The 144179-nt window shown below is 39.3% G+C and overlaps 2 protein-coding genes across 9 annotated transcripts; both read left to right on the top strand.

Annotated features, from left to right (window-relative positions):
* Window positions 1-61155: 61155 nt before the first annotated feature.
* LOC119787933 (cilia- and flagella-associated protein 73-like) lies at window positions 61156-71788 on the top strand. The gene is made up of 6 exons (XM_038292008.1): window positions 61156-61416; window positions 66573-66647; window positions 69181-69366; window positions 71098-71319; window positions 71404-71550; window positions 71621-71788. The coding sequence occupies exons 1-6, from the start codon at window positions 61321-61323 to the stop codon at window positions 71786-71788; spliced, it is 894 nt and encodes a 297-aa protein (XP_038147936.1). The 5' UTR covers window positions 61156-61320.
* Window positions 71789-79630: 7842 nt separating this feature from the next.
* On the top strand, window positions 79631-127338 carry pfkpa (phosphofructokinase, platelet a). Of its 8 annotated transcripts, none has more exons than XM_038292017.1 (23): window positions 79631-79834; window positions 82097-82170; window positions 85532-85609; window positions 85808-85997; window positions 92681-92846; window positions 92929-92973; window positions 93072-93180; window positions 93787-93882; window positions 95258-95350; window positions 99786-99911; window positions 107136-107200; window positions 107338-107407; window positions 109616-109762; window positions 110647-110717; window positions 113122-113209; window positions 117498-117650; window positions 119408-119572; window positions 119679-119740; window positions 122630-122741; window positions 125497-125596; window positions 125866-125871; window positions 126326-126431; window positions 126512-127338. In XM_038292017.1, the coding sequence occupies exons 1-23, from the start codon at window positions 79741-79743 to the stop codon at window positions 126666-126668; spliced, it is 2373 nt and encodes a 790-aa protein (XP_038147945.1). In that variant the 5' UTR covers window positions 79631-79740; the 3' UTR covers window positions 126669-127338. The 8 variants fall into 8 exon arrangements, with proteins under 8 accessions (XP_038147945.1, XP_038147946.1, XP_038147944.1 ...); XM_038292018.1 differs by lacking the exon at window positions 117498-117650 and adding an exon at window positions 113952-114104; XM_038292016.1 differs by lacking the exons at window positions 93787-93882; window positions 117498-117650 and adding exons at window positions 93358-93453; window positions 113952-114104.
* Window positions 127339-144179: the final 16841 nt, after the last annotated feature.

The raw sequence follows: 144179 nt of genomic DNA, 5'->3' as shown, positions 1-144179 counted from the left end.
TCCTCCAGTAATGCTGCATTTTATGAGGTAGAGAGAAATATTCTGACCATCAGTTATTTAGACTTGACAGACCAGCCATCTGGGAATCCTTCCTAACCCTCTATGGGCCAATCCACCCCTGCGTTCAAAAGTTGTGCAATCTGGATCTTTCTAAATACATCAAACTGTTGCTCCTACCTTGTGTTCCTACCTCCTATCCCTTCAACGTTTGTAGGGTCAACAATAAGAACACTATCTTGGGTAGGAAAGGATCTCTAGACTTCGGAGGTCATTACATCGTTTAGGATCAAATATCAATGACATAAGCAGGAGAGACTCTCCCCCCTGACGTCTAGTCCCTACGACAGAAGTTACTCAAGCTGCCAATTCCCACTCCACTCTCTCTTGCTTGGGGCTCTCTGGCCTCAAAAGTGGACACATACACAGGTTTTCAGCTGAGGCTATGTCGTAGCCACAAAATCCCTTCCGTAGAAGAGTCTGTGTTCGCTGGCCAACACAGAAGACCTGAACAGTGTCTAATTTTTCCTGCGGTTCAAACCAAGTAGAAAGCTGTGTTTTGTGAACCCACATGCTGAAACAGATGAGAAACTAGCCAGTGTCATCTGGTCGACCATACATTTGCTGTACACAGATCATCCTGGCCCAATTGCTTTTCGCAGAGGAGTCGTTGACCTCTGCCATGCTGGTTCTGCTGTTGCCTTGAACTATAAAACTGCTGGATCATGACCCACTGGTTTAGCTGCTGTTTGGAGCTGTGCTGCTGCTGTCTGAGCCACTGCTGCAAGCTATCCACTGCCTTAGGGGGGCACCCATGCGAAGGCTGCTGTGAGTGACACAATCAAGCACTGCAAAGTTTCATTCAGTCCTTTGCATGAAAATAACTCAAATCTCTCCAAGAGCAGCATGTTGGATGAGTGGACTGTGTTCCTGAGCTGAATAGAGACAGACTTGGTACCGCTTTTTCTGAGTCGGCCGGAACCGAACCAATGTGATTCTATGTGTCTTTGGAATACTTTCTTATTCTACTGTGTGAGAACAGTTTTTTTTTTGGCGGTTGACAAACAACTAATTGTGCATTTGAATTCTATGTATTCTCTTGTTTATATAAAAGCTATACTTAAAATCCCCACAGGTTTTTCCTCCCAACTTTCCCAATATCTCTGTACTGCTTTGACAGACAGCCAAGAAAAAAGCAATAGAAAAGTATTTTGAATCTCCTCCTTCAGCTGGGTGACATAACATATGCAAATTTGGCAATGGTATCATCCCCCGCCTTTTAGGACAGCCAATGGCGACTTTTCTGGCTGAGGAGGTGGCCTTACTTTCTTCCTCGCCATGTTTTGCAACTCCAAACCTGACCATTTTCCTTGCGATTGACAGATTTTATTTTGTATGTTCCCCAAAGTGGATGTGTTTAAGTTTCAAACCATGTCTCTCTTCCTGCAAGATCCATAAAATTGAATGAAGTTTACATCTACCGAAGTGAAATACAAGCAAGTAATTTGCCAAAGAAGGGTTTTAAAAGAGCCAGATAGTCACATCTCCAAGTTACTTTTAGGACTTCTCTAGAACATTTTCACATTTAGGCTGAATAATTCAGATTTGTTGCTTTCTTCTTGTGACTTCCTCACTTCTTGGTAACCTTCAATTGCATTCTTAATTTCCCACATTCCTTTCATAAATGGTTTGCACATTTCTATTTAAAGATTTTACCAGAGAGCATGAAGAGAAAAAGCTGTTATTATGATCAACAACCCTGACAACCTTGTAAATCTAAAATGTTTTAAAGCCATGATATTTGAACATCTTTGGGAAAGAAAAGCACAATAAGTCCAAGTTTAAGCTTCCAGTGAATGGATTTCAAGTCATACAGAAATGGAATTATGAATTATTTTTTAAAAGACTATAAACTTTAACACAACTTAGGTACTGCCTTGGATTGGCATATATTGGTTTTCTACACAAAGTGTAAAACAGTGAATGGAGGAAACAGCAAAGATTTTTTGAAGAGGTTTGGTGCTGATGGCTAACCAGTCTTGCTGCAGTTGCTGTTCAATCTCTAAGGCAGCACAATCACTCTTGATGTACATCACCACATCACTCCAGTAAGCGAAATCCTCCTGAGAAGGGTCTTTTTTTTTCTGTGCTAACATGTGAAATATTGCTTTCCTGGGTGTTCACTCAGGCGAGCAAAAATCATTGCCTCTCTCTGGGTAAGGCTGACAGATGGCCATCCATACTGTGAGAAAAAAAACAAAGGCTTGGATGGCAGAGTGAACAACCAGGTCGGTCCATGTTTCATCCCCCTTTCACTATGTAAAACTGCCTCCAAGGTTAACCCCCCGCTGCTTTTATTTAAGAGAAAAGGGGAGAAAAAGAAGCAGGTATGTGGAACCCACGTTCTGCTCCACAGATAAGATGGGTGATTTTAAAACTTTTATTCTATTTTTATATTCGCAAAAACCCAGGAGGACCTGACAAGATATCCCTGACATGTTCGTACATTCAATCAACATGCATAGAAATGAAAAACTTCAAACTCAAATGTAATTTGCATGTGTTTGCTTGTGCAGAATAATCAAATCATGCGGTATTAGAGCGCACATCAGGCACTGGAGACAGTGGTTTTGTTCAATCTGTAGTAATTGATCCCCTCTGCCATCTTTTCTTAAAAAAAGAACCCGACATAAACACAGGTTGTCGAGAGTCTGACAAGTATCAGATGAATCATTTTAATGTTAATTAGATAGCAGCAGACCTACATTAGAAAACCCTTTCATGGAGGGAATGAGGGAAGTTTAAAATGTTATTAAAAGCATTCCCTTCAGGGTTGTTCTAAAAAGAGGCTATATGTAAGCTCAAATGGCTGTGTTTATAAAAAGAAAATAAGACCAGGGTTAAACACAACTTTTCTTTCATTTAGTTCGGTTTTAAGTTTAATTTGTTTCCATTTTTAATTCTGATGGCCTTCGGGTTTATAGTTCTTTCTTAGATTATAGTATTAAAGGATAAAGACCTTCAGGTTTTCACATAAACTAGAATAAGAAAGACAAAAAAAAAAGAAAGAAAATGTGTTTTCTTTAAAGGTCATTTACAGATATGAGGCGATTGTTTTGTTTAGCATTTCCTGGGGTGCAGAAATGTAATTTTCTCAGCAATGATGCAGCAATGTTGTTAAAGCTTTTCATATAAGAGGTCTACGCTTAATTTGCACAGTATTAGATATTGACCTCCCTTTGTAACTGCTGAGATCACATTTACATAACTGCTGAAGGTCAACTTTTAGATTAATTTAGATATTATAAAGACTTAAAATGAATGAGAATATTGATTCCAAGAAAATACAGAGGTGATCATATGGATATTTCAGCATTTTTCTGTTATTGGAAAACAGTTGTTTTTGTAGTATACAACACAATATAAATATATATAGGGTCACATGTCCTACTTTTCATACCTACAAAAATGTCCGGGGGAATTTTAAAATCGTGTGGGATTTTGGTCGACTACAGGGCATGAGGAGTGGTTACAGCAGATCCCAGGAAATACATTACACATCTCGGTCCAGAAGCGTGCAGTTCTAGGAAAGGCAAAGATACTGAGCAGAACCCTCAAGCTCCCAGGCCTCTGTTAGAGCCAGACATCGTGTTGAGCGACAGACAGCAGAAGAAGGCAGTAGTGATAGATGTGGCAATCCCAAGCGACAGCAACATCAAGAAGAAAGAACACGAGAAGCTTGAAAAATACCAAGGGCTGAAAGAGGAGCTAGAAAAGATGTGGAAAGTAAGAGCAGCAGTGGTGCCAGTGGTAATTGGAGCACTGGGGGCTGTGACCCCCAAACTGGGAGAGTGGCTACAGCAGATCCCAGGTAAAACATCAGAGGTCTCTGTCCAGAAGAACAGCTAGGAACAGCTAAGATACTGCGCAGAACCCTCAAACTCCCAGGCCTCTGGTAGAAGACCCAAGTCTGAGGATGATACATACCACCCCACGAGGGGTGAGAAAATAGTTTTTTTAGTTTATATATATAAAATCCCTCATCCAAACATGGAATGCCATAACCAAGTGGTTGGTATAGTGTATGTCAAAGTGGGAGCTATCTCCCAAGCGGGTGGAAAATGACAGGGTTAAGATCCTGTGGGACTTTAAGGTACAAACAGACAAAATGGTGGTGGCCAACCAACCAGACATTGTGGTCATCGATCAACTGAAGAGGACAACAACATGAAGTTGTCCTCGTGTGGCCACCACAAACGATGGAAACATGGTCAAAAAAGAACATGAGAACCTGGACAAATACCAAGGGCTCATGGAACAACCCTCAAAGGTGAAGGCAGCTGTAGTGCCTATGATCATTGGACAATCTGGGAAAGTAACCCCCACACTAGAGAGGTGGCATCAGATACCTGTAGAAACATCAAACCGTCAAGCTCACAGGCCTCTGCAAGAGGAAGAAAGCCTGAAATTAAGGCCCTGTCCACATGAAGCCGAACCCTGGCCTAAACACACAAATTTTTCACCAAACCAGCCTGTCATCCATACGAAGCCGGCGTTTCAGGGGTCTGTAAACGATCTTTTTTTCGTCGCCTATTTTTGCTTTGGCACCACAGCGCCACTTACAGGCCTGGCATACATTTTGCAGCGTTTTCATGCATTCGTGTGGACGATCACATTTATTTTACGTCTCCGTCTTTACGACAAACGTTCTGGAAAATATTAGCGTTTCGTGTTCGTTTTGACTTCGTGTGGACGGGGCCTAAGAACCCCGCCCCCCAGCAAGTACGACGGTGGGGTGAGAAAGAAGTTTTTTATTTATTTATTATTTTACATATTACATGACGTGATCCCAAACACATCAAAACTATTTTTTTAATTATTTAATCTTGATAACATTAAGGCTTTCTGGAATAACATCAAACTGAACCCCTATGAAGATGAATGCACTGGTGTGAGAGAAAACTAACCAATTTCAATTAACTCTGTCATCTGTGACAACAATAGTGGTTAAGTATACAGTCAGAGTGATCATATTATGCCTGCAAAAGGTGTATAAAAATAATTCAAACTTCTTAGTATATTTGAACCTATATTTCATACATTAGTACTTTTGCATGTTTTTTTATTTATTTATTTATGATATAAAAAACTTTAGAAGTTTACACACACTAAATGAGGGCATGCTGACTTCTGTATAGTCACTTAAAGAACAACTTTCCTGCAGATCGCTGCTTTAAAGTGTTCACAAAGAACTAAATATAACACAGCAGTTCCCATTGGTTGCAGATTTACCAACACAACCAAGCAAAAAGCATAAAGATGTCTGTATTTAACTGGTTGTGGCAGGGTGCTTTCTCTCCATCTGCTCAGGTAAAATTATAACACTTTAGGAAAAGCGAAAACTCATTTAAAACACCATTAATTTTTATATGAAGAATAATTTTAACTACACATATAGCCAAGCAACATAATGTTGTTTAACTGTGTAGTTGAGAACAGATGCGATTATCTCTAAAGCTCACCATGGCGGTAAAATCAGGAGACCATTGATATGTTTGTGAAGTGCATAAAGATGCTTTATGACATGGAGCATTTCAAAACTGTAAATTATTAAACATAAAAAAAATCTCTCTGAATTAAAAATGATCTAATATGTGTAATAAAAAAAACAACTCTAAATATGATTGAGGGGTTGCTGTAGATTTTTGCTTGTAGTGGCATCAAAACTTAATGAACTCTGCAGTGACACTAAAAATATGTCCCTTTAAAATGGAAACAGCAGAAAATAAGTATCATAAGTTATTACTTATTTAAGCAGCAATGTTTAATCCTTACATTTTCGGTGTTTAGTATTTGAGTATTTATCTTACAAAGCAAAATTTCTTTTTTATTGTCATTGCAAGCTACCACTACTTGTTAATGCATTTTTCAGGCTTTCTTATTTTGTCTTCAGACAGGTTTAAAGAAGGCCAACTTCAGCTTGGCAGTGTTGAAGATACTTAATCGCTTTGGTGCTTGCAACTAGAAGTCAGTAAATTGGACTGGATAGCTGCACACAGCAGCGTCCAACTGTAGGTCTGCATCTAGACAATGTCACTCCACCTGGTCACTGAGGGCCAGAAGCTGCTTGGTCAACCTTGAAAGTGTGTGAGTGGAATGATTCGATCTGCTAAGGCGGCACTTGAGAGAAAAAACCCATCCCACAGAGAAAGAATCCTTTCAAGACACAGGATAGTCGAAACTTAGAGAATGAGGTGCTTGAAACTCATTCAGGATTAAAAATAAAACTCTGGGCTGCTGCAAGGAAGAGGTATCATGTCACGGCAGGCGCTCACATTCAATCTGTCCTCAATGCATCTTTTATTCTCACTCCTGTTCGTTGGTGTCCATCACTTTAAATCATTCTTGTGGGTGGTCTTGCCTCATGTAGTCACAGAGGAAGCCTCCTGTCCTCTGGGATCAGCGAGTAATCCCCCTCAGCATTGATTAGCGGCGTGTTACACTGACATAGACAGAGACAAATAGAGTCTCCTGGATGTGTCCACCCGATAATGTCCACTGCCAAACAAAGGCCAGACGGGAGACCAAACGAGCAAAATTTGTTCCGACATCAGCGCAGCTAATGTCCGAAGAAGACGTTTCAGCAATGAGGATCTGACCCTGCAGGGCCTCATTGAATATTGCTTCCAACACCCCACTTCACCCCTATGAATGTTTTTCAATTAATTGCAGCCACTTTGCAGAGAACGACAGCAAAAGATGGTAAGGTCTTTGTCGAGGTTTGTGACGGTGTAAGAGGAATAGTGCTTACTGGTGGGGAAAAGTGAATTTTGGGGGTCAAATGATACACACCTCTGAGCAGAGCAGCTGAGGCAAATTTCTAAGTGCTGATCCAGTCAAAGTGCAAGGAAGCAGGAAATAAGGTGGAACTGTCTCTTTTGGTCTGGTGGGTGTTATCCTACTATGTCAAGGGCCTTTTTTGGTGAGACGGAGAGACAGAATTTAACACACACACAAAAAAAACAGTTTTGTACAAAACTGATTAGTTTGACTAACTGTACAGAAAGTTCTCCATAATCAGGATTTGAAGAGTTCTGGTGTATATTTAACCTAAAAACAATGAATAATTCTTCAACTGCTGTTTTTGATTTTGAAGAGCACTTCTTTCTAAGTTGACTTTGTTAACGATTTTACAAATTAATGCTCCAGGAAGCAAAGAGGAAATAAGATTATATGATCCTATGTATCAAGCCATATACAGACCAGGATGGTTCAAATAAATTGAACAAAAAACTGTGATCATATAGCCTAAGTCAGGGGTCAGCAACCCAAACTTTTCAAAGAGCCATATTGGACCAAAAAAAACAAGAATTAGATCTCTCTGAAGCTGCAAAAATGTATGTATGTATGGCAACACAGGCTCTAAGGGCCGGATCTATCAAAGGTTTGCGTGTAAAAACGTGCGCTCGCTAAAAAATGTACAAACTGATCTATCAACAGCGTGCTAAAAGGATTTGGCCTTTAAAACGTGCTAAATAGCGCCTCTTATCCATTTAGTACTTTTTCTGCAATGAATATGCAATATGGGGCGTTTAGACGCAAAAGTGCGTCTTGTGGGAGGAGAACATGTAAATATATTAATTTAGCACTCGCAAAGTGATTTATTAAACCTGAAAGCAATTTTGCTAACGGTATCTGACTCTATATTTAACACGTTTCAAAAGAAGGTGCAAATGGTCTGTATGTGTAATTGCGCACACATGGCAGCGGTTATTGTCGCAAGAAGGAGACATCGAAATGAAGCAAGGAGACGCAGAGAACGCATTTTTCCACTGTGTGAATATTTTTGGAATGAATGAGGAAACGATCATCAAAACATATCGTTTATCCAGCATTGCCATTTTGGAGCTGTTGGGGGAACTCCGAATGGATTTGGAGCCAGCCACAAGGAGGACCCACGCAATACCAGATATCACAAAACTCCTTGCAACATTGCACTTTTTTGCATTTGGGTCAATCCAGCGTACGGTTGCAGCGAGAGCTGGGATCTCCCAATCTCGTTTTTCAGAAGTGCTGTCTGAAGTTCTAAATGCCATGTCACCCTGACGCCCTACCGGAGAACCCTGACCTCCCCCTTGCGCCTGTGGAGCAACATGCAAATGCTGCGGGGATGCGTACGCGCAGTAATCTCATCCACAGTCACTTCTTATGAGCCATTTGGTATGTGCATTTTTCTACAGGCCAATACAAAACACCTGTTTTTTTTTTTTTTTTTTTACTGCAGTGAAGTAGAAATTCAGCCACATACCACCTTAGGGAATAAAGGTCACCAAAGTTTATATATATATATATATATATATATATATATATATATATATATATATATATATATATATATATATATATATATATATATATATATGGATGGGGTGGGGGTGTCACTGTAAAATTAAAATTTCTTAATGCACTAGTTTGTACAAACTACTTTGCCGCAAACCACAAAACGCGCAAAACCATCATTTAAATAGGGCGTCTCCAACAGTTTTGCACCTGCCACCAGTTACGCAATCACTCTTGTTAAATCACCCGCAAACCATGGTTCAGCCCCTCGCGCAAAATTACAGTTTGCGAGTTGAAATTACTGCACGCAAAATTGGAACTTGATAAATCCGGCCCTAAGTGTATTAGCCCACTATAAAAAAGGACAATGTGGGCTTAAATATATAATTAGCATTCATGATTAAATGTTTATCCTGGAGCAAATAACACATCATGTGACCTCTCTGCTGTACGATATTCAGTGCTTTAAGTTTAAATTCCAAAGTATCATGAGGTGAGGGAGTGCTCGCTACTTCACTGGCCTTTACCACACGGTTTGTATGTAGGTTTTGTTGCATTGATGAAATGATAGAAACGGGATAAAGGAATCTTTCTATGGTGTTACTGTTGGGAGGAGTTGATTGAGTCATGAGGATCCAAGCAGGAACTGACATCTATCAGAGCAGAGCTCTCTAACCCTTAAATCCCACATCCTCTGTCACCTGCTTTTCTTGGTGTGATTTATATTTTTAAGATTTGGGGGAAAAATGGAAGAAAATTCACAAATCTGCATAAGAGCGCTACCTATTCGATCTGTGAAAGGGTTTTCCACACTTGCAACAAAACTAGCAGCAGTAGTGGAGTTTAGAGATGGAATCAACTCCTTTAATCTATCTTTGCTCTCCTCTAATTTATCCAGAAGTTCTGTAATCGCACTCTTTCTCTCACTCCCAACTTGGTGGTTGGCTGCAAATTTAGCATGCCTTCCCTGGAAATGCCTTTCCAAATGACTCTTTTTATCATTTGACAACTTCTCATTACAAAGCAAATATGCAAGATATCCTTCTGCATTGGTAATGAAAGCAAACGATTCGGTCCATTCTTCTTTGAATCCTCTGTTCTCATCAGCTATCTTCCTTTTTATTCCCTTTGGGATGCCGAGACACATCCGCTGGTTAGTGTATGACAGCCACCTGCCTGGCACGCATCACGCTGAAATGTGTGTTGCAGGCTGTGATGCACATTTTCATTGACAGAAATGTGTACATTTATTGTTTAAATGTATTAATTATACATATTTTCACAGCATTGGAAAACATAATTAATGTTTTTTTACCTTCTGTACACCATGTTAAAACAAAGGGAAAAAAGAAAAATCCTTCTTTTTCAATTTTTATGCATTTTTGAAAAAAGCTCCAGGTAGCCACAAGGTGGGTGGTAAAGAGCCACATGTGGCTTCGGAGCCACAGGTTGCCGACCCCTGGCCTAACTCATGTTTTAATATAGGAGGGGTATAATTTGACATTGGTTCTGCCATTAGTGTTCCTTCAGCAGAAATTCCATAAAGAAGCAATAACTTTAATCTTTTTACAGTTTTTCAGGGATTAAAGCTTTTTGGTCCCCAAAAGCTCAATGGCAGGCTTGGCCACCGGACTTTCTGCTTCGTGAGAATGTTCTTCCAATTAAATCTATATAGCTGGACAATAAAATATGAGTTTTTATGAGGGACCTCTGAAATTTCATCAATATCCTAATTTAAAATGCTTGCTATTGTTATCCGCTCAGGGATGGACTGGCAACCTGTCCAGGGTGGACCCTGCCTTACACCCATAGACAGCTGGAGATAGGCACCAGCACCCCTCAAGACCCCACTTTAGATAAGCGTGATGGAAAATGAATGGATGGATGCTATTATGATCTGTCAAAGAGGGTCTAGAAACAAATGATGAATAAGAACTTTTAATGCTCTTTTTTTTAAAGGTACTAATTAGTACATAAAGGTACCTAATTAGAGTCCATGCAGTCTATTGGAGCAGATGGCTGCTCATGCTGATCCTAGTAATGCTGGGCGTCTCTTCCTTTTAAAAGGGAGTTGTTTCTTTTCACTATTGCCACATTCTGGATCAGGATGAGGGATTGCTGCAAATAATGTCATAAAATGCAATTGCCTGGGCTGAGGTTTGATAACTTCAAATTGGTAATGTAGAAATAACTGAAATTGGGATTTTAAACATACAGATTACATTACAAATAATGATAGAGGCCAAAGAAAACAAAACACTTCTTTTAGTTGTTTATTACTAGATGTTGGAGATAAACCAGCTAATCCTTCATTTCACTGCAGAGAATACCTCTCCTTTTATACACCACTAAGGAGCCAACGATGTGCCGTTAAGGAGCTTTCAGTGATTGTTGGTGGAGGCCTAACTTTTCCCCGGTGCTGAGCTATTGATTTTGCATTAGATAAACATGAATCTTGTAAATAAGAGGTGAGGTTGGATTCATTGACCCTCCCTGTTGTACGATGAGGGAGAGCAAGAGGGACAGAGGTTGGCAGCTTTAAACATTAGCCGATACAAAGGAAGGAGCTTCATTTGAAGTGTAATTATCTTTCCCACTGAAGTGCAGTGAGGGGACAAATGGGAGCGCTAGAGGAGACACGGACCCTTTACTGGTGGAATCTAGAGGTCAAACCTTCAAGCCAAGAACAGCAGGAGAGGAAACTGAGAGCTGAGACACAAATACAGCTGAGGCTAAATAGGATGATGGAAACACTGATAAGAGCCTTAAGGAAAGTAAAAACATAGAGTTCATATGAGGCAAAGCTAACAGTCATAATTTTTTTTAGGGATTTTAAGGAATCAGTCCAAACAAAGCAGCATTCTTATATATAAAGATGGTTTTCATCTGTTTTGCAAATAAAGTATAGGGTCTATTTGGTAAAGCTAAACTTCCAAGGTTAAACACAGTAGTGGTCCAATTATGCTGTCTGGATTCTTTTCCTCAATTTGGACAGAAAGGCTAGGTATTATAAATCAGACAAAAAACTGTATATTATCCAGGGGAGGTGAATTCTGCTAATATCCTGACACGTTCACCTGGGTTTCCTTAGAAAACATGTAACCAATCTGTCTGTTTTATCATTGGAATATACTCTGTGAAGTGTCTTAATTTGAATAGGTGTGAAGTTAATTGTTGCTTTGAATATCATCTCAATAGAATTAATTGTGCCATGGTTTAAACCAGGTTATCAAGCAGTAATTCTACTTTTGAACATCTTATGCTACGTTCACACCGGACGCAGCAAGAGCAGCAAAATCGCGTCTGCTGCTTCATTTTTGCTGCTTGTACCAGTTAGTTTTGACGCGTGGCTGAAGCAGCTTTGCTGTTCTGGCTGCGCGGTGCAAAAGTGGGTCTGACGCGCGTTGGGCGGAGCTTCACTACCCTTTCTCTGCCTTGCAGCTATATTTGCTATAATCGGTGGGAATAAAGTAGTTTTAAGTGAGAAAATCCACCTGAAAACTTAATCACTGCAGTCAGTTCATCCAGATTACCATCCTGCCTTCCAATATTATTTCTGTCAGAGCTGCTCAGACCCCCACATACCAGTGATGCGCTGTCAGTAGGAATCCCATTCAACAGCAGCCTCTGGCCGGGTCGCCTCCTCGCGGTTCACCGCGGCGGCTGGTAGGTGTTTTTCATCTAAATAATCTAAACTTCAGGCACCAGGATAATAAAAGCGAACATATTCTGCCGGCAGATTTCTGCATTTTAAGTTAATTTATGCGTCAATAAACTGTTTAAGAGGAGTGGTCACAGCGCTCTGTGTCATCAGCGATGTGTCTGTCTTACGGCCAGCTCCCAGATCAGTGTCTCTGATTGGTTGACGTGGCGCGTTGAGCAGTGAAAGTTAAATTTTTCCATCTCGAGGAGCAGCGCGTTTGCGGCGCGTCAGATGCTTAAACGCGCTGCGGGACCTTTTGCTGCGCCTTGAGGCGCGTCAACCATTGACTTTGCATGTAAACTCGCTGCTTCTGCTGCGCCTGCTGCGTCCGGTGTGAACATAGCATTAGTGAATTACGTCATATAAATAGGGAAAAGTAAAGAAACGTCACTGCAAGACACTTCTGTCCAATAATTTCTTCATCTACATGCAAACTATGAAGGATTAAAAACTACATCAAAAGCAAGTACAGTTTAAAAAATACTTAATGTGATTATGTTTATCAAGTTTGAGCAGGAAAAACATAGAAAGAAAGAACAAATATTTGATTCTTTCATCAATCTATCAATCCTCTTTTATTCTTAAGCTGTTTATTTAAAACCTAGACATATGTTAATAAAATTTAAATAACTTGGCTAAAAATTGCTGAAATATTTGAAAATGTATAGAAAAACTGTACATCGCCACTGCCATTGTGAAGCATGGCGGTGGCAACAAAATGCTGTTGGAAGGAAATGTGTTAAGGGCTGAACAGTTTAAATAGATACAAACATGAAGATTTTAACACATGACTTAATAGTTTAGTAGATGAGCAGTTCTTTGTATTCTTCAGCTTGTGAAAAAAAATACGTCTTTAACTATTGTAGAAATTATAAACCTTGTTTTTACTTTTCCAAAGACCTGATTCAGCATAATGTCAATACCTACTGTATACTGCTGTAAAAAGATCTGGTTCCTATCTGATCCAATAATTCCAATATGCTGTATGGATATAAAATATGGCTTATAGTGATACAGCCTTTTCCGCAGCAGATTTTCATCATGTTTTTAATGGTTGGCAATAATGTTCTGAACAGTAGCAGGACCAAAATTAATTTCAGAGACGGAGAAAGAAAAAGCCTTCGTGGTGTTTGATTCATTGGTTAGAGTCACTCTTTCTGTAGGAGAACTTAGAAAAAACAGCCTCTAACAAGTCTGATTTATGTTTATGGGCTTCTAAACAGACAGGTAGTCATTGGAGCCCGGGGAGCGCTAAACAGAAGTACATAAAAACAATGGAGAAGGGATTGGATCAGCTCAGCTGAAACACATTTGTCCTCTGGGAAAAAGCCTCTTCTGCACCAAATAGCAGCGGCGGGCAGAGCCAGTATATCTGGGAAATAGAATCCTTTGACTGTTTATTAATCAATAAACATATTGGCTTGCATCAAAGCGTGGCACATTTGAGCCTGGTTTTTAATGTCACTGATTAATTCCTGCGGGGTCTGCGGTTCTGCTGAAGGCTGACAGCTAACATATTGTGGTAAATACTTCACTGCTGCAAAAATCAAGCACCAGTGGGTCTCGCGTTATCAGCTTTTCTATCACTTTCTTCATTACTTCATATGATTATAGGCCACATTCAAGCTGTGGGAATGCAGCGGGAGAGAACTGTCCCCCGAGCTCCTTTTTTTTTTCTTCACTTAGACACAGAGTCTCTCTACATTTTCTCTACATGTTGACATCCAGCGGCCCTCTGTCTCTCACAGAGGGAACTAAGTTGGAGTCGGGATAAGATTAAAAGTGAGAGCCTTCCAGTTTCATTTTACCCTCCCCTTCTTATTCAATATGAAGCCTGCTCGTGTGCAGATGATAACTGAGAGCAAAAGGTTGACATCAATAGGTCTGACCAACTGTCTTCGCTTCTGTGGGTGACTTTGTCCGGATGCACAAATCTGTCTACATACATAGATTTCTATTTTGTGAACTGCATGTTGCAGAAGTTTGATGTGCAAAACATGAATCTCCCTTATAGATTTATTTTGCATTTGTTTTTTTGTCGTACCTCATAAATGACAAAATGTAACTTCTTCAAATTGCGATTACAATAGACAGTTTGCCAAATTAACTGAATAAGTAACCCTTTACGATAAAATGTTATTTCCTGACATTTGTTTGTAACTTTAAGATCAAGCACTCTTGGATTATGCAGTCAGACAATTCAATTCAGTTTATTTATATAACACCAATTCACAACACACGTCATCTTAAGGCACTTTACAGAGACAGTCCAACCAGATCATACAGATTGGTTCAAAGTTTTCTATCTAAGGAAAACCAGTTGATTGCATCATTGACTTGAAAGCAATCCCTTACATCAAGCATGTTTGTAGCGACAGTGGAGAGGAAAACTCCCTTTTAACAGGAAGAAACCTCCAGCAGAACCAGGTACAGTGTGAGCGGCCATCTGCCGAGGCTGACTGGGGTTCAAGGAGACAGAAGCAGACAAAGAGAAAGAAGCAGAGATACAAAAGGCAACTGTCAATCAGCTCCACAGGCAGACCTGTAAAGGATACACACAGCCAGGCAGATGAGCTCCGAGCCAGCTTGCATGTTAAAGGAAAAAAAGAGCGCACATACAGTTAATCACAGTCAGAGAAACAGGACTGCACTGAAAAACTGGCCAAGCTCTAACATCTATGAACAAAGGTGTTGATGGCAGCAGGACATTTTGATATATCTCCAGAATGGTGTCACAGCCAAACAGGAACAGACCACATGAAGCTACTATGAGAAAAAGCAGAGAGAGCATAGCGTAATTTAATGAAAGTAAACTAACAAATACTGTGGAATGGGACAATAGATATGGGATGATGCAAAGGTGTCCATATGCCTATATCAGCACAAATTGAGAAAATAGCTTAGAATAACCTGAGATATAGAGCCAAGTAGAAATGTCTATTGTTAGATTCAAAATATTGTGAGATCATATTTCATATAGGACAAAAATGAATCTGAAGCACAAAAGGATTTTGAAACAGCTTTTCCTGCAGGAATGAGAAAGGCTGCTGCTCACATCCCAGCACCAATCTGACCCCCAACAGAACAGCAGAGTCTTTTATTCACAGAGCAGAAACAAATGGGTGGGTCTTAAACAGAAAACCCTGTAATGATTATCTGGTAGGATGCAGGTCATAAGACAGTGTGAAATGACCATCTGGCTGGATGGAAGTCACACAACAGCGTGACTCTGCCTCATGACCTACTGGATGCAGGTCATAAAAGTTTATGACCCTCCTGATTGAATCACAGGACAGAAATTTAGCATCTTATTTCTTCAATGTTTCATATGCCAACAAAATAATTTTATAATTATAACTCTAACATCTATCTAGACTGAAATTCTCCCCCGCTGGATTGGGCTTAGGTACATAACTAACTAATAACATTTTTGCCACAGGTTAGTCAAGGTGTGCACTCAAACATAATGGGGATGGAGTGGCATGACCTTAAACAGGGTGTTCACTGTCAAATAGTCTTTAATGTGGCTCTATAAAAGTATATATGCGAAAAGAAGAGAGGGATAAAATTCATCCTTAGTGAGTTATAGCTGCTAAAGAAGAGACAACCAGCTATTTTGTCTGGGGTTTTTTTTTTTCTCTTACTGGGCCAGGTTGATTTGGATAGCATTTTTCCAAACCAACTTGTTCCATTTTTACTCTGGATTTCTTTGGTGTCTCCACCAAAGAGGTTCTGTGTTCAGCCGTGTTTCTTTGTTAGTAATATAAGATGAAAAGTTATTAACAGATTTTAATCTAAAATTCCACCAGAGGTGTGCCTCATGCTAATGAACAGTTCATTAAAATAGACTTAGACTTAGACTTAGACTTCTTTATTTGTCATTTTGTATGCACAGGGTGCATACAGAACGAAATTGCGTTACATACAGCTTATGAACGTTGCATTGATATTTCAAATGGCACGAGTTATAGAAAAATACAAAAAGTGCAGCAGTGGTCAAAGTGTGAACAGTGCAGAGGATAAGAGACAGTGTGCAAGTTGCAGTGGTTCAGATATGGTACCAAATATATTACCAAATATGGTAATGATTCACATCATGAGCAAGTTTTTGCTATAGATGCAAGTCACAATATGGGGAACAACTTGCTTTTTGGTGGAGGTCTTCGCTTTACAAATCTTTGATATACTGTTGATGATCAAAAACACATCAATGGAGAAAAATCTGCAAGGGAGCAAATACTTCCACCCCAGCAATGTATACATTAGACATCCAGATGTATGTGTAAGGTTCTATGTCATTGGCTGATTAGTGAAAATTGCTATACTAATCCTCCTGCAACAGTTTTCTCACAAGATGGTGTATTTGATTATTGGAATTCATTGGGGCCTTTAATTACATGCACCAGGCCAATTTGTACCTCTGTTCCGTTTTGCATTTCAAAGTAGCAAATCATTGGCAGCTCCTTTTGTTCGACATGCCAGATTCCTGGAGCCATATTCTCCACTCCCTGTGGAAAACTATTGCATCAATACAGAAAGTTTGAAATTTAATAACCAACACTTGAAGCAGCAGAGGCAGGCCACATAAGCAAACATGAACCTGCCTCTTAATCATAGATTATATTATTTAACCCTCAAATGCACAGGAAGCAATAATATAGACAGAAATACATTAGTGTGTTATGTTTCAGTTATTCCCCACAGGTTGACTTCGAAGATTTTGGCTCAGGTGTATCAACATCCTAATAAAAGCGCAGATAGTCACCCTGAGTTTCTTTTTGGGTCAAGTAAACAACACAGAATTGCCGTAATATCTTTGCTAGGCAATCTGCATTGATATAATGGTCACCACTATTACAGTAGCGTCTTCTGTTTTAAAGAGTGCAAACTCATTCAGAGATCTGGATCTATGCAATGAAATGGATATTTTCCAACTAATCAGAATAGGTCAACCTAAGAGAACATTATTGATGTTTAATTCAATTTTCAATTCAGTTTATTTATATAGCGCCACTTCACAACACATGTCATCTCAAGGCACTTTACAGTTCACCAGATCATACAGTCAAATTGATTTAAAGTTTTCCATCTCAGGAAAACCAGTTCATTGCATCGACTCATTGACTCAAATGCAATCCCTCACACTAAGCATGCTTGTAGCGACAGTGGAGAGAAAAAACTCCCTTTTAACAGGAAGAAACCTCCAACACAACCAGGCTAAGTGTGAGCGGCCATATGCCTAGGCCGAATGGGGTTCAAGGACACAAAAGCAGAGATACAAAAGGAGATACCATGCTCAGTTTCATTGCTTCCAAAATAACTATATATATAATCAAAGTCCTAAATATAAAACCTGAGGATGCCTTGAGGCTGTGAGAGGGTAATTTTTCAGCTGAATTAAGCATGATTCATAGCGTGTATAATTCTGATTACATCATACGTGTGGGTTAGCATGGCCTAGTCAAAGTACACACATATCTAAATGCAAATTGCTGCTAATAGTTAAACATCAGCCTTTACAAATGCATTCAATCTAATCTTAGCTTCAGATATTTTAGATAATTAAAAAAAATTTGAGTCTCCAGACTCAACACTAAAGCTGGCAGAGACATTCCTCCAGACCTGTAACTGTAATTGCAGTGGATATTAACTCAGTGGGCTGAATATAAATGGTCACCACAGTTTTATTAGTTCTATTTGAGGTATTTTCAGGTTATATAGAAATATTTGAAGACAGGCAGCAGGGGAAAGTTATTACACTTTACTATTTTTATAACTGAGCACTTTGGCAATCAATGAAATTAAACAGTGTTACACCGACTTATCGTTCTGATCTGTTCTTGAAATGGAGGAGTATCTCGTGTTTTTGTGTTTCCTCTTCCATCTCTTTTTTCCGATCCAAACACCCCCTAAGGAATATTTTGTTATTTTTTAAGCCTTTCTCTAATTGGTAAAGCCCTGCTCTTACCGTCAAGAATTACCTCTTATCCTCCCTACTAGCTGCAGATGCTTGAACAGATTTTTCTGCCTGCCTACACTGATAAGGTATGGGAGCCTATCTGATGCAGCTTGCTGAGAGAGTACGATTAGATCTAAGCTATAAAGTCACTTTAGTCTTTTCTGAAACCGCCTGAAGGCAAAATGTTCTTTCGTTGGGAAAATGTAATCTGCAGGACAAAACGGTCGAACGTTGTCTATGAATCGCTGAGTCTGTCATGATCCCCAAATCATGGTTGGTTATTTTCAGGCGGTTTGTTTTTTGCTAAACGGAATATACAAACCCTTTCAGAAAAAAAAACTTGTTTTACTAACGGGGGCAGCTAGTAACATTTTCATTCATTCAGAAAAAACTTCTCAAACAGCTGTGCTGATTCTGGTATTATTGTTGCCTTGGGCAACCTTCTCCATCTGCATTACGCACCCACTGTGGTCCCCACTCATTAGCAAACATATTCTCCATGCAATACTGCAAAATACCTTTATTTTTTTAAAATAACATCATACAATAGATCCTTTTAGAAAATCCATGGATCTATTGTGTTTTTTTTTTAGGTTTGTCTCTAACAACAACAAAAACCTTGTTTTAGCTTATTGATCAATAGAAAGATCATTTGGAAGTCTCATTTCAACGTGACTCACAGAACAATGATCATCATACTTCTCCTTGGCTACATGAAAATTAGAAAAAAAAACATATAAACTCTTTCATATAAACTCTTTTTTTTAACCAAAAAACTTGTAGCAAATGGTAATAAAAAATCTGCCACATACGTTAAGTGGATGGCTTCAGACTGGCTACCTCAGCAGATGACTCTAGTAATGTATTGGTACATCAACGTTTTGAATACGGTTAGGTTTGGCTTCTAGTGGCTCACCTTAGCAGTAAATGTTGATGTTGCTCAACATGTTATGGAGGGATTAGCATTTTACCACCTAAATGGGTCTCTAAGCATCCTGGGAAATGACCATAGAGCCTCTGTCTGGTTACTGGGGTGATGGAGATGCGGAAAGCAGCAGCAGCGCCCATCTATCACATCAAGAATGATTATAAAATTAATAAATCATTCACTGCAGAATACAGAATGAATAATTAGCGATTTTGTTTATGTAGTTTTACTGTAAAATACAGGAGAAGAATTTCATAACCTGTAGGACAACAGACTAAGCAATGAGACTGTGTTACACTTCTTCCCTATAAGTTTGAGCTTGTCTCATCCAAGCTTTATCCTCATGATAAGCTTGTGAAATATTTTTATTACTTTTGGTTTCAGATTAAAGCATTTGCATTGTACTTAACAACCAAGCCTCAAGAAGAATTTAGGTATTCTGAGATGTATGAATCTTTATCATATGTTTCATCTAATATGTCAAAATGGATCCCTCAATATTTCCCCCAAGTGTTGTGGTTACATTTTGTTGGTTTGTTTGATTTTTTTTTCGGAGTAAAAAATTCAATAGTTAGCCCACAAATACTGTATTTTCACGACCATAAGGCGCAACGTACTAAAAGGCGCAGTCTCAGTTATGTGCGCCATTTCTGTATTTAACACACACATAAGGCGCACCAGATTATATGGCGCGGGTTATTTATACCGGTACATATCCTCTACTACGTTTAAATACCTCTACTGTGTATTTAAAAATAGAGCGGGAGCAAAACTGAGTATGTTTTTTAGCTTTATTCATGTATTTATTACAAAGTATTAATCAAACAAATCAAAGTCATCATCCTGTTTCTGAATTAAACAGCTGCGCTAAATCAGACATGCCAATTTTCCCTTCTTCGCTGTCAGAGTCACTTTCCGTGCCGGGCGGCTCCTTGTATAGGATTTCCTGAAAGCGCGCGCCTGCACGTTCCTGACGCTACAGAAACCGCGGCAGACCAAACCGGATGAAAGTGCGCATTCAGCTCGGCAAAGAACTCATGCTCTTCCTCAACACTGAAGTCCTCAGACATTTTTCTTTCGTTGTTTCTTTCTTTGCACAGGTAAACAGCACATTTCTTCTTCTACGCTTGCGTTATCGGCAGAGCAGACGCTGAATGCGCACTTTCATCTGGTTTGGTCTGCCGGCTTCCGTAGCGTCGTGAACGTGCAGGTGCGCGCTTTCAGGAAATCCTATACACTACTGTTTATGCTCTAAAAACATTCTAAATGACTTCGTTTCGAGTAAATTCTGGATGCTACCCACTCAGGACACCTGGAATACATTGGACGAGCAGTATGGAGGAATATTGACACGTTTTTTGTGGACTTTTATGGACCTTTCTGCCTCGGGCGCCATAGACCTCCATTATTTGAATGTCAGCAGACAGCAAGAAGCCTCCCAGATCTCCAGATGCATTTGAGATATCAAAAAAGTACTCCAGAGTGTTGTTCAGCATGGGGGTGAGTAGAAAATGAAGGCTAATCATGTTTTGGGTGTACTATTCCTTTAAAAATCACCATAGGCGGCAGTTTCTGTCGCTCACACACAATCCACGCCCACACTTCCCTGTTCTCATGGTGGTCTCAAAAAGACCGCAGTAACAACACACATAGGGAGCACCGCACTATAGGGCGCGCGCACATTTTGAGGGAAAAAAAAGATGTTTATATGCGCCTTTTAGTCGCGAAACTACTGTACTGTATTATTCAGGACATTTCATAGGAATCATCAAAATTCAAAAGGTCATTCCAAAAGAAAAACACCTACTTTTTTCAGGGTTAGCCTATCATATTCAGAGGTAAAACAACACAGAAGATAAAACGTTATTGGTTTGAAACAGAATGAAAACATCTAAGCATGTGACAAAATCTTAACTGATTCATTTAAAAAATATATAAAAAAACAGCAACATTTACATTGCACTCAACCAGTCAAGGTGGAGATTATTAAACATATACAACCCCAAGTCATGCCTTAAAAATCTGAACTTTTAAGATGGGTCTTCAGTTTCTAACATCCTAGATACTCTTCCAAATTTTAATTCAAACCCTTCCTTTAAAGTCTACAATATTTACCAATACAACCGATACAAGCTTCAACTTCTATTCTGCAGGTGACCAGGATGTTTGTTTTCTCGTTTAGTCGAGAGGGTTCAGCACTCAGGCAATGACTTCTGGTTCAAGGTTAATGCTTGTTGGCTTACCTCTGGATACACAAGACTGTGATTGATGCATGCTCAGTCGCTATAGCCGGAGGATTAACAATACCTGAATAACAGAAGCCTTTATGTTCAGTGACCTCTTGCATCAGACCCCCTCTACAGGATAACTGCCTTTCCATTCTCTTTCACACTCCTGCTTTGTTCTTTATTCAGAGTTCAGACTGGTTTGGTGGATTCATTCAATTTAAAGCATATTAGTGTTGGTTTTTAACTACTGTTTCTGCAGTGAAATAGCTTAGCACTCTTAGGATGACTTTAAAGGCTCACAAACAACCACACAGACCAGGTCTGTGTATGTTCCATGCAATTCTGCATTTCTTTCACCTTGTAATTCATATGAAATGTAAACAGGGCCCTTGGGCAATCGACATGCTGCACCACATGAGAGTCGATCACAGGCCATCTGGTCAGGCCCAGGAACAGCTCTGCCTGAAGCAAACTGTAAAAGCAAGTCATTTATAAGTGTCACAGGTGGTCACCCACGTCCTCAAAACACAGTAATGAGTAATGAAGGTTAGTCCACCGAGGATCAGTCTTCCAGCAGGGACTGTAAATGCAAGGACACCAAAATCTTGCCACAAGGTAGAAGTTTTATGATGTAATATGTGACTAATGCCACAACGGTATGCATTACTGGGTATCACTTAAATAATCAGTAAGCAGAGGAGTGGTGTTTTATTTCCATCACTTTAACACGAAAAAATTTAAGGTATAAAAATGTCTGCAACAAACAGGTATGCTGTGGATCAGTGTTTGTTTTATTATATTCCTGGTATCTGATATCTAAATGTTTACATCTGATTACGATGCCATTGTCAACTTGAAAGGATTGGATGAAATGGTTTGAAGTCATTTGAAACAGAGCTCAGGCATTCCTATATCCTAGTAGCTCAAAGAGAAAGCTGACTTCTTCTCTGCATTATATTAATATTCATGCCAAACAGAAACAGCAAAAAGAAGCTAAGTAAGGATAAATATCAGTCAAGCTTTTGAGATTTAGTCCCGTCTAAATAAACCAAGGAAGCTTATAGAAGCCACACAACTTTACTCTTTAACAAGTTTGGTTCTTATTATTGATGTAAATGTAGGCAGCATTTTGAAGAAGGATGGGGAGTTGAGAACTGTGGACCCAGAGAACACAGACAACTAACTGAAGGTATAGATAACGGAGGAAGTAGGTGTAATCGCTTTATCCCCATCAGCACTCTAGAATATAGAGAAGATTTAGAGAAAATGGAAATCTTTAACATTGCACGCCACAGCAAAGTGCTTCTGTGTTTTTTTTCTGTCAAATGTCCAACAGGAAGAAAATTAGGTCTTATTTCAAAAAGCCTGATAAATTCATTTAAACATATTCAAAAGTTGATGGATACATTTCTATCAACCCTTTATAGGGAACTCAGTGGAATACTTTGAAAATGAAAATTTCAATCCAACAGTGTTACTGTAATGCAGGACAAGACCTTATTACCTTTGTAACATTAAAAAAATATGGATATTTTGATGGCAAAAAATGTATGTCAGTGTATCAACAAGAAACACCAACTTGCCCCAAAAAATAATAGAAGTGCTTCTATAAGAAATTCATAAAAAATAAAAAAGATAAAAGAAACAAATTTTTTTGGTACAACATAACCTTAGAGGCACTAATGCTGATTCTGGCACTTGCATTTTTTATCATTTCTAACTAGGCTAATTAATTTTTTAACTCTTCAATTAGCTTTTTACCTTTTTTTCTTGACTTATCAACTTTGTCGAGTTAATTTACAGTGGTAATATATAACCCTTGAGTAATATATCACTCAAGGGTTCATCTAATTGGTCAAATGCCAAAATAAGATGTACAGCCATGTAGCGGTATCTTTGCTGAGTGGCTGGGTATAGATCTTGGGCTTCTAGACCTCACTGAGGGACGGAGGGGACTCCATTTGTAAGGGGTATGCAAGGGATCAAAAATGGTAACTGGCCCTTTAAAAGGTTAATATGCCGCTTAGAACATATTTATAAAGCTCATCTGTCAATTGGTTTGGTGTTTAAAAAAAATATCTTACAAAAACCTAAGACAGAGTTGTTATTTGGGCTAGAAGCCTTTTAGAAAGATCTGGCAGTGAGTAACAAGAGGAGCAAGTTGAATGAAAAAGCACAGGAAAAGAAAGTGATTCAACAATCCAAGGAAAAGACGTTACATTTCTACCCACACAGTTTGATTGACATCTTATCTCAGGTTGCTTAACTTCAGAAACTGAGCTAAAGATGGAGAACACACTCAGGAAAGTAGATCACTGCTACTTCAATACATAACCAGTCACACACTGCAGGTTGAAGGAACTCTCAGAACTGTGTGGAAAGTTCTTCAGTGAAGATCAGTCTACAATAGCTCTGTGGAGTGGCCTTCACTCCCACTCCTCCATATACGAGGACCTAAAGACTGCTGTCCCTGGCTAATAATTGCTGACACACCAAAGCCAACATAGCCCAGTGAGCCTTTAATAGTTTTCATTTTTCTTCCTTACAGGATGGCCTCTAAGGTGCCATTATGAGTGATCAGCACACAGGCAGCTTCGGTGCAGCACTCTCTCTCTCTGATCCTATAACTATCACCGACATCTTTCTGCTCCCTGGCTATTACTCCCCCTGTGTCTTCCTCACCTCTCATCTTCACCCCATACAGACAATTTATATATAAAAAAAAGAAAACCGTGCCTACACCTTTCATCACAGGGCCTATTTTTATCATAAGGGCTATTTCACAACATTCATCTTCTGTTCCACTGTTACCAAAACCATCAAAACATTAATTTATTAACCATTTATGGGGGGTCATTTATCACGCCCGGACAGAGGATTTACAACAAACACAAAGAGGGGATGGGGGATGCTGTATTTTACCCTGACCTAAGCTACTCTGGCTAGAAAAAAAGTCACTATTATTTAACCTGAAAGGCTTAAAAGGGTGAAAAGCATTGAAAAGCTCACATCACTGGAGAAGAGCTGAAGCAAACGTTCCTAAAATGTTACATGTAAGTGGAAATTTCTGTAAGGTATTCAATGGTTAGAAAAGCATCATTGCCTGACTGGTAGAGTAGTGCAAAGTCTTGGCTGAGAAAAATCACTCAGCAACTTCTTTTAATCCAACTCGAGGTTTTATTTAGCATGTTATTTTAGCTTTAAAGCTGTAAAATTCACATGTGATACAATCTAAAATAATTTGTTTTTTTGTTCAATACATCTTAAAGACTGTCTTCAATTTAGCAGTTTATCTATATCCATCTCTTTAGATAGCATTTAATAGCAGTGCATATGGCTTTTTGACAAAACAGAGATATATTGACAAGCTTGCTCTTCTAGTCGTTTTTTTCATTAAAAGCACAGTGTTTCCGGTACAATTCTTTTGGGGTAACACTGCATAAGCCGTGCATGAGTTTTCTTCCTCTAAATTTTGAATATGATCATTGAAATCCCTATGATCAACCCCAGCGTAGGGTTTACTGTGTTTTTGACTTTTTGAGAAAAAAAAACATCAGTTAAACAATTATTGAGAGTAGTGCAGCTGAGGCCTTAGTCCCTCTTAGTAGTTCATCAAATATCCTAGTTCGTCAGTAGAATCTTTGGTTGTTTATATTGACAGTTTTCTTGATACTTGTCATTTCTGCTTTGCATCAAAATATCTCCCTTGGATATTCCATTTTTTTTATCAACCAACACATTTCAGTGTTACTACACTGGAAAAAATCAAAATCTAGACGAGTCATTTTTTTCTTAAAATAAGTGCATTTGCCCTTGGATTAAGGTAGTAAAAGAGGCATGTTGCCAATGGAACAAGGCAATTTACACTTAGAATGAAAAAAAAGAATAGCATTGTTTAATTTCAAGTGCATATTATCTAATTATCTTATTTATCAGAGTAAAAATACTCATTCTGTTGGCAAACTATCTCATTTACCTACTCAAATTAAGGGGAAATACACTTAATTTAAGACATTTTTACTCATTTCTAGATCGTTTTTCCAGTGTACCTCTACCTCTGACTTCTGACCTTTACATCTTCCTAATCTTGCTTCAAACTCCGTCTGATTTAAGTCTAAGGCTAATACACAAAATCAACCTGGAAAATCAAACCCCACCCCCCCAAACACCAGACGTAATTGAGATGTTGGTTTTTAGAATAAATATGGTCAGCCCGTCATAGTCTTGATTTATTCCAGGAATAATTGTTGAAAATCGGGCTCCGCGGCTCCCTGGGGCGCCGGCATTGCGGTGGCTGGGGGACTTCCCCGGGGCTGTCTCTCCTCCTCCCTTTGTGGGGGTCTGATTTCCTGGGCTGGCCCCTCCTTGGTGCCTTCGCTCTTGGGGTCCCTTTGGGCGCCTGGGGCTTTGGGTCTCCCGGCGTTGGACTCAGTGCTCTGGGGGGTGTGCTTCTTCAGCTCTCCACAACCACTATTGAGCATTTTCTCTATGGATAAACTTTACATGCACAAGTGCACCCTCACAAACAACTACAGGGGCTTGGTTCCAGGTACTCAGAGATTCACCTCCATACAGAAAGCCCACGTTCATATCTTCAGGTAACACAGAGTACATGTCAGACTTAATAATATTACTTTAGCGATAGTTTCAAGGTGTTGCTTTATTGTATATCTCGTACCATGTCTTTCGGTTGTGCTGTTCTTTTTACATCTCGTTGCAGGTAATGAAGCTTTCTATCTCCTCTTTCTTTCATCTTTTCTCTTTTTTTTCTTTTCTTTCTTTTTCTTCTGTTTTTCTGCTCTATTTATATTGCAGTGTCCATATAAACTGTAAAACTCTCAGCATAATTATAATAAAGCAATTTATATGCATGAAACAAGTGGAGCTATATGGCAATTGCCGTACTGCTCCACTTGTGAAAGTAAAATCTGTTGGATTCTTTTTGGCATCAAGACAATTATTCTTATTGCCACATTGCCAGACAGGACACTGTGGAAAAAAAAAAATAGTAGACGTTGAAACCCCAGTTTTTAACACCTTTTCAACGTCCTAAGAATTACGACATTTGACCTTTCACTTTTCAATGAAATGTAGACAAAATTGTGTCGCCTATTCAAGGTCTTTTCCACCAATTTTTTCCCGATGGGCAATCCAATTCGGTACTAGTTAAATACCAGTAGCTGTTATATATTATTTAAGCACTGGTGGTCAAAATATGAGTATAAAATCCTTTCTTTACAGAAGGGAATACATACGTATGCCCTGCTATATTTTTCATACTTGTTTGAACCTCTTAAATTCATTAATTATATATAGCATAGTCAGTCTGTGAAAAAGTCTTTGCAAGCTTCTAGGTTTTGTGCTCAGGTCCTGTTTGTTGCACTAATGGAACTAGAGTCAATGCTTTGGATGGGGGTGTTGCCTCGCTCTACTTCCTCATAACTTGGGGAATACTAAAGCATTTTATGCAAGAGCACACACTCCTCAAAGATTGATCACTGTGCTTGTAATTTCCTAATTTCCAATCCACTCGGGAGCTTCACTGGAAGCAGCCATTTTTCCTGAACGCCGAGCAGCTTCCTTTTATTTCAGGGCTAAATGGGTAGGATCTTCCAGCCCATTAAGCAGACTTTCTGTCATAAAAGTTTGGTGGTGGAGTCTGCCTCTCTCCCTTTTAGAGGCGGCAGCAGCTTGGAACGGCGTGTTTGATCTGCAGGCTGCAGGTTAATAGAAATCAACCTGCTCATCAGCAATAGTGGATTGAACCTAACCACCCACCTCCGCCCTGTCAATTCACATTTGAAAAAAACCCACTAACACCAGCTGTAGACTCATTTCCCTCTGTCAGGCAATCAGTATCTCACTTTAAGCCTATTTAAGGAACCAAATCAAACATCAAATATGGTCTATAAGGTGCTAAAGAGCCCAGAAGGGAATTTCAACCCTGAAACACACTGGAATCTAACCCCATCCCATCCCCAAATATTCAGTCTGGGCAATCCTGAGACAAAGCATATTCTATGACTTCTCAGATTACTTGTCATTGTACATAGGTAGGAGTTCTGTATCTTTGTCAGATCAAATAAAAAGCATCAGACAGCTTTGATTTTGAAAGGAGAATCACTGATAGCAATAATCAGTAGACTCCAACAGTGTCTTTTAGCCTCTGACATGTTTAGTTGGGTTTGGTACAGTACATTTATACAGTATCAATTCATAGCAAATGTCTTCTTAATTCATTTAAGATCATTTCCTTACAAATTTTGGTTCAGATTCACTTACCAGTACACAATTTCAATTCCAGTTTTTGGACAACTCAGGGAGACTTAGTGGTCATTAAATGGCAGCTTCTGAAAAAAAAAAAAAAACTATTGGTGAAGGAAACCAAGCCAGTTTAGTTAACCCGTTAAAGCCCGATCCAAGAATAAAACAAAACAGAAAATTACTTTTTTTTTGGTTTGAAGTCCTTATTTGGCCTTTTAACAAAATATGTAAAAAGAAAAAACAGAAATATATTTTTGATATTAATAATTTATTACTATGCGATAAGTCAAGATTATTTTTTATGTAGTCTTCTGCCCTCTGTTATCAGGTATATCTGATTGTGTACAATAGGATTTTGAGCAAATCTACCATTAAATTATGCAAAACATTTCAGAAACCGTATGTATCAAATATGATACATTTGGCATTACAGGGTTAAATCTTTGACTTAGTAGAAATAGATGAATTCAACATTATTTCAATTTCCTCTCCCTGCAAACAGCAGTCAACGTGGTGTCTATAGGTCAGAGGTCCCCAATCTTTGAGAGTTCTCATTATGCAAATTTTAGAGGCATCTCTCATCTAAAGCACCTCCAGGAAATGTTATAACCCCAAAACAAGCTCTATGTAGAGGGTTTGGAGAATCAGAAGCTTGAAAAACTGTGATTATAGTCTTTATCTATAGACAATAAAAGTTTTCAGGTAATCTTGCTTTGTAGGATTTTCACTATGCAAACATTTATATTCAATAAATTATGCTTGCAATCATTTAACCTTGTTAAACAAAATCAATCGCATCATTAAAATGAAGTCTGATTTGTATGCGGAAATTGATTTCAGTGTAGATCAACAGCTTTATGTAAGGTGAAAAGATATTTTCTGAAGAATTAGTTATATAAGAAGCAAAAGTAGACCAGAGCATAAAGGTCTGCCCTATCGGAGCATGATCGATTCATAAAAACATAATTTATTCAAATATTTCCAAATTGTATTTATTTCTTGTTTAAAGTTGTTTAAGTCAACCAAGCTTTTTTTTGTTTTTTGTAAAAGATTGTTTATGTTATTTTCTCTTCAGTTGTATCTTTACAGCTTTGAATAGCTCGGGGGATGATATTGCTTTTTACGTTTTCAACGGGTTACTTCATAATGGAAAGTAATTATTTTAGGTGCCAAGATGATAACTCTGAATCTTAGTTTATCTGTTTTGTGATTTTTCAAGATACCCCATAGTGCCACTTTCCTATGTTCAAAGAGTAACATGCAAATACAAACTGCAAATGCCAACTGTAATGCAGTACAAGAAGGAGGTCTGTGTCTCAGGGATATGTGGGTTTTGGTAATAAATGTTCATATGAATCCCAAGACAAAGGCCAGAGACGTAGTGCTGCCTGAAGCTGGCAATAGTCATCATCCATTGAAACGAGCCCTGTGCCAACAGGGGCTGAGAGGCCAATCGATTAGGAAGAAGTCATCACTTGAAAAGTGACAGTCTACATTGTGCAAATGCATCCTGGGACTAGACCCTAATATTTAGATACATGGTCTGTGCACTGTAAAAAATTAGGTTTTAAACATTCATAATCAACCTATTTTACTCTAAATAGAGTAGTTCTTGCTATACTGGGTGTAAATCTGCTCATGTTGGAGTTAATAGTTGGCTATGTGGTGTAACTTTTACTCTATATTGTTTCAATTACCCACCATTTTCTGAGAGGTCTTCCTGATTCCCAGACTAAAATGATTAAAATTAACTCTGAAAAGTTGACACTGGCTACAGATTATATTTAAACTAATTTGAAGTATGACCAAATCTCATGTGAGACAGAGATATATTCAACTCTGTGGGTATTAAAGTAAAACTTTGCTGTTGTTTTTTACGGTGTGGTTTGATGAAACTAAAGTTAAAACATTTGGCCAGACCAACCCTTAGGGATATCTGAAGTTAAAAACTGGGAAACTTATGTCTGAACTTATGTCTCACTGTCTTAGAGTGGTGGAATCATGCTTTGAAGGAGTACTGAGGACTGATAGATGTCTTTAACAGAAAGAACATTTTATGTAGAAATTAAACGTAGGCAGAAGTTCAACTGAAGAAACTGAATTACTTACCCTCATCCACCTCTCATAAGCCAATCAGCTTTGAACCACACCTCCACAAAGCCCAATCAGCATCCTGATTTCATCTTAAAAGGTCTCCAAATCCACAACTCAGTCTGCTACCCAGCCAAAACACACACCCTGATTCCACCCACCTCCATCCCCTGCTAGATCCAACAGAGCTAGAGTGACAAAACTTGATTTTCAAATGGAATTTGCAAATGATTAGTGACTCAACATACAATGATAGTAGTTAGCAAGTGGCTCAAGGAGAAAAAAACATCAATGCTCCTGGACTAATTTTCATAATTATAACTGATTCAATTAAATTCTGTTTATTTATATAGCACCAGTTCACAACACATGTCATCTCAAGGCACTTTACAGTTCAACCAGATCATACAATCAAATTGATGCGAAGTTTTCTATCGAAGGAAAACCAGTTGATTGCATCGATTGATTGACTTGAATGCAAATCCCCCACACCAAGTATGCTTGTAGTGAAAGTGGAGAGGAAAAACTCCCTTTTAACAGAAAGAAACCTCCAGCAGAACCAGGCTCAGTGTGAGCGGCCATCTGCTGAGGCCGACTGGGGTTCAAGATGACAGAAGCAGAGATACAAAAAACAACTGTAAAAAGCCGCCCTGTCCAGGAAACACATGGCCAGGCAGCTCTGAGCCAACTCCCATGTCAGAGAATGAAGAGAGCAAATCCAGCCTGTCACAGTCAGAGAAACAGGACTACACTGAAAAACAGGCCGATGTCCAACATCTAGAAACAAAGGTGTTGATGGCAGCAGCACAGCTCATATTTCTCTCCAGGATGGAGTCACAACCAAACAGGAACAGATGAGGCAAAGCTACTATGAGAAAAAGCAAAGAGAGCAGAACGTTAGAGATTGAACTAACAGATTCTGCAGAGTGGGAGAATAAAACAAGAATGAAGCAGAATGATGAAATAGGGGTCCCTATGTCCTCCAGCAGTCTAAGCCTATAGCAGCATAACTATAGAGATAGCTAAGGATAACCTGAGCCACTCTAACTATAAGCTTTATCAAAAGCTATTTTTAGAAATTCTAGGAACCACTAGTAAACCTGCAGATTGAGAGCGAAGTGCTCCATTAGGGACATAAGAAACAATCAGATCTTTGATATAAGATGGAGACTGGCCATTTAATTTCTTTATATGTGAGAAGGAGTATTTTAAATTCTATCTAACACAGAAAAGATTTGGTCTGATTTAATGTCAGACTGAGCAAAATGTGTAAATATCTGGTTTCAGATATATATGCAGAGCAGAACATTCGCAGCAAGAATCAACTGCATGTAAAAAAATAAGACACAGAGTAAAATATTATTTTATTTCAGAAAATGAAGCTTGACAAGCAGAAAACATCTTAGTGATGTAATACATTTTATGCCACACTGTAAGTGTTGTTCTGATATAAATCTAATCCAAAATCTTTTTAAAGTAGCTTTCTTCTGCAGTATGTGTGTTGAATCTTAAACTCCCCTATAACCTTGGTCTACAAGCCTTAGTGGTCTGTGCCCGATTGCTTTTGTAATGAAATAAGGAATTTTTATACAAAATGTTACATTTTTTGTAATAGAATTTTGAATTACTTCTAAAAAGGGTCTGATCTGATGAATTTGCACAATACTAAAGGGGTATCATCAAAAAAACATAATAATTTCATTTTGTTTTACAGATCCGCTGTGTTAATCATAAAGAGTGGACACTGATAAAGCTATTAAGTTGGCACTAACATACCAGGTGCTTTTAGCTCACATTCTTTCATAGTGATTCCTGCAATCCGTTCAACATAATGTTTGTTATCCAGTGAGGAAAGCACAGGTCTGGATCATTGTTTGCCATTGCTATACACATGTTGACCCGCCCACTACCACTTAAACACACATTTTTCCAGTGCCGAGAAGTATTTGTAGAGATTCTGAGCTTGGAAGTGGTGTTCTGGAGTGCCTGAGTGTGATCTCTATTGTTAAGGCTTGTGTCTCCAGATAACCAAAGTAATACTAATATTGTGTTCCTTGTTCTTGCTCCCCCTTCTTTCCAAAAAGACAAGATAACATTTGTTTAGAGCTCACAGAAATATTCAATATTCCACAACCATAAAAATGGCCAAAAATTGTTTTCTTTTCAGTTATGATATAGAAAATACTAGCATAAAACAAATATATAATTAGGCTTAAAACTACAATTTAGTTATGTTGTTGCCTTGTTTATTTCCTATTCTAATGTGCTTCCCCTTTCTCTTTTTGCACTCTCTTATGGTGGCCCTTCTTAACTAAATCAACAAAACTAATTTTGCATCAGATGAAAATAACTCCCCTGATGAACAGCAAAACATGTTTTGGCAACGAAGGGCATGCACAACGGTTAAAGGAATAAAAAATAATAAATCAAATAAAAAATACCATTATGAAACTGGTCAGCCAGGCCAACAATGACCCTAACCCCTTCCTTTTTAAGAGATATAGGCCAGTATTGGGTATTGCAGGCCAACAACCTCAACGACTACCCATTACTACCCGCTGCTATTGCTAAACAGGTTGTACAATCTCTTGTCCTGAGTTATCTTGATTATTGCCCGGTGATATGGTCATCTGCTTCACGGAGTGAGCTTCACAAGCTTCGGCTGGCACAAACAGGGCGGCCAGAGTGGCTTCAATGCATAGACTGCTTTCATGGTTAACAGTTACTTATAAACTTAAATTAACTTCTCCTATTTATATGGAATGTTTTCTTTAAAAAAACAGCCCTAATTTTTTGCTGAACATTTAGTCCTTCTTGAAAAAAGTCATAATTATTTAACAAGGCGGGCACTAGGTGGAGACATTAAACTCCCTCGACCCAGAACAAACTATCTTAAAGGAATAGTACACCCAAAACATGATTAGCCTTCATTTTCTACTCACCCCCATGCTGAACAACACTCTGGAGTACTTTTATGATATCTCAAATGCATCTGGAGATCTGGGAGGCTTCTTGCTGTCTGCTGACATTCAAATAATGGAGGTCTATGGCGCCCGAGGCAGAAAGGTCCATAAAAGTCCACAAAAAAACGTGTTAATATTCCTCCATACTGCTCGTCCAATGTATTCCAAGTGTCCTGAGTGGGTAGCGTCCATAATCTACTCGAAACGAAGTCATTTAGAATGTTTTTCGAGCATAAACAGTAGTGTATAGGATTTCCTAAAAGCGCGCGCCTGCGAGTTCACGACCTTACGGAAACCGCGGCAGACCAAACCAGATTAAAGTGCGCATTCAGCGTCTGCTCTGCTGATAATGCAAGCGTAGAAGAAGAAATGTGCTGTTTACCTGTGCAAAGAAAGAAACAACGAAAGAAAAATGTCTGAGGACTTCAGTGTTGAGGAAGAGCATGAGTTCTTTGCCGAGCTGAATGTGCACTTTCATCTGGTTTGGTCTGCCAAACCTACCTGCCAAATACTAAGGGGTGGACCCGTTCTTCCGTTTCAATTTGCATGTTCTCAGAGCCATAACAAGGCTTTGTTGGGCTACGCTATAAAGCCTGGAACTCAATGCTAATCCAGACATTTTGAATCAAAAAAGCTTCCTGGATAGGAAGACAAACGTCCTCCAACTTGGAAAACAAAGTCCTGTGGATTGTTTTTTAACTTTTGTAACTTTGTGGAATGACTATGACCTGGATGACTGAGACTCTTCATCAGCACCATTATGAAACACCAGCTCTCATTCATTGTTTAAAACTTCTGGATAACCTTTTTATTAAGATAAGCATATTTTTTTAATTTTCCTGTGTGTAAATTAAAACATTTATTGTTTTTTGTGCTTCCAGGTTAATGTTTGATTTTAATTACATTTTGGCTTTCAGCGGTACGGCATCATTGAGCGTCCTTAAAAGCGTTTCTAAATAAAATGAATGATCATTACCATCATCATTATAACCTGTGCTAAAATAAAAAGGATTTTCTGACTATGCTGCATTGGTTCATCTAGAATATAAATACATTTTCATGACTCCTGGCCTGACGACCAATCAATGAGAAAACAAGATGCCAGAAATGATAACCCTTTCTTTCTTTTAAGAATTGATTTAGGTAGAGAAAAGGGTGAAAATTTAGCTTGACTTGAACATCATTAAGGGATTAATTAAAATAAATGGTGAGTGGAGTTTTTGGACAGGCACAGAAGAGAGACAGTGTATGTTTGCAGGTTATAATCAGGGTTTTGATTACAGACCTAGCGGCTGATTGAGAGACTTGAATCAGCAGACTAAATACATCTCTATAAGCAGTCAGGTGAGAGGACTCTCAATCTTCATTTAATCATTAATTAATAGTGACGAGGAAGAGATGCAGCTCCGCAGTGTAAGGCTTTAGATGCTGCATGTAAACTAAAGATGCTAGCCAGGAACTTATGGTGTCAACTTTGAAAAGTCTAAAAGTAAACTGAGTGTATTTAGAGCAAATAGGACTTTCATACTTTTAAGACATGTGGTTGTGAGCACAATTCTGTGCTTCTGAAGGAAATGTGAACAAGATGGAGGGGAGCTTGTTGGTGAATAGTGAGAATTGACTTTGGTAAAATGTGTTACAGGCTTGGAGAAAAAATAAACTCATCATAGGAATCTGTGGGTTTTATTTCCTCCTTTTTAATGCATTTCTTTTTAATTTTCAATTTTTATCATGTTTCCATAATAAATGTTAAATTTTTTGATTGGCCTGACCTATAAATGTTTGTTTATACATCATTGCACAAGTAAAGTTGACCTACTGACCATTTTGAGATACCAATATGTGGAGTGCTGTAAAAATAACTTCCATTAGTATCATTATTGAAATAGATTATTATCATCTTAGTCAGTTAAATAACATGCTGCTGTCATTTTGCACATCCCTGACGTTGCTGCTATTTTTCAAATATCCATCCATATCTGAATGTCCATATCTAAATAACTAATATCTGTATTAGTTATTTTATTCTCCAGTTGCACATATATAATATTAACAGTACACAGTGCAGTATTTTATTGTCTATCTTTTAACTCTTCACTATATTGTTATGTTATACATTTTTCTAAAGTCCACATTTGTGTGTCAATTTTTCTATAAACTTTTTGCTGCTGTAAACATCAGAATTCCTAACCTGACAACAGCCAGATGCATGTCTCGCTCCGCCTAGCTCTGCTCACATACATCTGGGAACCCGCCATAGGAATTTTCTTTACTGAAGGCTGGGCCTTATCAAAACTCCTTGCATATGATTGGATAAGCCACTTGTCTGTCATCTTTATTGACGTGCTATTTCAACCACTCACACCGAAGCTAACCCATGACGCTGTGAGAGAAGGAGCCATTTGGTAGATCAAGCTCTTGCCAAATTCGGTCGGGAGAAGGGCGAAAACATCGTTTTCACCAACAAAAGCCTTCAAAGCCGTTCTCTGATGTTCTTTTAATGAAACAATATCAGATAGATTGGACAACACAGAAGAAATAGCAGCATCAATGCTAACGCTTGCTTCCTCAATGCGAGCCGCCATTGTTGTTGGAATCTCACGGTCACTTCTCCACTCCAGGACACACCCGCCCTGCGTCCTGATTGGACAGACCATAAATTCGGTTGGGGAAATCACTTTCAATGAGCGGGTTCCCAGATGTATGTGAGTGGAGCTGGGCGGAGCGAGACATGCATCTGGCTTTTGTCAGGTTACAGAATTCCCCCATTGTGGGAAAATTCACATGACAAACAACCCTTCACACACACACACACACTCACACCTAAGGGGACTGTAGAGAAGCCAATTAACATAACAGCCATGTTTTTAGACTGTGGGAGGAAGCCGGAGTACCCCGGGAGAACCCATGCGTGCTCAGGGAGAACATGCAAACTCCATGCAGAAAGACCCCAGGCCAGGAATCGAACCCAGAACCTTCTTGCTGCAAGAAGGGATTTTCTATTCTATTCTTCTAGTGAGTAAGAGTGATGGCCTAGTGGTTAGAGCAGTGGGCTTGTGCTTTGAGAAGGTTGCAAGTACCTGGTTCAATCCCCACAGCCTCCACTTTGGGCTCCTGAGCAAAACCCTTAACCTGACACTGCTCCAAGGGTGCCGCACAATGGCAGCCCACTGCTCCCCGAGGGGAAGGTCAAAATGCAGAGAGTGAATTTCCCCATTGTGGCACAATAAAGGGATTGACAAATTTACAAATTTGTCAGTTTCTGTCATGGTTTGTGGAGGACAAGGACTAAAGCAAAATGCGCACATGGAGAGCCGCATGATGTTCAATTTTATCATTTTGCCCTTTCATCTGTCTGAATCCCTCTTACCAGTGGTGCGCCATGTTTATCGAATGTAAACAGAGTTGTTTCAGCTTGTTAGATCAGAAGTTGATGTGTCTTGATGTTCTTAACGTGCTTTCAATAGTGTCACGTAACTTAGCGGGTCAACCCGGGTCTGGTGTTTCCACAGCATGCCCATCAGAGCCGAGGCGATTTTAACGTAGGTCGTTTTACCTGGTTAGACACGCATGTTATGTGCTTCGGGCACATTATGCTTTTTGTCTATTTCTTTTCTTTGTTTTCTTACGGATTTTAGTTGAAGGATCTCTGTTAATATATTTTGGGAGTTGAATAATTCTTTTGGCCAGTTAATTATGTTTATTTGTGGTGCTGTTGTCCGCCTATAAATAGGCTGGCTTTCAGCATGTTGGGCGTTCCTTTCCAGCTTCGCTTGGACGCCGCTTTTCCACCTGCTTCCACTTGTTCCACCGTGCGCGGTGCGCACTTGTCTTGTCGCTGCGGCCTGCAGCGGATGTTCCAGCCTGCCATGCGGTATTTTTGTTAGCCGTTGCTTACTTTTTTCTTGTGGTTTTTGGCCTGGCGGGACCGGTTGTCCTATTTTCGATTTTTCTTTTGCTTAGGTTATTTTTGGCCTTTAGTCCGGTACCAGTAGGGGCTTCGACGGCCCTGTATAGGGTTGGCCCCCTGCTGTACCGTTTTGTTCTGTTTGATCGGCCTGCCAGGTCCAACTTTCTTTTGTTACTTTTGGGTTTCATTTTTTGATTCCTTTGGGGCACGGGATCTGAGGGCCTCTAACTTTTTTTCTTCGCAGTAATCAGAAGAAGCCGAGCAAAGAAAGCTAAAGAGGAGAAAATTTATAAATAAAATATATTTTTTGAACCCTCATCTTTTGTCTCGTGTCCTCAAATATGTTGTGCCCTTGGTGGACGTAACAACGCATCAGTGAGCCGTTCCCACTGCCATTAGAAGCCGATTGTTCCCAGGTTGAAACTGTTTTTTCTGGAAATAGGTATATGATAAACCATGACACTGAGCAGCGGCCAATCCGCGCGCAAATCTTTGATTGAGCACCGTGCCTGTTTTTTTTTTTTTTTTACGTAGAAATTTTTAGTATTTTTCCTGATGTTTTACAAAGTCGCAGTTTAAGCTTTTTTATCAGCAAAGGTTTTGGTATTTTATTGCATTTCTTTTTTTATTTTATTATTTTGCAGGGAAAATGGCAACTTGGTATGGAGAAACAAATCAGGGAACAGACTGAGAATCTAACATGAAGCCACAAAAACAATCTATGATCTACTGTTTGATATGGTCAAACAGTAGCAGTATGTGTAGTTAAATGAAATTGATATAAGAAAGTGTTTCCAGTTAAAAAAAATACAGCATATACTCATTATGAGCGTGTGCTGCTCCCTCTAAAAATAAACCATTTTCTTCTTCTACTCATTACTTGTCTTATCTCAGATCAACATTCTCATTTGACAAGATGTTAAGAAAGTTAAAACCAAACCAGAAAGCAAAGCTCCTGTTAGGGTCCTGCTTCTGGCCTCAGGTGTTTATAAAAAATAAAAAAAAGCACTATCTCCCTTTTAAAGCTCTCATATGCTTTCATTGCAGCGGGACTAAAAATCTTTCCCCCCCTTTCACCCAGCTCCAACAATAAAAAGCTGCTTTCAGGCTAATGCTTTAGTGTGCTCCATATACTGGAAAAATGGCCTCTTTCATTGAAAGCATACTCTATTTTATTTAAGCTTGTTTTTATTCTTAAATTTTGCTGTTACTCTGTTAGCATCTTTTTTTTCTTGATTCCAACATTACCTTCAACATTCATTTATATCTTGTGTGCATCAAACACCCTACATGTTGAAAAAATAACAGAAGAAATGTCCAATGACATTGTTCAAATAAGATGTAAAGTACTTCCCAGATAAGGATGTGTGTTAAAGTCTTAAAATAAAGTGGTTGTTATGGAGACCAAGACTTTTCCCATGAGGCTCTCACCAAACACACTTTCTCTTCTGATTTTAGCCATAATTCCAGGTTTAGGGAAAACCTGTCACCCTTTCCAAAGAGATGCAGCATGGATGCTGTTAAATTAGTCTGAAGGTATTTTTTTTTTGTAGCGGGTCACATCCAGTCAGACACGTTTGAGTTTCCACATGAATCTGAACACAATCAGGTAGTTTGCATTTTATTATAGAATCGCTTCTCCATGTTTTGCCAGTTCCTAGCCAAACAGAGAGAATGGAATTTTAAAAAACAGTTTTAAAGCATAACAGTAATAGAATAAAGCATTAAAAAATGCATGGAAGATAAAAGTGAGCAATGTGATAAGATTAAAATAAAGCTGCATGTTAGAAGAATAAGCAAATAATTCAACTGATGTTTTTATTTTATTAATTTGGTTTTTATTTGTCTTGTATTTCATTTAATATGTGATTATCAAATAAATTAGCTGTTTTTAGTACTTTTGGGGAAGCTGGATGGGGCTTTATCAGCAGTTGGGAACTAAAGTGTCTCCTTTCTTGCATTCAGTGGGTTTATTAGGTTTTTTTATGCTGTGATCTGATCTCAGGTTAGCTGGCTGTAGTCAGTAATTTGTGATCAGTTACACAAACATTACCTCCCCAACAGTACCATCTTGCATATGTGTTGCATATGAGGTAATCTGGAAACCTCATTCTGCCTTATTTGATGCAGGTAGACCTTTTTAAACATTTAGGTAACTGGTTTGGTTATAGATCTCGATATGTTTTGGTGAAAAGCAGTTTTAGACACATACAAGGACAAGAAAATACATTTTCATTTAGCTAAACGGTATATTATATTATCATTCCCATTTTTAATCAAAATCAGGCCCCAGAGCCTAATCTTACTAAAGATTATTGGATAAAATTTCAAAATTTTCAAAAACAAAAATAGAGAATAAGTTCTGTTTCATATATTTCATTCTAGACAAATAAATGCATGCAAAATATTAGGAACAGTATTTTAATATCTTTCATTATTAATAGTAACAAATGTGAACATACTATATCAGCTCTAAAACATGAAGCTGGATGCCTCAGGGCCCATATCTCCTACATGATTATCTGAAAAGTACAGTCAGGATCTGTAAAACACCAAATGTAAGTTTGCAGAGGCTGACACGTTGTGTGGGAAGCAGACACGAACACCAGGTGCTGACAACCAGAGAACTGTGATCGTTCCAGAAGCTTCTCCAACCAAGAAGTCACGGCAGATGCTGGAGATGACAGAGGGGTCCTCGAGCGCAGTGACAGACTTTCAGCACACGTCAAGACCCAGCTGCAGCAAACTGCACCCGATGTCTCCTCTGCAAGCTGTGCTGCTCGTCGCCATCGAGGGGAAATCTTAGCTTTGCAAAGAAAATGCACTATTAATTATACATTTAAATATTAAAAAATAAATGTTATGGATAATGAAAAAATTTCCACCCTTGCTTTTTCTGTTGTTTTTTTGTTTAAACATCTCAAACACAAAATTGAAGAAATGTTTAATATTGTGTGTTTAAAGTTAAGTTATTACAATCCATTTTAAGGTTTTTATATCCTTTAAATTTTTCTTGATCAGTCCCATTAAAAGCATAAAAATGTAATTAGTTGTCACTGTTATAGTTATATATTTGTTGGGAGCTGGAGAAGTTCCACCTTTCTCCAGCAGAGTCCGCCGTGGATCCTCTGAGGGAGCCTCCTGCACAGCTGCAGCTCGTCTAGATCATCAGAGGATCCACTACTTAAGCTGTCTTCAGACCTTGCCTCAACGCCGCAGTGTTGTTCCAGTTGGTCAGCGCTTAAGCCTAGATCCTCAGAGTAAATCTATGACTTTTGAATCCAGCTTGGATTCTAACCCCTGTGTCTGTTTTCCAGGAAACCTGTGCCTCCTCTGTGAAAGCTCTGGAAGAGCTAACCTGCCGAGCCGACCCTCTGAGCCAAACCTGAAGATTCACAGAGAACCTCCAAGCAGCTCTGGACTAGAGCTGGGTAACCCAAAGCCAAGGTCTGTTCTAAGTAGACGTGAGACGCTGAAGCAGCTACGGACTCTGCTGATGAACTCTTCTCCAGAACCAACAGTGACTCTCCCAAAGCTAACCTCAAGAACCCTCAAGGTACAATCAGTAGACTTCTGGAAATCAAACCTCTGTTGGCAACACTAACTGAACTGTCTCCCACGCAGACTCCGGTGAACCAGAATCCAGGCCCCGAACCTGAACCAGAATATTCAGTGTGTTTGTGCAAAATAAAACTGTTAAACTTTCATCCTTGTGTCCGTCAGTGGTGTTCTGCATTCTTGGGTCGCTTTCAGTGAACCCATCATGACAATATTGTGTGTATATATATATATATATATATATATATATATATATATATATATATTTAATAATATATATTATTTGTACTGAAACTGAAATCTCAATTTCAATGTAAATTGTAATTGACAATAAATAAATTGATTGATATTTATATCACTGAATTTTGAGGTAGGAAAAACAAAACTGCCACTGTTTACAAAATTATAAAAAGCTGTATTGATTTATATATTTAAAGTTGCATATATTTTTTCAGCTTCCCACTGCATAAACGATCTAGAAATAAGTAATTGTTTCTTAAATGAAGTGTATTACGCCTTAATTAGTAGGTGAATAAGATGATTTGCCAATGGCATGAGTACATTTCCTCTTAAAATAAGATAATTAGATAAAATGCACTTAAAATAAGACAATGCAATTGTTTTTTTTTTCTTATTTTAAATGTAAATCATCTTGTTTCATTGGCAAAGTGTCTCACTCGCTTCCTCATTTCTGCAAATGCAGTTATTTCAAGAAATGTTCTGCAGCACATAACTCATCTAAATGAAACCCAGTTCAACCTATTGCCTTTAGAATTGACCAAAGTAGGAAGCAGAGAGTAAACTGCCAGGAATGTAGCTCTGGAGGAGCTGCAGGAATCCAAAGCACAGATGAGGGGGAATCTACTGACAGAACAAGTGTTAGAAATGAGCAGAAAGACAAAAAGTATAAGAAGTGCTCCAAGTAGTTACCATCAGTGGAAGGACAAAACAAACAGATGACAGAGGATTCTCTGTTCAGATGAGAACAGTATTAAACTTTTGACGTTACATGAACAAGAAAAGCACCACCCATTACCTTGAAGACACTACATAACGGGTGTGTGGCACGACACTGATGTGACAGCATTCTGCTTTAGGGAGGCTTTTCCTCAGCAGGGATAAGGAAGCAGGTCACAGTAAACTGACGGCTGTTAAACAGTTGACACTAGAGATGAAGTCATCCTTACATCAGGACAATACTGATAATACTGCGCTTTAATAGAAGGGTCTAAAGAACACCTCGGTTGAACCGAGACCATACATAAGGAGAGAAATCATAGACCTACTCTGCAAAAACAGTAAACCTCTAAATGTTCTAAACTACTAGAGATGGACTTTTAAAGTCTTGTTGTTGGCTTATTTGAGGACAAGATTGTTTCAGAAAATATTGGCTCAACAGAAAACAAATGCCTACCCAACTTTTAAGATCTTCATTTGTTAAATTATGATTTTTCTTACTTTAGTTACTTAATATTATTTATTAAACTCCATTGAAATATGTTTTGTAACCTAAAAACGTTTATATAATCAAGAAGTACGACTACTTTTGCAAAGAGTACTTTAAGAAGCAGGCTTTCTAGTCAACGCTTCTGCAAAATGGTTTTTCTGAAAAGATCCTACTTTCAGGCAGAGCTATGCTAAGAGCAGTTTGGTGAAGCCTTTAAGCGCAAATGTCTTTCTTTTACAAGGAGTAAAACCTAACTCTATGTTTGTACAGGTTGCTACAGGTTTATGTTGATGTTCAAAGGAAGTTAAAGGAAAAAACTGTCAGGAGTAAAAGCTTGGTAGCAAAAAGATACACTGACAAGAAACATGACAGCTGTCTGACATAAAGCTCTGTGTCTTTTAAAACCAGAAACAGGGCCAAGTTTAAAGAGCCCATTTCACATATTTTCTGAGCCTGTGCTTCCCTCTAGTGGCCAGCTAATATAATTTCAACCACAAAGTGCCAGCAGCGACTAAAGTGAAGTGTCTTTATGTAAATAATTTTATATACTGCATTTATTAAAAGTCATATTACTTATTAAAATAAGTATTCACAAGAAGTTAAATCTATTTTCTCTTGTTTTCTTTCAATTTTGCATCAGATCATCATCCAACCTTGACTTTTCCTGTGTACTTTCTGTAATGTTTCAGGAAGATTCAAAGGAGATGCAGTTATATTCAGCACTAGGCCACTCTGCCCATTATCCCCTTCCTAATAGCTTGTTCAATGGTGCGATTTGTTATATGGGTTCAGTGGTGCACCAAGACACACGCCATTAGCCCGGCCAAACGTCGCCTTGCAGTGCCGCAGCACAAAGAGTACCTTATTTGTATGGCATTAGCTCTTTGATGTGGCATAGCATATTATGTACACAGCTGCAATTTATCAAACAATTTTGGCACTGATGTGCTTCGCTGGCAGCGCCGTGGAGGTTGTGGCGGTGGGACCAACATCCGCCATCTTCAGCCTCTCGCCTCCGTTCCTGTGGAAGAAGCTGCGGCAGCAAATAAATTCCACATGTCATTGGGCATGCTAAATGGCTTGCAACACATAATCATTGAAATAATTATGAGGCTGCCATTAAAATGAGCTAGATAGATGACACATGAGGCGCTATGGAAAAACTGGAGGTAATGTTGCAAGATTTCAAATTGGAGATGGTGGGAGGATGAATTAAAGAAAGATATGGAGGGGGGAAGCTGGAGGCTGGGGGTGCAGTTTTCTTTTTCTTTTTGCTGTTAAAAAATGCCAGACTGGAGGTGGGACAATAGGGTGATTAGCCCAATCAGAAAAAAAGTAGCGAGGTACTGTGGCACTGCTTGCTGCCGTCTTCTTTGTCCTCCCACATTTCATTAATCAGCAACCTGAGGCCCCGCGAAATCAGTTCAGCAGATTGGCAGCTCACTCATTTGTTCCCACGTGGCAATCAGCGCGGGAAAGAAATCAGTTCACAACCTTTCTGCCATTACCTGACATTATAAACCGTCCCTTTGTGTTCTTTTGTTACTTTTCCCGCCATCTCTTTTTCCCTCTCTGTTATCCGCCGCCGCAAAACCCTGATGCCGGGTCTGACCTCCATTAGTCCCAGTTTTCTACTACTGATACTCACAATACCCTCAATTAAATTCTTTCTTTTAAAAATGAATGACTCCTATTATTAGTATATACCATATTCTCTGTGCTGCATGCAAAAATACACTGAATTTCCTCTGCTTACTTTACAGAGCCCTCGTGTATCAGCCTAAATGATGCATCCTGTCAGCAGACGTGAACGGAAAGCAATAATCCTCTGCTCTTGGAGGATATTGTGCGCTACTCTGCACCTTTCACACACCATTTGCTCACAATGTCCGTCTGGCGCGAGCTTCGCTTGATCCCTCCTTAACGTGGAAGATAGAAATAAACTGGAAATGAGCTCCTGAGATGAGGAGGATAAGAAGCGCCAACACATGCATGGGTTTTGCACGTGTAGATAAAGCTGAACTGAGTCCCTTCAGCACAAAGCAAAATGCAGAATTAAGTCTTATATCATACATTCTTTAAGATATTTTTGTTTAAATGGTCAGTTTTTCAACTAGAAATCTGATTGTAAATCACATTCAGGGCATTAATTGAAAGAGAAAGCTAAAATTAACAGAAAAAAATCAGATCAAAGTCATGGGACTAAATATCATCCAAATTAAAACTTGAATGTCAGGTATCCCACTTATTTTAAAGTTAAATATGAATTACAGTCTAAAACATCTGTTTCATAAGAATGTAACTAAAGCATAAACTAGCTGCCTTTTTTGCAGAGTTCCTTATGATTGCAGTGTAATCTCTCAAATATCGACGTTTTCTTTCTTGAGTCTATATTTCCCATTATCCTTTTTTATGTTATTCTCTAAAAGGTTATGAGGATTTTTTATTTTATTTAGGCAAACACTCTTTGTCCTTCCTCTTTTTAATGTATTCTATTTTGTACAAATAATCTAAAAATCATCAACTGCCTTCTTTTCCATCTCAGTCTTTGTGGAATTACCTTTCGCTGCATTTGCAACTTCAAGTCGTTAAAGTCTTATTTCTACAGATAGCTTATATGCATGTAGCCACAAATATGGATTTTGGTCTAAATTTTGACAAGAACATTTTAATAGAAAACTGTGTTAAAATCATATCGCTTTGACCTTTTGTTTAGGGTGCTGCTGTGGAGTGTATCTTCACCACATTTCTTTTGCAGCTCTATCAGGTTTTCTTCTCCAATGTCCTGCCCTGTATTCACCTGCAAACATCTTCATGTCAGCTCTAACAATTTTTCTTCTCCCTGGAGAACAAAATAATAGCATCCCCACAGAAAAATACTGGGACCCCCATGTGGCACAGAGGAGTAGTTTTTTCCTCAATCTGAAACCTCTTGCTTCACTTCCAGCTTCCTCCTATTACCACTGAACCTCTAGTCAAACAACTTGCTGACATATTCTCCCAATATTTATTTAAATGTATTTATTTAAATATATTTATTTGTTTCTGTCTTTTCATTCTCTTTCCTATCCACTTTTTATTTCTCTCCTTCCACTAATGCCAGTAAAAAAGAAGAAGCTTTTGAGAGAGGGCATAAGGTCGCAAGCTGCGTAAAAAATTCAACCTGGGAGACTCTTTATCAGCCTCACCTGGAACAGCAGCTGACGTCCCTCGCTCAAGCTGCAGCCGATCGATGACTGACTGCACCCTCTCTGAAGCCAATTGTTTCTCAAAATGCTCTTCATTATGTTACTCTTATAAATTTTTCTAACGTCCACATTTGTGTGGTAATTTTTATATAATCTTTTTGCTGCTGTAAACACCAGAATTTCTCCATTGTGGGACAATAAAGGGATTTTTCTATTCTATTCTATTCTGTTCTATTCTATTATATTCTATCAAAACTAAGGCCCAGCTTCAGCGCATGAGCCAAACTCTGACCTAACTCCACCCCATCTCCTCCCCCATTCTTAGACTATTGTAAGGCTATGTTCACACTGTAAGCCTTAATGCTTAAAGGCACACTATGCAACATTTTTCAGTTAATTAATGTGTTCCATTACGTTTTGGATGATTGAATGAGTCATTTCAAGTTGAACAAAGGTATTCTCGGCTGCCCTGGTGGTCTGTGGGGGAAATACCGTACTTGCAATTGCAGGAGAACTCGGCCCGCACCCACAGGCTCAGAAGTGTCGCGAGAGTCGGTCTTGCTTTACGGCGAGAACTGCTACACGCCCCCAGTTAAAAGCATGCTCGTTGCTAGCACAGTGGCGATCTTTGTGCAGTTATCATGGCGGAACCAGCGTGAAAACAGTGAAAGCCCATGTCGGAGCAGGCAAGAAAGAGGAAAAGGGCTCCGGACAGAGAGAGGAGTCGTACACGGGTGAACATCGGGCAAGCTTTTTCCGAATGGCGAGAGCTAAAATAAAAAGAAGGCTGCAAGGCTGACGCGGACCTCGCGTTTCTGCTGATGCGATTGTAAGTAACATTGGAATGGTTCTCTCTCTCTGTGTGCATGTTCGTACTTTCACTGTTAGTCATTCGTTGCGTTCGCCTGTCTGCTAAGCTCAAAACAACCGCACCTGGCTTGACGGAAAAACCAGGAGAACAGCTGTGCATATTTACGACAGTGCACTTTTACTTTTGCCCTCTGGGGGGAGCCTCGCTGGAAAATCAACACCGGTTGCATAGTATACCTTTAATTCCGATTTTTTTGTGAAATCCGATGTTTTTTTTGCGTCGCCATTGATATTTCGCATTATATGCCACTTGTATGTGTATCTCCTGTGTGAACTGCATTCATACAACGCAAGCCTCCCGCATGCACAGTAACAATACTTGAACTTTATTAAATTCACACTGGAGAAATTCACCTCTGCATTTAAACCATCCCCTTGGGGAGCAGTGGGATGCCATTGTGCGGTGGTCAGGGAGCATTGACCTTGCTTAGGGACCCAGTGCAGGCTCGAACCGGGTACTTGCAACCTTCTCAGGGCACAAGACCCCTCCTGTAACCACTTGGCCATCGCCTCCCCTCGCCTAGAGGCCGTCATGACGTCACAAGCAAGCATGCTAGCGATCGTTCCCAACCTTAAAACTCAATCTTTTCAAGATGGTTAAAAAAAAAGTAAAAAAAATGACTTCTCTCTGCATTATCGTTGCTTTGCTTCCCGCTTGTTCGTAGCAAGACGCAGAATAGTGACTTTTGTTAAGTATTAATGGCGTTCATGTCGGATGAATGCGACCTGGCTGTTCAGACACAGGTCGCATTTGAAAAGATCAGTTACGTATCAGAATCAGGACCACCTTTCCAAGTGACCTGGGTTACATTGGGGAACATTGGATCTGTGTTGTTCAGACTGTCATAAAAAGATCAGATCCAGGTCACATATGGGCAAAGAAATCGGATTTTGGTCACTTCAGGCTGCAGTGTGAACGTAGCCTTAGACCCTCCCATCCTCAGACTTATTCCACCACCAGTGTCAGAGCCCCTGGGAAAATACTCATCTAATCCTCTTCCTAAGTTATTCATCCAAGCTCATGTGGACTTACAGCATCATATTTTCTGCCGGGGTCCGAGCGCCCATTAAAGAACTTATTTAATGCATGTCAATAAAATCTTTTTAATCGCTTCTTCATGTATCTCCTATGAAATACATTTATTATCAACATGAAAGCTAAACTAAAACACAAGGAAAAAAGAAACTCTTAAATGCATGATTATTACCATAATGAGCAAAAGTGCCTTAAATCAACAAATACCCAGAAATCATTCTGCCCTATATGTAACTATTAGTGATCAAGTTACAATTAAATGTTTTGAGATTATAGCATATTTTCAACTCTGAGTTAAAACCTATCCAAGTCTTTATTTCATTTACAGATATAAATATGCTTTAAAAGCAGTATTAGCAAATGGTTGTTTGTGGACATGAACAACATGAGCAAATCCTGGATGTTTATCGGTTAGTAACAATTTTGAACACAAATCCTGCTCCAATTATAGGATTTATGGTTTTAAAAACAGTTGATTATAATTTTTAATTAATCTTCGTGCTGTTTTTTGTAGCTTGCAGATTAGTCGTTTTACATGCGTTAGCACAAGCTACAACAAATTAACACAGACATGGATATACCAGCGTGTAGAAAAGACTATGTAAGTTTGTTTTTTTTCCCTTTAAATGAAGATGTATTATATTTTATATAAAATTTCATTAACATGTTGATGTATTTTATTTTCAACACAAAGCATAACAACTCAGACTTGTTATTTAATAAAAATTTCTTTACAACTGCCTATTTTCCCACTGATATAATAGCAGGGTAATTTTCCCAGCCTGTTATAGCCTTTTTGTGCTTGTTATAGACTTTTTTAGTTGTCCCCCAGTAGGAGAATAAACAACAACAAAAAAAAACCCAATGCTTTTCTATATCTTCCCTCAGTTTCTCCCATGAGAGAGAGACTGCGTAAGATTGAGCTCTGTCCCTTTGGGTCACAATATCTGCTAAAGCCTAATCTGAACAAAAACAACCAATTTGAATGACAACATGCAGCCAATAAACATCCAATCAATATGAGCCCCAAACCTGCTCAAACTGGCAACTGATTTCCCCAGGGATACAAAGTGGCAATGAGCAATGCAATAAGGGAACAAGGTGTGAGGTTTAAAATGACCAAGCAGGAAATGTAATCTGACAGGCAGAGCCTTCACTTAATGGACAGATGGCTGCTGGGACGAGAGGCTCTGTCACGAGTGACCTCCATGGGGAGTTAATATTAACAATCAACCCCAGTCTGAGCAAATAATACTCATAAAATGATTGTTTCCTAACTCATTTTAGTTGGTCTAGTTTCCAGAAATGTAGGAAGCCTCATAGATACTACAACTCTGAGGAATTTGGCAAAAAATAAAAATGCTGGTTAAATACAATTATAGAATTTTAAAGTTACTAGCCATAATCTAAAATATCACAAAATTTGATTAGCAGGTAAAAACCTTAAGCTTTTTTTTTTTATTTATTTATTTTTTTTACTTTTGTTAAAGAAGATTTTTTAAAGAGGATTTTGGCTCAATGGGAGAGGACTGACTGCTGTTTCTCAATTCAGATATTATCATGCTGATTTCACAGGTTAATATAGCTAAAAATCACTGTTAGCATTTTATTATTAGCATTATATTGCTTTTATTTTTGCTTATCTCCATATGATACAAGTAAAACCTTTTTTTTATTTATTCATGATCCCCCTTTAATTAAAGTTTAATTGAAATATAAGAGAATCTTTAATTTTCACAGTAGCCTACCCATCTTGACAATTGTATTTCCAATTGAAATGTGTTGCTTTCTATATGTACTGAGAATGTTTAAAGAACAACCTGATATTATTCTCTTGGAGGTTAACATTACAAAGTCTTTGTTAAACTCAAATAAAACTAGTGTATTTCTGGTATCTTTGAAGTTTACAAATAACAAGATATGTTAGCCACTGTAAATCTTCAGGAGTTGGGACTTTTTTGATATAAAAAAAAATTAATTAATGTGGAGCAAATTGGACAGACATTTTTAGAAAGTGTAATTTGTTTTCAGTTCAGCTTTGAATTTCCAAGACAGCTGTTTTAACCCTTTAAAGCCCGATCCAAGAAAAAAACAAAATAGATAATTATTAGTTTTTTTTTTTGGTTTGAATTCCTTATTTGCCCTTTACAAAATATGTAAAAAGAACAAAAAAAAACAGAAATACATTTTTGATATTAATAATTTATTACTATGCGATAAGTCAAGATAATTTTTTGTGTAGTCTTCTACTGGCTCTTATCAGGTATATCTGATTGTGTACAATAGGATTTTGAGCAAAGTTTTTACCATTTAATTATGCAAAATGTGTCAGATGCAAAACATTTCAGAAACCGTATGTATCAAGTATGATACATTTGGCATTATAGGGTTAAACCTGCAAAACTAAATCATGAATGGATCTATTTTTTTAGCTAGTGCTTTGAATAAATATTAGCATGCTAAATATATATTAGTATGATAAAATTCAGGTTGTTTACATTTTCCAAATTAGAAGAATAAAGAGTTGTAATGATTGCATTTTTAAAATGCCAGTTATTGTAGCTATTCACTAGAATATTTCATAAACTAAGTGATAACGAGTGTAACCATTGGCATAAACCTTTCAAAGAAACTCTCATAGTGAAATTTTGAGTAAATATAAAAATTATCAGCAGTTAGTCAGCAGTTTCACATTAAAAACTGATGTGTTTCTCTTGACTTGGTGTTTTTCTTGTAACAAGAAAGATTAGTTTGCCAATCATATAATAGTGTAGCTGGCTTTGAGAAGATACTGCATTAACATGATGTTGCTGCAATCTGCTGCACAATTTAACCTAATTAATCTGCCTAATCTCTATTTGATAGAGAATTAAAAAAACAACACCTTTTTCTTTTGTTTTTCAGAGCTTAATGATATTAATCAAGCTGTAGAGATGCAAAACAGATAAAGTTGTAGTAGTGGAATGATTCTTTTTTTTTATATATATATATCTCTTCCTTGCTAGAAGAAAAGAGTCATCTGATCTGGAGTAAATCCGTTTTGATCTTAAACGATTTAATCTACGTTTATATTAGTGTGCTTAAGTATGAAGCAAGGATTTTTTTTTCGTTACACAAAGTGCCATTCAGCTCAGAACAGCTTCCTCAAAGAAAAAAATGTTTAGTACAAGAAATTTACCAATTACTAATTATCATGCCTGTCATAGTCTCTGTTTTAGCAGAGCTCTTCCCCTGAAATGCTGCAGTCTACCACAGCAAATTTTCTCCGACGTTGCAAATGTCCCCAGCGCCAAGTCAAAACTAGACCTAAACATCTGTTTGCTTCTTCATTTTAGTTTTTAGAGTATTGTCCTCAATTCATCATGTTTTCCATTACAGGCCTCTTGGCTAAAATGCACAGTGCCTGTCACTCATCTAAAAAAAAAGGTGTCCAGCTGCTGAAAGTGCTTAGTTTAAATGGAGCCTAGGTGGAAGTTCAACTGAAGAAACTCATTGCTTTTCATACATCCACCTGTGACACAGCCAATCAGCTTTGAACCACGCCTCCATAAAAGCCAATCGGCATCCAAAGCTCATCTTAAAAGGCCTCCGATACGCAGCTGTCTGCTCCTGTGCGCAGGCGGCGCATGCGCTGACTTAATTCAGATGACACCGTTTCAACCCACCTCCAGCCCCTCCTCCACCTTCGTAGCTAAAGCTTCATCAGAGTGTCATTCCTTAAACGCTCCGGCAGAAGACCGCCAAGTTGAGCCTGGTTCTGCCAGAGGTTTCTTCCCAACGGGGAGTTTTTCCTCTCCACTGTCGCTTCATGCTTGCTCATCATGGACAGGTTCTTTCAATCTGTGTTATCCAACTGTACTTCTATCTTCCAGGTCCCTGAGTGAAGCTCTAGTATCGCTGGATCTCCCCATACAGCTCAGCATATCGTCTCGCTAACCAGCAGTTTCAGGCCTGGGGGGGGGAACAGCCCTATTCTTTGCTCCTGTTCACGCATATCTATCAAAATTAAGTGCTATGTTTCCTGCCGAGGTCTGAGCGCCAAAGACAAAGTAATTGTATCAATTAATTAGACTGAATTAGTAGCTCTGAAACTCAACCTGCCAGTTACAGTCTTAATTGATGCATAGCTACAGTACAGGAAAACCTTCTAGGCTTAAAATGCTGTTCAGCACAAAATTCTACTGTGTAATAAAAGGTTTCATTCGTTAATTACATGGATAAAACCTTTTCTGTCAGCTGGTCATGTTGCAATTGGATCTAAACAGCATACTTTTGCAGATGACATTCTTTAACAGTGTGGTGCTGTATGGAGCTAAAAACCATAGGGGGACAAAAAGACAGATAAGAGACAGATGGAAGAGCCTCTGAATTGAGACTCCAGCTGCAAGCATAATTTCTGCAGATTTTACCAAAGCCATCTTCTCAGCAGCCATGTTGAGTGTGAACATATGATCCCAGGGAATGCCTGAAGGGAATAGAGAGACAAGCTAATGTAAAAGAAACGGCTTCTCTCTCAAAACGCTAAAGATTAATTTCTACCAACATTTTGTTCAGAAATATACAAATTCTCTATAATAATATTCTTATTATATTCTACCAAATGTAAGTCTGGCCAAAATAAAACATTCCAAAATCATATATAAATGTAGCCAAATGTGTTATTGTTAATATTTTGAAACATTTAATAATTTTAAATGATTTACAAGAAATGCATTTTGTTGATTCTGAAATTAGTAAATTGATTTGAATTGAAATAAATTAAATATAGAAACATAGTAATTTAAGTCAAAGTTTAAATCCCATTTGTTGAGAACTGCATTTGTTTGTTGAAAGTAAACTGTTAACTCAGGTATTATTAGTTAGAGTTTGTGGTCCAACTGTGTTTTTTTTTTATGTTTTACTACCTTCATTTAACACATTTTTATCTTTACTTGCTTTATTTTTATTTTTAATTTTGTTGTTTAATCTGTGTAAAGCACTTTGAATTGTATTTTGTTCAGCTATGAAAAAACTTGCCTTTCCTTGCCTTTTTCCCATAAGGCAAGTAAAGGCAAAAATAAAAAGACATGAAATATAACACAAAAAATCTTAAAAGCCATGTTTACCCCCCCCCCCCACACATATATATAATATATATACATTTCATGAAAAACATTTAAAAATAGGTAGCAGATTTACAAAGATTATAATAGGTTAATTCTTAATTTTTTTTACAGGAGCAAATGCTAAATATGTTGTTTTTATGTAGCCAAAGGTTCAACATATTCTCATTATCAGTTCGTATGAAATCGTACGAAAGGTTATGCACACTATTTGTACGTTTTTGATGTTTTTCCTCGACAAAACAGATTAGTGCGCATGCGCAGCCAGACAGACGAAAAAAGCTGATCCGCGGACGGACGTAAAACTGGGACGGACAGTGCAATAATTACTTCATGATGTCTCTCACTAGGTTGCTTGCTGTTTTGTATGTTAGGGTTAATTTTATGTTAAATTTTATGTTATTGAATGGTGCATAAGATGCGCATGCGCACGGATATCTTGTCTCGAGGAGGGACGTAAAAATACGACGAAAAAAACGTCTCAAATGTACGAAATACTGCGCATAACTTTTCGTACGATTTCATACGAACTGATAATGAGAATACACTGAAAGGTTTTGCTAATGGTTTTGCTAATGTGAATGTGCCAAGAAGTGACCGTGAATTAACCTTGCTGTCATGATGCAATTGTTTACCAGCCCATATGCAGACTCACAGACACAGAGGGAGGATAAAAAGTCCAATGTTTATTGGCACTCAGAGGAATCTTCAGGTTCAAGGCTCAGACAGGAATGATGGCACAGGTAAGACACACGATTCAGCACAGAGAGAAAATCACATACAGCTTATATAGGGAGCTTCCTCAATCAGCAGAATGTCAAACAGTTGATCAAGCTGAGTCCAAGCTCCCCAGGGTTGGATCCACTGCGCCCTCTGGTGGGCAAAGTCCCGGATCCTGACAATACCCCCCCCTCAAGGGCGGATTCCAGATGCCCCAAAGAAAACAAAAAAACAACTCGCCCATGGAGGGCGAAGGGCGAACCAGGGATGCCAGAAAAAGTCTCAGGTGGCCGGCCATGAAACCGGCAACAGAGCAGAGTCTCAAAAGCTGCAGGGGCCTTGGAAGAGGGCGTCAACTCCGCTTCAGCAGGAAGCACCGGGAGAAACTCTGTCTCCGCTTCCCCATGAAGCCCCGGGAAGGACGCCGTCTCCGCTCCCGCAGCTCTGCAACAGGTCCGCCCACTACAGCTCCGCCTCAGGAACAGAGGAACCCACCGATTGTGGCTCCACCTCAGGAACCGAGGGATCCACCGATTGTGGCTCCACCTCCGGAGGCTCTGGAAGGCGCAGAGCAGGCTCAGGGGTCTCTCAGATGGCACAGAGCGGGCTCAGGGGTCTCCCAGGCGGCACAGAGCGGGCTCTCCAGGAGCGCGTAGAAGGAGTCTGCGGGGCTAGTCCGTTGGCTGGATCGTTCTGTCATGTTGCGATGGTTTACTAGCCCATATGCAGACTCACAGACACAGAGGGAGGATAAAAACCCCAATGTTTAATGGCACTCAGAGGAATCTTCAGGTTCAAGGCTCAGACAGGCATGATGGCACAGGTAAGACACATGATCCAGCACAGAGAGAAAATCACATACAGCTTATATAGGGAGCTTCCTTAATCAGCAGAATGTCAAACAGCTGATCAAGCTGAGTCCAAGCTCCCCAGGCTTGGATCCACTGCGCCCTCTGGTGGGCAAAGTCCCGGATCCTGACACTTGCGACAAGAAAATAGCACCTTGATCTAAATTTGTTCTAATTATAAAAGTTTTATTCAATTTATTCCTAAAGGTTACACAGTCAGCTTCGTCAATTTTTTTCTATTTAGGAAAACGAGCTGATTGCATCGACTCAGTGGCTCCCTGCAATCCCTCGCACCGAGCATGCATGTAGAAACAGTGTGTAAGTCGCTGAAGCCTTGAAGACTGCAGAACTGGAAGGAGATCAGATCCAAGCAGGACAATCCAGAGGATGAAGACAAAGGCGGTGTCGAAGACCTCAGAATGAGTCCGGATCAGGCACTCAGAACACAATCAGGTACACTAGAGAACTCTCATCAAAGGCTTGAATCACATGGCCCTGATGACTGGTTAGAGGGCTGGTTAAATACAAGCAGGAGCAGGCGGCTCAGATGGACGCCAATGAGAAACTGAGCGGAGTTAGGCAGGTGAATAAAACAAGCCAGTCATCAGCTCCAAGATCATGACACTTGGATGCTTCTCTGCCCTTTTATTAATTTTGAATTAATTAATTTGTCACTCTAATATTTTAATGTATTTCTCTCAGATTTTTATTATTGTGATTTTATTTGGGCTTTTATTGGTCTATTCACCGATTTTTATTGGTTATGTCTGTAAAAGGCATTCAATAAATTGACTTTACTTACTTCTCTGATGCTCTTCCCACTTCACATTTTTTGGCCATTTCTTGGTAAATTTATTCTAATCAAATAGATCTTTATTTTGGGGTACCAGATTAATTTGATACTTGTAAAAGTCTTGGATAGCCAAGAATAATTTCCCATTCTCTTCACAATAATATACTTCTGTGTGAAGCTTTATCATTCAAATAGTATAAATTGGTTGTAATGTGATAAAAGTACATAATCCTCATGGAGTTTGAAAACTTTAAATGTGCGTTGTGTAGAGCATCTTTGAACAGAATTTTACCCCAGTTCCAAAAATGAATGAATTACTAGTGACAGCAAGGATTGTTGTCTCTGCAGGATTCAGAGATGCAGATGAAGACTGATGTAATCAAGCAGAAACAGAGAATCTGTAGTGACATACGTGTGACATTCCCCCTCGCTACACAGTTGTGGCCCATATCTGAAATGGCACACAGCCTTTCAGGGAAAATGATTGTGGCACATTGTCATCTGTGCTAGAAGAGTGTATTACTTAACTTGTACATATGTCACTGGTTTATTACAGTCAAATTGATTTTTACTAATGTAAACTATGTTTGCTGTGCCGGTGACCAATCAATTGAATGTAAAATCAGGCTGTTTCCAGGTAATGAAGACCTGTTCCATCAACTATTTGAATGTATGGTTATACAGCTTTAGTTTTTTTCTGGTGAAAACATTTTAGTTTTCAGAAAAGCTTGAACACTAACCTTTTTGAAATAATCTTTCTATTCCCCTTAGGCTCTCTTCCTGAAAGTCTCCAAAGTCCAATACTTTTTTCAAATGAAAGTGAATAAATCTAAAGTAGTTTGTTTTGTTTTTTAAATACTTCTAATTTTCAGTCAACTGTAGTTCGCCTAATCCTTTTTTACCTTTGGTAAGATCATCTCATTGCCTTTCTCATACTTAAATCTAAATAGTGGCTCTAGAATCCATATCTAGGCAAATTAAGATTATTCGAACCTTTGGTGAGAGGAGCAGTTACAGGTCTAGCGCCCCTAGAGGCCAAAAGTTACACAGTCTGCCTTTAATTATGCAATCCATACTGTACCTAAGCTTCAATTTAGCAACAGTCTATTGTGTGGCCTAGGTGCACCTGGCGGTGCTGGGGCTGTCATTGCTGCTCTCCCCAAAGGGGGGTGGATTGAATGGGGTATTGAGGGGGAGGAAGTGGCCAGGTGGGAGGCTCTGGTTGGGTGGCTTAGGAGGCTTTTACTGGGGGTTGTCTGGTCCGGGTGTGGGGTTAGGGGGCCGGGCCAGAAGCAGATGCTAGATGGGTTAGTGTGGTGGTGACACCGCTCCCCTACCCCCCATCCGAATTTTAGGTTCACCTATTGGGTCATCCGGTAGCCCAGGACCGCGGCGCCGGTACCCGGTCCCGAGATTATTGGATGTGAGTGTTATGTGTGCCTCAATGATTTTTTTCTTCCTCTTCACAGAGACTGTGTGTTGCGAATGAGGGCACTAGGTTGGGCAGTCGTGATTGAGACTGTGTTTTTTTTTTTTTTTTTTTTACTTGTCAGGTTGGAGTCTGAACTGCTCCCTCTCCCAAAAACATCTCAAGTCTCCACTAAGTGCAGAGCCCTTTCCCCCTGTCCTGCCCCCCCTCTGCTGGCTGGTGCTTGGGATCACCGGTACATCGGTCATACTCAGTGTTTGGGGATGGATGCCCTGGCGGGTACTAGCTTATTCTTGGCGGCTGCTCTGCGGGGCCTGGCCCCCCAGGTGGGACTCCTGTCGGGGGGGTGGGGTGCCCCTGGGGTCTTGGGGCCCATGGCCGGATCCACTTCGACGTGGCTGGCTGCCGACCAGATTTCCTGGGTTGGCCCCTCCTGGACGCCTTTGCTCTTGGGGTCTCTCTGGGTGTCTGGGGTTTTGAGTCCCCCGGCGCTCGCCTTGGTTCTCTGGAGGGGCGTGTCTCCATCTCTTCACAACCACTATTGAGCATTTTTCCTTTAGATAAACTTTACATGTACAAGTGCACTCTCACAAACAACTACAGGTGCTTGGCTCCAGGTACTTAGAGATTCACTTCCATACAGAAAGCCCATATTCTTACCTTCAGCTACCACAGTATACATGTCAACTTAAATAATACTACTTATACTTCAGGGATAGTACCAAGGTGCTACTTTATTGTATCTTTTATACTATATCCATTGGTTTTTGCTGTTCTTTTAACATCTCTTTGCAGGTGATGAAGCAGCCTGAAGATGTTTTATCTCCTTTTTATCTCCGCTTTTATCTCCTCTTTCTTTAATCTTTTCTCCTTCTTTTCTGTTTATCCTTTCGTGTTCTACTTACATTGCAGTGTCCATACAATCTGTAATACTCTCTGCATGAATTATAATAAAGCTATTTATATGCATAAATCAAGCGGGAAACTATACTGATAGCCATGCTGCTCCACTCGTGAAAGCAGGTTCTCTTTTTAGCATCAAGAATTATTCTTATTGCCACATTGCCAGAAAAGATACTGTCAGAGCCAACTCAGCACTGACAATAGGTGGCAGTTTGGTTTTACACACACAGTAAGGTTAAGACAAGTCTTATGAAAGTCACGAAAAGACTCCTGTCTAGTGAAAACATAAAGAGCAGACTAAAATCATGATGGACAAGGATGGAGAGCAGAGGCCTGGTGCTGAATCTGTTTCTTTTTTTCCATTTAGCTGGGTTTAATGAGAAAAGAAAAAGATTCCAACTATTCACTTATCTAAAACCATTAAAATAGAGAAGCTTCAACTTTATTTCCTGGAGGGAAACATTTTTACTATTCTATACTATTACCTTAAACAACTTCCAAATGAGTATCAGGCTGCACTTTGGAGGCAAATAAAGAACTTAACATCGATGTGTGCTAAAAATCTAGTTTGACTAAGTGTTAATTCTAGCTACAAAGGCATGTCAAACCTCTCAGATTTTTTATAGTAAAATTATTTATAAAACTTTTTTCCAATAACTTGAAATTAATGCAATGCTTTGCGCTGACCTATCACATTCAATTCTGAAATACATGCTAAGGTTGGTCATGGTTAAGGCAAGTAAGTAAGGGAAAGAAATGTTTAAAAATATAGCACATTTCAATGGCAAATCAATTCAAAGTGCTGCATATTAGAAAATAAGGAAAGTGCACTGCAGTGGCACAGAGGCAACACAAATAGTTAAAGAGAATGACATTGACACTTTAAAATTAAATGAGCATATATAAAAAAAGATTAAATGATTGATAGATTTTTTTTCAAAAATCAAAATAATTATGAAAGTAGGACGAAAGTTAAACTGGAAACTAATGTACTAATGTTAGATAGCCGCTGCAGGTTTCAGAGCTTCTACAGTTTCTAGGAGTTTATTCCATGCTATACCTGTAGGAGAAAAACATTGACCGTGTCAATGTGCTAGGAAAGGGTTAATTGTGCAGCATATTTTCACATTTTCCTTTATTTTGAAAATGTCAGATGTTTTCCATTGTATCCAGAGATGGCAAAAGTACTCACTTTCTGTACTTCAGTAAAAGTACAGATACTTGTGTTAAAAAATACTCTGGTAAAAGTGGAAGTACTGATTAAACTTCTTTACTCAAGTAAAAGTAACAAAGTACAGGCTTGTAAATTTACTTAAAGTATAAAAGTAAAAGTAGAAACCACTTTTTTCATGCCGTTGCCTACATTTTAAATGGATGTCTGCCAATAGGACTAGATCTCCGTTGTGTTCATTTTCAATCATCTCGTCGTCCATGCTACTATGCTAACGCCACCGCCACCAAGCTGCAATGATTTGCCGCCAATGAATACCGCCGAATCTGTCGATTCATCTTGTAGTGGTGCGTCAAATGCAACGTAGATTCCCATCCAATTAGATTGAATTTGGTATTGATGACGTGAAAAATAATAACGGTAACTCCATTGAAATTATTCAAAACTAAAGTAACGAGCCAATTTTTTTAAATGTAAGGAGTAGAAAGTACAGATATTTGTGTAAAAATGTAAGGAGTAGAAGTAAAAAGTCGCCATAAAAATAAGTAGTAAAGTAAAGTAAAAATATCAGAAAAATCTACTTGAGTACAGTAACAAAGTATTTGTACTTCGTTACTTCCCATCTCTGATTGTATCCAACACAACAAACCACAGATCTGGCATTGAAATATTGTTAACATTGATAATCATGACAATAAGTTTGGAATCCAAAGGTTTCAACACTTGTTGACCAACTAATATGCTTTCTTTGTATCTGAGAGCACATTTAGTTTAGTTGGAATATAATCTAAAGTCAGCTTTCCTGAATAAGTCCGATTATTTGTTTCTTTCATGTGGAATAGGAAAAAAAATATTAATTTGAACTTGTAGTTTACACCAACAGCCTCATGATGGAGACACTGATCCACAATCCAGTGCCACTAATTGCAGACTTTATGTTCCTTAGAGAGGAAATTCAATATTGAGTCTGCCTTACAGTAAGCATGGCAAAGCAAAGAGCATGAGTCATCCTGCAATAAAAAAGCGTCTGGAGCAAGCACTCAAAATAACCATAAAAGAACAATAAAAACTAAACAAAACAACTTGAGCATGATATTAGAGTTCAAGCCGGAAAGATTGGTTTGACTTCTATTGGGAATACATATTTATGGAGGAGATAACCCAGAACTCAAAATACATGAAAAAGATGTAAACGAGGCGGTAAAAAAAGACTATATTAGTGGGTACAAACAAAAATGAAATGTTTATATTCATGCAAAACTTCACATAAAAACAATAAATACTCCTCTGGTTTAATTTAGGGAGTTGGATGGATGAGGATGGAAAACATGTGGTGTAATAACTGAGTTTCAATATTACATAACTACAATGATAACATTGATTAATAATAATAATCATGCTACTTTCTAAATGTTAAACAGTGACATGAAACTTGTGTTTCCTTCCAGTTGATTTAATGTCTCGGACTATTTTGAAGTGATCTCCATCAATAGTTTTTTACTTTTCTACTCTTCTATTGTTTTCTTTTGAATTTTTTGCTGTTTTTCATTGTTTTGTCTTGTTTTTTGTTGTTGTTTTTCCTCCACGCCTTCAACCTGATAACTGCAATATGATCACCAGGCACTTGAGTAGGAGAATCTTTAACTAAATTTTGCATTTAGAGCTGTCTTGGTTTTTATGTAACCAAAGATTTATAATATTCCTGTGAAACTCAACTATATGACTGCATCCCCTATTTGTTACTAATTTATAAAATAACAAACCAGATGTTACATCAACAACAAAAACATCAGTGACTGTGGGAGACATGGAAGAGCAGTTCCACAAACCAGTTTCAGACCAATTGTGGTTTGTGATATAGTGCATTGTCTTGTTGGAAGTATCTATCATAGGATCAGCTCTCTGTGGTCACAAAGGGCCGGATGTGGTCAGCTACAGTGGCGTCATATCTCTATACGTCTACAATTCCATCTTCTTGTAGTCTAATTGTCCAAATTCGTTCTGGTTTAAATGGTAAAGCCTCACTTTTTCTTGGCTGATATTTGACACCTGGTTTGGTCTTCTGCTGCTGCAGTCCAGCTGCTTCCATGTTCCACCTATTTACATATAATAACCCATTCACCTCGGTTGTAGCAAGTAGTTCTATCAGGTGCAGTTGCTTTGTCAAAATCTTCTCAATTCAGTCTAATAAGTGACTTTGGCTGATATTGCATCAATGGCTGATTCACATTCGGCTTTTGTATTAGTGTTGCATCTTTTGTGTTGGTGTTGCAGCTGTTGTATTACTGTTGCAGCTTTTGTATTTTTGGCGTTTGTATTAGGGTTGCAGCTTTTGTATTTCTGTTGTGGTTTTTGTATTACTGTTGCGGCTTTTGTATTTGTATTGCAGCTTTTGTATTAATGTTTCAGCTTTGGTATTTGTGTTGCGGCTTTTGTATTAACGTTTTGGCTTCTGTATTTGTGTTGCAGCTTTTGTATTTATGTTTCAGCTTTGGTATTTGTGTTGCGGCTTTTGTATTAACATTTTGGCTTTTGTATTTGTGTTGTGGCTTTTGTATTTGTGTTGCGGCTTTTGTATCTGTGTTTTGGCTTTTGTATTTGTGTTGTGGCTTTTGTATTTGTGTTGCGGCTTTTGTATCTGTGTTTTGGCTTTTGTATCTGTGTTTTGGCTTTTGTATTTGTGTTGCATCTTTTGTGTTGGTGTTGCAGCTGTTGTATTACTGTTGCAGCTTTTGTATTTTTGGCGTTTGTATTAGTGTTGCAGCTTTTGTATTTCTGTTGTGGCTTTTGTATTACTGTTGCGGCTTTTGTATTTGTGTTGCAGCTTTTGTATTAATGTTTCAGCTTTGGTATTTGTGTTGCGGCTTTTGTATTAACGTGTTGGCTTTTGTATTTGTGTTCTGGCTTTTTAATTAGTGTTGCAGCTTTTGTAATAATATTGCAGCTTTCGTATTTGTGTTTCAGCTTTGGTATTTGTGTTTCGGCTTTTGTATTTGTGTTTCAGCTTTTGTATTAGTGTTTCGGCTTCTGAATTACTATTGACACCTCTGGGCCACCATATACAAGCTTTTCAAAAGATGTTCTTAATAAAGTGGCTAGAGGCTACATACAGTATTTTGTGCTTTTGGCCAGCATCTTATGAGTTATCTTGTTCTTTTCTCCAGGATGCTTTTCTGTCAAACATTTATAATTTTGCCTTTATCAGTTTATCTAAGGAAAATCATCGAATGAAGTGTGTTTTATGAATGTCCTTCTAATATGAAATGCTTCTGCATAAGTCTTTCACTTACACTTTGGAAACTAGCTAGGTATAAATGGTATAAAAAAAACAAAATCATAAAAGAGTTACCTAATTTTATTGCAAATATCTGACTTAAAATTGCCATAAAATATGTGATTTTTAGGTAATAAACTAAACGTAACTTTGATTTTTGTTCTAAACATAACTTCATTTTTCTTAGAGAAGTTAAGCTTCTCTTTAAGAAGAAAAAAATCATTTCTTCTTACAAACATTCAACTCTTTGATATCAGAGCTTATAAAAATTTTGACTTCTATATGGAAAAAATAGGTTTTTCTTGGCATAAATATCATCCTACATGATATCACTATTATTACTATTGATTTATTTGAACTTTTTTTTCTTCTTTTTTTTACTCTACAAATGGCACTCTCAGGCTTCCGTATAAACAGACCGTTTTGCGTCTTGAAAGTAAAGCGACCTGTTGCCATGGATACAACTAAAATTCGCTGTGGAGGTTAAACACCGTTAGAGAAAGCGCCAGACCGAGGAAGGAGGATAACAGTTTAAAACCCAGAAAGTGTCCAGTGAGATTGTTCTGTTAAAGTTCAGCCGAACCGAATCTGGATCGTCATGGACCCGGAGAAGATAGCCGAAGAGTGGATGGAGGTGGTAGCGCTGGAGAAAAGGGCGGAGGAGCTGAGGAAGACCATCAGGAAGCAGGAAGAGGTTTGATCTCATTAATTCCCAGCGGTTCTGATCCAACTCATTAACACACTGACCTTATTAGTTATTCTGCATCTAACACATTATACAATTTAACTGACTACTTACAGATTATAAAATACAGTTTATACGTTGAGTTAATTGGGTTAATTAAATGTGTTGACATTCTTTTCTTTTTTTAAGAGAAAAAAAATCTGATAACATTATTTTAGAATCCAATTAAGCTATTTTAAATGTTTTGTTTTAGATCACAAGTTTTTTTGTTTTTGCTTTAAAACTGTTGATGTTGTTATAAATAATATTGTAGTGTGTTGGGGCAACAGAGGTTAGTTATCTTTTCCAGGTTATTAAGTTACATGTTTTATTTGTTACTGTTCTTGTGTCTGTTGTATCATCAGTTTCTGTTATAATCTGAAGTACTTGTTGTCCCACCATGACTTTGGAAGGTATGTCCGTTAATTAACTCTCCTCAACGGTTATGTGTGGTTTAATAAAGAAGAAGCTTTCTAGAGTGGTACGGGGTACAGAAACTACCGTTAAACTCAAGTCATCTCTCTGAATAGTTGCTATAGCAACCCGTTAATGCTATAATATGCTCTATGGCGGTGACTTCTAACCAGGGGTACGCGCACCCCTAGTGGTCTTACGAGTGTATTGCAAGTGGTACATGAAAATATGTTATATTAAATAGTGCTGGGATTTACTAGTATTAGGGCCAGGCTAGAGAATTTTCTTGCTTCTATTTTGAGAATAAAGTCACGGGTTGTTGAAGATGACTTTATGATGACTTTATTCATGTAATGTGAAGACTTTGTTCTCGAAATAGAAATAGAAGAAAAAAAAATCTCTAGCCTGGCCCTAATACTCTGTGGTAATATTGCTTTGTGAGGACCCCATTGAAAGATTTAGCTTTTACCAACCTTTGAGTTCTACGGAGCCCCTCTGATGACATGGTCAAAAAAGATGTTTAATTGTGGCCATGAAGTAGTATTTCGTGCGCACGAAGTAGTATTTCGCGGCCACGCAATAAGTATAACGTGCGGACGAAATACTACTTTGTGGCCACGCAATAAGTTTAACGTGCGCACGAAATACTATTTCGTGGCCACGCAATAAGTTTAACGTGCAGACGAAATACTTATTAATAATATCAATAAATCCGCCCCTGTTTTCAGGCTTATGTTAACTGTAATGACTTATCTTGGACAGGCTGCTATGTAAACGGGCCTTTAGTCCTTCGTTTAGCTATGCTGCGGTTGTTTACACTACGCCTTTTCCACCTAAAATAGCGTCTTAGCAACAAATGTCACGTGACTGGCGGCGACCGACTGGGTAAGCAAATCGAGCGCGCCTTAGACCTTAGAGAAGGCGCGCTCGATTTGCTTACCCAGTTGTCCAGGAATGATATTAATATTATTAATAAGTATTTCGTGCGCACGTTAAACTTATTGCGTGGCCACGAAGTAGTGTTTTGCGCGCACGTTATACTTATTGCGTGGCCACGAAATACTACTTCGTGGCCACAATTAAAAAATTTTTTTGACCATGTCATCAGAGGGGCTCCGTAGAGTTCACCTTTGTCTTTGACACACATCCAAACCAAGCAGAGGAACAGACTGAATGTAAAGAACAGTCTGGGATCTGCTGTTTTCCACACTGAGCTATCAAAGCAGATCATGTGTCTTCATAAAAAAAAAAAGTAAAACTAATTAAATAAGTCTGACTATAATTTTTGTTCCCAGTTCATCCAGTTTGTCATTATAAAGGAGTTACTCCCTTATAGTCCCTTATAAGGGAGGACCTCCAGATTTATAAATACAGTTTTATAATAAGATTCTATTTTGTATTTATTTTAATTCCTTACTAATATCCAGGCTAAGAATTAAAAGCTTAACTTAAAAGATTAAGTAAAATATATATATTTTTTAATGATCAGTTATGGTAGGTTCCACTTTTGGACAATCGTCAATAGTTTTGACTGAGGGGGGAGCTCATTGTAAGACAAAATGCTCAAAGGGAAACACAAGTCAAACAAAGTTGGGGAAACACAGGTCTAAGGTAAAGTCTGTCAAAAACGGAAAAAACTACAATTTACATTTCACTTTTTTCAAAATGTTGAAGTAAGCATTAGGCTTAGATTTTTGTATTGGCAATGGTATAACAGACCATTATCTACAAATATTAATGTTTACATATGTTAAAATGATCAAGTTCTTGCATTAATATTTGCGTCTATCAGAAAAATACATACATCATGACTTTGTATTAAAAAGCCCTCAACACCATGCAGCCAAAGAAAGTTTTTAGAGCAGGGATGTCAAAGTCAAATACACCGAGGACCAAAAAACGAAATTTCTACAAGACGAGGGCCGGACTGGTTAGATGTTTATTAAAACATATTGAAATGAACATAGCCTGTTGAACCAAGACCTAACACATTTTTAAAACAAAATATTAATATCAATATTATTAATAAACTTATTAAGATAAATACATAAACTGAAAATGCATTACTGTGCTGCTCTATTATCCAACCGATCACTGCTTTCAGAAAACAAGGGAAAATATGATTGTGTCTTTTTTTATTAAAATTTTTTGGCTTTATTTTGCATGTTTATTGTTTTGGTTTTTGATTACCCCCCTTTAACAATCCACTGGGCTGAAGCTGGTTGTCTAAGGAGGCGGAGGGCTGCTGCGCCCAGGTGTCAGCAGAGGCTGATTAAAGCCAAAATAAAACGAGCCTGGATGGAAGGAGAGGGGAGCTGATCCTGCAGGTGATAAAGACAGACACGCTGCAGAGCGATGGGCAGGTGGGATTCGCATGCCAGATACAGAATACAGGGAGCAGAACAGACAGCACAGTCAGGGCAGAGGTCCACCCCTGTAAGTAGCGGTCCATCTCGATCTGAGTATCGGCGGTAGGAAATACGTCATGGTGTCTTGGTGCGGAGATACTGGCGTTTTCCTGCATCTTTCTTTTAGCTAGATCGGTCTGAAAAGTGGTCACAATCATGTTTTCCCCTGGGAATGTATTGTTGGTGCGTGCAACACAACCGCACCAATACTACATTCCCCATAATGCAACGGTAGCCCACGAAGTCACAGCAGCGCGCACAAGCCGCAGTGGCCTGTGCGCCGGTTCCAATGGTAATTAAATACAATCCAGGGGGCCATGGATAAACAATTCCCGCATCTGGATCACGGTCATTTAAGCTGTCAGTTTCAGCTGCTAAGATGATTTTTAGTCTCTAAGAGATTACCCCCCCCCCCCCAACAAAAAAAAAAGAAGCAAAATATTAAATTTGACCAGGCGAAATTGTGACAAGTAAAGTCGTTATTACAAAGCCGCTTCAAACTAACAATTGGGCTCAATGTCTTGGCCAATCCTCAATGAGGCTTTGCTACAAAACAGAACACATAAATTATTTTAATAGTTATTAAAGGAATAGTACACCCAAAACATGATTAGCCTTCATTTTCTACTCACCCCCATGCTGAACAACACTCTGGAGTACTTTTTTGATATCTCAAATGCATCTGGAGATCTGGGAGGCTTCTTGCTGTCTGCTGACATTCAAATAATGGAGGTCTATGGCGCCCGAGGCAGAAAGGTCCATCAAAGTCCACAAAAAACTTGTCAATATTCCTCCATACTGCTCGTCCAATGTATTCCAAGTGTCCTGAGTGGATAGCGTCCATAATTTACTCGAAACGAAGTCATTTAGAATGTTTTTAGAGCATAAACAGTAGTGTATAGGATTTCCTAAAAGCGCGCGCCTGCGAGTTCACGAGCCTACGGAAACCGCGGCAGACCAAACCAGACGAAAGTGTGCATTCAGCGTCTGCTCTGCCGATAATGTAAGCGTAGAAGAAGAAATGTGCTGTTTACCTGTGCAAAGAAAGAAACAACGAAAGAAAAATGTCTGAGGACTTCAGTGTTGAGGAAGAGCATGAGTTCTTTGCCGAGCTGAATGCGCACTTTCATCTGGTTTGGTCTGCCGCGGTTTCCGTAGACTCGTGAACGCGCTTTTAGGAAATCCTATACACTACTGTTTATGCTCTAAAAACATTCTAAATGACTTCGTTTCGAGTAAATTATGGATGCTACCCACTCAGGACACTTGGAATACATTAGACGAGCAGTATGGAGGAATATTGACACGTTTTTTGTGGACTTTTATGGACCTTTCTGCCTCGGGCGCCATAGACCTCCATTATTTGAATGTCAGCAGACAGTAAGAAGCCTCCCAGATCTCCAGATGCATTTGAGATATCAAAAAAGTACTCCAGAGTGTTGTTCAGCATGGGGGTGAGTAGAAAATGAAGGCTAATCATGTTTTGGGTGTACTATTCCTTTAACAATTCAAAGATAATGGGAACTAAATTTAATAAAGGAAATGAAGTAACAACAGGGACTCTGGAAAGTCTGTAACTGAGTGAGGTGACTATCAGAGTCTTTTCTGAAGTTTGCCTAATTTATTATTCAATTTCATACGGAGGGGAGCGCAATTAAAGCAACACTTTAAGTCATGTCCAAGCATCCACTCTAAATCCCTCAATCACCATATAGAGCAGGGACTATATACTAGACTGTAGTGAAGTCAGTTAACTGACCGTTTGGACAGATGATCACTACTTTTCGCTCCCCATTGATCAAGTGACTCTGCCTTCCCGCACGGTGCCTCCGCCATCTTTGTTATTTGTCGCTGCTGCTGTCACAACAAATCCGGGATACATCTGCTCATCTAGTGATGATCACTACTTATGAAAGTTAGAGTCCACTGCTTTTTTATGCACTAGACATTCAGACACTCATCTAAAATGACGTAACCACTATATAGTGCCCCATTAGGGCGGACATTCAGACACAGCCAATAAATGCAGGGACAGCTACTCATGTCCAGCAGTATCCCTTATAAACGTTTTCATTCTTTTTTTTATGTCGTCACTGTAGATCAACCATTTGCATCTGACATTGCCCCTTTTCTTCAGCCTTTTACTTTTGATGCTGTATCTTATGGGTCATAACAGTTTTGTTGGCCAAAAAGAACCCAAAGGATTGTCTAAACACTCTAATGGGATTTAGTAATCTTTTTCTGAACTGTGGTTTTTGACTGTAACCCACCTTTTGTATTTGTTTGATGTTTTTTTTTTTGCAGCATAAAAAAAATTTGCTTCAGCGACTGGTGAAACTGCAAATCCAAGACAAAGCGAGCAACCCAAGCCCTGCTGAGGTACTTAAAACATGTTTATTAGATTTGGCTTGCTGGACCGTACACAGTCATAAACAAATAATGACACTTAAATGTTCAGTTCTTTATTAAAGAACCATAGCATTGCAATGTTTTTGCTTATTTTCTGTTTATCTCTGAAAGGAGAGTGGTTTAAAAAGCCTGGCAAAAGGCAAGAAGGGGAAAAGAAAAACTGTCCTTTCTACATTTAAAAACTCTTCATGCCTTTGTCAAGCGCTTCAGTGAGATGCTTAGCTATATAATAGTCGCTTAAAGGAAAGTTTGACTCACTCCTCATTTACAGGTGGGAGATGTCTGAGGCATCCCCTGCAGGTATGCACTATTTCTGAGCTTTACCTGTGCCTAGGACGTCCCTTTTCTTAATTCTCACCGATTCCTGAGTGGATCTGGTACAGTTAGAGTCATTATGATTATTTTGGATTCAGTTCTACTTTATCTTTATATGTTTATAATTCAATATATGATCTTAGATACTACTTAACAACCTAATACAACAAATCCTGCTGCTGCAAAGTCTCCTCAAACCATGACTCTTCTTGCTCTATGCTTCAGAATTTATTATTTTTTTCCTGCATTGCTTTATTTAACTTATATTAAAACTGCTGTCTGTTCTGTTACCTTAAAAAGTATTTTTTTCACTTGGCTTTTTTGGAGATTGAGTTTAGGTCTTCATGTTTTTCTTAAAAACTCAAGGTTTTTTCCTTGCAAATCTCACACTATTGTGTTATCTGGGACTGTGCAGACATGCACATTATAATGATCCTCGAAATGGTTGTCCTGTTCTTTTTACATCTCTTTGCAGGTAATGAAGCAGACTGAAGACATTTTATAGTTATCTCCCTTTTATCTCCTCTTTCTTTTATCTTTTATCCTTTTTTTCAGTTTTCCTTTCCTGTTCTACTTACATTGCAGTGTCCATATAATCTGTAAAGCTCCCTGCATAATTATAATAAAGCTATTTATATGCATAAATCAAGCAGAACCCTATGGAGATAGCAGTACTGCTCCACTTGTGAAAGTAAAATCTGTTAGGCTCTCTTTGGCATAAAGACAATTATTCTTATTGCCACATTGCCAGACAGGACACTTAAAAAATAAAAAGTTAAATTTTTCTCTGGTCTGACCATAGGACATTCTTCTAGAACCTTTATGGCTTGTCAACATGTAGTTTAACAAATTCCAGTCAGGCTTTTTTATTACTTGTTTCTGGAACTAGAAGTTTACCTTTAATCTCATTATAAAGTACAATCCTTTTAGTTATTTTTTGTCTCTTTTCTTAACCTTCATATTATCCGTCTCTTTGATTTATTATCAAGTTTTCCTCCACATACAGAGGGGTTGGCTACAGTCCAATTGTTCTTAGATTTAACTGTAGTCACAGAAACCTAAAACTGGAACATCAAAGATGGTCTAATAGCCTTTACCTTTAGCATGCTTGTTTAAAATCCTTTTTCTAATCTCCTAAAATAAATAATCTTTCCTTTGCAGTGCAGTGACAACTCGTAGCCATAAGCCAGCTAGCTGACTGAATACATCATGTAGACACGTGTGATGCTAATTCATTAGTGAACTCACCTTGATTTAAAACTTGGTCACATTTATTTTGAGCCTTTTCTAGGCTATTTTGGTCCAGGCCTGTCTCATTAGCTTATACTTAGCTTACACATATATATATATATACATATATGTACTCTTTTTCAGACCATATTTTCCAAAAGGTTAGAACATTTCTATTTAAAAAAAAAATCCTGTCTCAAAATCTGTATTTTTTTTTTCCTGTTATCTTATGCAGGCCAGTTAGTTATACATCAGCTTGTACACCTAAATTCAGCCAATCATGTATCAATGATCATCTGTCAATCAAATTTTTTCGGTCATAGCATCTTGATTCATATGTCGCAGCTAATATATGCAACGGTTGAAATAAGAATAATTTCCTTTCACATCTTCCTCCTCTAAATAAAAAATGTATGACGGTGGAGACTCATCCAAAACTCTCCTCCTCTTGCATGTTTCCGCTGTCCATAGCGTTCCTTGACAGCGTCGTTTCTAAGTGCTACTTGGTCCCAATGTAATTTCCCATTGGGAACCTACTAGCACTAATTTGCTAACTGATTAATAAGATGTTTCCGACAAACAGGCCACAATCAAACATGCTTGCGAACCTTCCGCCACAACAATCCCGCCCCCTTGATAATTGACCAATCACATCCACTTTATTCTCTTGTGTAAAGTCGGGCACCACTTAGGAGAATTCGGAAAGGCAACGGTTGGAACGGCCGTTTCCCTATGACGTTAAAATCATTCTGTTGAAAAGCAGTGTCGGATTTTCCTTTGTTGATTTTCATATAACTTTTATTTATTATTACTGACCATTGTGGGTTTTCTTTCATCGAACAAGGCGTACCAAACATGTCCAAATATGTTAGAAGAAACACAAATTTTTAAATGAGTGTATGGAACTTTATTGAACGATATCATAATAAATGAACTATCATTACTTTCATCTTAGCAGGAAGAGCTCAAAGCCTTAAGGGAGAGGGCTGATGAGGAGGTGGAAGCGAGGGAAATGGAGGCCAAAGTTCAGAGGCAGAAGGAGTTGAATGCCCAGATGAAGAAGAGGATCGAGGAAATGAAGCTTGAGACCCTCAAATATAAACCTTACAAAGATTTCATGGAGCGCGTGCTCCAGCACTCCGAGGTACTTCAAAGTGGTTTAGAGTAAACGCAGAATTCATTGTAAATCATGCAGAATTAATGTAATGTGTGGCAGTATTTGGTTCATATGAATGAACATACAAAATAACACTTGGTTATGCAGGTAAAATACAAATGCAGGAGGTAAACAAACCTCGCTCCCATCGAGGAGCAGGTAAAAAAAGCGACTTAGCAGTGTTGTTTTTGACAGCCATCTTTGATATAATGACTTATTAGTTTTAGTCGTAACTATATCTGATGGTTTTAGTCGTTTTTTTTGTCAACTAAAACCCAGAAAGGTATTAGTCTAGTTTCAGTCAGGTTTTATGTTGCACTTCATAAAACGGATAAGCTTTACGATTTCAAATAACAGTCAGATTCTTTAACACAGTGGTCCCCAACCTTTTTTAGGATAGGATGTTAAAGGTAGGATGAGTCTTGAATGAATTAACCTGTGACACCTGTGTAACCTTTTTATGAATTAATGCCCTACTTTTTAAAAAAGTGTCTCAAAAAAGTTGTGAAAATAGCAGATCTAGTCCAGAAAATGATCACGCCCTTGGCACTGATGACTGGCTTAAAGGGGCTGTATAGCTTGCTGTGAAATGGTTCCCGCAAGCTATATTTTTGAACATACACAACTATGCCTCTCCCTTCAGACCACCCCTCGAAACCACGCCTTCAAAACACATGAACGCGCATGCTTGTCTGCAGTGCGTCTAGAGCAGCCGGAGCAGCGTGTCGCTGATTTCGGAGCTGGCAGGAAGACAGGCAATAATGAAGATGCAGAGCGCTATGATGACTTCTCTGAAACAGTTTAACACCTAAATTAACTTAAAATGTTTAAATCTGCCGGCAAAGCATGTTCGCTTTTATTATCCTGATTCCTGCAGTTTGGATTACGTACATGAAAAACACGTTCCAGCCGCCGCCGCAAACCGCGAGGGGGCGACTGGGCCATAGGCTGCTGTTGAATGGGATTCCTTATCCCTTATTTCCAGAAATAATATTTGAAGGCAGGATGGTAAACTGGATGAACTGACTGCACTGACAATGTTTATGCGGTGGATTCAAATTACTTTTCACCCACTGATCACAGAAAATATAGCTGTCATTGTTACAGGCAAAGAAAGTATAGGGTAGCTGCGCCCAACGCACATCAGACCCACTTTTTCCACCGCGCAGCCAGAGTAGCAAAGATAGGGTGACCAGTGGTGCTCTTTTTCCTGCACATGTCCTACTTTTCAGACCTAAAGAAATGTCCGGGGGGAATTTCAAAATCGTCCAGGATTTTGGTTGACTAAAGTGCAGCACATAGTCGAAATAGGGAGCCAAGGAAGTTGTATAGACATATTTAACCCCATTCACATCTCTTTTTGTTTGTGCAAAAACAGTATCTCCAAGTTAGATGCAACACATGGTTGAGAGCGGAATAAAATAAAACTACATGAGTCAAAATGTTCAGGGATGTTTAATTGAAGTTGCCTGTGGGAGGCAGGGTACACCATCAGCTGGTTGCATCAATCCAGACAGGATGCAAACATTCATGCACACACGTCCAGGGAAAACTGTATAAGCCTGGATCCGTACTGTACAGTACATAATACAGTTTCTTAAACAGGTAACAAACATAGTCAGTGTCTGCGAATTAAAACCTCTTAAATGAATTTCTAACTGTGCAATACCATGCAATATTTGTTTTTGCCCTGATTATTTATACCTAGCTTTTTTGCAGTTTGATGATATGGATGCACTCACGCAACATTTGGATCACATCATTTATGTGAAGGACATGCTGTCTGAGAGGGGGGCTCAGATCCAGAAAGAACAGGAGGAGCAGGAAAAAACCCTGCAGACCCTAAAGGATCGGTTTGACCATCTACGCATTCAAGAGCAACTCCAGTTTGTCGAGCTCAACAAAAAACTGGAAGAGGCCCGCTCCGAAGCTCAGAAATGGGTATAAAAGCACCTTAAAGTCCCTCATCACAGCCAAGTAATGAAAAAGTTTTTAAAAATATCAGGTGTCATTTGTTTTCTACAGGAAAGGAAGTGGAAGAAAGTCCAGGAAACAGCTTCAAATAAAAAACTGGCGGAGATTGAGACTGAACTTGGGATCCTTGACCTCTATGTCATGATCTTTGGGGAGGAAGGAGATGGGGACATGAGGCCTGAACAGCAGCTGGTGAAGGTGACTTCCCTCACAGAACATAGTGAAATTGAGTATAACAGACTCTCATTTGTGTGTGTTTCTTCCTCAGATCAATGAGTTTATCGTGGACAATCAAAAGATCGTGGCACACTGGGAGGCAATGGAAAAGGAAATAGCCGAGTCAAAGAAAAAAGCCGAGTCAAAGAAAAAAGCTGAGTCAAAGGAAAAAGCCGAGTCAAAGGAAAAAGCCGAGTCAAAGGGAAAAGCCAAAGCATAGAAGAAATAACCATTACAACATAATATTTTATCAATGTTTTATCAGTTTTTTTGTTGCAAAGAGTTTTATGCAAAGGGTTAAAATAAAGCTATTAAAAAACTAATTATGTTGTAAATATGTACACACTGTTTAGTTTACAGTTATTAAGACAAATAGTCGTCTCTGATTTAGAATGGTAGAAAGTTGGGCGTTGAGAGTCATCATGTGACATTGCAGGTGATCATGTGACATTACCCCCTTCCTAAAATACTTGATGAGACCCTGCATTTGCTCAATCTGAGCAGGGTCACAGAGAGAAAAGAATGTGTATCATACTTAAACTGTCATATTTCTTAGCAGAGGTTTCCATTTTTTTCTACTTTAGAAGAAAATTGATACAAAGAAAAGGGAGTTTTTCAGTCATAGCTGCAATAAAGAAACACTGATTTTGCCAAGTTTCTGGTATCCTTCTCCGATCTACAGTATTAAGCAATAATTGATGATATATTTCCATCTTACAGTGTTGAGTAATGAGCATGTGAAAATGTTGATGGCACCCGAAGACAATGGAATCCCCTCTGCTTCTTTCTGTTGAATCCCTTAATGATCAAAATCATCCCAGTATCATTTTTAACATTACAAACATGAAAATGTTATGGATTCAATAATATTAATCTGACACAGCTCTTCCAAGCAGCATGGCTTTGCTTTAGATACTTCCATTCTTATTTTGTTGTGCATCTAACAGCAAACCTATTGTTTTACATAATAACGGTGACAGCTAATCAAAAACTACCATCTTTCCTGCTTCAAAATGACAGCTTTAACTTAAAATTAAACAGACTGTCAATCATTAGGTTCTCACCAGTGATGGACTTTGCCATTTTTGGGCCCTAGGTGAACTTTAGTCAGGGGGCCTCCTCCAAATAAGCCTTCCTGCTCCAGTTGGCCCAGAGTTGGACAGAATCTGTTGAGCTACCACAGTGTTCCTACTGCATAACTGTGAACCAGAGAACAGCTCAACTGTATGTATATATATATCTATATATATATATCTATATTAGTGCTGTCAAAATTATCGCGTTATCACGTTAACGCAAGGCCATTTTAACGGCGATAATTTTTTTAACGTGAGATTAACGCTTTGTGGTTTTATGGTACAATTTTCCAAGTACATCCCGCTGCAGCCTGCGGGAAGGCGGGGCTATTTTCCCCCAGTCTATGCATTTTCCATAGGCTTTGAGAGCGGAGCTCCTCAAGGAAAAAAGACGCTCATACACTGGGTGGCGCTAGTGCCTTTTCTTTAAGCCCCACCACCAACAAACAAGTTGAGTGTCTGGTAACTAGTAGCAACCTGAAATACGCTGAGAAAACAGATTACTGAGGTGAAATGGAATCTGCTACGGCACTCTTGCTGTCTGTGTACGCCACAGGTCGGTATCGTGTGTGTGTGTGTGTGTGAGTGGGTGTGTCTGTGTGTGGGTGGGTGGGTGTGTGTGTGTTCTCATTTTTGTTAAGAGGCTGAAAAGTAACTTTCTAGAGCATAGACTACCTCCATCTAGTGATGTCGGTCTATTGATTTTGATGTATTGATTGAAAATTGTTCATTATTATCTTGGTTAATTAACATCTAATGTTAACTGTACTACATTTTATAGCAGTAGGGTAAAATGCTTGTCTTTGTTCAAAAGACTGTATTAACTGTAAAGACTGTCTTTTACATCAGCCTGTTTTCAGGGCCTTTTTTTTGGCTACATATTTGTTATTTTTTGCTACATGCCTCCCCATCTTCTTGCCATATGTTTCTATGGCATAAATCAGTATCTGTGACCTGTTTTCATTTTAAAAAAAGAACATTGGCACAAACCTAGCCTGTATGTATTTTTTGTATGTTATCGAGAGTATTTAAATGATTTTCAATCATAAAAAAAATTTGCGATTAAAATGCGATTAATCGCGAGTTAACTCAGGCATTGATGCGATTAATCGCGATTAAAAAAATTTAATCGATTGACAGCACTAATCTATATATATATATAGATATATATAGATATATTTAGTATATACGTCCTGAGAGGTAGCTTTCGAAGTTAGCTAACTGTCAATACAAAATCAAAAATATGTATTAAAGGAATAGTACACCCAAAACATGATTAGCCTTCATTTTCTACTCACCCCCATGCTGAACAACACTCTGGAGTACTTTTTTGGTATCTCAAATGCATCTGGAGATCTGGGAGGCTTCTTGCTGTCTGCTGACATTCAAATAATGGAGGTCTATGGTGCCCAAGACAGAAAGGTCCATAAAAGTCCACAAAAAATGTGTCAATATTCCTCCATACTGCTCGTCCAATGTATTCAAAGTGTCCTGAGTGGGTAGCGTCCATAGATTACTCGAAACGAAGTCATTTAGAATGTTTTTAGAGCATAAACAGTAGTGTATAGGATTTCCTGAAAGCGTGCGCCTGTGCGTTCACGACGCTACGGAAGCCGGCAGACCAAACCAGATGAAAGTGCGCATTCAGCGTCTGCTCTGCCGATAATGCAAGCGTAGAAGAAGAAATGTGCTGTTTACCTGTGCAAAGAAAGAAACAACGAAAGAAAAATGTCTGAGGACTTCAGTGTTGAGGAAGAGCATGAGTTCTTTGCCGAGCTAAATGCGCACTTTCATCTGGTTTGGTCTGCCACGGAATACATTGGACGAGCAGTATGGAGGAATATTGACACGTTTTTTGTGGACTTTTATGGACCTTTCTGCCTCGGGCACCATAGACCTCCATTATTTGAATGTCAGCAGACAGCAAGAAGCCTCCCAGATCTCCAGATGCATTTGAGATATCATAAAAGTACTCCAGAGTGTTGTTCAGCATGGGGGTGAGTAGAAAATGAAGGCTAATCATGTTTTGGGTGTACTATTCCTTTAAAGATTGGATTTAATCTTAATTTCTCCAATTTTCTTCTAAACATATAATAAATATATTGCTCCACAAGTTTAAAAAGTCAATCAACATTTTATGTTGCACTGTAGCACTACCATTGAATTGGCGTAACAATAATCCTGTGTTTTAGGCCTTTTTCTGGTGTGTCTAAAAGTGCAGCCTCATGTTTATAATGCAGCTACATTAAGCATAGGCACACCTACTGCAGGCCCAGCAGTATTGGAGCCATTGTTTCCAACTTAGCAACTTTGTAGCTATATTTAGCAACTTTTCAGACCCCTTTATTGACTAAGCATACTTTTTAAATCTTGGAGATTTTGGTGACAACACAAAATAGCACAGATTGCTCTTAGTTTACTGTCTTTAGCAATGCCTCAGACGCAGCAGCAGCCCATGTCTGCAGTAGAAGAGCAGAGCGACTCCCTTCCGTTTCCCCATTAAACATCAGTATGAGATGAGCAAAGCTTCCATCATCCCCCCAAAGTAAAAATCAGGATGTTCTTTTGATACTGAAACAGTGAAATAGATGCCTTCCTGCATTTACAGCTGCAGCCATTTAGAATGGTCCTTCCCAGTCAAACGCCAGCCGAATGGCATCCCACTTCCCTGTAACTCCCAGTGAAATCCTCTCCAACATCCAGCCACTGAAGTGACCCCATCTTTTATATTTTTTTTTACTCTGGCTTCAACCTTTTACTGAATTAACAGGTTCTGATCGTGAAATGAGACTTCACTTTAGATCTTAATTTTAATACAAAGATCGATGTTTAAAAAGGAAGCTAAGGACCCATCAAGGAAAGTGGGGAAATTTTGAATAGCTACTACTGTAATTCTCGTACAAACAGACAGGGCATTGGGGGCAGTATGCTTCTACGCATAGGCGCGTTTCAGCAGCCCTGGCAGACAGGCCCCTAGCTTCTCAGCACAGAGAAAACTGGTATTTTTGTATTAATTTTGAGACCTAATTTGATATTCTTAGTTGTGTATTTAATTACCGTATTCAAATTCAGATGGGTGATTAATAAAACATATCTCCCGTGTGACAAACTGAGAACACATACACTATATTGCCAAAAGTATTTGCTCACCCATCCAAATTATTGGAATCAGGTGTTCCAATCACTTCCATGGCCACAGGTGTATAAATTCAAGCACCTAGGCATGCAGACTGTTTTTACAAACATTTGTGAAAGAATGGGTCGCTCTCAGGAGCTCAGTGAATTCCAGCGTGGAACTGTGATAGGATGCCACCTGTGCAACAAATCCAGTCGTGAAATTTCCTCGCTCCTAAATATTCCACAGTCAACTGTCAGCTGTATTATAAGAAAATGGAAGTGTTTGGGAACGACAGCAACTCAGCCACGAAGTGGTAGGCCACGTAAACTGACGGAGCGGGGTCAGCGGATGCTGACGCGCATAGTGCGAAGAGGTCGCCAACTTTCTGCAGAGTCAATCACTACAGACCTCCAAACTTCATGTGGCCTTCAGATTAGCTCAAGAACAGTGCGCAGAGAGCTTCATGGAATGGGTTTCCATGGTCGAGCAGCTGCATCCAAGCCATACATCACCAAGTGCAATGCAAAGCGTCGGATGCGGTGGTGTAAAGCACGCCGCCACTGGACTCTAGAGCAGTGGAGACGCGTTCTCTGGAGTGACGAATCGCGCTTCTCCATCTGGCAATCTGATGGACGGGTCTGGGTTTGGCGGTTGCCAGGAGAACGGTACTTGTCTGACTGCATTGTGCCAAGTGTAAAGTTTGGTGGAGGGGGGATTATGGTGTGAGGTTGTTTTTCAGGAGCTGGGCTTGGCCCCTTAGTTTCAGTGAAAGGAACTCTGAATGCTTCAGCATACCAAGACATTTTAGACAATTCCATGCTCCCAACTTTGTGGGAACAGTTTGGAGCTGGCCCCTTCCTCTTCCAACATGACTGTGCACCAGTGCACAAAGCAAGGTCCATAAAGACATGGATGACAGAGTCTGGTGTGGATGAACTTGACTGGCCTGCACAGAGTCCTGACCTCAACCCGATAGAACACCTTTGGGATGAATTAGAGCGGAGACTGAGAGCCAGGCCTTCTCGTCCAACATCAGTGTGCGACCTCACAAATGCGCTTCTGGAAGAATGGTCAAAAATTCCCATAAACACACTCCTAAACCTTGTGGACAGCCTTCCCAGAAGAGTTGAAGCTGTTCTAGCTGCAAAGGGTGGACCGACGTCATATTGAACCCTATGGATTAGGAACGGGATGTCACTTAAGCTCATATGTGAGTCAAGGCAGGTGAGCAAATACTTTTGGCAATATAGTGTATTTATTTATGTTAAATATGGTCTTTAAAAGTAACCAGATTTAAAAAAATTAAATTAAAAACATAAAAATTGATAATTAAAATGCTGAAATGGACTTGTCAGTTGTGGTTTCTGTTCCAGCACATATCATTATTTATCGATCATAAATTTCTATTGCGTTATGTCTTTGTTAAAGGGGTCCCAATGGGGCCTGGGCCCTTTGGCCCCTGCCTAGAACCGCCCATTGGAAAGAGTGCCAAATATTAACAACAAATGTAGGTATTTCACATCAATGCAGCACACTGCTCCTCAGGGGGATGGGTTAATGCAGAGGTACATTTCTGCAATGTGAGATCAATAAAATTGATTAATACTATTATTAACAAGACAGTAAAAACAAAACAGTGTAAAAAAAAAAAGGGTCACTCCTTATTTTGGCATTTAGAAAATATGATTAATTTTGGTACCCCTAGTAGACCTTAAGACAGGAAATGTTTATTCAGATTTCATATCTATCAGTGACAAAAAAAAGCGTATGTCTTTTTATATACTGCATGTAAACTTCTAGTTTTACCTCTGCATACTGTTTCATATTTCATTTAGCCAAGAGCCTGAATATTTAATAGTTTAGAGCTTAGGGCCCCTCACCAGCAGGAGGCCCCAAGAGCAGCAGGGTTTACAGATGGTCAAGAATCACATCAGCATTAGTCATGCAGATCTATATTTATTTCTTTTTCTTTACCATTAATATCTAGTGAACTCTACTTTTTAAACCTCAAGAAAACATTCCAATGCTATTAGATGAAACATATTGTCATTTAATCTATTTACTTATTCAGAAAATTGTGAACACCTGTGATTTATTCTTTCATCAAAGTAAGAGTTTCTCCAAGACATTTAATGCAGCTACAGATCTGTCCATTATTTTTGTGTGTATGGGAAACATGTAGGAACTAGAGAAATAAAAATGTAAATTTGACATGCATTGCACAAAACTAAAAAAAAAAATAGATCCTTTAAGATTTTGCTCTCTCTCAACTTAATATTAGGTTCCACAGCCTTTGGAAAAAAGAAATGAGAGCAATCACTTTCTATAACCACCAATAAGCTTTTTGCACATCTTCGCTGGAGTTTTGGACCATTCTTCTTCTGTAAAGTATTCCAGATGTGTTATGTTATGTAATATCTCCACATATATCTAAATGGATGTGGATACAGTCAGATTACTGGCCATACCAGAACTCAGTGCCCTTTCCATCAATGTGTTGTTGATTTCTGAGTTATGTTCAGGGTCATTATCCTGCTGGACAGTGGCACCCAGTGCCTGAGGCAATAAACTACCCCCAAAACATCTTTGAACCTTCACCATATTTGACTGTATGCTTCTTTTCTTTGTATATCTAATCCATTTTTTGGGTAGAAGGACATGCTTTACCAAAAATAAATATCTTGCCTTCATCTGTCAACAAGACTTTCTCCAGAATTTAGTTTATACACATACATTTTGACAAATTAATTGAAAGATCATTTACACTGAAAATGTGCAGTGAGCCTGCAGGACAGTTTGAATTTTTCTTAGAAGTTGTTTGATGCTAAATATCCACCAATCAGACTATCCTGGGTTGCAACCTTTAATCAATTATGCACCCAGCTATGCTATTTTTGAGCCATGGGTTGTAACTTTCTTATCTATGTTGCACACTGTTGACAATAGGACACTGAGATTTCTAAAAATAGACTTGTGACCTTTAAGCTGTAAATGTTTCACCACAATCTGGTGTAAGTCCTCTCTTCTCCTTCAAAAAGACACAACCATACATTCCAAAGACTGAGCCGATCTTTCTCCTTCTTATCTGATAACGGGCGTGATTTTGACATTGCCCACATCTGTGATCACTTTTGGGATTAGGCGACAAAAATGTGCTTGGAACAAAGTTAGTTCTCCAGAATTCTGAAAGGATGTGTTTTGTAGGGTCCATGTTTTGAGTTTTGTATGAAGTTATTTAAAATGTGCAATTTTGCCTGCTTTTTTATTATGTAAGCTAAGGGAATAAAGAGGTATGTGCCAAAATATGGGAAATTGCAATAACTCTCATGGAAAAAAACAATTAAATAGAACAAATCCAGAGGTGCCAGCATTTTTTTTTTTTGCATAATTGTAAGTTGAACACCATATATCCACATATGCTTTGGGGCCCCTTACTATCTAGGGTGGCCCTTTGGCAGAGAAGTAACATACCAAACAAAATGTGTGAAAATAATATTACATATTACACAATAGATTTAGGGGATTTTTTAGAGAGGGGATAAAAAGTGTTTTTTCAATTAAACTGAACCGAAAAAGAGACCAAACGAGTGAGGGGGAACATCTATGAGTAATAGCGTGAGAACTGATGACTCAAAGCTGCCTCAACTTCGTTTTAAAGTTGGGTTTACACCTCATCTAACACATTCAGATCGAATCACGCACCTTCCACTGCTCATCCCGCCTAGAACTTAGATATCTGTCGTCTGATTGGCTTACAATGAAGCTGAGGCAACAGAGCGAGAACGTGATTGGTTCTCCGGACTGCCAATCATTCCACCGCTGTCTGCGCCGGTCCGACGCGGAACAGGGGACAGAGAGGCCATACTATCGGCAGAAGGCGCTCTCAGGATTGCTGCCACATCTCGGTACACCTTGTACAATAAGCGCGTGGTGACTTTTAACCACTCCGACTTGGATAAATATTAACCAGTTGAAAAAATGGCGCAGCAAGACAGCAAGAAGATATTTTTTGAGAACCTGTCGGGAGCAGGGAAAGCCATCGCTGTGCTCACGAGCGGAGGAGATGCTCAAGGTAACTTGTCGCATTCACGGACACAGTTTTTATAGTTTTTTTGTGCTTTAGTGCAGACATCCCCGTAGAGGGCGAATATACACCCCCTCTAGCCGGTGATGCTGCGTTTTTAGTCGTGAGGAAAGCTACGTGTAGGCAGCAGTGCTTTGCGCAGTGGGCCCTTTAGGGGCTCAGAAATTAAAACATGATGTTGAATCATCCAGGAAGGGGAAACAGTTAGCTGAGACGCTAACATGGCGTGATAACTGAAAATATCCGCATCCTCAAACTCTCCTAGAGAGATGTCAAGGTCGAGCTGTGTGCTGCCTTTTCCTCCTCACGTGATGCAGCAGCGACAGGTCCAGGAAGACGTTCATCTTTTGAGGCTTTCACTTTGAAAGGGAACAGCGGCCGCCTGGTCGGCTGCCACTAGCTCCCAGAAAAGGCTGAGGTTAGATTGAGGAAGATGAGAGCTGTGGTTTTTGGTGGCACAGAGTGGGCCAGCAGCTGGATGCCTCCATCCTGTGTACGTGATGAGCGGCACCCTGTCTGATCTACGTCACAGAGGAAACTCTTGGTCACGTGACCCACAGCCTCATCTCTTATTGATTGAAATGAAAATGCGCCCAACCACGAAGGAGTCCCTATTTGAATTTACAACCATTTATCCTCCTGCTAAGCCTTATTGTTCACGATTAAAGGTGTAAAATAACAGATGAACAGTTTCTATTATTGATTCTCATCTGTTTTATTTTACTTTGTTTTTTGCATCACATTAATACGGGGATTAGGGCCAGTGAAAAAAAAAGTTAACTGATTTTTACATTTTATTTCAGTTTAATATGGGAAAAAAGTCAGATTTCTGCCTTTAATCTCAGAATTCTGACTTTTTTCTCAGAATTCTGACTTTTTTCTCATGTCAAACTGAAATAAAATAAAAAAAATTAGTCAACTTTTTAAAAATTTTTCAGTTGCCCTAATCCTCTTCCGTACATTAAAACATTCATTTCTACTAAATAATTTAATCGAAATATAATTTAATAATAGAAAAAGTGCCATGAAATCCTAAGAGGGATGTGTTTACCAATGTCTGACCTACAAGTTAGTGTTTCATTTCTCTAAGGAGTTGAAACCTGATGCATTTCCATGGTGTTTAATGGAGGCATCAGTTTGAATCCCATAGAAAATTAGAGAACTACAAGATTATCTCCTGTTTGCATCAAGATATGTGTCCTTACCCTGATTTTAATCAACTCCATGGTCGCATTAGTGATTGTAAAGGATTTGAGTTGTTCATTATAAAAAGGAAAAGTAGAATTTTTTTTATAGACGTTTGATCCCCTATAAGAGTAAATCTAGGGAGGACAAGTATATTTCCATTTTTTTCCTTTATGTTATTTGCTCTTTCCTTAAGCATATAATTAAAACAACAATAAAAAAACACTGTGAGGAGACCACAAAGAAAAGTATAGTTGCATATGCATGACAGGAGTGGGAAGGCATTGTTCAGCTGGCTTTGGTCTTTTTACCCACTGTGCCTGAGAAAGCTTCAGTCATGCAGAAGGGGAGGATGGCTGCTTGGATAGGGAATCGAAAACCACCAGAGTGGGAGACGTTTCTCAATAGGTTTTTGTGCACTCTTACGTAAGCAGCTGCTTAATTCCAATGTTTGTAAATGGTCAGCTATTTGACTTGACTGTAAATTAGTTATGTCTTAAAAACCTTCAGAAAAAAAACATTTAAACTATTCAGAAAGTCATATACAGGATTTATCAAACAGATGCTAGTTAAAAACATTGGCAGACCCCTATAGATGCTCAGCTTGTTTTGGCGTCTCTTCTCCCCTGCTGTCCAACACCCTGAACTTTTATGTTGCTAGGCAACAGTGATCCAGCAGCCCACCTGTTTCTGACAAATGCATTTATTTATTTCTGCTCCAGCCACTTTCTTTTGGTCTGTCATGCTGTAAGTAAAGCAGTTTCGGTTGTTGTCATAGCATACCCTTACATTTAGTCGCACATTGGAGTTTCTTCGTTAATGAGGGCACTCTGGAGCGGAGAGAGAGAGAGAGAGTGCAGGACGAGTTGGAAAACTTTGTTCCCATAAAAGGCTTTGGCGCTGTAATAAGAAACAGACAGGCTCAAACAACTATAAATATCAATAGTTTGAGCCGAAGCGCTAACATGTGCTCTGTCTCCTTTTACTGCATTGCTTTACGGGAAAGCTGCTTCGTTGTTCATTATTATTATTATTATGGTTCTTTAAATTCTTTCTCCCCTGCAGGAATGAATGCTGCTGTACGAGCTGTGGTCCGAATGGGGCTGTACGTGGGGGCGAAAGTTTATTTTATTAAAGAGGTGAGTCATCATAATAAAAAAAAGTATCTAGACATAAATACTCTCTCATCTGTTTGTAAATTATTCGTCGATGTTTTCAATCAAATATCAGGCTAAACTATAACTTTGGGGAATGTTGAATTCAAACAGTCACATGTCATCGGCGTGTTTTCCTCAGCGTTCACACACATATCTCATACAGCAGATCTAAGCCGAGCTTTGAGAACTCACGTTCTGCAGCTCATACTGTGATCCCTGTCCATCTGTGTGCTGGACGCTCCGCATGGGCTCACTCTGTGCGCCGTTACATAAGAGACTTAAGGCTTTAGCTGTTGTCCCTTCCACTGCATCCCTCCTGGTCACACTACCAGGAAGGACAAAGTTTGAACATGAAACAGCAGCACTAATTCAGTGAATTCTCCTGCACACCTCTGATGAAATTCTAGGTTTTTATGTAGCAAAGGTATGACACCATAATACCTGATTTAAAAGCTTTTTTTTCATCTTTAATTGGATTATAGATCTTCACTTTTCACAGGAAAAAGAAGCCCACCTGTTAAAGGAAAATTAAACAATTCAGCTTTTAGTGGCCATCTGATTTGTAGCCCTCTACTCTGGGGTGATACATCACCTAAATAATAAACAATTATTTAACTGGTTTGCTTATATACTTGGAAATATACAACCTTTGATCTTCAACTTTTTGGGAGACACTAAGGGTACGTTCACACCGCAGCCTGAAGTGACCCAAATCCGATTTGTTTTGTCCATATGTGACCTGAATCTGATCTTTTCACGACTGTCTGAACAACACGATACGATTTTTTTCCAATGCGACCCAGGCCACTTGGTTATGTGGTCCTGAATCCCATACGAATCTGATCTTTTCAAATGCGACCTGCGGCCAGGTCGCATTCATCCGACCTGAACGCCATTAACACCCGACAGTGGTCACTCTTCTGCTTCTTGCTACGCAGAAGCGGCAAGAAAAACAACAACAATGGTGGACGATGATGCGGAGAGCAGTATTTATGTTTAACATCTTGGAAAGATGGAGTTTTTAAAGTTGGGTAAGATCGCTAGATGTTCTCCAGCACTACCTTCCATGTTTACTTCCGTAAACATAGAGCACGCTTGCTTATGACGTTATTGCGTCCTCTACTGCGCATGTGGGAAACTTTAGCTGTATGAATGCAGTTTACTAAGGAGATCACATACAAGTCACATATATTTGAAAATGTGAACGGCAACAGAAAAAAAAAATCGGATTTCACAAAAAAAAATCAGAATTGAGCATCAAGGTCTGCAGTGTGAATGTAGCCTAAAAGGCTTAGGTCAAACGGCCTGATTATTGCAATTGTTCTCATTTTCATCCACCTTCACATAAACAAGCTTGTGCCAAGCAGAAAGTCTCCTCCAAGGTTCTCTGGGATTAGATGTTTCTTAATGAAAAATACTTATAAAAATACTTCTAACTAGGGCCAGGTGATTCTGGCCTAAAAAGAAATCCTCGCTTTTTAAAAATGTTTTTATTTGCATTACAAAATCTTTTCCGACTTTCCGTACTAACATCCAACTGATCACTGGAGCTCTGTTGTGCATATTTACATTATACACAGCAGTACGCTTAAAAATAACACCTTGTTATACATCCTTAGAAAACTTAGATTCTCCACAATTTAACCACCAAGTTCATTTTATGGATGAGCGCCCATTAAAAAAAAGATATAGCAGTATATTAAATCAGAATTTTTAATTTAAAGTTTCGACTTCCTACTGTTGAGGCCGTATTATAAATCCCTGGACGGGGCTGCCTTTTACAGCTGCTTTTTGTATCTCTGCTTCTGTCTCCTTGAACCCCAGTCGGCCTCGGCAGATGGCCGCTCACACTGAGCCTGGTTCTGCTGGAGGTTTCTTCCTTTTAAAAGGGAGTTTTTCCTCTCCACTGTCGCTACAAGCATGCTTAGTGTGAGGGATTGTATTTGAGTCAATGAGTCGATGCAATCAACTGGTTTTCATTATATAGAAAACTTTGTATCAATTTGATTGTATGATCTTGTTAAACTATAAAGTGCCTTGAGATGACATGTGTTGTGAATTTGGCGCTATATAAATAAACGGAATTGAATCTTAGGTTGTTTATATTACATTTGTTCTTATGAGTCCGAAGTAATCCAGCATATTCATTATAGAAACATTCCATGATGAGAAGGGCACAAAAATTCAAATTTTTTACCATCAGAAAAGTCCCATGTTTGTACCTAATGCTAACCGTCTTGCCAATCACCCTAGCTTCCACAAACCTTTCCGGTTGATGTTTGGTCCAAGGTCAAGTCTTCTTGACGGTACATATGGGCACCATGTTTTTAGCTATGTGCAAAGCGAGCTCTTCTGTGATGGTTTTTAACCGTGGTCCTTTCCTCTCATATGCGGTGCTTTGCGCTAAAGTTTGGGCTATGGTTGGCTGTTTGTTGTTTATTTTTTGCTGAGAGGCTGGCGTTTTACATATTTCCACTGGATGCTTCTGTTTAAGATTCTGAAAAAGGTTGTCTGCTGCCCTTAACTGCGACTGCCTTTTGGGAAATGTTGCAGCGTGGGATCTTTAGCTCCATGTTTGTTGCAGCAAACGTAAACCAGTTCCAAAGAACAAATTATTTTATTCCTTTTTTCTCCCACTTCTTCCCACTCTCCCTGGTAGCCATGAACTGCATCCTGGGAGTAATACTTCAGTTACGGAAGCTCCGGGGGACCAAAATTGTGCCGTTATACAAAAAAAGTTATTTTTTCTTTAATCGCCCTCTAAAAAAAATTTAAATGAATTAATTGAATCGACTTTTTGCCAAGCCCTGCTTCTAACTTACCCAAATATAGACATTTACCTCCTTATAGAACACAATTATTACTCGACCAAAGTTCCCGAATCTCCTTCAGTGTCTTTACTTGTTTGCTGACATCTACCCAAACTGGTTTGTTTTATTTTTTTTTTTCATCATACTTTTTGGAGATGTCATATTTTCTCCTCTTTCAATGGCCGTATTCACCACTATTCTATCTATTCTTTCTAGATATATTCATCTGGAAAATCCTAGAGGGACACATTTGCTTTATGTCAGGTTTAACAAGTCCTCTTTCTTCATGAAAGTTTCCGTTTAATGCTGCAGGCTGTCCAAACAGGTTGTTGCAGATATTTTACATTTCACGCTAACCAGATTTGTTTGACTTTTTCTTTGATGTAATGTTTTCCACACGACAAAAAATGCTCTTTTTATAGGTGTTTGTACACCTTTAAGACCTTATGTTGGTTACTTTGTATATGGGATAAATCCTGTTTTCACTGTAAGGGTGGTCATCTTTTCTTTTGTCTTGTTTTTTTTATCCTCAGGGATATCAGGGTATGGTGGATGGAGGAGACAACATAAGAGAGGCAACGTGGGAAAGTGTCTCCAGCATGCTACAAGTGGTAACTATCACCAGAAGCATTTACACTGATTCTAACCAGGTGCTCCATCACCTGTGGAAAACTGTATATTCGGATTGAAACAAACTTCATCTGAACTGATGTATTTATATATATATAAGAGGCAGGAGACAGAATTTCTCTTAGCAAGTTGATTTATCCCTGAGGCTCTTTCCCTGACTTTTGCCCTGCTGTCATCAGGGTGGTACTGTCATCGGCAGCGCCCGCTGCAAAGACTTTCGAAGCCACGAGGGCCGTCTGAAGGCGGCTCACAACCTGGTGCAGCGCGGCATCACCAACCTGTGCGTAATCGGAGGAGACGGCAGTCTGACGGGAGCCAACCTCTTCAGGGAGGAGTGGAGCGGTCTGCTCACAGAGCTGGTGGAGCAAGGTAGTGGAAACGCGGGCAGGACATTTCCACTTTAGAAAGAAATGCTGGACTGTACAAGGAAAAAATTAATTCAGAATGTTTATGCTTCAAAATATTGTATTAACTCCACGCAGGAGGTTATGTTTTAAGGACTAAACACACGGACAGACGTCGATGATTTTAAACGTTATGGAAGGATTTTAATTAAGCATTTATCAGAGGTGTCCTTCCTGCAAAGGCACAATCCTTAAAATTTTGGTGATGATCTGGATACAGGATTTAGTAAGAGATTTAAAAGGTTGGGATAGTTGGTGGAACAAGCAGCTCCGCTACTAAACCAGAGGGCCTCAGCATCAGACTCAAAAGGTCTGGAGGTATTTTACTGAAGACGAAAAAACATAAGAAAAGGGAACGTTGTTGGTTTGTTAGCAGCAGACTTTTAGCTTAACACTTGGTTGATGTGACGCATCGAGCAGCAAAAGTTACAATTTTCCAACTCCAGTATCTGCTGCCTGTGAAATTTTGAGCATTTGAGCAAAGTTTCAGGGGAAAAAACGGCGGAGTACAATTTGTCATTTTTTTAAGGTCATACAATGTACGGCTGCACACATTGCAACTTAAAAGCCTGGTTAGCAGCATCAATTGAAAACTTATGAACAGATTTTATGGACATTTTTTTACCAGAGGTGCATCATTAAAAGGAACAATTCTTTTGAAATATGGTAATGATCCAGATCATGTGTGAGTTTTAGCTATAGTCATTTCAGGCTGCTCTGCAGAGGTCTGTGCTGTCTTGAGTATTTGTCTAGTTTTTGGTGAGATTTTGTTGGGCTACAGCAACAGCAAATAGTGCTTAATTGAAAAGGATATGGTTTTTGAATATTTATTCTAGGGATGCACGATATAATCGGCCCCCTATCGGTATCGGCCTGTATCGGCCTGAAACTGAATATCGGACATCGGCCACCCCACCGATATTTAACCCGATATTTGATCAGCTTCTGAGTTTCTAAAGTCTAAAAAAATAAAAATAAAAATACTACTTCTTCTTCTTCAAAAACTTCTTTTTTACAGACTTAAAAACTTCTAAAGACGAGGGAAAAATATTGAAAGATTAAAATATCACAATATCTGCAATATATATTGCAATATATATATGCTGATATATTGCCATTTAAAAACACCATATCAATCTCTTTTACTAAATCCCCCCGAAAATTCACGAAATTTTGCCATATTTTTATATGTTGATATATTGACGCAGTATCGATCTATTTTACTAACAAAATCTCACAAGAATTTGCAAAATATCACGAGAGTTTGTAACAGAACAATGATATTTCACGAGATTTTGAAAGTAAAATAGATCGATACCGCGTTTTTAAAAATCAATTTGATATGAGCATATGAAAATATATTTGAGTATATTATTTTTCAAAGTGTCAGAAATGGATAACAGAACTGCTATTTTCAATGACTACTTATTTTTGTCCAGCTTTAACATCGGTATCGGTTGTCAGCTACATGAGTTTTAAAATATCGGCATATCGGATATCGGCCAAAATCGTGCATCCCTAATTTATTTGCATTATAACAAATCTCTGAAAAGTCGGCTTGCATTTTAATTTCAGTGTCTTCACTCTAATTCCCTTAATTTAGGATCTTACTGAACCATCTCCCTTCAGAGGTCACCTAAACAGAGTCCATCTTTCTCTATTTACATTTTTGTATCAATCTGTTCTGTGAGACTGCAATAGGTTGATTAGAGAACATTAGCAAACACAAAGGATCATGAAAACAAAGAAACAAAGACAGAACAAGGATTTAGTTGTGAAAAACTGTTAAGCAGAGTTTGGGTGTCAAAGCGATCTAAGCTTTGAACGTCGATTTGGTCACTATGTAGAGACGCACGGCTCAGGTGGGAGCTTCTATCATTCAGTTACCCATTAGTCATCCATCAGTCCATCGTCTTCTGCTTATCTGACAAGTAGCAGAGCAACCTGGGCATCCCTCTCCATGGCAACACTCCCTAGCTCTGTCTAAAAATCGAATAAGAAAGCTGTTGAAAAAAATTAATAAAAAAGCCAGAGGAAGCTTGATAAGCCACGGGTCCCATTTTCTAGAGCAGACACAAGGAAGAAGCTTCTTTAGTTAGTTGAGACTAAAATCTAATTCTCTGTGTGATGAAAAAACTACCCACATCCCTGAACACAGCGTCGCTTTGGTTGTTTTGCCACAATGGTGGCAGCATCATGGTATAGGGAAGCTTTCCTTCTGCATGGTAGGGTTGTCAAAAGTATCGATACTCAAAAAAGTATCGATACTGAAATGTTGTATCCGGATACAATACTCATTTTCAAAAGTATCGAGTACCAGTCGCACCTAAACAGTCATTCATCTAAACTGCAGAATAGAGGAAAATGCACTTTCTGAACACCGTGATTGAATAATTCTGTGCACTTTTCAGTTTCAGACTTTTTTTGTAACAGTTGCAGCTGCTGAAAATTATTTTTGTTTCTTAACCGGTTTGGCTAGTGTCATTGTTATGTGTGCAAAGCATAGCCAAGTAAGGAAAACTTAATTTTAATTTTGTAAGTTTTTTTATCAAGCTTGCTAAATACTGTGCACAGCAAACAACCTCAAAATGTTGTTCTTATTGTTTATTGTATTTATTTATTGTATTTTAATTATTAATCAAAATATTTCTGTTGAAATTTTATCCTTGTGGTATCGAAAATGGTATCGAGTATCGAATATTTTCCTTAGTATCGGTATCGAGTTGAAAAGTTTAGTATCGTGACAACCCTACTGCATGGTCAGCATATCCGGCCCTGTGGAATGAAGGAAAGGTGACTCATGAAAATACACAATTATTTGATCCTACAGGTGCTGGTCATAAAATTAGAATATCATGAAAAAGTAGATTGATTTCAGTAATTCCATTTAAAAAGTGAAACTTGTATATTATATTCATACATTACATACAAACTCATATATTTCAGATGTTTATTTTGTTTAATTTTGATGATTACAAATGACAACAAATGAAAATCTCAAATTCATCATATCAGAAAATTAGAATATTACTGAAGACCAATAAAAACAAAGGATTTATAGAAATGTTGGCCAACTGAAAAGTATGAACATGAAAAGTATGAGCATGTACAGCACTCAGTATTTAGTTGGGCCTCCTTTGGCCTGTATTACTGCAGCAATGCGGCGTGGCATGGAGTCGATCAGTCTGTGGCACTGCTCAGGTGTTATGATAGCCCAGGTTGCTCTAATAGTGGCTTTTAGCTCTTCTGAATTGTTTGGTCTGGTGTATTGCATCTTCTTCTTCACAATACCCCATAGATTTTCTATGGGGTTAAGGTCAGGAGAGTTTGCTGGCCAATTAAGAACAGGGATACCATGGTCCTTCAACCAGGTACTGGTAGCTTTGGCACTGTGTGCAGGTGCCAAGTCCTGTTGGAAAATGAAATCTGCATCTCCAAAAAGTTGGTCAGCTGCAGGAAGCATGAAGTGCTCTAAAACTTCCTGGTATGTGGCTGCGTTGACCCTGGACCTCAGAAAACACAATGGACCAACACCAGCAGATGACATGGCACCCCAAACCATCACTGACTGTGGAAACTTTACACTGGACTTCAAACAACGTGGATGAAGTGCCTCTCTTCTTTTCCTCCAGACTCTGGGACCTTGATTTCCAAAGGAAATGCAAAATTTACTTTCATCAGAGAACATGACTTTGGACCACTCACCAGCAGTCCAGTCCTGTTTCTCTTTAGCCCAGGCAAGACGCTTCTGACGCTGTCTGTGGTTCAAGAGTGGCTTGACACAAGGAATGCGACAGCAGAAACCCATGTCTTTCATACGTCTGTGTGTGGTGGTTCTTGAAGCACTCACTCCAGCTGCAGTCCACTCTTTGTGAATCTCCCCTACATTTTTGAATGGGTTTTGTTTCACAATCCTCTCCAGGGCGCGGTTATCTCTCTTGCTTGTACACTTTTTTCGACCACATCTTTTCCTTCCCTTCGCCTCTCTATTAATGTGCTTGGACACTGAGCTCTGTGAACAGCCAGCCTCTTTAGCGATGACCTTTTGTGTCTTGCCCTCCTTGTGCAAGGTGTCAATGGTCGTCTTTTGGACAACTGTCAAGTCAGCAGTCTTCCCCATGATTGTGTAGCCTATAGAACTAGACTGAAAGACCATTTAAAGGCTTTTGCAGGTGGTTTGAGTTAATTAGCTGATTAGAGTGTGGCACCAGGGGCCATCAATTTTGAACCTTTTCACAATATTCTAATTTTCTGATATGATGAATTTGAGGTTTTCATTTGTTGTCATTTGTAATCATCAAAATTAAACAAAATAAACATCTGAAATATATGACTTTGTATGTAATGTATGAATATAATATACAAGTTTCACTTTTTAAATGGAATTACTGAAATCAATCTACTTTTTCATGATATTCTAATTTTATGACCAGCACCTGTATATTCAGATACATGTTGAGCGAGCTAATATTGTTTCGAATGTTAATAAATGGTACAGTTAGTTATTTAACAGTACATTTATCTATTCAATAGTGTGTTTATTATAATAGATTTATACATGTTTGTCCCTTTTTGCCCTCCTGAAATCTTAGGGGTCAGACCTTAATGATTCTGCAATTTCTTACCCCCCGATAACCGATCCAAGCATCACACGACAACCATCACCAAGACTTCTATAATTATACTGGCTTTGGTTATTATCACAGACTCGACAGTGACTGTTGCTGCGTAACGTCCACACTTGCATCCTAAACTGCCAGATTTGGAAACATCCCAACCTGGCAACAATGTGTAGCCCTCAATGGGAAACCTCCACCCCTGTTTTTTCAATGAAATCCATTTCAGACACTTCTGATGCAAGTTTAGTCAAAAAACAAAAAACAATCTCAGTAATTCACAATGAATATTCACACATCAGACTCCTGGCTAGCTCGCCAAATGTAACGCTTGTTAAAGGCTAATGACAAGGAACTGACTATATAGATGTAGAAAGATGTTACCAGAAGAGGGTTCGTAGAGGAGCCCGAGGTGTGAATAATCACAGAGACAAAAATAAGGTTTAACTAGTTTTGTATTAAAGTGGCCAAGACACACACAAAAAAAAAAAAACAACAAACACACAAACATTAATAACAAAACAGTTTTTGATTAATTGTCCCCAAGGTTCAGTTAGGTTAGATTGTTAGTCCATACGCTATGGTAATCCAGGGTTGAGAAGAGAATAGTTTTTATCCTTATAGGAAAGAAGAGTCTGTATCCTACCGCACAGGTAGAGGTCTTAGCTCGCCATCTTCAGTTGAATTAGAAAAAGAAAAAGTTGTTGTGAACCAGATTGTAGTGAGGGTGATGTCCTTTTTCTGGCATAAAAAAAAAACCTGACCTAGAATGGTCAAAAAAAAACAAATGAGCAGTTGTTCTTAACCAATGAGGTCTGCATGTTTAAAATATGTGTGCATTAAATTTTGGAACACATTTATACATGCAGATAGTTTTCCATATTTACACATTTTACCAATATATATACAAACATATATATATATAGCTATAACAAATAACTATATAAATAAATAAATAAATCATTTAACAGATTATCACAAAAGTTTTAGATACTCAAAAACACATTGTAATCAAGTGCACTTTTTCCCATAAATCATGAATATTCAATGTATAAAAAAAAAAACGTGGCCCGTCAAATTAAAAGGACTTAGGAGCTGAGGGCTACAAATGCACGTACGACGGGAAACATTAGCCTTTAGATGCAAAACCCCATCAAGCACCGCAACATATTTTTGCAAAATATTCTAACATAACATTTAGTTTTATTCCAATTTAGTTTGTTGCAAGGATTTTACAGTTTGAAGAATAGGATTTTACACCACATGCCAACCGTCACCAGGATGTGCATGACAAGGAAGGGCTATATATACTGCATGCATCATTTAGATAGTTAACATTGTATTACTTCTTGAGCTCCTTGAGTTAATACTGTCACAGGTAAGGGCTTCGGCCGGAGAGTAAGTGTTGGGGCCGGTATGATTTAAGGAGGGTCCACCGGTCAAATGCCCACTACCACAGATTACCAGTCTGAGCCTGGCCAGGTCTAATCTAGATTCATAGTTTTACCTTAAAATCTGAGATCCGAATCTATAAATTTAATGTTTGCAGCTAGTCTGACATTACTAACATTTAGTTTGTTATGAAACATGATTGTTTCACAGCTTGAATGTCGTTGTTATTTAGATTAGTGGAAACGAAACCGTCAACCAAACTAACTTAATTTACAAGATTCAATAAGCAATGTGATCTAGATGCTCAGGTGTCCTTTAAGCTTGGTCTTCCATCATATTTTTTTTTTTTTTTTAACATTATTGATAATTATAAGACACAATCTCATAAATAAAAGTTAGTTTGGTTGACCAATAATTTTTAACCCCCCAGAAGGGTTGATTGAAAGCAAAGCCAGTTTTTGAAAGCAGTAAATGTTGTTTGTCATTTTTATAATGAAATTTAATGGAGAAAAACATCATCAGATATGGTAGGAAAAACTCAGAGATTATATTTTCAAGCCTTATTGCCCAGTCCTAGGTCCAACCTTCTGTGGGAACAACATGTGCTCATTAGTTCATAAGATTCCCCATGTCTCCTCAGGACTGATCGAAGCCGACGCCGTGCAGAAGTACTCGGCCCTGCACATCGTTGGAATGGTCGGCTCCATCGATAATGACTTCTGTGGGACGGACATGACCATCGGCACCGACTCTGCTCTGCACAGAATCATCGAGGTGGTAGATGCCATCATGACGACTGCACAGAGGTGAGCGAGAAGAAGGTTATAGTCTCTTTAGCAACGAGAACCCAACCTGCGGTTATATGACTTTTGCTTTACTTCCTTCTAGCCATCAAAGGACCTTTGTGTTGGAGGTCATGGGCAGACACTGTGGGTAAGAGAAAGTTTGCAGATTGTCCAAAAAAAACCCCATCAGATTCTGGCTTCTTCTCTGTTTACATGATGCTGACATGTCTGTGTGTAACATCGCAGTTACCTGGCCTTGGTGAGCGCTCTGGCTTGTGGTGCCGACTGGGTGTTGATCCCTGAAATGCCTCCAGAGGATGGCTGGGAAGACAAGATGTGTCAGAAACTATCAGCGGTAACTCCGTCGCATTTCCACAACAGTCAATAGAAGCCCATGATAACAGGGTTCTAAGCAGCTATTTATGTTTTACCTGCAAGAAATAAATGAATAGATACGACTGTTTTTCCAGTCTTCTAAAGCCTCATAGTGTTTATCCTGCTTTGAAAACATTGCCAATGTTTTATGATTTAGACCCGTTCCAGGGGCACAAGGCTGAACATAATCATAGTGGCAGAGGGAGCCATTGACAGGCATGGGAAACCTATAACTTCTGGTTTTGTCAAGGATGTGAGTACATGAGTGTGGAAGAAGAAGAAGAAGGAGGGGAAGCCAGAAGCACGGAGACCCGTCCGATGCAGCCTCATGAGCCTTTGATGCTGTTTCCTAACAGTTTGTTAATCTCATGATGAAGACGTGTTGACAAGCGATAGAAGCAGGATTTTATTTTTTAATGAGCTGGAGCCGCGGTGACAGCTCTGCTTTTATCACGAAGGGAGCTGTTCTTTCTCTCTCTGTCTGTCCCTCTCTCCACTCATGGCTCCCGTGCTTCTGAAAGCCCACGTCACAGCCACACTCAGTTTTTCTGTCATGTTGTTTCTCCACCACGCCCTCCTTTTGTAGAACCGCGCAGGGATGAAAAGGCTGAATATCATAATTGTCGCCGAAGGGGCGATTGATCGTAACAACAAACCCATTACAACTGACTATATTAAGGATGTAAGTACAGAGCCCTGTGCAGTGAGCCTCCAGCCTCCTGTATGACTCTGCCCCTGCCCCGATGTGGCTTTTGACTGTTGCTGTGTTTCTTGACTGCTCTATCAGGCCCACTTGCTAGTTTGGTAAGAAAGCTTTCACGGCACTGAACTCTAACGGCAAAACGGGCACTCTCATCAAACCAGACACACATTTTCCAAAGCAACGGCCACTTGTTTATTAGAGATGCACCGACCGGTTTTCTGTAAAGCTTTGACCCTCCCTCTCATTTTTTAGCTCATTACAGTTTCTTTTTTAAGTCAAACATGATTTCAAACTGTTTTTAGCCTCCCTGTCGTCAAACCATGTAGCTTTAGCATCTGATGTTAGAATATGATGTGATTAGTGTGGCTAGCATTACAAAAATACTTCCTTATTGTGAGATTTCCAAAAGCTTTCCAAAGCTAGCCTGTTGTAGGAAAGATTGAATAACATAAATAGATGAAAAGAACTATCATGCAGTTCACTGAGTAGCCTTCCTGTTATCAGATGGACATTCTGCTCTCTCTCTCACACACAGACAGATTGATCTTCATTTAAATATCTACCTACTAGGCCTAGGCAAAAAATCGATTCAATTAATTATTTTGAAAAAAATATATATATATTAAAGCATCTGGCAAAACAGTGAACGACATCATAACTACAGGTGAGTGAGAAGTTTGGAAAAAATTGGAAAAAACATCGTAAATTGAATTAAATATCGAATAAAATAATCTTAGATTTTATTTTTAGGTCGTATCGCCCAGCCCTTCTACCTCCATGTTTATTCCCTTCGTTTTAAACACCCCATTGATACTCAAGATAGCCATCTTAGAGTATTCTCCAATATAATGACTTTCACTTAGTTGAGTATTGTTAGCATGACCGTTAGCATTTAGCATGCTGCCTTCACTGACTGGAAGAAAATATGATAACCATGTTTCCTTCCAACCATTTTTTTCGGTGCATCTCTATTATCCATACCTGCTTTTACATAGTTTTTTGTGTTTGAAACACACTTTTTCATCAGTGCACTTTCAACTAACTGGTTTAAGGTCTAAAGTCTTCGGGTTTTTTATGTTTTAGTAGTAGTTGGGTTTTTCATATTTATACTGGTTGACATCCTGCCTGGGTTCCTCTATGGGCTACAAGCTATTTGCTAACATGACTGAAAAATTAGAATGGCTTGCTTGTGCTTTGCAGTTTCCCCTTCTCTTCAGCTTTTATATTGTGCTTGTGTTTTAGTGTGATATACCCACTTTATGTATTTTGTACATATCAAAGTAATCTGGATACATGTCCAGCAACAAAAGATGACAATACTCGCTGCTTAATCCTTTCTGTTTTATCATCGAAGCTTGTTGTGAAAAACTTGGGCTTCGACACACGCGTCACCATCTTGGGGCATGTGCAGAGAGGAGGAACGCCGTCTGCTTTTGACCGCATCTTGGTAGGTAGTCGGGTTGTTCTCAACCCACAGGTCATCATGTCCGGTCGGATGAATACAGATAATTAAACGGGGCTTATAGTTTTCGTTTGCAGTTGTTCAAAAATAAATATCCCAGACATGAAGTGAAAAATGTCCATTCTCCTTATATTGTAGTTAATCATGTTTTTGTTTATTCAAAGGTGGAAAAAAAGGTTTTAAAATCAGCATCTAACTTTTCCCTGGTTTTAAGACTCTTTTAGGCTTTTTGTTTTTGTAGTCTATAAATACAACATGTTATAGCTCCACACATGACCAGTTTATTGCATAAATGATGAATTTATGGTTCACATCATCACACACTTCAATGCACTGCAAAAAAAGTAAATCTAAGTAGGTTAACTTTCTTTTTATTAGTGTGTCTTCCATTTTCTTTAGAATAAGAACAACAACAACCTGATCATCTTAGTTCAAGTGGGAAATATTTAATTACCTTATTTTAAGTGCAAAAATGCTCATTTGATCATCTGCCAATTTGCAGTTAACCCTATAATGCCAAATGTATCATATTTGATGCATACGGTTTCTAAAATGTTTTGCGTCTGACACCTTTTGCATAATTTAATGTTAAAAACGTTGCTCAAAATCCTATTGTACACAATCAGATATACCTGATAACAGCCAGTAGAAGACTACACAAAAAATAATCTTGACTTATCGCATAGTAATAAGTTATTAATATCAAAAATGTATTTCGGTTTTTTCTTTTTACATATTTTGTTAAAAGGCCAAATAAGGACTTCAAACCAAAAAAAAGTAATTTTCTGTTTTGTTTTATTCTTGGATCGGGCTTTAAACTTAATTTTATACATTTTTACTTAATTATAGACTTGTTTCTGCAAAGTACACAACTCTGTATTGCAAAAACTGTCCATCTAACCAAGACTTGCAATCTTACATCCAGAGATGCACTGATCCATTAACCTGGATCAGATCTCCACTCCAATATTGACTATTTAGCTGGATCGGATATCAGTGATTTTTATATTCACTATTAGAGATCCAATCCAGGGCACCATACATGGAACTATTATACCTTTCTTTTTGCTGCGTATTTGTTAATAAACTAAATTACATTTATATCTGTGTTCCTTTTTTTTTAACAATCTTTATGTTAAATATAAAGACCTCACCTACATGGCAAGATACACTATATTGCCAAAAGTATTTGCTCACCTGCCTTGACTCACATATGAGCTTAAGTGACATCCCGTTCCTAATCCATAGGGTTCAATATGACGTCGGTCCACCCTTTGCAGCTAGAACAGCTTCAACTCTTCTGGGAAGGCTGTCCACAAGGTTTAGGAGTGTGTTTATGGGAATTTTTGACCATTCTTCCAGAAGCGCATTTGTGAGGTCGCACACTGATGTTGGACGAGAAGGCCTGGCTCTCAGTCTCCACTCTAATTCATCCCAAAGGTGTTCTATCGGGTTGAGGTCAGGACTCTGTGCAGGCCAGTCAAGTTCATCCACACCAGACTCTGTCATCCATGTCTTTATGGACCTTGCTTTGTGCACTGGTGCACAGTCATGTTGGAAGAGGAAGGGGCCAGCTCCAAACTGTTCCCACAAAGTTGGGAGCATGGAATTGTCCAAAATGTCTTGGTATGCTGAAGCATTCAGAGTTCCTTTCACTGGAACTAAGGGGCCAAGCCCAGCTCCTGAAAAACAACCCCACACCATAATCCCCCCTCCACCAAACTTTACACTTGGCACAATGCAGTCAGACAAGTACCGTTCTCCTGGCAACCGCCAAACCCAGACCCGTCCATCAGATTGCCAGATGGAGAAGCGCGATTCGTCACTCCAGAGAACGCGTCTCCACTGCTCTAGAGTCCAGTGGCGGCGTGCTTTACACCACCGCATCCGACGCTTTGCATTGCACTTGGTGATGTATGGCTTGGATGCAGCTGCTCGACCATGGAAACCCATTCCATGAAGCTCTCTGCGCACTGTTCTTGAGCTAATCTGAAGGCCACATGAAGTTTGGAGGTCTGTAGTGATTGACTCTGCAGAAAGTTGGCGACCTCTTCGCACTATGCGCGTCAGCATCCGCTGACCCCGCTCCGTCAGTTTACGTGGCCTACCTCTTCGTGGCTGAGTTGCTGTCGTTCCCAAACACTTCCATTTTCTTATAATACAGCTGACAGTTGACTGTGGAATATTTAGGAGCGAGGAAATTTCACGACTGGATTTGTTGCACAGGTGGCATCCTATCACAGTTCCACGCTGGAATTCACTGAGCTCCTGAGAGCGACCCATTCTTTCACAAATGTTTGTAAAAACAGTCTGCATGCCTAGGTGCTTGAATTTATACACCTGTGGCCATGGAAGTGATTGGAACACCTGATTCCAATAATTTGGATGAGTGAGCAAATACTTTTGGCAATATAGTGTATATGGTTCATTAATTCAACAGTTGAATCAGATTGATTTCTGCCGAGGTATTGATATCAGGTTGGATCGGAAAAAAATGTAACGTTGCATTTCTACTTGTACGTAGCCAAAGAGGTCCTTTTGATCTATTTTTGATATTGATACACTAAGCACACTTCAAAAACAAATCTAATAATAAGTAAAAAAGGGAAATAAGTGCATTTTAGCAAAAAGGGTAAGTTAGATAACATTTTTTTCTCTCATTTTAAAAGTTCTATTAGTAAATTGTCTTACCTGCTCAAACCATGGCAAAATGTACTTTTTTCAGAAAAAATTGACTGACTTGGGTTTCAGTTCCGCAGTGCAAGAGCTGATTCTTTTAGATTAATGATCTTCTACTCAACATAAATTCCGTAATCTGTGGAGTGGAGTAAAGTAGAAGCACATGGAAGAATTTCTTTAAATCGTGTATATATTGTCAATACAAGAAGTCTTACCATGTGCGATCTTGTCCAAAGAAAATCAGAACAGAATCTGCTCTTGCTTAATATATCAATCTATAAACAAGACTGAGAGAACTTTTTGGTTAGATCTAAGGCTGCGTTCACACTGCAGACCTTGATGCTCAATTACAAATTTTTTTTTCCTCGTCGTTCACTTTTCCAAATATATACGACTTGTATGTAATCTCCTGTGTGAACTGCAGTCATACAACACCAGTGTCCTGCATGTTCAGTAGAGGACGCAATGACGTCACAGGCCAGCGTGCTCTGTGTTCACAGAAGTAAACATGGATGGTAATGCAGGAGCGCATCTAGCGATCTTTTCCAACCACAAAAACACAATCTTTTCAAGATGGTTAAACATAAATACTGCTCTTCGCATCATCGTCCTCCATTGTTGTTGTTTTTCTTGCCTCTTCTTCATAGCAAAACCCAGAATAGTGACCTTTGTTTGGTATTATTAGCATTTAGTTCGGATGAAAATGCTGTTCAGATAAAGGTTGCATTTGAAAAGATCAGATTCAGAACCACATAGCCAAGTGGCCTGGGTCGCATTGGAAAAATTGGATCTGTGTTATTCAGAGAGCCATGAAAAGATCAGATACAGGTGACATATGGGCCAAAAAATCGGATTTAAGTCGCTTCAGGCTGCAGTTTGAACGTAGCCTTACATTAATGATCTTTGGAGATTATTCGACATAAATGCAGTAATCTGTGGAGTGGAGTAAAGCAGTAGTACATGGTAAAATTTCTTAAAAATCATGATAAATATTCTCAAAAAAAGGTGTTACAATGTGCGATCTCGTGCGAAGAAAATCAGAACAGAATCTGCTCTTGCTTAGTATATCAATCAATCAAACAAGATTGAGAGAACTTTTTGGTTACTTTTTTAGATGGTCACTTATTTATGCCAAGTCTAGGGCTGCAGCCATTAGATATTTTAATAATAAATTAATCTGGTGATTTTTATTTTTTTTTATTTTTTTTTATTTATCTTAATTAAGTAGTGTTTAGTTAATTTAAATATCTCTGTAAAGTGTTTGAGGTCAAAATAAACTAAGTATTCTTTGTCCATTTAAAATGGATTATAAAGTGGTAAAAGGGGTAGAAAAATGGATACAAATACTTTTGAAAAAGTATACAAGGTTTCTAAATCCCCAATTTAGATTTTTTTAAATCAATATTTAATATTTTTTTGTTACTAATTAAAAGGAATATTGTAAACCTTTGGAGCTGTGATAGTAATGGTCAAGAGTTGGTGTGTTTTTCAGATGAAATGGTGTTGGGGTTTAAGTTAAGCACTTTATGAGATTTAAGGCTGAGCACATGACTTGTGCAGACATGTCACCACGTCCTTACTACAAGCCTGCTAAAAATAAGCCAAGAAGTGAAAATGAATGAGAAAAGACGGAGCAGGGCAGAATTTCAATGCTGTTGTAGATATGTGCATGCAAATAGGGTGCTAATGATGCTCTGCTGTCTTTTCCTGTGTTCCTGGCTGTGTGTGTCGTCTTGTGAAGGCCAGCCGTATGGGTGTGGAGGCCGTCCTCGCCCTCCTGGAGACCACTGCCAACACGCCGGCCTGTGTCGTCTCTCTGTGCGGGAACCAGTCGGTGCGCGTGCCTCTGATGGAGTGTGTGCAGACGGTAAGTGTGTAATTTAAATGGATTCAGTCCAAGGGATCAAACCCATTAAGTACACATGCAGATGCTTCACCAAACATACAGAAGCTGAGAGAAAGATGGATCCGATAATGGAGAGATGATGAACAATCAGTCAGGGTTTGAATGGCTGTGATGTTGAATAAACAGCCATGTTTGAGAGGCTGTGGATTCTGGGGAATGATCATCGAATGACTGCCAGCACGATGATGTAAGTTAATCATCACAGAAACACAAAGCTGCTTTGTTTTTCTGTTGGCCTGTCATGCTTGAAACTTGGCAGAAGTCACTGGGAAGATTTCTTACAGCTATCTGAATGTTTCAGTGTCGTTACAAAACAGAGTAGACTATCTGTTATTTTCATATGTCAGGGATTCAGAAGTTAGAGTTAAATTACTAATGTCTTTGTTCTAACTTTTCTTTTTAATTGTGTTTTAGTTCATAGCGTCTCTTGTTTAAAATCGAAAGAAAAAAGGTAGAAAATGCAGCTAAAATATGAATAAGATTGATTGCATCCTATTCAGACTTAGCAGAGTAATGACTTGTAACCATTACCTGGGAGTTTTAAAGGCCCCCTCAATATGCGGACACATTTTCACTAGAGTAAATAACCTGGTCCATGTGTTTCTAATAATAGGTCCTGGTCAGATTTCCTAGGATTAATAGGGGCCGACTTTCCCTATTAATCATTGATGATCAGTGGACCCTTTCCTAACCTCTCCTCACCGGACATATTTAAATCCTGAGTGTTATTGATTTATACGTTAGATGTGATTTATGTTTAAGTGAACTCTGAGGACAAACTGGAGGAAGTTGACATATGCCGGTTGTTTTTCCTCCATCTTGATGAAAAAATGGTTGGTTGGTTTTGTCTTGTTGTTTCTAAAGACTTTGTTAGATGGACACTTATTTATGCCAAGTCCAGGGTTGCAGCCATTAGATATTTATAATATATTTATATATTAATCTAGTGATTTAAAAAAAGTATCGATCTTAATTTAGTAGTGTTAAGTTAATTTACATACCTCTATGTTTGAGGTAGAAAAAATAAACTAAGTATTCTTTGTCCATTTAAAATGCATTATAAAGCGGTAAAATGGGTATAAAAAATGAATAAATATATTTTTGGAAAACTATAAAATGCTGCTAAATCAATATTTAATATTAATTTCTTTTGTTACCAATTGAAAGGAATATTTTGAACCTTTGGAGTGTTATTGATTTATACGTTAGATGTGGTTTATGTCTAAGTTAACTCTGACTGAGGACAAACTGGAGGAAGTTGACATGTGCCGGTTGTTTTTCCTCCATCTTGATGAAGAAATGGTTGGTTGGTTTTGTCTTATGTCTAAAGCCCCATTTACACTATCCTTTTTAAATCATGTCTAGAACGGTCTGAGCGCAGTAACCTATATAACTGATGAGCGTAAATGGAACGCAACTGAACTTCACCGCGCCAGACACAACCGAACCGCGCTAAATCTAGTACTAGTTCAACAGTAGGACTCGGCACGCTTTAGTTGTGGCTCATTTATCTGATAACAAAGAGCAGCTGAGCAGACCGCATCAACCATTTACAGTCAGCTGACTCATCTCATTGGTTTTCCGTCGTGTCCGGTTTTGCAATTCAAAGATCTCTTCCACGATCCTATTCTCGGCCTATTAAAGGAATAGTACACCCAAAACATGATTAGCCTTCATTTTCTACTCACCCCCATGCTGAACAACACTCTGGAGTACTTTTTTGATATCTCAAATGCATCTGGAGATCTGGGAGGCTTCTTGCTGTCTGCTGACATTCAAATAATGGAGGTCTATTGTGCCCGAGGCAGAAAGGTCCATAAAAGTCCACAAAAACGTGTCAATATTCCTCCATACTGCTCGTCCAATGTATTCCAAGTTTCCTGAGTGGGTAGCATCCAGAATTTACTCGAAACGAAGTCATTTAGAATGTTTTTAGAGCATAAACAGTAGTGTATAGGATTTCCTGAAAGCGCGCGCCGGCGCGTTCATGAAGCTACGGAAGCCGGCAGACCAAACCAGATGAAAGTGCGTCTAAAGCTTCGTTAAAGTTCATCAGCTAATGATTAATATGGTGTCTTGATTGCATCAGAGAAGAAAGTAATAAATAATAAAGCAATGTGATCTGAGAACAGTAGCTTGGAGTACTAATGGACTGTTTCCTCTTCCAGGAATCCTCTAACTCTTCTATTTGACCCTTTGGGACAAAAAAATATAGAATATGAATTGTATATATTGATCGATTCTGTGTAAATATTCTAGTTTCTGCTTTTGTGCGGACAAGAAATCCATTTCTCAGTGACCAGGACTACGTTTATATATATTTATATATTTATTATAGTGAAAATGAATTGAAGCTTCTTAAAGTCTCTTTTTTCCCGCACCTATTAGGTCTTTATTATAATTATATTGGTTTAATTTTGCATCTGACTAGTAATTTATTCAAAGGACTTCAGACTGTCTTTAGCTTTATGCTAAGCATATGGCATCTCTCATCTCTCTAAATAGTGACTTAAACTAATGCCATAGATGGAAGTGAAGCCAAACTCTGATACATAATCTTTATTTGGATCTTTATCTGGATCGTACGATTACACAAAATTAGTTTCTCTGCGTTAATTACCATCAATTAACCTTCAGGAGGAGCAGCTGTTAAAAGAGATTTTGATTAAATCTCTTAGTGTGATCTGCAGAGGTTTTGTTTTGGATGAAGATCACATAAGATATGGAAAAAGGGTAAAAAAGAACAGCACTTCATGCTCTCTAACAACACCTGAGATTGCTTTGATGGTCTGGCTGCTGACTTTAATATATATATATAAATATATATATCACATAAGATATGGAAAAAGGGTAAAAAAGAACAGCACTTCATGCTCTCTAACAACACCTGGGATTGCTTTGATGGTCTGGCTGCTGACTTTAATATATATATATATATATATATATATATATATAGCAACTGGATAGCTCGGTAGGTAACACCGACGACTCCGGTGACCGGGGTTCGATTCCCAGCATGGACATCATCCAGGTGGACCCTCAGGCAAGGTCCTTTGTGCTTAGTGGCCTACCTCAGGCATGAGTGATACCGCAAATACAAGAGCCATACCGGCTCGGACGTCGCCCGGGTTAACAAGGTCCGCGTCAGTTGCTAGGGAACCAGGGCAACTTGATGACAAATTGGCTACTGGAACAAGACATAGATGGACTAGAGCAGAAAACTTGGTACTGATGAAATGCTACTATACAAGCGTACCCAGTGAGAGAGGTTACATGCAGAGACTATGGGAATTATGGCAGCTCCAACAACCATTGTCATCATTGACAAAGAAACAACTACTAACACAGTGTTCCAACATCCGCAAACGGCAGCTCCTTTCACAGCTAGAAATTGACGAGGTACAACTGACATGCTGCGGCAAGGGGGAGTCAGGACAACAGGTCAGTAGGGAAATATCATCATCCCAACACACAGAGATTGGGTCCCCAGCTCCAACTACAACAGGCCCACTAAACGTAAGGGCAGCTGACCTGCGACAGCAGATCATAACGAAACTGGATCCCCTAGTACAACGACCAAGACTGCCAAGGCTAAGTGACAGAGTACCCTCTGAAAGCCTTCTAGAAGATGTTAATGCAGCACTACATACTATCCCTACTAAGGACATAACTGAAACCAATGAGCTGACCTACGCCACAGCTACAGTGATCCTAGAGATGCTTGGCTATAAGATAAACACCACAGGCCACAAAGCAGAGCACCCATGGAGAAGAAGGCTGGAAGCCAAGATCAAGGCAACACGAAGAGAGGTTAGTCAGCTCTCAGACCTGCAGAAAGGTGTAGGGAAGAGGTTACCTAAGTACAACAAGCTGTCGATTCCTGAGGCTCTGGAAACTGCCAAACAAAGACTCGCCGCCCTGGCCACCCGCCTAAAGAGATACAAGGGAGAAGCAGAAGTCAGGAGAATAAACCAGGTGTTCTCCACCAATCCATCCAAAGTGTACTCACAGTGGCAGGGTAATTCAAGATCAGATCCACCCAGGGCTGAGACTGAACAGTACTGGAGAAACATATGGGAGAAGGAGGCATCCCACAACACCAATGCTCAGTGGCTGGAAGATCTAAGAACAGATCACAGCAATCTCCCAGAACAAGAACCAGTAACCATTACAACGGCAGATGTCCAAGAAAGAGCGGCAGGCATGAAGAGCTGGACAGCACCAGGCCCTGACATGATCCACACCTACTGGCTGAAAAAACTAACCGCACTTCATGCACGCCTCGCAGCACAAATGAACCAACTGCTGATGGATGGGACCCATCCAGAATGGCTAACCCAAGGACGGACAATCCTGATCAGAAGGATCCGCAGAAGGGAACAACCCCATCCAACTACCGGCCAATAACTTGCCTATGTACAACATGGAAGCTCCTGTCAGGCATCATAGCGGCTAAGATGAATAGGCACATGGCTCAATACATGCACCCTGCCCAGAAGGGAATAGGAAGCAACACCAGAGGAGCCAAGCACCAGCTACTAGTGGATAAAGCAGTCACCCGAGACTGTAAGACCAGGCAGACAAATCTGTGCACTGCCTGGATTGACTATAAGAAAGCCTATGACTCAATGCCACATACATGGATACTGGAATGCCTGGAAATGTACAAGATCAACAGGACTCTAATAGCCTTCATCAAGAACTCAATGAAGCTGTGGAAAACAAGTCTGGAAGCCAATGCAAAGCCTATAGCACAAGTCACCATCAAGTGCGGCATATACCAAGGCGATGCACTATCCCCGCTGCTGTTCTGCATAGGCCTGAACCCCCTCAGCCAGATCATCACAAAGACTGGCTACGGATACCAATTCCGAAGCGGAACAATCATCAGTCACCTCCTCTACATGGATGACATCAAGCTGTATGCCAGGAGTGAGCGAGACATCGACTCACTGATCCACACTACCAGGATCTACAGCAACGACATTGGGATGTCATTCGGACTGGACAAGTGCGGTCGCATGGTCTCAAAGAGAGGGAAGATGATCAGAACCGAGGGGGTTGAACTACCAGAAGGCCACATAACAGATGTTCAGGACAGCTACAAATACCTTGGGGTGCCACAGGCTAACGGAAACCACGAGGAGATGGCAAGAAAGACTGCCACAGCTAAATACCTACAAAGAGTAAGGCAGGTCCTGAAAAGTCAGCTGAATGGGAAAAACAAGATCCAAGCCATCAACACATATGCCCTACCAGTCATCAGATACCCCGCTGGTATAATAATCTGGCCAAAGGAGGAGATAGAGGCTACTGACATCAAGACGAGAAAGCTCCTCACAATGCATGGAGGGTTCCACCCCAAATCCAGCACTCTGAGACTGTACACCAAGCGTAGCGAGGGAGGCCGAGGGCTAGTGAGTGTCAAGACCACTGTCCAGGATGAAACAACTAAGATCCAGGAGTACATCAGAAAGATGGCCCCCAAAGACAAATGGCTTGGTGAGTACCTCAGGCAGGAGAAAACCGAAAGTGAGGACAAGAAAGAGGAAGGAGAACCATCATGGAGGGACAAGCCGCTGCACGGCGTATACCACAGACAAATAGAAGAAGTGGCTGATATCAAAAAATCCTACCAGTGGCTGGAAAAGGCTGGACTGAAGGACAGCACAGAGGCACTAATCATGGCAGCACAAGAACAGGCACTCAGTACAAGATCAATAGAGGCCAGGGTCTACCACACCAGGCAGGACCCCCGATGCAGACTGTGCAAAGATGCCTCTGAAACAATACAGCACATAACAGCGGGGTGTAAAATGCAGGCAGGAAGTGCATACATGAATGCCACAACCAGGTAGCTGTCATAGTGTACAGGAACATCTGCCATGAGTATGGGCTGCAGCTAAGATCCTATGGGACTTCAAGATCCAGACTGACAAACAGGTGATGGCTAACCAACCAGACATCGTGTTGATCGACAAACAGCAGAAGAAGGCAGTAGTGATAGATGTGGCAATCCCAAGCGACAGCAACATCAAGAAGAAAGAACACGAGAAGCTTGAGAAATACCAAGGGCTGAAGGAGGAACTAGAAAAGATGTGGAAAGTGAGAGCAGCAGTGGTACCAGTGGTAATTGGAGCACTGGGGGCTGTGACCCCCAAACTGGGAGAGTGGCTACAGCAGATTCCAGGTAAAACATCAGAGGTCTCTGTCCAGAAGAGCGCAGTCCTAGGAACAGCTAAGATACTGCGCAGAACCCTCAAACTCCCAGGCCTCTGGTAGAGGACCCGAGCTTGAGGATGACACATACCACCCCACGAGGGGTGAGAAAACAGTTTTTTTTTTTTTTTATATATATATATATATAATATGTTTAGAGTTCTACATGTGCTTTTACTTACACTGAAAAAACTGATTAAATTAGGTGTATTTACCCTTAATTTGAGCAGGTAAATGAGATCGTTTGCCAATGGAATGAGTATTTTTACTGTTAAAGTAACATATTTGAATAATATGCACTTGAAATAAGACAATTAATGTATGTTTTCTTATTTTAAGTGTAAATTGTCTTGTTCCATTGGCAAGATGTCTCTTTTACCTCCTTAATCCAAGGACAAATGCACTTATTTTAAGAAAAAATGACATATTTAGATTTATATTTTTTCCAGTGTATTGCAATTTCCTGTAACACAGAAGGTCAGAACTGATGACTATGTTTTTAATTAGTTGGGAAAAGACCAACTTCAAGATCTATTTACTTTCACAAACCTGTTTAGGGGGAGTAAGAGCGCTTATTTTATTCTTCTCTTGTGTTGACAGTAAGATTCACAGTCATTTGACCCATTTGGCTTTTTATCTGAAAATAATTTTTATTAAATGAACAAACACGTGGCAGTAAAGTTCTGGTCTAATATCGGCTATGTTATCATCAATTTATGATTATAGAGTCTTAGATTAGAAGGCGTGGCTCCAAAGGTTGCACTTCTGTCAGTATTATCTATGAATGATGTAATACTTGTGAAAGTGACTTTTCTGCTTTGAAAGACAGCAGAGAAATTAAAGCGGATTAATTTCTTTTTCATGTGTTTAAAGCTTTAAAGTATGGTGGAGTTTGCCCTTTAAACAACAGTGTTGGTGTTTGCTAAAGCTGAATCTAAACATTACACTCCCCCCTCTTTTCCTCAGACTCAAGAGGTCCAGAAGGCCATGGACCAGAAACGGTTCGAGGAGGCGGTTAAGCTCCGGGGCAGGTACGATGGCGGGGAAATCTTTCATCTTTATTTGACCGATTTCACTTTGGTCGGTTGTTTTCAGTGAGCTGAAACGCATCAGAAGAAAAGTTTAAAGAGGAACACGAGAGCTGACGGTGTTCGCTTGTGTTTTACAGGAGCTTTGAAAACAACCTGAGGACGTACAAACTGCTGGCTCACCGTAAACCAGAGTCTGAACTGCCCGTCGTGAGTACAAAACATCGAGTTTCACACATACACCAGCCCGCCGCATTATACGCCCAGAGAGCAGGTTGTTTCCCGGGAGCCAAAAACGACCTCGCTAACCCTCAGATATATTGAATTATTTATTACAGTCCTGAGGTTCTACCCACAAGTAATGACTCAGATACTGCAGGCCTGATGCACTGTGCTGATGTGACTGCTGGGTTCTTGGAAAAAACAAGATGCCTTATAAATAGCTAGTTTCACCAAAACACGAGTATTCCAGTGCATACATTCTCACATCATCCCAAGTCTTGGAAATCAGATTAAAACACCTTTAAAAATGGATAAAGTTACAATGGTTAAAGGGCTATTTGTTGGAGATAATGATCTGATCAGATGAAAGAAAACCAACCTTTCTGGGCTACAAATGAGTGCAGCACATCATCAAGAAGACACCCTCCTCACCTTGGTGGATGCAGTTCCTGACCAGGAACTGATGATGTTAAAAGATCAAGCAACCCTTTAGAGGTTGCAGAACAGGCTAAATCAGGGATCTGCAAGCTCTCAAATCCTTAGAGCCATTTTAGCATGAGACCAGCTAAATTTAAGTCGTCCTTTAAATAAAAAAAACTTATTATTTCTGCTGAATATCTGTTATCAAACTGTTGCGGCCTTCGGTTCTAAAAAAGACCAACATTTCCAGCAAAGTCAGTGGGCGGTAAAAGGTGGTTTCAGCCTTTGTACGCACTTTAAACTCGACTTATTTATTGTAAAAGCAAAAACAAAATAATGACTAAAATTGTCTTGCAACTTTGTCGAAATGAAAAATAATGTTAATATTTAAAGTCCCCCATAAAGTGGTCAAAAAATCATTCTTCAAAACCTTCCGTCCACACCGGACATTTACCAAACACTCCACCAGCATTCGGTGTGTTCTTAATTGCACAAATTAATGGTAGACTCTAACAAAAAACAACATAATCTAAGCAATAAAAAATATAAAAAATAAATTAGCAGTTTTGGTTCTAAATTAACTTAAATATATTCTAACGACCCAAAGAAGAAAACTAAATTTAGCATGAATAGCCACAACACAAACAACAAACAGTTCATTTATATTTATTGGTTTTTGACCCTTTAACACAAAGTTTATCATATTTTGAGAGTTTGTACCATTAGGGTGATATTTTATTTTAATATAAACAATCAGACACATGCAGTGAACAAACAATCCATCATAAATTGTACAGAAATGTCTAATGATGTATCATAAAAGGCATGTATCAAATTTAGATTATTTAAAATTTATGTTTTTTTATTTCTCATAATGTTTAATAACAACCGTAGTTTAAAAAATGAAATAGTTCAGTTCTTTAATCATTTTTAGCCACCATTAAGGGCCATTTTAAAGGCTCCAAAGAACCACTTACAGCTCCAGAGCTGCAGGCTGTAGACTCATCGTCTAGACTAATATGGAAGTTTGCTTTCCTAACAAAGCAGTGTGTTCACATCAAACCGTATTTATGTTTCAATCAAGATATGCAAAGTTTTCAGAGATGGAAAAAGGAAGACATGCAGCTGGAGCAGAAGGTTGACTCAGCAGAGAGGATTAAAAATGTGTACTTCAGACTTGGACCTTGTATCCTTGATCTTCCTCTTCACATCACTGCAATCTATGTGAATTGTATTAGAATAAAGGGTGAATAAGTTCTTCGGGCATCCCTGTGTTGTCATTCAGGGCTCGTTTTCTGCAGCCGTTCATTGAATAGCATGTTGGTTATTAGCTATCTTGAGCTTCTAGTGCCCGTTTGCTAAATGCAGATAATTGCAGAGTGTGTTGGGGCTCCTAGAGGCTCAGTGCTAGTTTGATGTGACGCGAGATGACACCTCAGTCCCCCTCTGAGAGACGACCTGTTCAACCCAGCCTGGAGCTGCTGCGGCTCCAGAGGAGGCGGCTCACGCTGAGGATCGCCAAGGTGTAAAGGCAGCAGCTCGCCTCAGGCTTGGACTCGGTCTGCATCTGTAATGATGGCTCTGTGTGTTTTCTGAAAGTGTGCCAGAAGCTACGTATTGGATTCCTCTTTAGAGCATCAACAGCTTCGCTCCATCCTGCGGTGTGTCATTTAGCGAGAGAAGTGAAGCTGCATCATGAATCATTGAGAGTCTGCGTTTAAATCTAAAGTCTGCAAGGCAGGAATGACCTGTTGCTTTGTGTTTTTCATTTCTCAGAGCAACTTTAACGTGGCGGTGCTGAACGTCGGAGCCCCCGCCGCAGGCATGAACGCCGCCGTCCGTTCAGCCGTCAGGGTGGGAATTTCTGAGGGCCACAAGATGTTTGCCGTAAGCGACGGATTTGAAGGATTTTATAAAGGACAGGTGAGCTGCTGTTGACCACAATCTTATAGAAGAACATTAATAGAAGAGATTTTATAATGGATTTAAATATCTGCTCCTAAATGACCCAATAATGCAGTCTTGGATTAGTTTAATCGATATCTCACAGAGTGTGGGTTTAGCTTGATGAGTCAGATGTTACACTCTCACTGCTAGCTCCCTCGCTGGAGAATAATCAGGGAAACCCAGGGGATAATCTGCACAGATTAATGTAAACCATTTCCCAGCACCAACGTTCAGTGAGCCAGCTGAGCTGCTGCAGTACCACAGGCGACCAACAGATGGCAACAGAACAGTTGGAATGTACTCAACTCAAAATAACATCCTGTTGGATTTTTAATGATTCTCACTGCAGCTTTTAGTAAAACAATCAGGGATTGAGGTTTGAATGAAGGTAAATGTCTGTGAAAACCTGATCCCAGACTAAAGTCTTTGTTCCGTTACTGATAGAACTGGTTTCACACCCCTCCCTGGTTTCACACTCCTCCCACTGATCTTGTTTTGTCCTTTTCCCACTAAGAAACCCTTAAGGGCTTCAGGTCATGAGAATGACTTTATTCCTGTTCCTGGCTTCCACACAAGTTATTCTTAACATCTCTGTGTTTCACAGTAATACATTTCTGCCAGTAAATTACTGCAATGCTGTTTGAGAACAAAAACATGTTAATATATTGAAATATACCTGTCTGTATCCATAAAAAGAGAGAAACATAATCATGATATATTGTGTTGCTTTGCTTTAAGATTTGGGCTTAGATTGTGTGAAGATAATGGAAATAAACTGTTCTGTATATGTTTTTTAAATCATGTTATAATGAAAAACCTGTGTCTGAAAACACCTTTCGTACCCGTTGTCCTTTTTCCAGATTAAGGAGATCAAATGGGGCGATGTTGGAGGCTGGACGGGGCAGGGCGGCTCCTTGTTAGGAACCAAAAGGTGAAAATCTGAAGCTGATTTCCTTCTATTAATCATTGGTCAAGTTGGAGTAGATAAAATAAATCAGAAATGAATAAATTCTGCCCCTGGTTATAAAATTAATTTCAACTTATTTTGCAGTTAGTATTAAACATATAAGCGAAAGCATTTTATCCTAAAGAGGAAAGTTGTGACTTTGTAAAACATCCTGATCTAAAAAAACCGACCTCATGTTAAAATAAATGGTGCATTTTTTTTTTCTAGATGGAGATATGGAATCAATTAACAGTTAACATTTCTGTTACACATAGCTACACGGTTTTAATGTATAAACGAGTCTGCAGTAAAGAGAACATGCAGCACTTAATGAGCTGTTGCTTCTACTTCAAGGAAAGGAAGTAGGGCTCCAAGAAGGAAGTGAGTAGAAACAATGGGAAGGATTTTTTTACTCCTTCCAGTTGGTAAATCAACACAGAGGTGAAGGATGTTTATTGTTGCCAGGCAGCTGCGACGAACATCTGGAGCAAATCCAGACAAAATAGGAAAGTTGTGAAGAGAAACATACAGCTGGTCTAAGAATGAAAAGAAGAACAATAGGCAGGAATAAGAGGAGGTTTAAGACTGATTTATGCCCATTATTAAAACCTAATCAGATGAAAACAAGGTTCCACTTATAGAGCTAAATAGTTTTTTTTTATTTGTCACTAAGATATATATATATATATATATATATATATATATATATATATATATATATATATATATATTATTTTGAATTATAGATGAGTTTTTGATCAGAGTTTATATATTTTTTTATGTTACAGTTTATTCGATGAATATTTATTTCTGTTAGCTTTGCTCTATATATTTTTGTTATTTTATTATTTGGATCATTAAGCTATTTTATTAATTTATTAGTGAGTTCATTAGATGTTTAAAGGTTTCTACGGGTGCTGGAAATCCTTGAAAATGCTTGAATTTTGACGTTGTGTTTTCAAGGTTTGAAAAGTGCTTATATTTTGGATGAAATGCTTGAAAATGCTTGAAATTGTAACTGTTTCTTTCGCAACAAATACCTATCTAACTGAATCGTGTTTTTAATAAATGGAGAAATAAAATGTTGGAGAGCCCGAAAATGAAACCTGCTCGCTTATGTGCGACTGCGATCTGCCAGTCTATTTCCATGTGTGACTCCGCCCCCATGAAACCACTACGGCACCATGCCGGGAGGTTGTCGTTTCAATGAACGTTGGCTGGAAGATGAAAAATACAAATTATGGATTAAACGGGGACAAACCCCACAAGTTGCCTCTTGTAAAGTCTTTAATTAACTACTTACCTTTCCATATAAGGTTCACCGATGATGAAGACGACGAACACGTCCCCCCCCCACACGTCTCCTCGGATGATCAAAGAAAATTACACCGGCTAAGTTACTGAGTGACTGAGAGTACGGTGTGATAATGTAATGTTAGTATTGCAGTGTTTCCCGCAGCACTATCTCACACTACCGCCTCGCCAACGTTCCAAAAAAAACAACAAAGTTTTAATTCATTGCCAGGCCCAGCCCTTAAAACAGCATTGATAACTCTACGGCTGATAATACTGAATTGCGACACCCTCTGGTCTGTTATATTACTACGCCATGGCAGAAGAGTAATTTTCTTTGATCATCCAAGGAGACTTGTGGGGGGCGGGGGGAAACGTGTCCGTCGTCTTCATCATGGGTGAACTATATGTGGAAAGGTAAGTAGTTAATTAAAACCGATAATACAAAATAAATATCTGCCTCGTGAGCTCTGACAAATTAAGATAGGATTTAGTTTTATGTATTCATTTTGCCAAAACTGGTTCCGTAAGGTGCTGGAAAAAGTTTTAAAATGGATCTTGAAAGTGCTTGAAAAGTGCTTGATTTTGACTTTGGAAAAGGTGTACGAACCCTGTGTTTATTCATGTTACTTTATTGTGTACTTTTTTTTTTATCCTAGCTTTTTATTATTTCCTGGTGTGTTCTCCTGTTATTAATATGTTCATTTAAAGTAATTCTTGAACAATTTAGTGTTTTTATTTTTGTCTGTTTATCTTTTTATTTACTAGTCAATATATATATATTTTTTATCTTAATCCGACCATTATACAATCATTTTGTAACTGATAGGTTGGTAATATTGTCTTTTCTACGTTATATAGTTTTTCATTAAGGTATTGTTTTACAAAGCAAGAATGTTCATCTATATAATAGATGTTTTTTTTTTTTTTATGTCTCTGATTTATTCTTCCACAAAGTCAAACAAGAGACTGAATATCCTACCAGAATACTAATGATTCTGTTACTTTGTTTTAGATTTTAGTTTTATTCTTAGAAATCTCATTCAGTGTCTTTTATGAATACAAAACTAGCATTACTTTTATTTCTCCTCCTCAGGACGCTTCCTGCAAAGCATGTTGACAAAATTGCTGAGCAGATGCGAAAGCACAATATAAATGCTCTGCTGGTAATTGGCGGATTTGAGGTACGTTCAAATCTTTTCTGTTGTTGTGTGATTATTTGCTCATGAGGGCTATCTTTCACTTTGCTAACAAGCTCCTAAGCTTTTCACTGATGTTTATTATTGACTAGAATCAGCATTACTCCTAATCTTATTAAATCAGACAGCTGTTGTGCTTTACTCCTAATATCAGATGTGATTATATGCTGAATATTGTTTAGTGTTGATGTATTCCATTAGTCTTATCCCTTTCATGCCGAGCATCACCATATGGTCCATGTTTAGAAATCAATGCTTCAAAGTCATTTCTCTGCTAAAAACAGCAAGAAAAGACGTAATGAGATTAGTAGCAGCACATATTAGCCTACATTGCATATTTATTTTTTTGCTGTAAACTCAGATCTAGAGAGAAAAACTTGAAGCATTTGGATATTTTCATTGAATAGACAGATCATTTGATTTGGAACATCTGCTTTTCTCCGGTCATTTCACGCAGTTCTGTTTAGATGCTCACCGGCTTCAGTTTTCCTTTGATGTATGGAAGTAAAAGAGTTGTCCTTTGTTTATATGAGTGTTTGTGGGGCTGAATGTGGAGTTGTACCTGTCTGTTTCGCCGCTGTCCGTTGTGATAGACCTGGCTCCTCCCCTTGGCACCCTCCACTTATGTCTTTCCCTTCCTTTTGTGGCAAGTAGCACCTTCTCAAACCGAACCCACCTGCCACGGTTTCACCTCTGCACCACTAAAGTCCTTGGCTCTGCCCTGCAGGCCTTGCTGTCACTGCTGGAATTATCAGAGGCTCGTGGGAAATATGACGAGTTCTGTGTGCCCATGGTCATGGTCCCGGCCACGGTCTCCAACAATGTGCCTGGCTCAGACCTCAGCATTGGCGCTGACACGGCTCTGAACGCCATCACTACTGTAAGTGATGGGGCTTGGCGACGAGATTAGATGACCTCAGCAACACAACCAGATAAAACACACACACGCATGCGTTCAAGCATGAAACTGGGAAAACATGCTGACGCAGCAAGCCCAGTCGTTACAAGAAGGGAGAGATCGCTCGCTCAGTCTTTTCACCAGTGACTCAATTCCTGCCTTCCTGTCGCAGGATTATTTGGCAACAATTCTTGTGACGGTCAGCATCTGTAGGCCGCATCTGGCCTACAGAAGAGCTTAAAAAAAAAATCCAGACACAAAGCATGTCTGCTCTAAGAGGGCAGACTTGTTAAAGTTACAAAGTACTGTAGCATCCCTCCCTTCCAAAGCAGGTAAGTGAATGAGAACGTGGAGGCATGCTGTGCACAAGTGACGTGACCGCCATGTTTGCTCTGCCTGCCCCTCTGTCTGCTCTGCCTGCCCCTTCTTTTTAGCATGAAGATGAAAGGCGAACAGAGCGCACACCCCGATGTCTTATTAGTACATAAAGGAAACGGGAAAAGGAAAAAACTGTTTGAAAAATGCAAATAAAACAAATTTCTCGTCTGACTTAAATTGATGATTATCATTTCCTTACAGACACTATGAAAACACAATCGTTCCTGCTTTTGTCATAAAGTTTACTTCCTGCAGAGGAAATGAGTAGATTACAAAAAGGATTACTGATATTTTTGTTCACCTTTAGAATTGCGTTAATGAAAGATCAACAAGTTTAGTCCTAAATATAATGCTTTCTGTAAAGTTAGAACTCTTTTGTCTCCATATTAATTTTTACTGATTGTTTCCAGCTTTTTATCTCTTGATTTTCTTATTTAAAATAAAACAAAAAAAAATTCAACATTTTACCATAATATTGGTCATTTTTAGTATCTAAATAAAATGATTCCAATCTTAAACTCAAAACTTATACTTTAAATATAATTTTTAAGCTGACTTTTTAATATAAATCCTTACTTCACTAAAATATTTAACATATTTTAGATTTTTCCTCTATAATTGTTTTAATTAAAGTGCATCGTTTTGACTGTTTACTTTATGAGTTATAGTCTTTCATGGAGGAGTGAAAGATGTTTAGCCCCATCAGGGCTTTTTTTTCAGCACTTTGTTAACTAGTTAATAAAACTACTGGGGCTCACCATTTAATTGCGTTTGCAAATAAATTAAATGCAATTTTCAAATCTCAGAGAGACTCGTTTTTTTTTTCACATTATGATAAATAAATGGACGACAGTGACTTTCTCACTCCAGCCCTTTTAAAGTCATGGAAATACCTTTAAAGTGGCTTTGCCAGCAACCAGGAGTTGCAGCTAGCATGCAGATCCATGCAGGCAAGTAGAAGTTAACAAGTGAAACATCTAAATGCTGGTGGTTTGTGTACAGGAGAAAAAAAAAATCTTAATCTTGAAAACGAATCACAATTTTGAAATTTTTTGCAAAAGCATTAAACCTTAAAAGCTACTAATGTTTAGAGAAGCGTGTTTTTTATAGGTGTGCCGAGTTTTAGTTTTTTTACTCCTTTTCATTTTTAATGCTACTTTCACATCGGACGCAGCAGGAGCAGCAAAATCGTGGCTGAAGCAGCTTTGCTGCTCTGGCTGCACGGTGCAAAAGTGTGTCTGACGCGCGTTGGGCGGAGCTACTCTATCCTTTCTTTGCCTTGCAGCTATATTTGCTGTGATCAGTGGGAATAAAGTAGTTTTAATATGTTTTTAAGTGAGAAAATTCACCTGAAAACTTAATCATTGCAGTCAGTTCATCCAGATTACCATCCTGCCTTCCAATATTATTTCTGTGGGAGCCGCTCAGACCCCCACATACCAGAGGTGTGCTGTCAGTAGGAATCCCATTCAACAGCAGCTTATAGCCCGGTCGCCTCCTCGCGGTTCATCGCCGCGACTGGAAGGTTCTTTTTATGTACATAATCCAAACTGCAGGCACCAGGATAATAAAAGTAAACATGTTCTGTCGGCAGGTTTCAGCATTTTAAGTTAATTTAGGAGTTAATAAACTGTTTCAGAGGGGCAATCACAGCGCTCTGATCATCAGCGATGTGTCTGTCTCACGGCCAGCTCCCAGATCAGTTTCTGTGATTGGCTGATGCGGCGCGTCGAGCAGCAAAAGTTCAATTTTTCCATCTCGAGCAGCAGCGCGTTTGTGGCGTGTCGCGAGCGTCAGATGCTTAAACGCTCCTGACGGGCTACTTCAGCTGCTCAAAACACGCTGCGGGACATTTTGCTGCGCCTTGACGCGCGTCAACCATTGACTTCGCATGTAAACTCGCTGCTTCTGCTGCGCCTGCTGCGTCCGGTGTGAACGCAGCATGATGCAGTGGAGTGCTAATGTCAGCACTAATGCTAACATGTTTCTTCTCTATTTTTATATGACTTGTTGATCATTTGACTTGTAAAGTCTATCATTGTGGCTCCAGCTAATAATAGGCTCTATGCACAGCTCCACTACTTCCTGAATTTAAGGCAGCTCCTTTGTTTCCTGTCTTTCATGATTGGATGCACTGATTAATCCAGGTGTGTATGACCTAAGTAACTGGCCAGACACACCTGGATTAATCAGTTCGTCCAGTAATGAAAGACAGGAAACAAAGGAGCTGCCTTAAATTCAGGAAGTAGTGGAGCTGTGCATAGAGCCCATTAACAGATAAAAGTTACACCAGAAGTTGTTCATGATACATGATGTTGACTTTAGTTTTTATATTTTTACATAGATTTGACTTGCAGAAATGGACGCCTATAAATAACGATGGAACTGATTATGTTCATACTGTCTGTAAAGAAAAAAGTCGAACTAAACCAGTAATATTTTTTGACTAGCATTTTTCAGATAGTCTCATTTTGGTTCTAAATATCCAACCCAGTGAGTTCGATGTGAAATAAACAACATGCATCCGAAACGGAATGATGCTGGTTGTTTCGTTATTTCATTTTATTTTTCCCGCACCGTGTGTTTAAGGATTTGATCAGTGCTGCTTGGTTGGCTTGCAGTGTATAAAACCTCCATAGCCGATATGGCAGTTTTATAGTTGCTATGGGCCTTATGGCCGCTAAGGCACACAAACACAACCTCCCATTCTGTCCTTCCTCCTTAACTGTCTGTCCTTTCATCCTTTGCCCCCTCCTCCCTCCTCAAGATCTTTCCAACCCCTTTCCTTCCCTTCGCCTCCTTCGCTATCCTTCCTCACTTCTTTATTTTTACACTCCTGCTTCTGTTTGCCAAAGGGAAGCCACAGCAGCTATCACACGGGAAAAGCCGGAATGGCAGGATACGCTCTCGCTCGCTGGGAGGGTTTTATCTCTCTCTCTCTCAGCGGCCGGCCCTCTTTAGTGGCTCTAACACGTTCTCTATATGCTGCCGCTTCAGGCGATAGAGTGTCTGCTGCAGCTTTATGAGGCCCGTGCTACCTTTGAGGAGTTTTGCATCCCGATGTGTATGCTGCCTGCCACCATAAGTAACAATGTACCCGGCACAGATCTAACTATCGGGGCAGACACGGCCCTGAATGCTATCGTGGAGGTAAGGCATTTTAAGCCGTCAGCACTGCCAGAAAAATACTTTGTTTTAAACTGTTTGTCTATAAACAGTTTTTTTTTATAACCCAAAAGCCTTTAATACAACTATTGGTCCAGCACTGATAATTACCAAAATATCAGGTCAGAACATCAGAGAAAATAATCTTTTTCATTTAGTCAATTGTTGCCTGAGCTGAATGCCCAAATGCTAGCAAGTCTTTTTAGATTTTCCTCTCTTGTAACTTGCAGGGCTCTGTTTGCACCACACCAGATATTTATGCTTTAAAGGGGTCTGCAACCTGCAGCTCCACAGCTACATGTGGCTCTTTGGATTGTAAATGCTGCAGATGCCCGATCCAGGGGGATTCTATCAGAAGCAAAATACCTCCATGCCACTAGGTGACATGGAAGATATGGTTACTACTAGGGGTGTAAATAATAATCGTTTTGTATCGATGCATCGATCCAAAAGCCGACGATCCGATGCATCGACACGTCTGCAAGAGAATCGATTTATGTTTTTTTTTCCTCCGGTCTATTTTTATCAATTTGCTCCTGGACGTAATTCTCCTCCCGTGCTGCGGTGGCGCTAAACCTATTTTGCCCTCCTACCTCGCTTCCTGGTTATACTATACAGCGGTTTGTTGCAGCAAGCTTCACACAGACGTTTTTAAATTATGCTCAATATTGAAGCGTGGTCTGTGCTACACACTGTGGGTCTAGATACGGCCGAGGCGGCGAGGAAGTGGGGGCGAGTTTAGTCCGACGACGGAGGGACTTGAGGGCCAAAAAGAGCGGAGATCCAGGTGGAAAAAGGGTCCCAGCGTTCTCGCGCACCTCGCTCTTCTAGCGGGTCAAACTTCACGAGTTTGACCCGCTTCGGTCATAAAAACAAAACAAGCCGGCCTCCTGTCTGCGGCACTGTTTGCAGTCAGCTACAATTTGGGAGAGGTGCGGCGGTGCGTCTGTGGAGGGGGCGGGGACGTCTGGAGCCGAGGTATATTATTGCACTCATTGCGTATTTTTTGATGCAACGTTTCTACTTCTGTTATTTTCTGTTTCTTCTTAAAAAAAAAAAAGAAAAAAATGCATAACGATATTACAGCTTTCATTGATTTATTCAAATTTGAAACATTGTCTAGCCTGTAAGGTGTAAAAAAAAAAAAAAAAATTTAACCAGTTAATCGAATCGCATCGTGGTGTATTCTTGAGTATGGAAAATAATCCAATCGTTTGGATCAGAAAATCGATACTGAATCTATGGATGTGATTTACACCCCTATTTTCTACTGATAGAATAGATAGATAAACGGCTGCCAAACTCTTTCCCCTAATCTGATGTTCTTATAAGTCTCTATGTTGGTGTGGACGGGGCCTGTCCCTCATTATCTGGCCACAGAGTGACCTGATACCTGATTATCAGCGCTGGGCTATTAAACTAGGAGTTCACTTCAGCTAAGGATAAAAATGATAGCCTCCACTGATATTATTACATGTAATGTTCTCTGTCATCCCTTACAGGACTCCAGTCATTCTGGTAAAACAAACAAAAACACAGCCTGAATTTATGAAACATTTAAATGCCAAGCATGCAGTTTCAGTGTTTGTCATGTGAAACGGCCTACAGTATGCCAACAGCTGAATGGCTTGTTACAGCTTCTGTAAAACTGCTGGTTGGGTTGCTGAAATGTAATAAAGGGTTGGTTTTAGCTCGACAGTTTTTGCTATATTGACTTTGTGAGCTTGGTGTGCGTGTGTCAGACCTGCGACCGCATCAAGCAGTCTGCCAGCGGGACCAAGAGGCGCGTCTTCATCATCGAGACCATGGGAGGCTACTGTGGCTACCTGGCTACTGTGGGAGGGCTGGCCGCAGGGGCGGACGCAGCCTATATCTACGAGGAGCCGTTCGACATCAGAGATCTCCAGGTTTGTAGTTTTACCTCCCTGAAAGAGGCCGTTCAGGCTCCACTGTGAGGCAGCACCTTAGAGGCGCCACCTGCTGGTTAACTACAGTCAATGTTTCTGCCTGTAGGCTAATGTTGAGCATCTGACAGAGAAAATGAAGACCAGCATTCAAAGAGGACTGGTGCTCCGGTGAGAACATTTAAAATCAGTCTGCTTATATTCAGGGTTTAACAAGAAGGAATCTGTTTTGCTCTAAGCTGCTTATATCAGGGTTTCCACGGGACATAAAAAATTATTAAGTCATTAAATTAAGGCCTGAATTGGCATTAAAATTCATTAAATGTAATAATTGTGGCAAAATGCTTTATATATAAAAAAATGTTTCTAAAAACAATTTCATCAGATAAATCATATCGCGATATATTTGCTTCCTGTTGATCGTAAAGCCGCATGTTCATAAAAAGAAGCTTGAGGCGGAGAAAAAGCTAGAGAATGGGAAAATGCAAATTTCAACAAAAGTGGCTTGAAAATGAGGAATTTGGGACACTGATGCAGCCTGTCGACAATAAAGATGACAAAGGATTTTGCCGTGTTTATATGAGAGTCATGGGTACTTGTTGATGGAATTAAAATTAATTCTAAGAGCATTAAAAAGCATTAAATTAAAGTTGCTCATTCCTGTATAAACCCGGGTCCTTAAAAAGTCTTAAAAGGCATTGAATTCTTCAAAATATAACTAAGGCCTTAATTGGTATTAAAATGTCTTAAATCATTCTTTTGTAGGTCTTAATTTTTAAAACATCATAAATAGGAATTTTTTTATTACGATTTATTTTTGTAATCTAAATAAAACGTTGAAAGTGACCATTTTTTTTTCTTTTTTTTTATAAAAAAAAAACAAATAATGGCTGGAATTATTGGTTCCGTCCCGATAGCGGAACCAATTAAAGCGTTGTTGTGGCCGGGACATTTGGGAGATGCGCCATTTACTTTTTGTCTGGAAAATATGAGCAAGTGTAAATGAAACGAAAATTGCCTCCAGCCAAGAGTTTTCTCCATGGCTAAAACCAGAACCAGGGAACATACATGAGGCTCAGTGGATTTTGTGAAAGAAGTCATTCAAGCTTGGAATGATTGGAATTAAGGCAGTGGAGCTTCACATTAGGGGTGTGCAAAATAATCGTCATGACGATGCATCGCGATTCTAATTGTGATCTACTGCATCGATTCTTAACGCAAAGTATCGATTCTTAATTTAAAAAAAAAGGATAAATATAATACATGAACGGTTGGCACACATCCGCCAAAAACAGGTGGAATACAGCTTCCAGTTAGCAGATGTCGCTGCGGATGTGTTGACGCCCGCTGCCTTGTGTCACAAGCATTTCCGTCCGAGGGATACTGCAATGACTAATTAATAAACAAAACACGGAGGAGACTGAGAAAATTCACCCGGCTCCATCACATTTCAAGTCAGATGTCAGATGCATTTTGGCTTTAAAAACAAAGAAGGTAAAAATGTAATTTGCAAAAGGGGAAATGTCATACATTAGAATTTTTTCATTTCATTGGTTTAAAGGACCAGTGAGGCCATGTAAACGGTAGAGGTGAGTATTGGCATGAGTGTTGCGATTCGATACATGTCGCGATACTTGGGTCACGATACGATATTATCACGATGTTGCAGTATCACTATATATTGCCATATCTTTCCCAGCTATCAAAATCAAATGATGACATAAAACAGCAAGTGCTGTATATTTCCATCAGAAAATATTAATTAGGTATTATTATCCATGATGTTTGGGGGTTTTCTTCCACTGTGACTGCCTAGAATACAGATTTGGTGCTGCACGCACAGTTAAAGGGCTCCACAGCGCTTTCTGTCAGAGTGGTGGTGCAGAGGTAGCCCATTTTCCCATCAATGTTTTATGTAACCATTTTGTTTTTTTAATTGATACTAAGAAGTGAAAGATCGATATTATATTGGGCAGCCGAATATTACGATATATCGCCAAAACGATTATTTCCCACACCCCTAGTAAACGGCACTGATTATCCTTATTTTGTTATTTCAAGTTTTATAAATCCTAAGCACTTTATGTCAGTTTGTCCACTCCAGTAATAGTAATATTTTTCTCCAGTATTTGTTTTCATGGCAGTACCTCTAAAAGTTGTTGGAGTTATGTAATTGAAAACATTATGACAACATGGCTGTATTTTTTAGTACTGAACAGTGTTTAGTAAAAATATTGTAAAATATTGAAAACATCGCGATGCATCGCAAAATTTCAAGTATCATGATGCATTGTGATAGAATCGCATCGTGGCATGTGAACGTGATTTGAATCGAATCGGAGTTACCAAGAAAATCAAAATGGAGTTACAGAGAAACAGCCGGTATTTCTCAGTTTTGTTCCACCCTTGTCTCTGCAACGCCTCCACTTATCACCAAATCAAACATACTAAGAAAACGATACAAAGAAAAATAGCTGCAAAAAAGACTTAGCACTGGTTATGTTGTGGCTTTAAAACTGATTTGTTTTGTTCCCTGCTAAAACAAAGTTTGTGAATTCAGTTAAATAATTGTTCAAATATATCTGTCATTTGTGTGTTTTTAGCTTTCTTCCTGTATGGGAAGCTTTTCAAAATTTGAAACATTGGTGCAGTGGTTTATGTTAAAATAAACCTTTGGGTTAAATTGTCGCAAGCAGGTTTTTCTTGTTTCTTGTGAATTTGGTCTTAAATTTTTATTTCAAGTGGCATTAAAAAGTAAAAAAGTCTTGAATTTAACTTGCCTTATGCTGTAGGAACCCTGATGCTAAACAGATCAGGTATTGGGGAGCGCTGGCCTAGTGGTTAGAGCAGTGCGCTTTTGAGAAGGTTGCAAGTAGCAACCTTGCCAAACAATGGCGGCCATTGCTCCCCAAGGGGATGGGTTAAAATTCAGAGTGAATTTCCTAAGTGTGGGACAATAAACGCATTTACATACATATTGATGTCAATGCTTTATGAGCTCTTATTTTGTAATATTAATGTAAAGGATCTCCCTCTGTTAAAACCGGGTTTGATTTGCAGGAATGAGAACTGCAACGTGAACTACACGACGGACTTCATCTACCAGCTGTATACGGAGGAGGGCAGGGGGGTGTTCGACTGCAGGAAGAATGTGCTGGGACACATGCAGCAGGTACAGTCGGCTCAGATTTGACGCCGTCATACAGTCGGTTCTTCTGGCGTGTTATGAGCGTCAACAGACTGGGAAAGATGTGATCAGATTTTTGTATTGGAAACATGCAGATCCCCTGTTTGCATATGAGGTCTTTTATTTGTGTGTGTCTGGAGATTAGCATAGATTAAGCTGGATCAAACAGAACTGTTCTTTAACTGGAGAAGAGTTAGAAATTAGTATTTTTGATCTTTTTCATTGCTTTAGTCACGACAAGTTACTTTCATGTATTTTACTTCAAATTAATGAGGCAGAACAACACAAAATTATAATAACTGTAAAAGGGAATATTTCTTAAATTTCTAAACCTGTAATTAAAGGAAAAACAATGTTTCCTTGGACCATTTAACTTTAATATCCATGAAGAAAAAGACAAAGAAATACCATTTATTCACAGTTCATGATCCAGCTGCTCAGTAAAGGCCTCAGCGTCACTACACTGGAAAAAATCTAAATCTAGATAAGTCATTTTTTCTTAAAATTAGTGCATTTGTTCTTGAATTGAGGAGGTAAAATAGACATCTTGCGAATGGAACAAGACAATTTACATTTAAAATAAGAAAACACAATTGCATTGTCTTATTTCAAGTGCATATTATCTAAATATCTTATTTTAAGAGTAAAAATACTAATTCCATTGGCAAATCATCTCATTTACCTTCTCAAATTAAGGGTAAATACACTTAATTTAAGAAAGTTTTACTTATTTCTAGATCGTTTTTGCAGTGTAGGACCGAAGGGCTCAGCTGATTGGTTAAAGAAAGATTAACGTAGCTGTTAGCTTCAAATGTGTCCCAGTATGGCACTGCTGCAAACCTCTGAAGACTTGGCTGGGCAGCTAAAGAAAGAAGTCATGTTATGCAAACAGGTGAAAGAGGATGTGTCAGGCAGTAGAGGTCAAAATACATGCAAAACCTAGACTGTCCATTACCCTGAGGAAACTATTTGCTTTAGCAGGGACAGATAATCCTCCCACAGAATGACAACCCAAAACACTCAGAGCTTCAACAGAAAGTTTAAAGCAGAATTATGTGTTAAGATGGCCTAGTCCAATCCCAGACCTCTATTTAACAGAGAAACGATCAAAAGATGTAGGAGCGGATGCCTAACTCAGGTTGATCTGTGTTGCAAAGACTGTCCATATTCGTTGTTTCTTATGCTGTTTTCTAGGGATGGAACGGTTTATGAAAACCGGTTCGACTGTCTCGGTTCGGTTCGCGTGTGTTTCGTTCAGTTCATGCGCTGCTCCTTTTTCTTATATGCGACGCATGTACACTCCAGAGCAGAAGGTGGCGGTACTGCGACCAAAGCCAACCACCAGTAGTAAACAAGAAGAAGAAGAAGCGAATCAGCGTAGCCGGGTGTAGCAGAAGAAAAATCAGTTGTTGTGGAGAATTGTGTGGGTATGGCGAGTGGGAAAGAACAGGAGTTGGAAGACGCGCCAGCAGCACTTTATAGGTCTGCTGTATGGGACCACTTTGCATTTAGAGTGACCTACGATGACGGCGGAAAGAAAGTGGAGGATAAAAGTGCAACAGTGTGCAAGCATTGTGCAACACGTTTTGTTTATGCTAACAGCAACACGACCAACATGTCAGGCTAACAATCAACATATACCGAACCGAACCGTGGATTTTGTGAACCGTTCCACCCCTACTGTTTTCTCATAAAATGACTGATGGATGTAATTTCTTTTCTATCCACAAGTATAAAACGAAACTAAATGGAAAAAAAGAAAGTTTTTAGAAGCCAAATCTTTCTGACTTTATTTAGAGACATGTAGGATGCTGGGATTCACTCTTAGGCTACGTTCACACTGCAGGCCTTAATGCTCAATTCCGATTTTTTTGTGAAATCGGATTTTTTTGCGTGTCCGTTCACACTTCCAAGTATATGCGACTTGTATGTGATCTACTGTGTGAACTGAAAGCGTTCAACCGATGTGTCCCGCATGCGCACTCGAGGACGCGATGATGTCACATGTAGCAAGCGTCCTCAGTGTTTGCGGAAATAAACATGACTCCTAATACTGCAGCGTATATTGCGTTCTTTAAGTTCTTCTCCAACAGGAGCAGGTACATTACAAACGAAATCTTTTTAAGAAGATCAAAAAGAAAGACCCTCCCCCGGTTCCGGTAAGACCCTTCGAGTTTGGTCTGAATTGAGCTATCTTTCCAAATATAAATTAAGTCAGCAACCTCACTTTCTCTCATTGACTGCTCTCTGTGTTATCTTCCGCCATGGTTGTTAGTTTTTCCCGCCTCCGCTTAGTAGGACGCAGATTAGTAACGTTTAGTAACATTTGTCAAGTATCAATGACGTGTAGGTCGGATGAATGCGACCTGGCCGTACAGACACAGGTCGCATTTGAAAAGATCAGATACGTATCGGATTCAGGACCACATATCCAAGTGGCCTGGGTCGCATTTGAAAAAATCCGATCTGTGTCGTTCAGATTGTCATAAAAAGAGCAGATACAGGTCACATATGGGCAAAAAAATCGGAATTGGGTCACTTCAGGCTGCTGTGTGAACGTAGCCTTATTCTTCCTTTTTATATTTATAATCTAACCTTTTGTTGCTCTATTAAAAAAAAGGTACAATATTCACAAGGTATGAGTACTGTAGCATGAGTATTTCTGCTCACTTTGTCAACATATGTGAGTGATAAACCTTCCATCAAAAGAAAGTGTCAAAAATTGTAATTCCTTTGAAAGGGAGGAGCGCCGTCCCCGTTTGATCGCAACTTCGGGACCAAGATCTCGGCCAAAGCCATGCAGTGGCTTTCCCAAAAGCTGGTGGAGACGTACAGGAAAGGTAAGGTTCGCAGTTAGCCGTCTGTGTTGGTAGATGAACCAACTGTGGAACCGTAGCCGATCCTCCCTCCCTGCAGAGACCAGACTGTTGTGAAGCAGACCTGTCATGGAGTCACTATAGATTTTTAATTTTAATGAAATTAATGTTACAGTCTATTGAGGGGGAAACCTGTTTTTTTTACATCTGAGTGTGAGAGATAAATGATTCAAATTTAAAACTGCTCTTTTGTTTTCATGTCTTGTTTCCCTTACACGTGGATGACTTAAAAGACGAAGGTAAACTTGGCTTTTTACGCTGGCTCCATGACCATCTCCATGATTTTGTTTAGCTCCATGTCCCTGTGTGCCGTTTAGTTCTGTCTTAGAGATTCACACCTCCTCTGCAAACGCTAGCGGGGTACAGCTGTGTCCGTGACTTTCGTGTTGATAAGCAGCCGCCTTGCTGTTCTATTTTCAGATTATCACTCGTCTGAAAGTAATCTGGAAATGTGTAACCAATGGGCTGGATGGATTAAGCTTTTTACCCTCTTCTTTTCTGTGTGTAGCATGTTAGCTTTAGTTGATTCTGATTTTATTTTGCATTTTCACCTCTTTTTGGTTAACATTTCACTAGTGTTTTATTTTGGTTGCTACTGAATAACTGCGATCATCCCTCATGAAAGCGTCTCACTGAAGAGTTAAAGCTCTTTCATGTTCTTCCACATGTAATTGCTGCGATGTTTCCCCGCAGGCCGAGTTTTTGCCAACAGCGAGGACTCCTGCTGTCTGCTCGGGATGCGCGCCAGGGCTCTGGTCTTCCAGCCTGTTGTGCGGCTGAAGGATGAAACCGACTTTGTGTGAGTGTATTAGAAAGGAAAGCAATACCGCCCAGAAGAGAACGCTGCTTTCTAAGCAATCCCTCTGCGTCTTCATTCAGTCACAGGATCCCCAAAGAGCAGTGGTGGCTGAAGCTGCGTCCTCTGATGAAGATCTTGGCCAAGTACAAGACGAGCTACGACGTGTCCGACTCGGGACAGGTCGAGCACGTCATCCACAGCCGACCCAAAGATTCCGACGCTTCGGTCGCCATGTGAGGGAGCACGCCGCGCGGCGTCACAGGAAGTCCAGCCCGTGTGTGTGAGACTAGCAAGTTCGAGCTGTTAGTCCAGATGTTGTAGTGGAGAACCCAGTGAAGCGCTGACGTCGTTTGGCCTCATGTTGTGTTCATTTCCTGTTTCTGTCATCCCTCCTCCTCCATCCTCCAGTTTCAATTGTTCCCATCTGATCATGACTGACGACTTTTAACCCCCACAGCACTCCTACTGTTACATTCACAGCAGTCTTGCCATGCAAATGCGTGTTCTCGTCGCCCTGGTCGTTTAGTGTCGTTGTTGTTTTTAAATTGCACTTTTCTCTGTCTCATGTTGCATAGACAGGCTCTGATCGCAGAGCTGCACCAGGACAGAATAGACACTTTATCTGCAGTAAAAACCAGAGCGTGTGTCTGCCTAGCACAAGCGCGGGGTTCAGCATATTTATGAGTCTGATGCAACACCGTTCTACTGCTGCAGGTCAACTGTGTGCTGTGCTTTACACAGAGATCTAATATTTATATTCTTAACATTGTTTATTTTGCTTGTAAACATAGTTATATTAATTATTGTACTGTAGGCAATGCTGTAATGAGTAGTTGTCTGTCATTGATCCAAAATCTAGATGTGTACGAGAGCAAAGTTTACCAGAGAATAAAAAAATCAGACTTCATACGTGTGATTTGTTGATTATTGACACCTCATAAAGCATATTTACTCAGTTATGACAAACATAAAAAGACATAAACTGTGGTTCAGATTTAAGTGGTGGAAAAATAGACAAATAAACTACAGACTCTTCAATAGCAAAGCAGTGATGATCTGCAGAATAAAAACGAATCAAAAGACTTCAGAAAGAAGCAAATGAAGCTTGATCTTAAGAATAAACCAAAGGAAGCAAAAACAAAGAGTAAATATTCAAAAAGAACCAAGTCACTAGATGATATCAAAGGGAGGAAAGTATGAAGTGATAATTAAGAGGATTTAAATTTACTGCAAGATGGAATAATGACTGAAAATGACAGAGATGCTGCTGGACCACAAGACAGAGCAAATTCAAAAAGATGCCAAAGCAAACAAACACAAAAAATGATGTATACCATAAGGAATAAATTCAAAAATACTTCATTAGTCCCAAAGGGAAATTAAATTAAGAGAGAAACCACAGAGCTGTGCTGTCTGTAGTCACTTTTCTGGGGGTCGTTTAGCTGTCTGCACATCCCTGCACCCTAAAGTGTGCACAGAGGCTCTGATCAGCTTTATTTCATCTGAAAAAATCAATTAGCCATATTTGGCTAACTGTGAAAAAACAGAAGATCCCAGTTTGAGCATCTGGTTAAAGGACTGGAGATGTTCAGTGATTCTCTTGGGAGGGGAGCTCTGTTATGAAGCACGGCCAGCAGATGGCGGCAGAGCACTGTGAGGCGTTCACCAGTCCCCGGTTCACTGGGTCCACGGTGACATGGATTCCCTCCATCACTGGCTGTCCACCTCTTCTCTTTGCAATTCCAGTCTACGGTAGCTTATTACTAAAGTAGATTAACTGTGTGTTGTCACGTGTGTGTGTGTGTGTGTTGCCATAATTAGGAATTAATCTGATCATTTGAAAGAAAAATTCAATTTCCCATGGGTGTATTAATTGTGTATTTGTAATTGGGCTCCTTTTTTTCCCCATTTAAATTGACCTTTTTTCCCCCCCTGCGCTAACTGGGAGTAATTACATACATGTATGGCTGTGGAGAAGCCATTGCTCGGTGACAGTGGAGTGACGTGAAATGTAATTTGAAGAAAAAGCTACCTGAATCACCTTTGCTCCCCACAGACTGTCCAAGAATAATTATTACCCCCTGACTTATTCCTGCGTGGTTAATGCAGGTTCCCACCCACAGCTCCCCACTGGAAGGAGACCGGTGGCTTTTCCTGAGACACCGATGGCTACATGGCTGAGGGTGTAGGCAGTTTTGTGTTGCAGGCTGCCTATTCCCTCAGCATGAAATTAGAAAAGCTCAATAATTTGGGTTGATTTAGGAATGCAAAGGGGGGAGTGCAGGGTCATATGCACATAGGTAATCAATACTAATTACCATTTCATTTCTCCACCCCACTTTCTTTTCTTCTACAATCACACATGAATCCCATCTTGCTGGACTGATTAAAGGTTGCAAATGAAGCATCCTCACCTCCTGATTCTCATCAAAGGCCAACCACACGCTCAGTAACTTTGTCTTCATTTAATTCTTCGCTGTCTTCAGACAAGGCCCCAATTATAAGCGCGCAGTGAATCTCCAAAATAGCTTGTGCACATTGACCTTTTTAGATTAAAAGCACATTCTGTATCTCTCATGGACTCCCCTGCACTCCAATTTCCCTCCTAATGAACCGCACTGGTTGGGATTTCTAGTGCAGTAATAACTAGTTAAGGGCCAGCAGTGCTGAAATAGATCACTGTAAAGGTAGGCTGTTAACAATAGCAACGAGAAGCAATAAATCCAGACTGGATGTGATGAAAAAAAGAAAAAGAAAAAAAGCTTTTTTTATGATATTTTTTTTACTTTCTTTGCTCTACTCTCATATTTGACACTCTGGATGAATATTAATGCAAAGATAAAGCTATGCAAGGATCAACGAGCGCATGATGCCTACACTGCAGGATGAAAAACCACACAACAGCAGAAGTTATGGATTTTTGATATGAGCTGCCTGCAGTCCCCGTCGACTGCATAAAAAAAAAACCACACACACGCTTTGCAGGAGCTGGCTGCCAAACAAACAGGCGTGAATTACAGGACCTGTTTGCAGACTTTCAGATGGGGGATTTGAGCCATCCCCCGCACACAAGAGAAAGGCTTAGACTTAAAACAACTCCAGTGAGTCGCTCTCCAATTTAAGGCCTCCTGAAAATCCAGCAGCCGAGCAGCTCTCTGAAACGCTCATCTGAGAATCTCCTTTTGACAATTAAGACACCCATGGAGGCATGGAAAGCTCTCAGTTCCATTAGCCTCTGTGCTGGTTCCCTCTATCTGCCCACTGAGCCTTAACTTACTTATTAGTACAACTCCGCCATATTTTGTTAGGGAAGCGATTAGCGGAATCTACATGAAAAGGCAATTTCCCTCTCTTCCTTTCTTTCTCCTTGCTCCCTCACACTTGGCTGAGATCAGACAGATCTAAAGAATGGCATTTGGGCACTAATGAAATTCGCTCTGCACCATTTCGGATGTTAATCTCGGGATGGAAGTGACTTGTGTCTTTATTTACTTGTTTCTGTTTGACAAATGGTCAGAGTTGGCAAAAAAATAAAAAATCACATTGTCGCTGGTGTTGCTTCCCCCTCTTTAACCAAAGGCAGGCGGCAGGGGCTGGCAGTCAGCTTAGACGCTGCAGCTCCACTTTGATGTATTGGAGTTAATATCTTCCTGACATTTCTCAGGACAGATTTTCATCACTGGATTCATCTGTACTTTTGAGGCTATGTGATAAATGAGTCGGGACATTCATTTTCCTCTCCTCTGTTGCATCTGTAGAGGAGCGGCGTGCGCGTGGGTGCACATGTGAGCGCCATGGTCTGTCCACTGTTGAGATGCAGGGGTGTAAATCTTTCGGCTCAGCTTGTGCAAATGTGTGTGAGTGTGTGTGTGTGGAGCCCATGACACGAAATAGACGGCGGCATTAATGGAAGTGACATTAATTTGACAGAGCGCTCACTAACATGCGAAGTCACTCGCAGTTCATAAGAATAATATTAACTCAGCATTAACATGCAAGGCTGTCTGTTGCACCAGATGCCGAGTGTTTTGGAGAGCGGGTGCTGCAGTCTGTCTTTCTGGGCCACAACTAGATGATGGCTGGATGTATGCAGAGCAAGAAAAGCCTCTTTGGTGATGTCTGTGTGCTGCTGACACACTAACCCCCCAACCTCCCACGGTCATGGCTGTTTGAAGGAGGAAAAAGGGGAAAAAAAGTAGGGTTATAGCTTGCACAAAGATTACCAAACACTAAAGTTCATGGAAACATGGTTTTATTAGAAAAGCCTAAAACAACAACAGTTTGACACGCATTGTACTCAGCTGCCTTTACTCTGACGCCCAAAATAAAATCACATGCAGCCAACCTCCTTCAGAAGACTCAGAGGGATGAGGAATCAGTGTCACGGAAACCAAGGAACGCATCAAATCAGGCGTTGAAGACATTTCGCCACCTCTCCAGGAAGCTTTCTCAATTGAAATGTCTGGATTCGCAGTGAGTTTGAGTCTTATATAGACAAAGAATTGTATCGCTTGGAAACATGCATACGGTAACCGATGAATGGGTCGTTTGGTTCAATTGTTAGCCTGTAAAAGACATTTGAATTGAGAAAGCTTCCTGGAGAGGTGGCGAAACGTCTTCAAATCTTGGAAACCAAGTCCAGTGGATATTTTTTGGAACTTTTACGGAATGACTATGACCTGGATGACTGAGAATCTTCATCAGCAAATCAGGATTATGAATGTGGAGAACTTCAAAGCAGTGTGATGTCATTGAGGAGTATCCCAGTCTTTGACAGACTCCTTCAAATAGCATTCAGCAGACCCGTGCTATCTCTGGAGGAGCTGCAGAGATCCACAGTTAAGCATGGAGGATGGGTGAGTAGGATAACTATCATAAACCCCACAGGTCTGGCTATAATTAAGAGGTGGAAAGCAGAAAGCAATGGTAAAAGGGAATAGAGTGGCTTTTTAAGGTTTTTTAAGGGGACAAAAACATGTTTTAAATACAACATCCTCACATGGCAGTGGTACATTCATGCTCTGGGGATGGTTTTCATTACAATTGAGAAGTAAGATCCAGAAACAGGGGTGGAGGATGGCCTTCCAGCATAGACTTTAAACATAAATCCAGATCTACTGTGGAAAAATGTATTACTGAATAAAAAAAAAAGAAGAAAAAGAATGATCTTACTTTAACTTCACGATAAATGCACTATTTCGTGGTAATAGACAAAACCACGGCGCAATACATTGAACTTTGTGGTTGAACCATGACGAAGTCTGAAAAGGATCGGGTATAAATAGTTTTTCAAAGCGCTGGAGATATTTGCTCATCCCTGCAAAGGAGATACCGCCTTTGCAGCTTGATGAATTGCTGGCATGCCCTTGAGCAGAGCAGCAACACGCACACATAATAACAAGCATAGCCAGTGGAAAAGCTGAAGGCTATTTAGTCCGAGCCATTAACACTAATCAAAAACCACTTTACCTGATAAGAACTACAGGGGTCGTCTTCCAGCTACTGGCACCCACATCCCTCTTTGCTAATATTGACTGGGCTTAAACAAGGTGCCACTGGTAGAAACCATGAAGGTGATGAAGAGATACAGGTGAGAGTGCTAATTTGTAGCAAATCGAAACGGGGACCATTCATCCGCTGACCCGAGCAATTAGTCTGTGGCGGCCTCAAAAGACCGTAATCCAGAACAGAGGAGAGACACAGGATGTGTCGCATCTTACACACACAAACACGGTGAGGTTGAGGACTAAAATAGGAAAATAAAAATAAAACGCAGGCTTTCACACATTCCTTGGAACACATGCTCACCCAGTCCTATACAGTACAGATCGGGCATTGACCAGCGCTCATGAAAGATGCAGTTATGCAGATGGATCTGGGGTGACTGAATAAAGGCCACAGGGGGCTGGTGTGGGGCAGCTGAAAGCTTCCCCCTCTGCTGAACAGGCAGCTCTTCCAGGCGACACAAACCTTCTGGTGTCACACAAAGTCACAGAAATACAATAATGCACAGCTCTGGTTTTTGTCTAAAAATATTCAAAAAGCCTTATATTAGAAGGAATGGACCTCTGAGAAACGCATGATTCAGTTCCAATGCCCCGTTTTTCCCTTTTAAGTTCGCAAATCAAACCATATCTACGGAAGAGGATTAGGGCCACTGAAAAAAAAAAGAAAAAGTTAACTGATTTCTAAAATTTTATTCCAGTTTAATATGGGAAAAAAGTCAGAATTCTGACTCTTTTTCTCAAAATTCTGACTTTAATCTCAGAATTCTTACTTTTTTCTCAGAATTCTGACTTTTTTTCCTCAGAATTCTGGCTTTAATCTCAGAATTCTGACTTTATTCTCAGAATTCTTACTTTTTTCTCAGAATTCTGACTTTTTTTCTCAGAATTCTGATTTTTTTTCTCAGAATTCTGACTTTACTCTCAGAATTCTGACTTTTTTTTCTCAGAATTCTTACTTTTTTCTCAGAATTCTGACTTTATTCTCAGAATTCTTACTTTTTTCTCAGAATTCTGACTTTAATCTCACAATTCTGACTTTTTTTCTCAGAATTCTGACTTTAATCTCAGAATTCTTACTTTTTTCTCAGAATTCTTACTTTTTTTTCTCAGAATTCTGGCTTTAATCTCAGAATTCTGACTTTATTCTCAGAATTCTTACTTTTTTCTCAGAATTTTGACTTTTTTTTCTCAGAATTCTGACTTTAATCTCAGAATTCTGACTTTTTTTCTCAGAATTCTGACTTTAATCTCAGAATTCTGACTTTTTTCTCAGAATTCTGACTTTAATCTCAGAATTCTGGATCTTAATGTAGACGGGCACCATGAAGGAAGAGATGTGGGAGCACTTAGCTTCACTGACAAAGATGTGAGTTGTTTGGGAAGGCCAGTGACACATTGGTGGAAAATGACGGAATTAGGCAACTTTTTACGTGCCCGAGGGGTCCCCTCATTAATGGAGGAGCAGAAGGTGATTAAAACAAGAGAGCTAGTTTCTAAAACAGTCATGGCTAATTCTGAGAAAAACATCAGAATTCTGAGAAAAGAGTCATAATTCTGAGATTAAAGTCACAATTCTGAGTCAGAATTATGACTCAATCATATGTTAAACTAAAATTAAATTTAAAAATCAGTTAACTTTTTTTTTCAGTGGCCCTAATCCTCTTCTGTACATATCTGAGTTTGTATCAAAGAGCTAAAAATCACCCCTCAAGTTTAGCTCTTTCTTCCTTCAGGAGTGAGAATATCTTTTAATCTCTTAAACTGGTATCGATGAATTTATGCATCCTTCTCTTTTGTTGCATGAAAGACCATGAAATGTGTAAAAAAAACACAAAAAGACCAGTGAAAAACTTTTGGATATTATTTAGATCAAGCTCAGGTAGTGTGACTCATCAGAAACCAAGACATAAAAGTTATATGGGGGCTTTTTTCTTTCTCACACTGCAAAAATGATCTAGAAAGAAGTAAAAATTTCTTAAATTAGGTGAATTTACTCTTAATTTGAGCAGGTAAATAAGATATTTTGCCAATGGAATGAGTATTTTACTCTTAGAATAAGATAAATAGATAATATGCACTTGAAGTAAGACAGTGAGTTGTTTTTTTCTTATTTTAAATGTAAATTGTTTAGTTCCATTGGTGTATCTCTCAAAGTGTCTCACTTACCTCCTCAATAAAAAAAAAAAATGCTTATTTAGATTTACATTTTTTTTTGCATTGCATAAAGTAGAAACTTTTTTTTCCAAAAGAAAGCAAAGAAGTTACAACATATCTGATGGCAATGATGATAAACATAAGTTTACAGCAGAAACACCCTGATTATTAATCCGTGCATGAAAACTGTGGGTCATAAGACTCCTTGTATGTGTAAGACTTGCCAATGATTAACACCCGTTGCCTAACTTTACAGCTCTGACTCACACATAGGTGGGTGTTCTACTTTTGTCCTCCTTGATTGGCCAGGGTCCATACAAGGTTAGTAAGCCACATGGTTCTAGTTGCTGGCCTTCTATCTAGGCTTTTTTTTTTTTTTTTTTTTTTTACAGCATATGAGCTTCAAACTCAAATGAAAGGCTACATTTGCAAGGACTGACATCGGTTAATTCACCTTATAAAGGGTTTTTATCTATCCAACGTCCCTTTGGGGATAAAAATTGCAAAGACGTAGCAAAAATTCAAAAATGCTGAGAAAAGTCGACCCATATCTAATCCTCAGTGACTTACTAGTGGTTATCTGATGATAAAACCCCATAAAAATTCCTTAGATAATAGCTACAAAGGAAGAACCAAGGCAAGGATATAGCTACCTAGAGTACCGCTGAAATGAAACAATAATTGTGCAAATCATGCAGGTGAAGCACAAATGGTAGCAAAAAATACCTGTTTATTGTAAAATAACCCAGTTAATTTAAAATGCTTTTTAATATAATGAGATGTTATTTATTTTATGAAACTTAGACGTAACTCTTTCTTTGGCTTTTTGTCAGAGGCTTTGGCCAGGTCATAAAATAAACCTCTGTTCTGTACAACTACTGGATAAATGACGGAGAGCTTGTGTCCCTGAACAGGATGCAGCCCCAGGCAGGGAACTGCTCTAAATTACTACTGGGAATGTTGGGAAGAAGCATGAGAAGTATGTTTGTCAATCTCTTGTTGATAAGATTTAAAGCTACCTTCAAAAATGATATTTATACGTCATACAAATAAAATAAAACATAAGGAAGCATGTATTCCATTCCAAAGAATGATTGGCCATTGTTGATGAATAATTCACAAGCTGACCCTGGGAGCCTGAATATGAGGTCAAAATTGCCTCTCCACTGATGCGGCTCGCCTGCAGATTACATATTGCAAACACAGTGTTGGCATTGAATGATTTGTAGGATATTTGTTGAACACATCCAGGATATATGTCCTGGATATATCCAGGATAAAATATCTTATAAAGTCCTCACTGGCCTCAGTATTGAGCTGTCAAATTGTGTCACTTGTCTAACTGAAGCTACTTCCTAAAGCTTAAACAGTAGAAAAATGACACCAACCACCCCTGCTTATGAATGAGGTTTACCAAGTGTTTAAAATCTGTTTAAAAAAATGATTAACTGTATCTTTAAAATAGTATTAAAGGAATAGTACACCCAAAACATGATTAGCCTTCATTTTCTACTCACCCCCATGCTGAACAACACTCTGGAGTACTTTTTTGATATCTCAAATGCATCTGGAGATCTGGGAGGCTTCTTGCTGTCTGCTGACATTCAAATAATGGAGGTCTATGGTGCCCGAGGCAGAAAGGTCCATAAAAGTCCACAAAAAACGTGTCAATATTCCTCCATACTGCTCGTCCAATGTATTCCAAGTGTCCTGAGTGGGTAGCATCCAGAATTTACTCGAAACGAAGTCATTTAGAATGTTTTTAGAGCATAAACAGTAGTGTATAGGATTTCCTGAAAGCACGCACATGCGTGTTCACGACGCTACGGAAGCCGCGGCAGAACAAACCAGCGCATTCAGCTCGGCAAAGAACTCATGCTCTTCCTCAACACTGAAGTCCTCAGACATTTTTCTTTCGTTGTTTCTTTCTTTGCACAGGTAAACAGCACATTTCTTCTTCTACGCTTGCATTATTGGCAGAGTAGACGCTGAATGCGCACTTTAATCTGGTTTGGTCTGCCGGCTTCCGGCTTTAATCTGCATCTATTACTTTGGTTATACATATATTGCTCTATTATGCCTTTGTTTGTGTTCTGCATCTTTTCCATAGGTTTGGGACACTCTTGCTTTTCATCTCAAAGAGTGACATTTAAACCAACCCCTGCTTTAGATTGAATCACTCTGGAAATAATCTACTTTCTAAAGATATTAGCAGAAATTCCTTACATCAGTCACTAAGTGTGCTGAAAACTAATAATCAGTGTTTCCTGTGGGTATCCTGTACATGTGAAGCTGTATTTTTATACCTTAATCCAGTTTAACAGTTTTCATGAGACTCTTGCTTAAAGGATGAATCAGCAAATATATCTACATTTCATTTACACTGTAGGAAAAATAAGGATCTTAGTTTAAACTGGTCTTTGCTAAAATATGCATGAAGTGATACTGGATTTGATGAAGGCATGAACCAAACTCTACCAGTCAGGTTAAGGCCAGTGGTAAGATGATTTTAGGACAAATATTGCAGGACAAAAAAACCAATCCAATCCAATCCACTTTATTTATATAGCACGATTTCAATAAACACAAGGTTTCCAAAGTGCTGCACAAAAAGATCCGGTCTAGATTGAATCATCATTTCTACTTGTTAGCATGAGATCATTTATCACGGATCCAGCCATTAAAACTATTATTTTTAAATATTTTGCCAGTTTTGTCTACAGAAGAGGCATTTCTTTTGAAGAAAACATCGGATTTTGCCTTCATAACTGCAGCTTACCTTCACATTACCAGCTACTGTAAGAGCTATTCCTTAGCGCTTCTCCAGACAGACTTCACTTCTGTGTTTGAAATCTTGTCGCCATATAATTCTGAGCTAACAGCTTTTTGTTAATTCCCTTCTATTGACCTTGGGCTCCCTCGCTTTCATGCTACTCTGGTCCTGCTTTATTTTCAACAAAGGATTTCACAGATCTGTATTACCTGAGTCCAATAGAAGCCTATTTCCATCACTGTTAAAAGATATTTGTAATCTGGAGTTTATGGTACTTTAAAAATGCTCACTTGTCAATATAGTCTCTAAAAAATAAATAAGGCAACAGCTAAGGTTTTCTTTTTGCTTTGATTATGACATTGGTGAGACAGTCTGACTCCAGCGGTACATCTGTAACTCAAAAAGCTTTCTCCAGCTTCGTTTCACCGCTCTGAGCAGTGTCTTGAAACACTTCTTGTTTTATCCTCCATCCTAGAGTCGGCTTCACCTCCTACACAGCCTGCTCGACCGAGATGCTAGTCTTTGTTAGTGTCTGCGCCTCCGTTTGAAGTTCTCCGTCTCCTGCACGCTCCTTACTGAGGAATACTGCCATTTATGGAGCAGCTGAATGCGTATCAGTGCATCAGCACCCACATATGTGCTCCAGTCTGGATTCTTGAGGTTGCTGGGGCAAATCGAGGATGACCAGCTTGCCCAGATGATCTTGTTGCAAAAGCAGACGGTAGGAAAGCTGCAGTGTCCTACTGCAGATTTCCATCGCCTGTTCCATGCATAATTCAAAGTAATATTTTCCCATTTTTACTGCCTAAATATTCATGAGAGATAAGAGCTCACGGCAAACTTTCCCCGAACTTGGAGATTCCATGAAAACTCTTGTTTCTTTCTCTGTTTGTTTTTAGTCGGGCCTCTTTTTTTTTTGTCCCCCTCCTCCTGCTTGAACAGGATCAGTATCGCAACATCCATCTCTACAAGCCCCTGCATACCGTGTTATGTTACACCATCACCGGGAAATGAAATAATGAATTCACAGTTCGACACAAAGGCAGACGAAGGCATATTTGAGTATTCAAAGGACGGAGAGCGAGGGGAGAAACAGTGAGAAGACATTCCCAAAATTAATTTTCATCTCCAGGGTTCATGCATATTTAATAGAGAGCGCTTGAATATCATAGGGTAACACTAGCCGGCCGCGGATACAGAGGCCCGAGCTGCAGAGAGAAAATAAACGACCGTGATCGTTGTCATGAGCAATAACTCTCTGCAGAGCGGCGAAACAAAATAGCCAGAAATGCTTTGATGAAGGAGAGCAGGAGAGGATGAGGAGAAGGAGGTGGGGGGGAGCAGAGGTTAAAGACTGGTAGAGTGATGGTCCCTTTGGATGCAGCAGCTGTGGCTCCACCGCTGTCTTTGTTTTTGCAGTTGCAGAGAGAGGGGCGACGGAGCAGGGAAGCATGGGATATTGCTGGTTGATGACTGAGTGACAGTAGCTGACAAGCCCCATGGATGGCATCCCAGGAGGGTCTCTGTTGCCCCTCCCCTCGATGTCTTCCTTTCAATGAGTAAACACATCACAGAGTCAGCACATGCAAGCATGCAGCACTTTATCGCACATAGGCCTTCATGCTGTAAGACATGTTCAGAGCTGGATTTTTTATTTTTTTTTATTCCCTTACATACACAAAACACTGCAAAGCGAGCCACAGACAAACATACAGCACCAGCTGCTGCTGATAAGCCGGCAGGGTGCGCGCGTCTCCGTCGCTCACCTGCGTGTGCACGAGGTTCAGGAGTGCTTTTTTTTTCGCGTATTAAAAGCCAAGCTCATCCTGCATTCGTCCCGCGCGCATGGAAAAATGAGCCATGAAACAGCGTTGTCATGCTGAACAGAATTTTAATTACAGACCCACTCCTCCCTCTGCCGGCGTGCGTGCTCCCACTTGGTCTGAAAAAACAGTGGGGGGAATAAAACAGAGAGGAAGAATGAAAGAAGAGGAGGCAGACGGGGCCATTAGCACATGGTGCTATCAGAGCATGCTGAAAGGAGCCAGAATCAGAGCCAGCTCTGTGTACAGGGCGGGAAAAAACACACACGAGCTAACTGCTCGAGAGTTGAAGTTGCTGGGATTTGAAGCAAAGCTAAAGACTGACATTGATTTGAATAAACTTGGTTGATTAGTATGGCTCTGCTACCGCCTCAAGCCTTGCCTACCCTCTGATGTGCAACCCCCATGCCACCGCTGCATGCTCTGACAGCTCAGGGAGCCCCACTAACTCATCTCAGGCCCCCGGAGCTCTGACGCTCTGCTTGTTTTATTTCCCGCTCGCTAAATTGAGTCGTAAAGACTTAGGAAAAATAGCGACGCTAGCGAACGGGGGCCTGGGTCCCATTTTGCCCTCGTCACCCGCCCCTTCCCATTCCCACGAGTCCCAGGTGGGCTGTTTGTCGACCCAATTAAAGGCTGTGACGTGTAACAGGACTGTGAGGGTATTTGCGGAACGCTGACCTCCGGCGCGGCGGAAAACTTTTTGAGAATGCAGTTTCTGAGATGCTTGTTTCTTTCTGTCTCTTCTGTTGGGGGAGGGTATGAATGGCTGTATGCAGGATTCTATCATTATTTAGGTATTTTACTTCAATTTACTTGCATTGTCTTTAATTGCTCGATGTAATCTACATTTAACAATGCAAGATCTTATGGCCATTTTGAGTTTCTTATAGTTTTTGATCTACCTTTTGCTCTGACTGTAAAAATCAGCTGCTTCTGGAACTTTTTGGAATCAAAACGCTTATTGCTTTACTAAAAATGTTCGTCCTCTGGCTTTTTTGTCTTAAAATATAGCTAGGACAAATAGGCTTTTGTTTTGTGACATTCTTACATGAAATTCTATTCAATAAAATTCAGTTTATTTATATAGCGCCAATTCACCACACATCATTTCAAGGCACTTTACAGTTCAACCAGATCATACAGTCAAATTGATACAAAGTTTTCTATCTAAGGAAAACCAGTTGATTGCATCGACTCATTGACTCAAATACAATCCCTCACACTAAGCATGCTTGTAGTGACAGTGGAGAGGAAAAACTCCCTTTTAACAGGAAGAAACCTCCAGCAGAACCAGGCTCAGTGTGAGCGGCCATCTGCCGAGGCCGACCGGGGTTCAAGGAGACAGAAGCAGAGACACAAAAAGCAGCTGTAAAAGGCGGCCCCATCCAGGAAACACACAGCCAGGCAGACAAGCTCCGAGGATGAAGAGAGCACATCCACTCACACACTGCACTGCAAAAAATAGAAACCTCAATAAGTTATTTTTTCTTAAAATAAGTGAATTTTTCCTTGAATTGAGGACGTAAGTAAGACACTTTGCCAATGGAACAAGACAATTTCCTTTTAAAATAAGAAAAAACTATTTTATCGTCTTATTTCAAGTAAATATTATCTAACTATCTTATTTTAAGAGTAAAAATACTCATTCCATTGGCAGATCATCTTATTTACCTGCTCAAATTAAGGGTAAATATACTTAATTTAAGAATTTTTTTTACTTATTTCTGGATTGTTTTTGCAGTGTGCAAACACTGCAAAAAAATCTAAATCTAGATAAGTCATTTTTTCTTAAAATAAGTGCATTTGTTCTTGAATTGAGGAGACAAAAGAGACATTTTGCCAATGGAACAAGACAATTTAGATTTAAAATAAGAAAACACAATTGCATTTTCTTATTTCAAGTAAATATTATCTAATTATCTTAAAAATACTGATTCCATTGGCAAACTATTTCATTTACCTACTCAAATCAAGGGTAATACAATTAATTTAAGAAATTTGTACTTATTTCTAGCTCATTTTTCCAGTTAAGACACCATTAGTTCAAGTAGTTATAGATGAATGATTAAAATGTTCTTTTGGGGCTCTAATAAATATAAGTAAAGTATGATATACTAAGGTGCATCATTTAACTTTTGTTAGAGAAATGATCAAAAGTGCAAATATTCCCCACTGAATAAATGCACTCAAGTGTTTTTTCCTTTAATAGTGCGATTAAGCAACTGCTATGAAAGATTCATTTATTTTCAGGCTTTTTAAACATCTTTACCATTAAATTCATTCAATTCATTGAACAGTCATTATGTTGTTCTTCTCATCCGTAAACCAAACATATGGATACAGTGAGATGGACTCCTGACCTGGACGAACAGCTGCCAGGATCACGGGGTTCATCTTGAGCATATATGTGGTAGCCCACGATATAAATCCCTCGTAGGCCCAAAACAAATCAATCCCTCATATTCTCTGTTTCACACCGTTTACTCATTAACCATTTCAACATCGATTGCTATTCCTATGGCAGTTAACCCGTGTTTAACAAAGGCAGCAGAATGAAAGGGGTGTTAAATTCAGCGAGGAGCAATACAATTCATTAGGTGTAATTTGGTGGCTGTGCACCTCATAAATCATCCTCTGGTGGGTGGTAGCTCCGCATCAGTGTACTGTACCGGGTGGTGCAGACACAGTATCGCAGCCCAATCTGCAAAAATCATTTTTCCCTGAAGCAGGCTATTGCTCTCAGAGACTGCTGCACAATAAAGCCGCACAAAAAAAGGGAAAATGTAAGATATACGACCCTGTTAATATGCATAAAGAGTGTGTGCTTTAAAAAATGCATATGTCCTGCAGCAGTTAAAGGCGCCCTTGCTGTAAATATTGCACAGTGCCTGAGTTCCTCAGTTGAGAGGGGGAGTTACAATCTAACATACATAAAATGTAGTATTCATGAATAAGAAGTTCCATCTGCGCATTCTGAAAAATTTGATGGCAGAGAAAGAAGACCTCCTCTGCTGAGATGTGTCCCTTGGAGGTTAACGGTACACGCTGGAAAGACTGACATCCAGAGCCCAAGTTCCCTGCTTGTATTCATATGATGGTGCTCTCATTTGTGTCCTTGCACATGCGGAAATGCCCACCCCTCTTGTCAGGTAACTCAAACTTTCATCTCCTTCAGGGATCGGCCATGTGTGAAGGAGGAACATGCCCAGAAGGCTGAAGATAAAAGCTTTACATACTGCTGCTGCGTCACTGCAGATCTCCTGTCACTCATCTGCTCTGAGCAGCCGGACAAGTGACAGCAGTTTCTACTCAGAGGCTGCAGGAAAGTCACAGCTCATCTGTAGCTATGTGTGCAATTTAGCTGTAGCTGAAAATGTGATGGCTTATTTAGAGTTAATGATAGATTATATAGATAGATAGATTAGATTCCTGCAGCAAGGAAACACTCTTTGAGGAGAGTTTGGATCATGTACAATATGTTGAAGAAAACATTTGTTTTTCAGTTCATTGTAGTTATTTTTTTCACGTAATATTTATTGTCACCCAGAAATAAAGCTTAATCCCAAAAAAGTAAAAAAAAAAAAAAATCACCTGTAATTTGTTTTCAAGTTTGAAGACTTTCGCTTCCCATCCAGGAAGCTTTTTCAATTCATAATGTCAGAATTAGCGAATAACATGCAAACTGAACCGGAAGAAGCGGTCCGCCCCTTAGGAATGGAATGTTGAAATATATATTGAAATTAATATATTAGGAATATTTAAAAAGCACCCTGGATTTGAAGCAAAAAGTCCAGTGTAATGTTTTTTTTAACTGTTTTGAAATGACTATGACCTGGATGACTGGGAATCTTCACCAGCAAGACAGATTATCCCGAACTGGTTTCTTGTTCAAGGGTAGTCCTTCCTCTCCACTGTCACCCCATCCTTACTAAAAGTCGTAAACAAGCTTGCTATTGGTTCTCAGGAGCAGAATTAAACAAACTGAGGCAGCATTTAGCTTCAGTGATCCTCACCTCAGGAACAAAAAGTCTGAAAACCTGAGATGGAGCTGAGGAGCTGTTGTTTACAGACCGTTTGATGAAAGAATCAGATTAATGAACTGAAACATTTTTTTATTCTTTGCATTTTAGTATGTATATTTAAAGATCTGTTCATCATGTCATTTTCTTTTTATCTTCCAGTTGATTTCCTCTAAAAAGAGTTTGATCTCCTTAGGTAAGGATGGAGGACACAAATGGACATAAATAAACCTAGCCTCGTGAGACCATCCTGATCTCGCGAGCTTTCAAGGTTTCACTCGCAGATCAGTCTGGAGACTCTCTGTTAAAAAAAAAATTGGAGCCGTTCACCAAACGAACGTCCAATCAGCGTTGGCTTTGAGGTGGGTTGAGGTGTGACGCAACGAGAAGCGCGACATTTCAGTCTAAAGAACATGGCGGCTTCAGCCGATGAAACTAGCATTAGCATGGCGTTAGCATGGCTAACGAGCAAGTTTTATCGGAATTACAGAGTATTTCTTCACTGAAAGAAGAGCAAAACACTGCTCTGGAGGCTTTTCTCAGAGGAAAAGATGTTTTTGCTCTTCTCCCGACTGGTTTCGGCAAGAGTTTGATCTATCAATTGGCTCCTCTTCGTCGTCGCTCTGTTAGTACATCATATGCTTGGTTGATCTGATTGGTTTATTTGGCCCGTCTATCACCAACATAGGCCAATCAGCTAACCAGTATTTTCGCCCCTTCCCAAAATTACTTCAACGGAAGGTTTCCAGATGGGTATGCGGAGCAAATCCATCTGGCGGAGTCAGGTTAAAATAAACCTGCCTTGCATTGAGGAATAGTCTGCTGAAGAAAAGTCTCCTCTGAGCATGATGCTGCCATCACCATGTTTCACCAAGGTTAAACATTTTTCCTTTCGGGCAAATTCTTCAACTTACTTCTCACTTTCTTTCACATTTTTACTGTGTAACATTTATGCTACAAGCAAAATGCTGACAAAACAGTACTTTATAACTGTTTTCCACAAAATATATATTTTGTTTCTAGAAAGGCCAGATCAGTGGGGTGCAGTTGTAATGACGGCAGAGGTCCCACCCCTTAGTGAGTAGTGTAAAGGTGTTCACACTTATACACAACAATCATGTGAATAAAAAAGGCAGGTTAAGAGAAACGCAAAAGCAATACATTCATTTGTCCTATTAATTGTGATGTCTTTTGCAGCAGCAGGAATAAGTGCTGTTTTTAAAAGAACTAAAAATACCAATTGATGATGAGATAATCTCATATTTTCCAGTGATTAATCAGGACAAGAAGAAGTACTGAAAATAGATGTATCTCTCTCATGTTTGTGCAGGCGTGAAGCTCAATAAACCACAGAGGATTAGAGTCTCTAATGGCTCGACGGTAAAGGAGAATCCAGAGAGGTAGTATGGATTCCCATGAGTATTAATTTGGTTACAGTTTGTAGATAAATCTAAAGAAAGGGTTTTGAA

This window comes from Cyprinodon tularosa, unplaced genomic scaffold (assembly GCF_016077235.1).
Source record: "Cyprinodon tularosa strain WSP-4 unplaced genomic scaffold, ASM1607723v1 ctg306, whole genome shotgun sequence".
NCBI classification, from domain to species: domain Eukaryota; kingdom Metazoa; phylum Chordata; class Actinopteri; order Cyprinodontiformes; family Cyprinodontidae; genus Cyprinodon; species Cyprinodon tularosa.
This window is presented reverse-complemented; position numbering and strand designations above follow the sequence as displayed.

What these genes read in the sequence shown, in the direction of transcription:
- LOC119787933 (XM_038292008.1), top strand. Translation starts at nt 61,321, where the DNA reads ATGGACCCGGAGAAGATAGCCGAAGAGTGGATGGAGGTGGTAGCGCTG. An exon ending in CCATCAGGAAGCAGGAAGAG is followed by an intron (nt 61,417 to 66,572) that starts GTTTGATCTCAT and finishes TTTTTTTTGCAG; the next exon opens with CATAAAAAAAATTTGCTTCA. An exon ending in GCAACCCAAGCCCTGCTGAG is followed by an intron (nt 66,648 to 69,180) that starts GTACTTAAAACA and finishes TCATCTTAGCAG; the next exon opens with GAAGAGCTCAAAGCCTTAAG.
- pfkpa (XM_038292017.1), top strand. Translation starts at nt 79,741, where the DNA reads ATGGCGCAGCAAGACAGCAAGAAGATATTTTTTGAGAACCTGTCGGGA. An exon ending in GAGCGGAGGAGATGCTCAAG is followed by an intron (nt 79,835 to 82,096) that starts GTAACTTGTCGC and finishes TCTCCCCTGCAG; the next exon opens with GAATGAATGCTGCTGTACGA. An exon ending in CCCTGAATGCTATCGTGGAG is followed by an intron (nt 117,651 to 119,407) that starts GTAAGGCATTTT and finishes TGCGTGTGTCAG; the next exon opens with ACCTGCGACCGCATCAAGCA.